Source organism: Mytilus edulis, chromosome 8 (genome assembly GCF_963676685.1).
Source record: "Mytilus edulis chromosome 8, xbMytEdul2.2, whole genome shotgun sequence".
In the NCBI taxonomy this organism is placed as follows: Eukaryota; Metazoa; Mollusca; class Bivalvia; order Mytilida; family Mytilidae; genus Mytilus; species Mytilus edulis.
Window position 1 is genome coordinate 32,407,672 of NC_092351.1, and position 144,179 is coordinate 32,551,850.

A 144,179-nucleotide genomic window follows, 5' to 3' on the forward strand; every position below is an offset into this window, starting at 1 on the left:
AATAAATCATCTTTCTTAGACTACAGATATTAATCATTTCATCCAACTGATTGAGTGCCAGGAGAACGTTAACAATCTGAGCAAAGCACGACCTTCTAAAATTCTTCAATATAAAAACATACTATCGACAGGATGTAGTACCATGTGTTGTCATAAATGCAAGCAAAAAGTAAAATCACAAAAACACTGAACTCAGAGGAAAATCAAATCGGAAAGTCCATTATCACATGGCAAAATCAAATGACAAAACACATAAAAAACGAAGGGACAAGAACTGTCATATTTCTGACTTGGTACAGGCATTTTCAAATATAGAAAATGGTGGATTAAAACTGCTTTTATAGCGCTAAACTTCTTACTTTGTTGACCGTCTCATCAAGTTGTGTTATATTTACAATGATGCGTGAACTAAACAAACATAAGAAATGAAATAGTCAAAATATGGGTACATCAGTCATCATTGTGTAACAATTTTAAAAGGAGAAATTTAACAGAACACAAAAACATCTATCTACAAACTCATTTATTGATTCGCGTGACTGACGTCAGAAAATGTGATACGTCATATAATTTTGTTGTTCAATGCTTATACAATTTCACATATGGGATATACAATTTCACATGGGCAATGTTAGAAAACAGGGTTAAAAAATCAAAAAGTATGTAAGAATTAATGTCAGAAATAGACCGATATTTTAAATAGTCCAAAAGTTGTATAGAATTTATAAGAATCCACAAATAGTTCATTCCACTACGCGATTGAATAGTTTTGACGTTTGTGGTTCAACTTATTTTCTTATTCATAATAGAAATATATCATAATGACATATTATAGAACACTAACATACTACTGACGGGATCTTTTAAAGTGCAGAGTCACGTTATAAGAACCAATGAAACACAAAAAGTAAAACTACCAATACATTTGAAGTTATTGTTTAAGGTTTATTTGTATCTAGATGAAATTTAAAATAATGGCTACCTAAAAATATCCTCATTTCTAAATTTGTTTTCATTAATTGTGAAATAATAATAAAAAGTCCTTGCTTAATACCCCAGTCCCACTAGGCCACGATCGCACTACGATCTGTGAAAAAAATGTAAATTTAAATGATCGTAGTACGATCGTGTAGATCGAAGTAAGGTCGTATCACGGTCGTGGTGAGGTCTTCAGGATTGTGAAGAGCGTGGCCAACTTTGAACATGTTCAAAACAATCGTGGTGCGGTCGTGGCGAAATCAGGTCGTAGCAGAAGCGTAGTGAGAGCGCACTAAGATCATAGCAAGATCGCAAAGGTCGCTGTACCATCGTATTGAGAGCGTAGCGAAAGCGTGATTCTGTTCGGAGAAACTGCGCGACGATCTCATTGCGACGTTATTACGACCTCACTACGACCATCACGTTCTCACCGCGACCAAACTACGCTTCCACTACGACTATACCACGCTGATCACGACCATATACGATTATAGCACGCCCTTGCCGTCCTCATCACGCTCTTCTTACGACCTGACTACGTTCATACTACGACCATTATTCTCATTGTCATTTTCCCATAAAATATATTAATTCTCTCCAGGTTTTGTTTGTCTGTATGTAATTGGGACTTCTTGTCCATTTTCTCTAACGGCTCAACCATGCTTCTTGTTTTCATATAGATTAGACCGTTGGTTTTCAGTTGAATGTTTTTACACTAGTAATGTTTGGGGCCTTTTATATCTTGCTGTTCGGTGTAAGCCAAGGCTCTATGTTGAAGGCCGTATCTTGGCCTATAATTGTTACTTGGATTGAGAGTTGTCTCATTGGCACTCATACCACATCTTTCTATATCTATTGACACATCTGTTTCATATCTGCTATCGTTCACTAAAATATCGCCATTGCAGCTTTATGGACCAGCAATAGGTTGTAATTAAGGTCGGATTGGTCAGTCCGACATCTCTAATTGATCAAAATTCGTTACTATCAGATCTCCATTTGCCTCTAAATCAACCCTAACACCACGCCCACGTGTTCTAGTAGATTTTGGTGGCATGACTGTATTTTTTTTCGAGAAATCTACGTATTAATCAGAAATAGATCTGAAGGAATGATACTGTATTGATATGGAACACGATGTTGACGTTATTCCTGAGAGCGTAGTAAGATCGCGGTTTGAACGTAGTGTTATCGTGGTAATAACGTGCTATAATCGCAGTAGAAGCGTAGTAAGGTCGTGTTGCAATCGGATAACTCGTAGTATGGTCGTACTGAGAACGTGATGAGCGTAGAAAGATCTTGATAAGCATAGTAAGGTCGCAGAATAAGCGCTGTGAGAACGTGTTATAATCGTAGCGGGATCGTTGTAGAGGCGTAATAAGGACGTATTAGCATCGTGAGAGCAACGACAATTTACATTTTCATGCCGCTCATACCGCGACCTCACCACGATTTGAATTTAATTTAGATCGCGGTGAGCGTGGTGCGATCGTGGTTTAGTGGGACTGGGGCTTAATACCCCAGTCCCACTAAGCCACGATCGCACTACGATCTGTGAAAATAATGCAAATTTGATGATCGTAGTGCGATCGTGTAGATCGCAGTAAGTCCGTGTCACGGTCGTGGTGAGGTCTTCACGATCGTGAAGAGCGTGGCCAACTTTGAACATGTTCAAAACAATCGTGGTGCGGTCGTGGCGAAATCAGTCGTAGTAGAAGCGTAGTGAGAGCGCACTAAGATCGTAGTTAGATCGCAAAGGTCGTTGTACAATCGTAGCGAGAGCGTAGCGAAAGCGTGATTCTATTCGGAGAAACTGCGCTACGATCGCACAGCGACGTTATCACGACCTCACTACGACCATCACGTTCTTACTGCGACCCAACTACGCATCCACTACGACTATTCCACGCTGTTCACGACCGTACTTACGACTCTAGCACGTCCTTGCCGTCCTCATCACGCTCTTCTTACGACCTGACTACGTTCATACTACGACCATTATTCTCATTGTCATTTTCCCATAAAATATATTAATTCTCTCCAGGTTTTGTTTGTCTGTATGTAATTGGGACTTCTTGTCCATTTTCTCTAACGGCTCAACCATGCTTCTTGTTTTCATATAGATTAGACCGTTGGTTTTTCAGTTTGAATGTTTTTACACTAGTTATTTTTGGGGCCTTTTATATCTTGCTGTTCGGTGTAAGCCAAGGCTCTATGTTGAAGGCCGTATCTTGGCCTATAATTGTTACTTGGATTGAGAGTGGTCTCATTGGCACTCATACCACATCTTCCTATATCTATTGACACATCTGTTTCATATCTGCTATCGTTCACTAAAATATCGCCATTGCAGCTTTATGGACCAGCAATAGGTTGTAATTAAGGTCGGATTGGTCGGTCCGACATCTCTACTTGATCAAAATTCGTTACTATCAGAGCTCCATTTGCCTCTACATCAACCCTAACACCACGCCGTTGTACAATTGTAGCGAGAGCGTAGCGAAAGCGTGATTCTATTCGGAGAGACTGCGCTACGATCGCACAGCGACGTTATCACGACCTCACTACGACCATCACGTTCTTACTGCGACCCAACTACGCATCCACTACGACTATACCATACTGTTCACGACCATACTTACGACTCTAGCACGTCCTTGCCGTCCTCATCACGCTCTTCTTACGACCTGACTACGTTCACACTACGACCATCATTCTCATTGTCATTTTCACATAAAATATATAAAAAAGCTCCCTAATTTTTGTTTGTATGAATGTAATTATCCATTTGCAAAGGCTTCGTGTTGAAGGCCGTACCTTGGCCTATAATGGTTTACTTTTATAAATTGTTACTTGGAAGGAGAGTTGTCTCATTGGCACTCATACAACATCTTCCTATATTTATTGATACATCTATGTCATCTCTGCTACCGTTCACCTAAATATCGTCACTGAGCTTTATGGACCAGCAATAGTTGTAATTTAGGTTGGATTGGTCGGTCCGACATCTCTGCTTGATCAGGATTCGTTACTTTGCTCCCTCTGCCTCTAAATAAACTCCTACCACCGGCATGCCCACGTGTTCTGGTAGATTTTTGACTGTATTGTTTCCGAAAAATCTACGATTTAATCAGAAATAGAAGGAATTGAACTGTATTGATATGGAACACGATGTTAACGTTATTGCTGAGAACGTAGTAAGATCGCGCTATGAACGTAGTATAATCGTGGTAAGAACGTGTTATAATCGCAGTAAGATCGTGTTGCAATCGGATAACTCGTGGTATGGTCGTAGTGAGAACGTGAAGAGCGTAGAAAAATCTTGATAAGCGTATTGAGGTCGCAGAATAAGCGCGGTGAGAACGTGGTATAATCGTCGCGGGATCTTTGTAGAAGCGTAGAGAGGACGTAGTAGCATCGTGAAAGCAACGAAAATTTACATTTTCATGCCGCTCATACCGCGACCTCACCACGATCTAAATTTATTTTAGATCGCGGTGAGCGTGGTGCGATCGTGGTCTAGTGGGACTGGGGCTTTACATATACCTTTCCAGAGAAACGGTTATTTCCAGAACTTCAAAGCATTATATGTATATTGTTTCGGAAGCCTTTTGCAAATTCTCATCTTCTTGTAAAAGATTTTGCAACGAAATGTATAAAAGGTACCATATTGGATTATTGGATTATTGAATTATTCAAGCGTGCATCCTGTAAAACACATAGGCGTCTTATATTTATCATGGGTAAACTACCAATGATATTTTTACAGTACTAAATTTTCATATATATCAAAGTGTAGACGAATGTACATACTGCAAACAATTTATAAGAATATAACGATCATTTTGCATCTTTGGTGGAAAATCGATTAATAATAATCGATGGATCATTTCAGACATTTCAATCACATATAAACAGTCTGCATGCAGCTGACAGTGAATCAGTACGTCTGATCGTACTTCTGATGTATGGAATCGTATCTGTGTCCAGTAAAACATGTGTTTATAACATGAACTCGCTGTATACCATTTGCAAAATTAAGAAGAAGTAGAAAGCATGTATTTACTAAAATCTATTTTTTTTTAAAGGCATCACAAACTTCATGTTAGTCCTTAGCTAGAATAATGTACAAAGGTTTGTTCAAGTCTGCCTAAGTATAAAAAGATCTGTTTATTTTATGTTCATATTTAGCCTGATGTTTTGTAGATTGTTATCGTATTGATCAAAAATGTAAATCTTGTAGAAATGATTACAATAAAGACTGAAAATTATTTTGTTATCTCAATATTATCAGTTACGCTAGATTCTTTATATGATTACTTTCCCTGTGAAACCCATGTAGGACCTCTGTTTATTCGTAGATGATCTAAAACGATTCTAATGATATACTGCAATTCATCGACAGATTCCAATAACAAATCCAGGATCCGACCTCGCCGTCATAATTCACTATAATGGAGTAATATGAAAAATTAAGACTATGATTGAAAACCAAGCCTTACAACCTACTGTCTCCATCAACGGATAACGTTATTTTCCGACGTTATCAGAAAAAGAAAACTCATTACATTTTGTGGCTTAAGCACGTAGGCTTAACATCTTAGAAGAAGCTATCGATTTTCTAATTTGCTTCCCCTCCGTTTCTGCCGTTTAAATCTTTTGTGATGGTTTAATGATAGCTCTTGTAGTAGTAGGGATGAGTGAGGGTAATAGAGTTAGCCAGTGGCAATATCTGTCATGTTGTTTGGTTAATAACCAGGTGTTTATACTCTAATAACCAGGCACTAAATTGATTTACTGGTGAATTATTGTATTGTAGAATTAAGGCGACAGAATTGTTAAGTAAATTCCTGATAATAACTCGATGAAATTAGTTTAACTTTTAACTTCAATACCCAATCTAAAACTTGGAATAAAACAGTCATTTCTAGTAAAAAGCTGTAGACACGCAATCTAACAGACAGTTAAAACAGAGATAAGAGGAATATGGACTGATATCTAATATTGATAATTTAATATCATACTGGTCAGTGAAAATTCCTGCAGCACCAATCGCCATGATGAGTATTTAATTTTATTTAATACGATCTTACCGCAGCGAAGCGAGCTTTAGTGTTACCCTTGTCCTTCTGTACGTTCGTCCGTCTGTGCGTATGTCCCGAAATGGGTTTTCGTTTTCTTATTTAAGTTTGTCTCCACAAAACTCAGATTAAGTTCGAATTTGGGTGGAATCTTTTGTAATGTTCTTAAGTTATCTACCTTTATATATGCAAGTTTGGGTATCATCTGTGTCCCATAGACATGTTCTCCATTTATTTCGTACTACTGCAGACTGTTCACTAACAAACCAAATCATGGAAATTTAATTCGAAAGAACTTAATGGAACTCAGTCTCCTGAAAACCTAAAATATTATATTTGCTACACTTTAGAACATCCCAGGCAAAGATTACCTAAGCCATATTTGGCACAACTTTTTGGAATTTCGGATCCTCGGCGGTCTTCAACTTTGTACTTATTTGGCTTTATAAATATTTTGATATGAGCGTCACTGATGAGTCCTGTGTAGATGAGACGCGCGTCTGGCGTACTAAATTATAGTCCTGGTACTTTTGATAACTCTTTACGGTTTTATCAAGATATATTGATATATTTGCACGTTCTGAAAAAAGTAAAATTACAAAAATACTGAACTCCGAGAACAATTCAAAACGGAAAATCCATAATTAAATGGAAAATCAAAAGTTCAAACACATTCATATTCCTGACTTGGTACAGGCATTTTCAAAGTTGAAAATGGGTAATTAAACCTAGTTTTATAGCTAGCTTTTCATCTGACTTGTTTAACAGTCGCATTAAATTCTATTATATTGACAACGATGTGTGAACAAAACAAAACCCCAATAGGTAAAAATGTCAAGAGTAGGGATACAGCAGGCAAATTTTTTTGTGTTATTATCTTAATCACTATAATACAAAGAAATATGTAAACATACATAGGGGGAGGGTTGAGATCTCATTAACATGTTTAACCCCGCGCGCCTGTCCCAAGTCAGGAACCTCTGGCCTTTGTTAGTCTTGTATTTTTTTAATTTTAGTTTCTTGTGTACAATTCGGAAATTAGTATGGCGTTCATTATCACTGAACTAGTATATATTTGTTTAGGGGCCAGCTGAAGGACGCCTCCGGGTGCGGGAATGTCTCGCTACATTGAAGACCTGTTAGTGACCTTCTGCTGTTGTTTTTTCTACGTTCGGGTTGTTGTCTCTTTGACACATTCCCCATTTCCATTCTCAATTTTATTTGCACAATAACACAGCACGTCTGACTGTTTTCTTTTTTTTTTGTATTCCAACCGATGCTTATATGAAAATAAAACTTGATGACCTAAGATACCATAAAATTATAGAAAACGTTACATTGTAGGTATCGCATAAATCTGTCAAGTTTATGGAAAAAAATCAGTTGATTTGGAATACCTCAAGCATTAAATCATATACTGATGTCCTACGGTTTTCGCTGTAGCAAACATTAAAATTAAAAATAAAACATGACATATGGGATGAATTTAGTTACGATGTAGGACCATTGTAAAAGACTCTTACATAATAATTTGAATAAAAGTCACATTTGAAACTGTTTCTTAGTCTATCTTTTTTATATTGAAATAAAAGACCTTTAAGTCGTGGTGGGTTGATCCCACGTGCTCCGGAAGGGAAAGCAGATCCTATTCAGCATGTGGCAGCTGTAGTAGCTGACACATAATGAGCAGGATCTGCTTACCCTTCCGGAGCACGTGGGATCAACCCACGTGTTAAGAGGATTTTGTGTTTCTTATTCTTTATTTTCTATGTTTTGATCTGAGTACTTGTATTTGTCTGTTTGTCTTTTTCTATTTTTAGCCATGGCGTTGACAATATGTTTTTTACTTTGAATGTCCTTCTGGTATCCTCAACGCCTCTCTTTTGTACCACGTTAATTTTACAATTAGACATTCGTTACCACTTTATGAATCTGATCGGCATGTTCAGATATTGAACGATGACATTTAACAATTTTAAAATGAGTTTTAGTTTACCAAATTAATTTGCAGATTTTAGTCTTGAAATTCTAAAATTACGTACATTATTTTATTTTTTATAAACTGAAACTCAGAATTGATGTCGTTCTTTCGTAATCAAAACTTATTGATTTTACTGCGTTCGTAAAGTTCGTTTAATACTATTATTTTCTAACAGTAAAATGCTTTAATCTAGAATTGACGAAACATTTCTAAATATTAAAACAGTCTCAACTTGTCAAAATGCTACTATATAAAAAATTCTTTATAAAATGTTGATGATTACTTTGAATCAGCACAAATTTAATAACAATAGTAATAATAGAAATGCTGATTTTTGTCAAAATTTTTTTTATACTAGTATTTTTATTCAAGCACGAATATTTTTTTGATGCCCTTTTTAACATTAGATATTGATCACCTCACTACAAGAAAAACAAATGAAATTTACATAAAGAAAATATGGGACAGTCATGTGAAAACGTAGCTGTTCGAAAGGTTCGTCATAAGGAATTGACAAATGTGGTGGTTTTTACGACATGTATTTACTCTCAGTATAACCACAATCGTAACCCTCGAGCTTTTAGAAACACTGCTCCGACCTAAAATAATTCATCTTTAATTATAATAATAAGAAATACCAAATCGTATACATACGTAATTGTATTGATGGAAACGAACATAAGAAAGATAAAAGACTTCTACACTACAAAATGGTATTCCCCAGTACACAGTATGTACATGTAATTTAGAAGAACGTGTAAAATGAAATTTGGGTGTCATTTTTGCTGTCTCCTGATTTTATAAAGAGGTGATCAAAATGGAAGAGGCAAAATATCTCTTTTCGGTAGCTGTAATTTAAATATTCCTAAGAATAGCAGACAGTGTTTCTGTGATGATTTATGTTTTTTTATTGCCATTTTTTGTATGCTTCCATCTAATGAAATACAAAGTATTTTCGAAAAGTTGTGAGTAAAACTTAGTATACATTTCTAGCAATAAAGTAACAACATTAGTACGTTTTATTACATTTGATATATTGTAATGTAGAAGAATCGAGATTTACTGTTTGATAGTGAAAACTAAATTTAACATCGTTGTCAATATAATGTAATTTGATGCGACTGTCATACAAGTGAGAGGTTTTGCTAGCTATAACACCAGGTTCAATCCTCCATTCTACGGAAGAAAATGCCTGTAAAAAGTCAGGAAAACCACGGTTGTTATCCATTCGTTTGAAGTGTTTGAGCTTTTGATTTTGCCATTTGATTAGGGGCTTTCCGTTTTGAATTTTTCTCGGAGGTCAGTATTTTTGTGATTTTACTTTCAATGCGTCCGAATCACTTTTCAGATTTATCTTCACCAGAATCTCTGAAACATCAACATTTGAAAGCCATTGATTTAAATACTTGTAAAAAGTGTGGGCCATATAAACAAAAGGAACAAATAGAGAAAAGGCAAATAACAAAAATGTCGATCTCCGAAACAAATGCATCCAGTTATGGTGAACTTTTCCAATGGAGTCTTGACCTATGTTTTTTAAAATTATTGTTTCTTTTCAACGGAGAATTACTTGAATAGTTATGTGGAGCCCTATAAAAGTGTCCAAAAAGCCAGTACAAAAATAAACAAATCCGACAAATGGGTTTTCATAACTATTTGATTAATTATAATCTAATAATAAAGGTACTTTAAAGCACTGACTACAGAGATCATGAAAATGATATCCTCGAGGACTGGCCGTCTACCAGCAGAGGTTTCAAAGAAGGCATTCCTCGATATGTTTTCTTCTATTGTATTTTTACATGAAACTTTATTAATAATTCAATTAACATTTAAAAAATCACTTAATATTTTATTAAAACTTGTTGTGCACATGTTGTTTTGCCGTTCTTAGCAGGTCAATACAGACACGAAGGAAATAAAGTACGAACAAGGTACTTTTTAAACTCCGTCATGTTTCAATATCCCATTCTCATCAAGTCATACAATAATATAAATTGTATTTGGCCTGTATGGGACATAATGTGCTTCAACATATGCCTATGAACAAAGTTATCAAAGGTACCAGGATTATAATTTAGTACGCATGTTAGTAACATGTTTGAATAAGAAATATGGTATACATAACAAAAAGTCATCATTTAAGTAAAAGCAAAGCAGTAAAGCTATACAATTCTCGACGCTTTGTCTTCACCAAGTAAACATGTGCTTATTCTATTTATTGATTTTTACTCGTTATTTCCCAAGTATAGTCAGGATGTGAATACCATCAACAGATTTGCAATTAATATCACACAAATTAATAAATAACATAACGCGTCTGGCGTACTAAATTATAATCCTGGTACCTTTGATAACTATTTACACCACTGGGTCGATGCCACTGCTGGTCCCCAAGGGTATCACCAGCCCAATAGTCAGCACTTCGGTGTTGACATGAATATCAATAATGTGGTCATTTTTATAAATTTCCTGTTTACAAAACTCTGAATTTTTCGAAAAACTAAGGATTTTCTTATCCCAGGCAAAGATTATCGTAGCCGAATTTAGGAATTTTGGATCCTCAATGCTCTTCAACTTTGTACTTGTTTGGCTTTTTAAATATTTTGATATGAGCGTCACTGATGAGTCTTGTGTAGACGAAAGGCACGTCTGGTGTACTAAATATAACCCTGATACCTTTGATAATTATACAGATATAACTAAAGACAATCGCTGAAGAACTCGGTCCTTGGATTGACGTCAACATCTACATATGGCGAATTGAAGGCAACACTTTTTTCTTTTAAAGACTGTTAAACTTTTTTCTTAATTTGATGGGTGGAAAAATATAAGGTACACACACTTTAAAATCTATACAAAACACTTATTAATGATACAATTTGAATAAAAGACAACAACAATTTATTAGATATTACAGATGACTTTTTCGTACTTTAAAAAAAATCTCAAGAATTCAGATATAATTACACTATTAGTAGTGTTATCACTATTTCCAGTTCAGAATAGACGACGTAAATTATGATGCATTGGTTTCTTACGCTTATTTGGCAGTAGATAAATTGCCCACAGTTATTTCATATAATATACTTTACAATATTTGAAAACACAGCTTCCCTCCGAGAAACTCTGGTTCTTAAATCATTAATTAGCGTCGTAAATAATTTGACAAAACGGATGTCATCGGCAGAAATTTACAATAATTACATATAATTGATTCAATTTCTTAGAAAATTCTCACCTCGCAACAACGCTTTCTTTTTCTAATTTGATTTGTAAACTTAAAAAATCTTTTTTCTCTCTACTTGATACCAGTATGTTTGCTCAAATTAATCAGGGATCGGCATTTCCACAGACAATTTTCTATGATTTATGAGATGATCTTCATCGGTGTCTTACAAGACCGTTTTTGATTTAATAAGCAAAGGGATAGAACTTTGGAATCCATCATTTTCCCCTGCTAACAACATCCGTGTAATTATTTTTCTTTAGAGCCGGTGACAGCTTGTTGACAATAGTAATGTCTTAAGACAGTGCCATGTCAATAGAAAAATCTACAATAAAGAGGAAATGTCAGCAATGTTTTCTAAAGAAAATGGAATTGCGTAATGGATAAAAGACATATAAAAAACTAAAATAATTGCTTTTTTAAAACGTTTTGTACTATAATTGACTATCGCGTATGACACAGAAGTCATTTCTATAGATGTAAAAATGACAGATTTGTGATGAATGATGAAAAGTTAAATCTTTTAACTTGATGTTTTTGAAGCAGAAAAAAAAGAAAGATTCTATATTTGTGGACTCTGGACAATACTATGAGGAACAATCAGGAGTGATTGATCAGAATCAATAAACAAGAACATTAGAGAAACTGACTACAATAGATTTGAATAAAAGACAGATAACGATTTATGAACAGAAGAAAATTTCAATAGAGTGATTTTATCTTCATGCATCAAAAAGGCATTATTTTGAAAATATGATGTTGTTTTAATTCAGTGCAGAGATTTGATCGGATTGAAAATAAATCCCGTTTGTCTGTATTAATGATCTCTGTTTCGTATGCTGACAATAAATAAGGCATAAGAGATAATTTACATGCTTTTTGTGGAGCAAATTAATTTTAATGACACTAGGGATTGCCCCACAATTGCTGATCAGGTGCAGATGACATCGAGTGCAATAATGAAGATAGTACTGTTAATGGTGATTGTCTAACAGTACGCGGAAATAAACGGACATTGATGATGGATGGCCAAAGTATGGTGACAAGGATCGCACTTGTCCTTTTATTCCTAAATTTCATCATAGCCGAACTTCGTGATAGAAATATCCAATGGCAGATACCTATAGGTAAGTAATAAGCTTTTTTTATTCTCACAAAATGTATTAAGTTTTTATTATATTTTATATATCTTATTGTGAGCATGTCTTTGTTTATAACTTACAATAACTTAGTATATAAAAATACTATCGCATGATCGTATGTGCAACCGATGCAGTGGTTACACGAACTATCTGTACTTCACTAAATAATTCACCATTACCTTTTTTTTCATCTCAGAATCTGTGTCCATAACTTGTGATTAAAAAAAATAATGCGGCTACAAGCAATATCAATATATTACCTTAAAATATGCGTTCACTATATATATTTTAGAATTATACTTAACAAAAACTTGAAGTCACAATAGAATAATTATACTTAATCAAAAATTGCAGTCAAAATAGAAGAACTAAATTGCAATCGCAATAGAAAATGTTTACCTAAATATTGTCAGCTAATCTGTCTTATTTCGGTTTGTTTATGGTCTCAAAAGCTTATTATTTTTTCAAATGTGCTGGTCTCGATAGTACATTATGCACAGGTGCTCCAAAATCTTAATTAATAACGTTACAGTATATGCACCTTTCCAATGACAACACTGGTATTCCGTTTAAGGAGCAAATATTGTTACTGGATAAGACTGCCCGAGCCCTAGTATATGATTGGATTTTATCAGAAACACTTAAACTGCCAATTTAAATATAAATCATAGTTACATTTGTCATATAGAATGCCTTCTTTTCCAGGTATAATCCAGGACAGACGAGACGAAGTGACGTTTACAGGGTTTTACTACAGTGTACAAATATTAAAACAAATTGAAACACAGACATTCGAGCTACATACTCCTGTTGAATATGTCGACAAGTCGGACAGTTATAAACTGGCTCAAGCAAGTAAGATTCTTATTCATTTTTTATCCTACTATCAGAAATGTCTGTCGTCTTTAACTTCCTAGCTAAAGTGAAAGGATCTTTCTATCGTACATTTGTATCTGTACTTTGTAGGTGTGTGTGCAATTCTGTCTGCCCATAAAACTGCCTTACATGTTTGTTTTGTGGACCATTTGTTATTGTTTTCTGCTTGTCTTTGTGTGCACGGCCTAAAGGACCTGATAGTTGTTGGTTGGTGTGATTGGTTGTAATTTCAATGGTTAATAACAAACTTTTCTTAATTTGCCTATTTATAAATTTGGAATTATAAAGAAACTATAGTTTAAACTCCCTCAGACAAAGGTGACCATAGCACGATTTGGCTATTATTTCTTACTCATTTTTTTTTATTATATAGCTGTTCAACTGTTTCGGTTTTATATATACGTACTTGACATTCAAAAACTCTGCTTTGATAGTTGCTGGTGAAAAGTAAAATAACAAAAGTACTGAACCCCGACGAAAATTCAAAACAGAAAGTCCCTAAGTGTTGCTGGTGAAAGTAACTCAAAAAAGCGCTTCGTTTTCATTGTTAACAATATATTTTGTAGTTTCTAGTTACTTATCCCGTTTATATAATTATTATGAAATGCACTAAGGCAACCTAAGGTCAAGGAACAGTAAATGGGCTATGTTTCAGATTTTGATATAATTTTGCATATAACCTTTGCTGGTTAAAATATTACTGAAAAATCGAAAAAAATAATGTATTTATCTCTTTTATTGTCTGAAGTAGTACTGAACGAATTATTTAAAAAAAAAAAGAGGTGAATATTTATATAGAAAGCACATACAATAAGCGAAAAACGTTCTTACAATTTGCCTAAAACTATAAAATCTCAAATGTCTACTCTATAGATGCCTCTTAAGAAAAAGTATATGTTGTTAGTATATGAATTTCTGTTTTAGTGTTTATTATGCGAAAGGAATCAAGTGCTCGTTTGATTCAGAAATTTAACCGTACTTTTGTGGATCACTTCCAAAAAGTTCTTGCTGAACTAAACAAAATACTGAAAGCAATTTAATGTTTCTGATACTTACACTGACCTAACTTGTAGTGTCTGATATTAATTATATAAAAAAAGACTTACAACTAAATAAAAGCAATACATGTAAAAACGCTTTAAGATTATATAAACAAACAACTTGACTTTAAAATACCGATAGAGTAGAGTGTGCATCCAACATTTTGTTCTTGCCTTCAGATATAAAATGCATTACCAATTCAGCTGTGATAACTCAAAACAAAGAAATAAAACGACATTTTAAATCTCTTCAAAAATTAATCGAATACGTTTTGTTCTTCGCGCATATAATAGAAAAATCATTTAAGTGAATTATCGCATAGAGCATCGAGAATTGAAATGATATTAATTGTACTATTGTAATCTCCAAAGGTTTCAAAACGTGCGATTAAACAAATTACAATCCTCTCGCTGCACTATTTTTCAATTAACAGTTTTTGCTTTATAAACGACTTGTCAGTGAATAACGGATTAGCTAAAAAAAACGTTCTTTTACGTTTTCGGTTATTACGACACCAGCCATGTTGTTGGCTTACATTCAGTGATAATCGGTCCGTCTCTGTGTTCTGTGTAATTGTGTCCGTCTGATATTAGGAGACCACATAACGAATTCGTTCGATAAAATTTAGTAATAGTTCTTGTGTTTTGGGTTATTCTGTTTTAAGATTGAAAGGTCACAGCCTCATTCGTTTAACAAAAAAACAATGGCAATCGTTCAGTTGTTACGTTTCTGTGTTAATCTGACCGTCAGTATAGAATTACTTTTATATTCACCCTTAATTCAATATAAATACTATCCCGGAGAGAATGAAGAAGACGATAGCGACACTAGGTCATCGTATGGCCTCCAACAATTAGCAAAACCAGTATCAAGTTATAAAGGGTTCCTAAATATCAAATGATAAACAATTCAAACGCGAAAACAAACTGCCTGATTTGTTCCAAAAAATAAACCTTTACGAAAATTAAATATGGTGTAAAGCAACAAACGGCAACCAATGAAAGACAAAATCATGTCTTGGGACAGGCACATACAAAATTTGTGTTGATAGGAGCCCAACCGTCCTCATAACCTGGAATAGTAATGTACAAATGTAACAACACAACATAAGAACAAACTTATATAGTTAATAAGTGCTTTACTCATCAGAGAAATACAAAGCTACAAAACAACCAGTTAAAGTTTTCATTGAAAAAAAATCATATGGATTGTTAATATATTATTTTTACATGCATTCGATACGATACTAATAAAAAGAGGAACATTTTTGGTTGACATTCTTCAGAGAGTAAATTAGTTTAATACATTCAAAATCCAAATTAAAATAATTCCGTGTTGAATATCCAATTAATATTTGGCAATTAACATTACGGAAAGATATTTTAGCTCAATATTGCGGAAGAAGCAACTTAAAAAAAGTTTCAGTTTTCATTAAATTTAAGAATTTTGTTTCCATAATTAGGTAAAACTAGACATAAACTAGAAGGAAACCCAAATGTCATTTGTTATTAGTTGTTGCACTTGACATGTAACAATTTAACATTGTTAGTGTAATCGGAAGTAAAACATAGGAACAAGGATATCTCATCACAATACATCCATAATGAATAATCATTGTGTTAACATACAACAACTATTGCATTATCTTCAGATATTATGCAACAACGAAGATTTTTTAGGCTTCGTATTACTATCGGTTTTATATACTTACCATCAAAAGAAACGCAAAATTTCAATACAATGGTAAGACTATTTGAACCATTACAATTATACAACATGGACGGGCACAGATTGATTGTCCCTCTGGTATATTTCGCCCCTCCTTTCTTATTGTTCCAAACTGGAAAAAAATGCTAATCAATTTTCAATTTCAAAGTTGGCTGGAAAATTCACTTTATACCAAAACATTTATAGCTAATTTTCAATTTGATTTTTAAACCAAAATTGAATTTTGCCTGAATTGACATTTTGATTGCAAAGAATTGGTAAAAGATTACTTTTATAATGAATTTTAAGCGAACATGCTACTGCTTTAATGAGAAAAAAAATAGATCGATTACAAGAATGAGATGATTAAGTTACACATTCAAAATAAATATCATATTATCTAGCATGAAAAATAACGATGACATAATAATTTAATTCCGATTATAAGCAAACCTATATGACAAAATCTAAAATTACAATTTTCAGAAAGATGCAGCTAAATGTATTTGATAGCTGCTTCCGTTCTACGTGTCAAACTAAAACTGAAAACAATCCTACGTCAATGTTTCTTTCCTTACTTGTTGCTTTATAGACGCATGAGTAGAGCTGATTAATTATATTGAAAGGGGATTTCAAAGCTTGCAGCATTGTTGGTCATCAGAAAAAATCATCTCTTGAAGTAACATTTTGACAATAGAGATTCGTTGTAGTTTATTTGATCAGGGGTTGTTAAAATGGATAATAGGCGCCATTTGTACGCATAGATGTGATAAGTTGTGTTTCTAGTCGTGAGTTAATTTGACAGTCCCAAAGGCAATACAATGTCATTCTATTAAGTCTAAAATGAATAAAACATGAGTTCTAGACATTAAAGGAGCAAATTAAGCCCCGGCTTATATCATACGGTTATTAAAGAACATTTTCCTGCGATTAGGTTCCTAATGATGCTCGTTTATCATGATAAGTCGTTATTAGACAAGTGGCTGTACTGTTATTGACCAAAAAATCCTTCCGGACTAAGTGTGTATAGATTTTAAATCTAATATTGCTTTTCTTTTTGTGTGGCTTATAAATCATTATCAACTATTATAGTTATCTCACGTATGTCCATGTTCAGTACAGATTTTTATAAATGAAGAATCTTTGTCGACTCGAAGATCAATGGTATCAGTGTCCAGAACCCAATGATTATATATATATACGGTCTCGGTGGACTCATGATGGTCTCGTGATAGCATGCGCGGTTCTATTTCAGAAAGTCGTGAGTTCGATTTCCGGTCAGATCAAATCAAACCTTTATAAAATTGATAATTGCTGCTTTTCCGCCAAGCACATAGCAATAAGGAGTCAGAACAAATACGGGTTGACTCGGAGTCAGACTAATGTGTCCTTGTAGTAAAAAAATAAAATTAACGGTACCAATTTTCTTGCACCAGATGCGCATTTCGACAATACATGTCTCTTCAGTGATGCTCGTGGCCAAAATATTTGAAATCCAAAGCTTATATAAAAGATGAAGAGCTATAATCCAAAAGGTCCAAAAAGTATAGCCAAATCCGTGAAAATAGGCTGGTATATCGCCCTTTGGACTGTTGCATTGTGCATTTCATGTAGCGTGACGGTAATGTACAAAGCATGGTTCGTAGTTATATCGCGTTATTGGTTTTGCTCATTGTTGAAGGCCGTTCGATAACCTATAAAATTATGTTCACTTCTACGTTATGTTGGTCTCTGGTTTGAGATTTGCCTCATTGGCAAATATACCAAATCTTCGTATCTCTATTTAGAAACAGCCCTTTGTAATGCATTACAGACTTAATCAACCTGTTCCTGTGAGGTTTTGTGTAATTATTAGCGATGCTATTTCAGTCGACAAGAAAGTAACTTCTGGCAGCACCATAATTGACGACATGTTTTAATGAGATCATTATGATCGTATGTTAACTACCATGAACATGATAAAGGAAAGAAGAAAAAAACGTAATGTTGACATCTGATATACTTTAAACATTTTGGAATCGATGATGAAGGCACAAACAGGAAAAAGTGTCAAGAATATTGTCATTTTATTTGATATTTTTTTCATGCAATGATTGGTATCAAGAACATTTACAAATTCCTTTTTTTCTCCAGAATAACTGTCTATAGTTATAAAATCACTGTCTTCTAAAACTATTAGTAAATGAAATTATGAATTAATATGCTGCACTCTTTTCTTTTCTCTTATTTTGTTTTTTATGCATTTTACCATTTTACTACGGTTACCGAGTTATCACCAACAAGGCGTGATTTTGTAATACATCGCGACGCTACACTTATTGAATAGTAACATAAACAGATTGTTTCCAATGAAACACTATAAACTTGTTTTTATTTATGATTTCTAGAACTCAGATAAACATGATACGGATTTTACATCATAGATTACATTTTGATATATACATAACATTTTCGTTTTCTTTGAAATTACTAGGTAATCTATTTTTGATTAAAAAAATGCTACTTTATATTGTCACAAAGTTTAACTTCAATCAAATCTTGTATTCCCAAGCAAGCTTTTGCTGACGTAGCACAATTCTATAAATATTTTGAAATACAGTTTAATGTCGACAGCAAAAATAGCAGTCATAAAATCTGAGATTAGTTGTCAGTAGCACTTATTAAATAAGAGCTTAATAATTTAATGAACTTTATATTTACAAGCGTATCTTTACAATAACGGATGGATTGTTTATCATTTAAAAAATAGTCTTATATGTCAAATCTATTTCTTCGAATTAACAGTTTTATACCATACCATATAAATTGACATTCCTATCGTGCTATTCAAATTATGCAACATTGGAGTGAAACCGAAATTGGTATTCCATGTATTATTATTGACGATATAAATAAATTTGTTCCGGTTGCTTATTTGGAATTCTCGCTTTTCGTATTCAGTTATAAGTCCATAGAGCCGATTGTATTAATATACAAGATATTCGTATGTTAGTACACTGAAATACGTATCTAGTAGAATTATCATTATATTTCGTTTAAAAGTAGCTTATCAATAGCTTATTGTGACCACAAAAGAATCAAACGAACAGCGCTTTTCTGCCACGATATATTTTTCCATTAGAAAGCTACACAGTAGACTAACTACGGTTCCATTTAATGACTTTAATCCCAGTGAGTTCAGTAAAAAAAAAAGATTGTGATACGATTTAAGACATGTTAGAAAAAAGAATTACGTTACTTAATAGGTTATGTGAGCAACATATAAAATACTAGGTTTAATAATCAAAGGTTTTCGAAACTTGCGCTAGCATATATTTTTCTTAATCGTTTGAAGGACAAAGCTTGACAATATCTATGATACCAAACTTCTTCTATGTTTGCTTCGCTAAAAGGCAAGGAATTGAAACGTCAAAATAATGTAAAATCATAGAGTATGATTACCAGCAAATTGCTACATACTATATAAAGTTACTTAATGTACAATAACGTTAATGTGATTTTGTACTTAACTATTTCACAATTTGTATATCGTTTCATTTATAAAAGTAATTCAGCTTTCCAAGTTATTTCTGAACTTCATACTTCTGAACTTCATACTTCTGAACTTCATACATGAACATTTATCTGAATATCTTTATTTCAGTATGCACATCGATGTCGAATGGTGTGTTTGCGTTATTTGGTACGAAATCTTACCGTTCGCAAGATATCCTGACGTCATACTCTGACAAATTCCATATGCCATATATTACAATCAGCTCTATTTTGGAAAGCACGCAAGGGAAGTATGAAGTCCACATGAAGCCACCATTAACACGTATCTTGAGAGACTTGATCTTTGCCAAAAAGTGGAAGAACATTTTCTATGTTTATGATTCCGATGCAGGTAAGCATACTAGTTTTGTTAGTATTGATATTGTATTAAATAAACATTTGTAAACATATACAAAGTTTACTTGGCGCATTTAAAGTATTATTGTATGCTCTATTTGGGAGTATTTGGAAGTTAAAATCGGAAAAAACCAGTTCGACCGTCCTTCAAGACGTTCGGTTCTGAAATTACGTGCCATCGTTGTTGTTGTTGTTGTTGTTGTTCTGTATCTTTCCTCCACTGTCTGGAGAACTGAGGAGTTGAGTATGGAAATAATTTCCGTCATTGAAAGTCTGCCTGGCAAAATTTAATTGTATTTCGTATCAGATACGATAAATATTTTTTTATACACTGAAACACTGTGTGATACACATTCCCTTGACGCTATCAGCAATTTAACAACAGATTTTTATTTTTTTTACACGTCAAGAGCTTTTCCTTCCAATTCAACATTAAAAGGGTGCGGGGATTACTTCAGTTTTCGGTTAAAATGGGTACCGAAGTGCAGTTGGAATGTATTATTAATGCATAAAATGTTTACCTCACTCGTAAATGAGAGGGGGTCTGAGCACGGAAACACCATAATGCAGGTGCGGATCTATGATTTAATGTTAGTGGAAGGGTGTGCAAAAATATTGTTCTGCGGAGCGGAGCATGTTGCGAAATATATTTTGGGTAAAGGATTAGCAAATTAGCAAAAACAAATTACGTGTCGTCATCATTTCCGCTTTGTCTGTAAGTATTATGGTCTGCATAGCAAAAAGTATACCGTACACCATTTGCGAGTATGGTCTCGAGGAAACGATGATAGTTCGTCGGAAGGGGACGATAAATGGCTGACCCGTGTTAAGAGGGAGCCATATCTCTTGCACGTTAAAGACACCCTTGTAGATTTCGAAAAAGAGCAGGCTAATGCCGCTACAAGGCAGCACTCGCACCCGCAAAGTGGAAAGGGATTAATATAAGTTGCAAAACTTGTTTCCCAATCCACTATAAATAAATCTGTTTAAACTAAGTATACCGTAAAGGATAGTGGATTACTTCGGGTTTCAGTTAAAAATGGGTAAAAAAGGAAGTGAAGCTGGAATATGACTCCAATTCATATATTAATGCATACATTTTTAATACAACTCATATATGGGGGTTGTTCTGAGCACGAAAACACCTGAAATCAGATGCGGATTGATCTTACACTGAAACACTTTGGGATATACATTCCATTGACGCTCTCAGCTATTTAACAACAGAATTTTAAAAGGTCGAGAGATCTTCCTTCCGGGGAACCGCAACGAGAATACATGAAAAGGGTGAGGGATAAATTTGGTTTTCGGTTAAAAATGGGTACAGAAGTTCGGCTTGAAAGTAACACCCGCCCCCACACCACCCCAATTCTTATTAATGCATAACATTTTCAGCCCACTCATGTAAAGGGGTGGTTCTGAACACAGAAACACTTGAAATCAGGTGCGGATCCAGAATTTGAGGGGGGTGCAAAAAATTCGTTCCACCGAGTGGAGCGTGGTGCGAAATCCTTTTGGGTAAAAATGCCTTCCACCTAAACTATATAACTTCAAATTATGAACCAAAATATATTTCGCAAGTATTTTTTAGTAAAGCATTATTCTTGTCAAGTGAATAATCGACTCCATGGCAATAAATCACGCTTACTTCTGATACGGATGAGGAAACATAATCACAGGTAACACCATATCATCCTTCAATGGAATGGCTTTCTACTTGATGACATTGTGTGATATGAAAAACACAATGAGTTTAAAAGCAATCGTGTAAATTACAGGAAGTTTTATATCTTTACCTCTGTTTCATAATTGACTTGGCATGTAAAAGTTTGTAATGTTTTAGTTTTGAGTGTGTTGTACCACGTTATTTGTTGGTTTCATCGTAATTTCATGCTCTAGTCCTATTTCTTGTGCAATTTAAGGTTAAAATTCTCATCCACATAATTCACGTTTTATTGGTGTATGAATAGACTACCGTTAACAGACATTCATGATTGGGGATCCTTTACCAACTATATAGAAAAATATAGATACCTAAATAAGATTTTATAAGATTTTTTAATTGGATCTAAAACTTGTATGGGAATGATTCATTATTGCGGTACTTATACTATTGCAAGTAGGGAATATTAATGAAATATGATGCTTACGTCTTCTCTCGAACGATTATTTCTTTAAACTTGTTTCCTGAAGTATCCATCTAAAAATTGGCTTCTCCATGTTTTACAGATCTAATTAAAAAACAGATTCGGCCAGACTGTCGAATTAACGAACTTTAACACACCCTCAAAAAACATAAATCTTTATTCTAGCTTTGTTGTTCAAGAATCAATAAAAAATGAAAATATCATGTTTTCGGGTTGAATGAGTTTACTCTATAGAGTAAACATACCACATTGCGTTTTTTTCAGATTATATTTTATTTTTGACGCTTCTCCATAACGTGATGTGGCTTTTTCTCATACATGTACAGCACTATTTTTTTTTAAATACTGACGGAGTCATTAAAATTTGCAGCTGTCTGTGACCTATTTTTAATGGACGATTAACTGTGGTAATGGCATGCATGATGCCAGTGCGAGCTACATGCATACATCTAATAGACATTGTGTCCTTGCATGCAACTGCAGTCTAAAACATTAAAGGCGTAGTTATAATCTCAAAGAAAGAGTGACCCCTCTCCCACCCCAATTCATATTATTGCATAACATTCTCAGCCCACTCGTGTAAAGAGGTGGTTCTGAGCACAGAAACACTTGAAATCAGGTGCGGATCCAGAATTTGAGAGGGGGTGCAAAAAATTTGTTCCACCGAGAAAAGCGTGGTGCGAAATTCTATTGGGTAAAAACGCCTTACACCTAAACTATTATATCTTCATATTATGAACCAAAATATATTTCGCAAGTATTTTTAGTAAAGTATTATTCTTGTCAAGTGAATAATCGACCCCATGGCAATAAATCACACCTTCTTCTGATACGGATGAGAAAACATAATTACAGAAAACACCATATCATCCTTCAATGGAATGGCTTTCTACTTGATGACATAGTGTGATATAAAAAAATACAACGAGTTTTAAAGCAATCGTGTAAATTACAGGACGTATTATTTATTTATCTTTATTTATAATTGACTAGGCATGTAGACGTTTGTTCTGTTTTAGTTTTTAGTGTGTTATACCACGTTATTTGTTGGATTCATCGTAATTTCATGCTCTAGTCTTATTGTTTATGTAATTTAAGGTTAAAATTCTCATCCACATAATTCACGTTTTATTGGTGTATGAATAGACTACCGTTAGCAGACATTCATGATTGGGGATGCTTTACCAACTATATAGAAAAATATAAATACATAAATAAGATTTTATAAGATTTTTTAATTGGATCTACAACTTGTATGGGAATGATTCATTATTGCGGTACTTATACTATTGCAAGTAGGGAATATTAATGAAATATGATGCTTACGTCTTCTCTCGAACGATTATTTCTTTAAAGTTATTTCCTGAAGTATCCATCTAAAAATTGGCTTCTCCATGTTTTACAGATCTAATTAAAAAACAGATTCGACAAGACTGTCGAATTAATGAACTTTAACACACCCTCAAAAAGCATAAATCTTTATTCTAGCTTTGTTGTTCAAGAATCAATAAAAAATGAAAATATCATGTTTTCGGGTTGAATGAATTTACTCTTTAGAGTAAACATACCACATTGCGTTTTTTCAGATTATATTTTATTTTTGACGCTTCTCCAAAACGTGATGTGGCTTTTTCTCATACATGTACAGCACTATTTTTTTTTAAATACTGACGGAGTCATTAAAATTTGCAGCTGTCTGTGACCTATTTTTAATGGACGATTAACTGTGGTAATGGCATGCATGATGCCAGTGCGAGCTACATGCATACATCTAATAGACATTGTGTCCTTGCATGCAACTGCAGTCTAAAACATTAAAGGCGTAGTTATAATCTCAAAGAAAGAGTGATCCCTCTCCCACCCCAATTCATATTAATGCATAACATTCTCAGCCCACTCGTGTAAAGAGGTGGTTCTGAGCACAGAAACACTTGAAATCAGGTGCGGATCCAGAATTTGAGAGGGGGTGCAAAAAATTTGTTCCACCGAGAAAAGCGTGGTGCGAAATTCTATTGGGTAAAATCGCCTTACACCTAAACTATATATCTTCATATTATGAACCAAAATATATTTCGCAAGTATTTTTAGTAAAGTATTATTCTTGTCAAGTAAATAATCGACCCCATGGCAATAAATCACACCTTCTTCTGATACGGATGAGAAACCATAATTACAGAAAACACCATATCATCCTTCAATGGAATGGCTTTCTACTTGATGACATAGTGTGATATAAAAAAATACAACGAGTTTTAAAGCAATCGTGTAAATTACAGGACGTATTATTTATTTATCTTTATTTATAATTGACTAGGCATGTAGACGTTTGTTCTGTTTTAGTTTTTAGTGTGTTGTACCACGTTATTTGTTGGATTCATCGTAATTTCATGCTCTAGTCTTATTGTTTATGTAATTTAAGGTTAAAATTCCCATCCACATAATTCACGTTTTATTGGTGTAGGAATAGACTGCCGTTAACAGACATTCATGATTGAGGATGCTTTACCAACTATATAGAAAAATATAAATACATGAATAAGATTTTATAAGATTTTTTAATTGGATCTACAACTTCATGTATGGGAATGATTCATTATTGCGGTACTTATACTATTGCAAGTAGGGAATATTAATGAAATATGATGCTTACGTCTGCTCTCGAACGATTATTTCTTTAAAGTTGTTTCCTGAAGTATCCATCTTAATATTGGCTTCTCCATGTTTTACAGATCTAATTAAAAAACAGATTCGACAAGACTGTCGAATTAACGAACTTTAACACACCCTCAAAAAACATAAATCTTTATTCTAGCTTTGTTGTTCATGAATCAATAAAAAATGAAAATATCATGTTTTCGGGTTGAATTACATGTACATTGTAGTTTACTCTTAGAGTAAACATACCACGTTGTGTTTATTCAGATTATATTTTATTTCTGACGCTTCTCCATAATGTAATGTATAAAATTGAGAATAGAAATTGGGGAATTTTAATGAAATATGATGCTTACGTCTGCTCTCGAACGATTATTTCTTTAAAGTTGTTTCCTGAAGTATCCATCTAAAAATTGGCGTGGCTTTTTCTCATACAGCACTATTTTTTTAAATACTGACGGAGTCATTAAAAAGGAGTAGGTTCAGTAAGACCCCTTTTTGGCCCCAAAATATAGCAGTTTTACAAAATTGTTAAAATGTAAACCTTTAGTTATTTTTTGGACAGTAGAATGCTTCTGCTACATAAATATGGGCTGTTTTTGACAATACAATGCACATATATAGGGTACTAGCACCATTAAGTCATGCTAAATTACTGAAATCCTCATAATTCTAGCATTTTAGTTAAATTTTAGACGGTTTTCGTGTAAAACGAAAGTGGCAGCATTCGTGTTCATTCTTAATATTGAAATGTAAGTTGGACTTTATGATAATACATATTATATATAAAGGTTGAGGATGAACACGGATGCGGCCACTTTCATTTTTACCAAAAACCACCTGAAAAGTGACATTTTTCGGCATATTAGGTAGATTTTTCATATTTGAGCTTGAATCGGATCGTTTTTAATGACCAAATCTGTTAAAATCTTTCACATAAACTACTTAATTCAAATAAAATAGACACTTAAGTGTTTAAAAAGTGGTCAAAATCTTTCGTCAGATGAACCTGAAATTTGAGGCCAAAATCGGTCCTTACCGCACCTACTAGCAGCTGTCCGTAACATATTTTTAATGGACGATAAACTATGGCAATGGCATGCATGATACTAGTGCGTGCTACATGCATACATCTTATAGACATTGTATCCTTGCATGCAACTGCAGTCTAAAACATTAAAGGCGTAGTTATAATCTCAAAGAGTACAACATATATACTTGAAAAATTGAAATGACTGCAAAAATGAGAATAAAAAGTTGTATTATATGATAAATCATCACCGTTTGGTGTCCATCCATCGATGGTATACAACCCAAAAGGGTTGTTATTCATAAAAGATAAATTATGTGTATGTCTATTTCACAGCTATATTTTTTACATATATATGTACCTCTTTTCTCCGAAAAATGCCTTAAAGGGGCACTAGCTACGATATATATAAAGAAATAAAGTATGATTTTTTTTAGATCAAATTGAATCATTAATCAAATTGGAATAATGAAATAATAATTTGCTTTTAGCAATCAATTTCCTTTAATTTTGTTGAAATAAGCGATTAAACATAATTTTTGACTGATTCACTTGCAAGTGAAAACGTCATCATCATTCTAACCGGTATTCATGTGAACTTCAAGTTAACCCCTAGCTAGAGATTGACAACGCATGCATTGTACGTGTACAGGTTATTTAAAGAAAAAGAATGTCAACAATGAAAGTGAAACTACGGTAAACCATTTGATTACTAATTCGATGCACATAAAATCATTCTTATATGGTTAAAAAGAATGAGAAACATCTATTTTTAATCTATAAAATAAAATCAAACAGACCTATAAAAATACAATTGCACGTGTTGGTTTAATCTATTCGTATCTTTTTTTTTTGTTTACATCGCTTATATGGTCATCTGAGGTCAAATCGATAGTTAATTAGATGGCGTCTGGACTAAAATACACACGAAACGAACCTATATATAATCTACCCCATGCTCTGTAAACTGTTTATTTTAGACTTTTGATAGTTTGGATAAATGTTTTACATTGTTATAAACCAAATATGAGAATTTGAGTCAAATCGGTTACAATGAATTTGATAGCTAGTGCCCCTTTAACATATGTAAATATATTTCAATTCTTTCGAGGAACGCACATTATATTCAACTTTCAGAATCGTCGGCCTTTTGCCATCAAATTGTGTCACGCGGCATTTTCTTTAACTACATGAATATAATTTTAAATAAGAACTATCTTTTAAAAAAGATATCCGACGTATTTAAATTTGAGTATATGTTTAAAACTATCATTTCGATAACCTTCAGAAGCACAAAGATACCATTTAAATAACAGTAAACGTTTTCTCTGTTTGTGTTCAGTATTCTCGGTCCTCGTATCTTTCTGTTTACATTCACCAAAACCCCGCGGAAATCTCACATGCGTAGGTGCGTTTTAACAGTCATGTAAGTTTACATTAAAAATTATATAATTGTCCCGAATAAACAGCTGTCACGGATGCAAAGAGCTATTAGAGAAACAATTATTTTAATAAAAATATAAATCTGTGTAAGATCTAGTTCAAATATTTATAGCTTTTCACTTGCTTTCCATTACGATATAATTAACGAGACGGTTTTTTTCAAACACAACCAAATCACCCACCATGACAGCATTTTGTCCAATCACAGAAAGGATCTTCGAGCATGCGTATTCTGTTGCCATAGTGAAGCGTTCTTAAGTTCAAAGGGCACAAACCGAAACTAATACCGACTACGTCGGAAAAACTGCCACAGATTCATGGTTTCTTTTAAAATCTATAATGCTAAAATCTGAATGCGATAAACATCTTTTTTTATTTTAATTTTATATAGTTTACAGAGCTGGTCTAAAAATCCCCTCATCGTATGTATTTGATCAGCAAGGCAATTGTTTTAATTTTTGGAATCCTTGCTTTTTCAAAGCAAGAACATTCCATACCAAACTAATTTTTTTAATTTCTCTCCCGCTTTTGGGTTTTTATAATTTTTAGTTGTATTGAGATCAGACTTGACATCCTTGTTTTCATTATTCCTGAATTCTTCCAGGTCGCTACGTAGTTGACATTTTTAACAAACTTGGTAGTTCTTATGGACAATAATTATTTCAGTACAGTCCTTGCTCTTAAACAATCTTTTATCTTTGTAATTATGCACTTCCCTCTTTTATCCTCCATTTCTGATCTCTTAATAATGCAATTAAGCAACTTGTCGTTGCGAAGAGATTGTGTAGAAACAAAATACTTTTCCAGTGTCGTTCCTCGACATTTCTAAGACTATTAAGTTTCTTTAATAATCCGTGGGATCATTCTGACAAAACGTCAGACTTTTCCTAATAAAACCTAATACATCTTCTATAAACCTGATGTTGTCTTTAATTAAGGTGTCCCTTTCTTAAAAGATATCATGCTGAAACCCTATTATTTCAGACCAAATCGATATGTCACTTAAATGTTTAGGTAAATACAATAATATGAAGCAGAACTAAAGCTTTCTAAAAACCATTCTATTGTGAAGTCTTCCATTTACTGTAATTTGAACGAGATTAATTCGTCCGGGAAAATGTCACAATATATTGGTTCTGTAATGACTTCCACATAAGACGATTAAACAAAATAAATGTGTAAAGAGGAGAACAAACATTCTAAAGATTTAGTTTTATTTCAGTATAATAAAAAGAAAATTTGCTGCGGAAATTGTGATAATCATTCTCGAAGAGATCATGCGGTGTGAAACCATTCTCAATGCTAAGTTAACTTCAGATAAGTGAGATAACGACTGCTAACAAATTGAAAATTAACGACTTCAAACTTGTCATTTGTTTCCTCCATGTTAAAGTTTTACGGTTTAATTGTATAGTTGTTGTATAGCAAACCATAAAATTTCTTGTATTTCCTTTTCTGGTTAAAAGCAGGAAATTCCAAATTCATTGAAGCTGTACATGATTCTATTCCCAAAGGACAAGATTAAAATAGATATTAAACATCCTACAGAGATTAAAATGAAACACATTTGAAAAGTACGAATTGTAATAGGTTATCGAGCATTTAGTGTTTTATTTGCTTTCAATGTTTGAGCAAAGCTATCTTGGCTTTTATAACCTCTAATCAAAATTATTTCCTATTATAAACTTTAAGCCCTTCAACTAAATCAATGTAATAGTAATCAATTGAAGCGTTGCTTAAATTGCACGTATAATAACTTCGACTCAATCAGAGTAATTGCCCAAAACGAACAATGTAACATTAAGTTGACTAATATAGTGCAGCGCTATTTTTTTTGGCAAGTACAGATACACATTGTGATTGCCTTTTCGTTGCTTAAGGAAATCAGTATGCAACTATCAAAATGACAAAATTCATTATTAAATACTACAATTATAAACTAGGAAATTACTCCCTTTAAGTCTGTCAATCGATCAAAATGTATAAAAAGTCATATGATCTTAATTCAAAACCCATAAAAAAAAATATTGGCATTTATTTAGTATTTCAAAATAGCTATATATATATATAGACACCTAATTTATTAGAAAATATATATACCGATAGTTATTAGATTTTCAATCACGATTTATTCTTTTGTTGAATTCAATACCATCTTTCTCAGTGCAGTATATTCGTTTGTTTAAAAAAAAACAATCAACGAGTTCAATACGTCGAAACCCTTTCTTTAATTCGTCTTTCAAATCATTATTATAATCATGAAAAAGTATCAAGGGAATATAAATGTTTTATAAAACTCTCTGGTTTAGATAAATCTGTTTGTTCGGTTTTATTTGTCTAGGTATACTAGTATTAAAGTTATAAAATAGCATATTATAGTAATTCACGTCATCTGTACTATTTATGTCTGACTTATATACATGTACAACATTAACGTACGTGCTAAGCTATTTCGATACCATTTTTGTGGCATTTAGTTATAAAAAATGCTCATTTGTCTACTGACTTCCACAATAGGAACCAGACCTGGCCTATTTAAATATAAAATAAGAAATCCCGGAATAATTACCCGAAGAGACACCTACATGTATCCAGCTGCTGAGACTATAGGACATGGATATAGGCAACACATTTACTACACTAAATGCACATGTTTCAATCTCAGTTCACGTTTCTGATTACACCTACTTTTAACTAATACAGTTATAGTATTCTCATTTGGAAAAGGTCATTATCAAAAGTCAAATCTCGCGGAATTGTATTAGGACATAAAGACTTATTTCATTGCTTATGAGATACATGACTTTTTTATATGTTGTTATTGGCTTTGAACTAACTGTCATTACATGTATATGCTAGTAATCTCAGATCTATACTAAGTGTCTTCGTTTTGTTGGGATGATGTATAAATAACTTGTCACGTCTAATCTGTGTTTTGGTAACTTGTCTGTCTGCTTTGTATCGACCTGATGATTTAAGTCCTCTTTTATTGTTTGTTTGTTCACTTTCCCTGGTATTGAGAGCGTTGGGCGTTCACAAACATGTCTACTCCCGACAAATTATGTATGTGCCTGTCCCAAGTCGGGGGCCTCTTATTCAATGGTTGTCGTATGTTCATGTCTCATTTCTTTCTTTCGTAAATTGGTGTGGCATATATTAGGTCGTTAGTTTTATCAATCGAATTAATTGAGTCATGTTTTTTTTTTATGTCGGTGCCTTTTATAGCCAATTGTACTCTATGTTTTCTTTTAATTGTTGAAGATCGCAAGGTTATCTATAATTTCATCTATAAACATCCTTTGAACTCTGATGAATAGTTGTCTCATTAGTAATCATTAAACATTTTTTTCTTCTTTGTGTATCCTGAAAAGTTTAGGGATAAAGAAAAGTATTAATATGTGGAATTCTACCATGGCTAGCTTTAGTCTATCTATTGCCTCAGAGTTGGCGTCAGTTTGACTGTGTGTGGTGTATAAATATGTAGATGTGTCCGGTCAGATGGGTAGTTAAATTCTATTCTCATGCAGCATATGATCAGCGGTCTCGACAATTAAAAACTCTCAAGACTTGTAACAATGATGGGTTTCTATGTGATTTGTGGCAAGGCAAACGTTTTGCCTTATTGAATATACATTTATTTTACAATGCCATTCTGAATGTCCACCCTTTACAACTATATAGAACTAACCTGTTAGATAGAGTGTTAAGTGTTTCTTGGCCGAAAAGTATACGTAAAATTGTTGCCATGCACTTGATGCTTAGCAAATATTAATGGAATCACAAAAGTTATGCAGCCGATACAGGATTCCGGAATAACAGAACGGCATGTTATTTGGTATAAAAGTATAACACAGTGGGGACAGTCGTGTCTCCAAAATAATCATCATCATCAGGTAAACATAAAACTATATCTGGAGAATGTCGAATGCATTAACAGGTATTCGGCCCATAATTAGCCAATATACAACAAGCAAAATAATTTACATTTTTATCAAGGATTGTAAGCGAAAGGGGGGTGGGGGGGGGGGTCTAAAAGTTCTTACTATGAAAATAAAACATTGCAATAGCTTTTGATAATAGATTACCTTAATAAGATGTCGTCTAAACTTTTCGGACTTTAAGTTCTTCAAGGCTCTTCAACTTCGAACTTTATTTGATCTTTTAACTTTTTATTCGAGCGTCACTGATGAGTCTTATAAAGACGAAGACCGCATATGATGTACACAATTGTAATCCTAGTACATTGTATTTATGATATTATGCGTTTATTTCATAATATCATAACATTTTTTATATTTTAAAATAATGATTAAATGATTTACATTTATCACTTCAGAAGCTGAAGTTTAATAAATAAATGGCCTACTAAAAACATATTTTTCCTCATCCTCTGTTCATGAAACACACCAAGATCGTAATACAACACTGACATACAAAAATTACAAACAGCGGTACAAGTTGTAGGTAAAATCATAACAATATCATATACTGGTCTTCATGTCAAAAGCAAGACTTAGTACTTAAGACTAAATCAAACCACAACTGCTATAGACAAATCCTATTTCCATTTTATTTGCTAGAAACGCATTTCAAATATTTTAATTATAAACTATTATTATGCTGTTATATGTTTAAAGGATTAATGCGTTATCAGGAATTAAGAGAACTGCTCTTACAGAACAATACTGATCAACCGGTCCACATAAAAATACGACGAATACAGAACATAAAACAAGCACATGACGACCTCAAATCTCTAGATTCACAAGAATTACGGTCTACGACCAAACAGATTTTAATTGATCTGGAGTCTGAGGAATCATATGCTGTAATTCTGCAGCAGGTATGTAGCTATAAATAAAGTGTGTGACCAAAATTTCTTCTTTTTTTTCTTTCTGAACAATAGCTGATTTATTTTAGAGATTTAAGATTGTTATTGTGTCTTGCATTCAACCTTTGATTGAACGAGCTTCGAGTATTTTATCTGATCATCATAAGTCAAAAACATCCATTAATGAACAATATCTGTAATGATAACAGTGTGCTCTAATACTCTGGTTTTTTTTTGTGTGTATTGATTAATATGGGCATACATTCTTTTGGGTCTTGAGTTGAAATGAATACTTCATTAAGACATCGTCGTTGCATCAAAGGGGATAAATCACTAAATTTAATGTACATTTGACAGCACCATTATCAAAAAAAGAAGCAAAATAATGCATTTTCTTGAACATATCTTGACGTTAAATAATTCACGTGTGTAAGGTGGAAGAAACTTTCAAATAAAAAAAGAGAAGTCATGAATACATATAACAAGATGCGATATAAGGTCAATGAGACAACTGCCAACCCAAGTCAGAATTTGTAAAAAGTAAACCATTTTAGTGTAATTAAACTTGGTGTCCACTTTGTCTTATGCTTGATGACACGATACAAGAAGATTTGTTAATTATTAGACGTTAAGGAAATGGCTAAATGGACAGCAAATATTAGTATTTGGGGAACATAATTATATAGCAGCCAAGAGAACACGAGATGCGATGCATGGGTTTATGTGTGGAATAAATACCTTATAACTGTACATGGTAAATACATTTAAATACAACCAAAGAATGACCTTAACTAGATATAAGAAGATGTGGTATGAATGACAATGAGACAACTCTCCATACAAGTCACAATTTGTAAAAGCAAACCATTATTATATTTCTTAAGTTGATATGTAAAAATGATAATTTGAATATGTTTACTTCTCTTTATATCACTGTTGTTGTTTCTTGTAGATACGAGAAGTTGGAATGAATAAACAAAATTATTCATACATTTTAGCAACGCAGGTAAGAGGCAGTAAAAACACCAGTCATAGAACTACGTTTAATAAACATGTGATAAACAAACACTATATTGTATTATAATACATGCATGTTGGAAATACATTATTTCTCAAAGAAATTGATACACTGATGCACGATGAACGTTTTGACAAATAAAAATCAGGACTTGTAACATAAACGCTCATAATACATTTTATGACACTTTTGATCTATAAAGAACATGATTTAATGCAATGCTTACAATGCCAAGCGGCACACTCATTTCATTATCATAATACATCCAATAAAAACACATTACAATTACCTAAAAATATTATAAGGATTGCTTGTTGTTTGGTTGCCTTACGTTCAGTTGCAAATATTTCATGTATGAAGCTTAGGGTAGGTACTGTATTAGTTGTCTACAAAAATGAACAGCATGATATTTCGAATGTCGCTGAAAAATGGGGTATACTATATAGGGACAGAAATTTGGCCTTGCAATGGACTCCTCAAAATGATTGTTGCAAGAGTTCTTGCCGTACGAAATGCGTGGTACACTCTCTACAAGACAGGGTTTTACGTCCTCAGTCTGACTGGACGTGGTTATGTATTTATACATACCGCACACAAAAACACATAGTTTTACATGTGGATGACATAAACCAACCAATATAGAAAAATTTAAATCGTAATTTAAAATTGGTACCGTTAATTTTATTACTACCACGGGGTCGATGCCTCTGCTGGTGGACTATTAGTCCCCGAGGATATCACCAGCCCAGTAGCCAGTACTTCGGTACTGGCATGAAAATACGGATTTTATGTGTTATTAAAATTTGCTGTTACAAAATGATAGAAATTATTATAAATTAAGGAATGTATCTCCCTCATGCAAAGCTCTGATTCCTTTCACGGATTTGGCTATACTTTTTGGACCTTTTTGATTATAGCTCTTCATCTTTTATATAAGCTTTGGATTTCAATTTTTTTGGCCACGAGCATCACTGAAGAGACATGTATTGTCGAAATGCGCATCTGGTGCAAGAAAATTGGTACCGTTAATTTTATTAAAGAGAAGAAAACAATTGCTTAATTCTACAAAATTGCCTTAATTTTTAAACAATCTTTTGTTTGTTCAGTCTTGTTTTAGACAAGAAAAGAAAAAGAAAAACACGATAAGCATCACAAGCGTTTTTGTTTGTTCAGGTTGTCAAACACTCTTTAGAGTAATTATACATTCTTTTTCTTTAAACCTGAATATCTTATTTGTAATAGAAAGTGAAGCAAGATTTTATAAAAAAAAAACGAATTACTTTAAACCGTGCGTGTGGCAATCATTTGATAATGTTAATTTGTATTTAAACCATTGTGGTGACGTCAGCCTATTCATTTACCGTGGATTCTTTTTCTAGAATCAACGCTTTCTAAATCAGTCGCTGAAATTGACTTACCAGATTATATTCTATTGTTTCCTTTGTGTGCCTAATATCATTAAGTTTGAATTGAGTAATTTCCTGATTTCTGTTTACTAATGGAATTATTTTTAAAAACTTACCTTTAATTTTTGTAATTTCTATATGCCTTCACTGGGATTCGAACCCGGCCATAAATTTTGTAACTTGTTACTGACATTAACATATCGACGAAACCTCTGGGCTACCAATAGGTTACGATTTTAAAGTCTATTTCATATATATAAATGAATATATGATACACATCGGTAAAACGGACACACATGGCTTCTACCTTTATATATACATAATAGGTAATCGTATAGTTTGAGTTGGTACTCACGAGGTTTCGTAGATAAATGAGTTAAAGCTAAGGACTTGTCTGTTTAGGTTCGAATCCCTGAATTCTCTGTGTTGTTCCAATAGTCTAGATTTCCAGTTTTTGTTCTTGTTTTGAATGTTATTGTGGATATTTGTGTAAAAAAAAGCGATTATGGTCGTTTATTATCGGATAATGGTTGGCTATTCCATATGTTTCGAACAAAACAAAAATGGATTGCATAATATTGGTCCATTTTTGTTTTAAAAATTAATATTATATGATTTCATCTGTTTTACTACATAATTTTACAAATTTTAATTCGCAAATTCCTATGCTAGAAAATCGTGATATCTCTTGAATTAGGCTTATTGTAGAAATTTCGGAAACATACTTATTATATGCACTATATATAATGTTTTTGACGGGTTGTTGTCCCTTTGACACATTCTCCATTTCAATTAAGATCAATTCAAATAGAAATAAGTTCCAATATGTCTTATTTTGTAAAAACAGAAAACATTTGGGTGCCTGATGATATGAAGATGTTTAAGGGCAGACGTGTTGTGTTATAATATATTTGTATTCTTTTAACCATTTAATTGTGATATCTAATTTATTGTAATGGATCGTTTGGCACAATCTCATGGTTAATTAAACTCACTTACAATACCTTCTAATTAAGAATAGGCGTTAATTTTCAAAAGACATTATCACAATAGTTTAAGTGATAGATACAATGGATAAGCGTTGATTCATGAAAAACAAACAATTCGCCCTGCGGGCTCATGGTTTCTTTTTCAAGAATCAACGCTTATCCATGGTATCTATATCACTTACCAAACAATATGATATAATCAATTCCTTCATTTATCTTAACCATTAGGATAATTTAGGTCTTCAATTAAAATGTTGTTGGTAATCTAAAAATGATTATTTTACACAAAGTCGTTTGAATTAAAAATCCTTTATTGACGAATAATTAAATTCTGCAATATTTACATGTATAATGAGTCGGTCGCGTATATTAGATTAAATGTTTTGCTAAATATTGGTCCCGTCTTAGGCCAAATAAAATAGAATTTGTGGTTCAAGTTACATAAAATAAAGTTAAGGTATGAAGGTAGTTTTTTATATGTTTTTTTTTACATTGAGTCTATGAGAGCTACGTTCTGACTTCAGCAGTGCTGAATTAAACATGACAAACAACTGTTAAGGGTAGGCTCAATATTATTGAGACTAATTAAAAAATAGGGCAGATAGGGTAACTGGAACCACACTGTCATGTATTTTTATTTGGTCTTATACAAATGAAATTGTAAGTTTCCCCATCCCTTGTCCTTGGATACGTATGGATAGTTGTCCCACATCAATCCTTACCACATTCCCCGTTATTATTAATAATATGACCAAAATTTAAAGGAGATGGGAGGGGGAGAAGTAAACGTCAAGACGACAGCAACCAATCGACAAAGGTAACCATGCAATATCTTAAGATCATCAAACAATCTGCAACAATGGAGACAGCTGCTTGTGAAATATATTTAGATCTAAAGCGTCGGATCTTATATCAGTTGTGAATAAATTAAAAGAAAAAAATATCTGACATTAAAACCATAATGGTTTTCTAATGAAAAAAAAACATTTTATAAATTTCGTGCATCCGAAACGCTTTGCTGAATTGCACATGAAATATATCATCTGTGATATTTATTAGGACATTTTGAGTCTTCCTGTAGAAAAGTTTCGCCATGGTGGTGTAAAGATCACAGGATTTCAGCTGGTAGATTATTCGACATACAAAGTACACCGGTTTATAGGGCAATGGAAAACACTATCAACATCTTTGTGGCCCGGAGCAGGGGGCAACAGAATAAGTGTAAGTAACATTGATAAAAATTCTCTGAGACTGTAGTGGAGATACAAAAAGAGGGGCGAAAGATACCAGAGGGACAGTCACACTCATATATCGAAAATAAACTGACAACGACATGGCAAAAAAGAAAAAAGAAAAACAGACAAATAATTGTACACAAGAAACAACATAGAAAACTAAATACAGAGCAACACGAAACAAAAACTAGGGGTGATCTCAGGTGTTCTGGAAAGGTAAGCAGATTTCTCTCCACATGTGGCACCTGTCGTGTTGCTCATGTTATTACAAAGCCGGTAAATAGTCTTATTCGGTAGGTCACATTCATGAAAAGATATTGGTTTTATACTAAACAAATAATTCCGAACGATCACATCAAATATTCCCCTAAACCAATTCATAAAAATTAAATACGCGTTCGAAGGAGATAAGATAGAACATATTAATTGAAGAGGTCGTCTAGAATAATTATCGACTCCTAGGAGTCGATATTAAGAATTGAACGATGGACAGTTAGTGCGTGAATTTTTCTTGCTACCTGATTGGAAGATTTTACGAGACGTGAATAATCAAAGTTTATTGATTGGTTAGGACAATCCAAACCTAGTAAATGTCCTTCAATCCCGTAGAATATCGGATTTGTCCTCTCTATTTTAGCAATTAGATTTTGCCTGGTCATTAATCATGCATATTTATGATATTGATACACAGGTAACTTTTATTTATAAATAGTCGAATCTTCTGGAGTTATACTACTTCATAACGTGTGACCTCACGTGTGTGGTCAAATTTGTTGATTGATGCACGTGGCTATTCTAGTAAAGCAATTAATCTACAAAGCGAGAGCACTTTCCATTTTCATCAGCTAAGAGTCGACTAGCCCTTTTTGAAAGGCTAATGCTTGTTTTATATGTTGAAGTCGAAAGCAGCATTACAAACAATAAACTGATTTGCTGTTGGACACACACATAAACATGTACTGCTAAAGTTAAAAAAAAACACGTTAATTCCGACCTATTTTTAAAACAAATGAAAACAGCAATATATTTACTTTGCCATTTATTCACATACATGTATATTTTTTTAATAATTTTTAACAAGGTTTATCATCTGACATCAACACTTAACTTTAGATAGTTTTACAAATACAATAGGTTGGTGCAGCTCTTTCTTTTGATGCAGCAACGATACTACAGGACACGATTAAAGGAATGCTTGAAAGTGACCCTAATGTATTTAAAACCACATTTAGACGTGCTGACATTTACAACTTTAATACGACCAAAGGAATTCCTTGTTCCGGTGGTAGGCCTTGGATGCATGGCCAAGAAATAATGAGAAGGATGAAATCGGTACGTTCAGTGCATGAATAACTTTTTTTTTTTTAAATTAACCCATACATTTCATTGCTGTTTTATGTTTTATAGGAGATTTGAAATTACATGTAGCTTTGTTTAAAAAAAAATTAACATGAAAATGAAATGAAAATGAAATGAAAAAAAAATACGCAACACGTTTCGTCATAAACTTAAATATTATGTAATAATTACATGATTGATATACCAACAAACCAGTGATATATATGGCCTGAAAATTTCAATAAAATATCTATTATTTAGTAGTTACACTTGTTCAAACATTGGTATAGCTTATTGCAATTGCCAAGTTACATTTTTTAACTTTGGGGATTATCCTTAGGATTATCTTTACCTGGGTAAGGCATTGAAATAAGTATTGCTTCCCTCATTCAAAATAGAATCGACCAGTTGCAGAAAAGTTGGCTACATCTAATATGTTGATATGTAATATTGATTTCTATTTTAGATGGACTTTGATGGTTTAACAGGAAGGGTAACTTTTGACGAAAATGGTATGCGCAGACATTTTAATTTGGAAGTTTATCAAGTGTCCCTTGATTTTGGGCCTACAAAGGTACTGATTTCTTCCTCTATGCAATATTTACTTTTTTATTCATTTAATACTCTCCGTTATGAATTTTGATACGCTAAGATCGATATCCTGTACTGGAAACTGAAATCCACAAGTTTTAATTGCAATTTACCGAGTAAATCTATTGCAAATTAGCGGACCAAATTACAGCTGACACAGACTTCATGGCACACACTGCTTTGGTATGATAAATACAAGACCATCAGCTATGTACTAAATAATCTATAATCAATTGGTACGCATCAAATAAGTCCATAGGGACCTAGATGTACTTTATATTTTACTAGAATAAAGATATTTCTGTTCATGTAGTATAGTTATGTTATGTAATACATAGATCTATAATTTAGCTTCAACTGATTTTAAAACGACAATTTTCCATTAATATTGTTATTATTTTTTGGGTTATTAGAATGACAATAAAAATTTAAACCTTTTCACATTAAGTTAACTTAATCTAGACAAATAACGCAAGATTAGAAAAAAAAATAAGTTTCCCTTCCGACATGTGCTTACATCTTCGAACCAGAGGTTGCACTATTAGATAATTGATTGAATTTTTTCTAAATTATATTCAGAAAATTATACATGATATACTATTCTGAGCTTTTTTAATTATCTAAATAAGTATTTGTTTTCCTCCAACTATGTATACAGACCAATTTCTTTCAGATAGGTGATTGGCATTCTGTCAATGGTTTCACTTGGAAAGGACAAGAGGAGAAGTATGAAGAAAAGATCGACAATATTGACAGAGATATCAAAATTGTGATAAGTGTGCTGGTTTGTACTAACACGTCTATATTCAAAAATTAGCATCTGCCTATATAAATACACACTTAGGAAATACACAATTGGCATTATTTAAGAACGATTTAATAAAGAGATGATCAATTTTCAAATGTAAGGATGTCTGCAACAAAGCAAACGTCAAAACGAAAAGAAGAATATAATTCAACTAAGTAATGATAACGACGACACATTGTGATTGTATCTGAGGTACAATTACAAAAAAAAATACCATTACAAATATGCTACAAATTTTCATGCACATGTATATCGTCTTTAGTGCTTCTGTCGAAATGGTTAACAAATATTTTGCTCTTCTGTTTTGTCGATTTTGTTAAGATCACGAATAAATGACCACCGCGATTAAGTTAGCACGGTTAAAATAACAGTTTACCATAAACATGTATATGATGAGTGCGTTTCTTTTTGAAGGAAAAACCGTTCTTTATGCTTAAATCAGAACCACAGAAAAATGGATCAGCATGGACAGGAAACGATCGATATGAAGGTACATGTATATTGCCAAATGGTCGTTTCAGAGTCTAAAGGACTCTGGGTAATTCATTGTTCGTACCCCAAAATGAAAATAACGTCACGACATTGGTTGAATTTTCATTGTTTTGGAAGTTTTCATCCAATCACGACGTTTTGGTGTACACTTTTGAAAATATTACCAAGAATTCATTAGATTCTGAAACATTTAATTTTGTTACCGTGTATTTCTTGTAAGCCGACATTGTTTGTGAATAAATATTTGTTTGTGCACTGAGTCTAATTTGTATTACATGGTTGACGTATTGAGGGAGCTACCATTTGATTTATATGGGGGGGGGGGGGCTAGGATGAAATTTGATAAAAATAGGCAGGACAGGAGTTTTGAGTAAAAAAAAAGGCAGGATGAGCAACTTGGTAAAAAAAAGGCAGGATGACAATTTGTGTAAAAAAAGTCAGGATAACTAGTAAAAAAAAGGCAGGACCGAATAGAGTAAAAAATAAAAAGGCAGGACAGAGATTACAACTAAAAAAAAAAGCAGGACAAAATTTTTCATCCTAGCCCCCCATAAAAATTAAATGGTAGCTCCCTTAAAACAAAATAGGTTTTTCAAATATTTATTAACCAACTACATGTAAGTGCATTATTGCCAAAAATGACTGTTTTTTTTTAAATTTCATATTTTCTCTAATGGCCCTGTTTTTCTGTAATGGCCCTGTTTTTTCTGTAATGGCCCTGTTTTTCTGTAATGACCCTGTTTTTTCTGTAATGGCCCTGTTTTTCTGTTATGGCCCTGTATTAATGCCCAGTTTGTCTGTATTAAGCCCTGTTAGGGTTTTTAATAAAGTTAATAAAACTAAGTTGTAAAGAGTATAATACCTTTTTGTATTTTATTTAATTTAGTAACCAGCAACAAACATTAAAGAACCATATAAAGGGATCACTGTTCATCCTGTTTTTTAACACATATCTCTTTCAACTTAATATCTTGGATATTTGGTATATTTAAAGCTTTATAATGGTGAAGATTATTTGTTCAAACTAAACTGTCATTAAAAGAGTAAGACAGAACATCAAGTTAGCAGCAACACATACATTTTTGTTCAGTTGGTTAATAAATGTATTAAGAAATGGGTGTTTTTATAATGGCCCTGTTATATGTCCTCGGTCATTAATAATGGCCTCGGATGTCTGTAATAGCCCTCGGCGTTGCCTCGGGCCATTACAGACTTCCTCAACCATTGTTACAGACCTTGGACATATAACAGGGCCATTATAAAAACACCCATTCATTAATACTATAATAATGTATAAAAGACCATCTTAATAACCTCTGTTTGATTGTATATGTCATGTTCTTTGAATGGAACTCACTGACAAGGTACCACATATATGACTTATGCATAAATTGTACACCATGGAATACGGGGTAGTCTCTATAGCCGGATTAAATAAAATTGGGAAAGGAAATGGGGAATGTGTCAAAGCGACAACAACTCGACCATAGAGCAGACAACAGCTGAAGGCCACCAATGGGTCTTCAATGAGGGGGGCAAGGGGTTTAACTGTTATGCTGTTATGGGGCAATTTAATTCTTTGTTATCTGTTATTTTGAAAATATATTTACTGTTAGCTGTTATTGTCTTATTCTTTGTTAGCTGTTATTGGGCTTTTATTATTTTTGTTATCTGTTATTTAGATAATGTATTTGCTGTTAACTGTTATTGAAAATTGGAATGTTAGCATTTTTTTTGACAGTCAATATTCGATATAAATTGAAGATCATTGGCCATTGGGGTCTACCACTACTAATATGTTTGTCCCGTATTCAGAGAAGGATTCCATTAACATATACCCATCACAGAAGTGAGGTCCAGGACAATTCAAGTATATCTTATGATTATCCTTTGAAATAAATTCCTTTTTTTTTATGAATGTGTATTTAGAATTATCTTAGTTTTTTGTATGAGAATAATGTTCCTTGTTTTCCCTACGAACATATTAAATTAAATCAATTCTTAATATGACAAAAAGGAAAACATATGGCCAGGAATATCTGACAAGGATCTCAATTAAGGACTAGGCCCTAACAACCACTTAACCTTTTATATAATATGATACATAGACTCAGCTCTGTGATTCTTTTCAAAGCAGAACCAAATGCATTGTACAATGAAAGTTCCAACCATGTACTTGGGTCCGAAGCTGCACATAACTCATTACAAACCAAGATTTTTTCGTTTCAAGCCATTGTTTCCCTACTAAACTATGTATTCTACTTACTAGTACACTTGGTACAATCAAAAACCTCAGCTGATAAACATTTTTTCAAATAAGGCCTTTGAAACTAGTGGAATAAATTGCTTTTAGAGTGTCAAAATTCGTTCGAAGTACTTGATAAATTGCATGCTTATAATTGGTGCTTTTGATTTTTTTACCCTATATACCCCTTTGCCTCATAGTTTTTTTAAGAAAAATTCACACACCTTATTAAATGGTCATTTAGAAAAAGTCAGAATATTCAAACTCTTTTAGGTCACTTTTTTGATTAGCAACAAAGGGAGCTTCAGTCAATATATATAAACAATACACCAACGTTTCATGAGAACTGCTGTCTGCTGAAAACATTTTTGTGTTAATGTCTGAAAACTGGAAAATCACCCCTTTTTAATTAATAAAACCCGTTAACTCGGAAACGTAAAATCGAAAATTTATAAAAATTGAAAATTACCTCATGTAAATAGAAATAAACAATTCACCAAAATTCCTTGCTTTGTGAAAGCATTTTAGAGATATTATCAGAAAACTGAAAGAAAAAAAAACAACCAATTTTATTGAATAAAAACCCATTTCCCAGAAACAAAATCTAAAATCTAAAATTTATGAAAAAAAAAAAAAAAAAAAAAAGGGAGCTCACGTCAATACATATAAACAATTTCCCAAAGTTTATTGCAAATGGTTAAAGAGTTTTTGAGTTAATGTCCGACATGTTGACAACAGACGGACAACAGTATACCATAATACGTTCCGTAAACGAGCGTATAAAAAATATTATAATATATTGAGATATATTGAGTAGTAATTTAAACACATTCTAGATACATAAATTAATACTAAAAACATAGTCATAGAAAATGGAATGCATTACAAAGGATTATATCCGTTATAAGAAATACTGATTTGTCAAAGACCGAATTATTTTAGTATTTCATTTACTGTTATCTGTTTTTGTCCATTTTAATTCCTTGTTATCTGTTATGAGCCAAATCAATTTGCTGTTTTGCTGTTATTGGAACCCCCCTTGCCCCCCCTCTTCAATGTAGCGAGAAACTCTCGCACCCGGAGGCGTCCTTAAGCTGGCCCCTTAAAAATATGTATACTAGTTCAGTGATACTTTACGTCATACTAAACTCCGAATTATACACAAGAAACTAAAATAAAAAATCATACAAGTCTAACAAATGCCAGGTGCTTCTGACTTGGGACAGGCGCAAAATTGCGACGGGGTTAAACATGTTTATGAGATCTCAACCCTCCCCCTATACCTCTAGCCAATGTAGAAAAGTAAACACATAACAATACGCACATTCAGTTGAAGAGAAGTCCGAGTCTGATGTCAGAAGATGTAACAAAAGAAAATAAACAAAATGACAATAATACATAAATAACAACAGACTACTAGCAGTTAACTGACATGCCAGCTCCAGAACTCAATTCAACTGATTGAAAGATTATGTCTTCATCATATGAATATTAGGCACAATCCCTCCCGTTAGGGTTAAAGACTTTCTAAATGAAAGAACACAGTAGGTCGTCCTCGAAAATGGAAGATCCAACACTGCACCTGTCTAATCAGAAGTTCCCCAGCGCAGCGTCTTTTATAAATAAACGACCTTCAAGAGTGCACAGTCAACACATCATCATTTAGAAAATTTGCCGGTGACTACGTCTTGTACAGGAAAATAAAAACACAGCACAGACGCAGCACTTCTACAAAGATCTGGAGACCCTACGAACATGGGAGAATGATTGGCTCATGGAATTCCATCCCAACAAATGTCAGGTCATTCACATTAACAACAAGAGAAAACATATAAGACAGCCATTTAACATCCATGGCCACGTCTTACAGAAAGTCGAACCCACAAAATATCTGGGATCCAACACTCACCACAAACTGAACTGGACTACTCGTATAGATCAAGTAGTAAGGAAAGCAAAAAACAATAGGGCTTTTCTACAGAAAAGATATATTATATACCAATGTCAACGCAATACCAATGAAGTCTGTTACAAGACCCTTGTGAGACCACGCATCGAGTATACACTCATCATTTGGGATCAACACACTGCAAACAACCCTCGTAACCTGGAAATGGTACAAATCGAACAACCAGTGTAACAAACCTATTAAACCAACTGCAATGACCAACTAATGTAAACACCAAAGTGGAAACAATTATTAGATGAACAATGTGTATAATTTTTTTTTATGAGTCCCAAATATAATAGTAACTATTGATATGCATTATTGGGTACATGGCATATATTTGTTGTCAATCGGTAATTGGTTAATACATTTGTAGTTCTATATAACAAACTGCTGTGCAATGTTTTACGTTTGAATAATTTGAAAAACTATTCTTCCGATTTACTGAAATAGCTGAATTTTCAATAAAAAGTCCTAAAATTATATAATTGAAACCAAATACGACAAATATTTGAGATAAACATAGGCTAGAGGAATAGGGTGAGGGTTGAAACCTCACAAAATAATTTTTGCGCCTGTCCCAAGTCAGGAACCCCAGTCTTTGTTGTGTTTAAAAAAAAATATTTATATGTTTCGTAGTTGTAGTGTTGGGTCTATTTGACTGAACTAGTAACATTATTGTGTAGGGGCCAGATGAAGCCCGCCTTTGGTTGCAATACTACAATTAACCAGAGTACAATTTCTAGCTTTGAAGACCTATTGGTGACCTTGGGCTATTTTCTGCTCAAAAGTCGGTTTGTTTTCTCTTTGACACATTCCTTGTTTCCATTTCCATTTTCAATCTTAATCTAATGATCAAATGTTCCTGATCAAATGCACAAACCTTTTTTCTGTAAAGTCAGTTCAAATTGCAGGAATTACTCGAGAAAAATGTTTCTACACTTCTTTTCCTTATACTATCCTCCTCTCAAAGGTGTAATGTAAACCTTGATACAGTTATGTCAGTGTACATGACATTGTAAAAATAAATTGCATTAAAATTATCATGATGAAAAATAAAAAAATTGTGAATATTGTAATTCTAAGTTATTCTTACTAGTAGTATATATTTTTACCTTATAGTGTTATGTTTTATTCACAGGTTTTTCCGTAGAGTTGATACGTGAAGTTGCAAGCATTGCAGATTTTAAATACAAGTTAAAGCATAGTACTACTGGAGTTTACGGAACATATTTAAACGAAAACCAATCATGGAATGGATTAATTGGTCGTATCATAAGGAAGGTAATGAGTCCTACTAATGACGTTTCATTCGATATTATAATTATACCATCTTGAAATTATAACTTAACAAAAAAATGATTCCGATTGCTTGCCTTATAATGTGGCTATATATGGTTCTATTGGCTAACATGAGATATATTAAGTAAGAAGCCTATCTAATCAGTTAATTGTTTGCGCAGAATATTTGTCAAATTGAACTAATGAGTCTTATAAAGTTTAATGTTTTACACATTGTGACTTGGGTGAAGAGTTGGCACTCATACCACATCTTATTTATAATTATTGCATAAACGATAATATCTCGTGTTTGTAAATTTTGTCTTGTTCATTTTCACAACTATCTAGTATGCACATAAATTCGTATCAATAAAACATAAACCAAATAGAAAAGGAACGTAGGGAACAACCGCTGTATCGAAGGATAGTAGACATACACAATTTAAAATGATAGTAGACGTAAAAGTCAATTACCCTAATATGATTGCATCATCCTTTTATCAGTCTTTTACTGGCTCGTGACTTTCTATCATATATATTGTTCCATTAAAAGCGCAGTATTGTACTTCATATTAAAATATCTGTTTGTGACAATATATAGCAGTAGTAGAACCTCCGTTATATACATAAATCACAAGTACAAATGTACTACCGGTATATAGAATCGCAAGATATATTTTGTTGAAATTACAAAAAGACATGAAACACCATGTGTTATAAAACGTTCATTCGGTGCATTCAATATTTGGACAATCAATCATGCTCATTATTCTTATTATTCTTATCAATTTTATTATAACTATTATGCCTCATTTATGGGCATTATGTTTTCTGGTCTGTGCGTCCGTCCGTCCGTACGTCCGTGCGGCTTACCCGCTTCAGATTAAAGTTTTTGGTCGAGGTATTTTTTGATGAAGTTAAAGTCCAATCAACTTGAAACTTAGTTTATAAATTTTGAAATTATGAAGAAACTAAGGTTTCAACTCCCTCAGGCAAAGTTGACTTTAGATGAATTTGGCTATATATTTTAAATTAGGTATTTTTATTGTCATATATAGCTCTTCAACGGGTTCGGTACTTATACATCTTCGGATTTCAAATGTTTGGCATTGAGCGTTCCTGATAAAGGTGAATCCAGAAAAGCGCTTCGAATGCATGCAATTATTAAACGTGTTGTTTTCAATTTTATGGTACACATGTTCCCTATAATATGAATTTTCTAATTTTAATGTCAAAATAGAGATTTTCCCCCATTTTCATGGTCCACTGAACATAGAAAATGATAACGGATGGGGCATCCGTGTACTGGGGACACTTTCTTGTTTTTATTATTATTACTATTATTAATTTTATTATAACTATTTTTATTATTATTATTTATTATTTTTATTATGTTGCAGGAAGTTGATATATCAATCGCTCCTTTGACGATTACACGACATAGAGAAGAGTATGTAGACTTTTCAGAACCATTTATGAATACTGGTATCAGCATTATGATAAAGAAACCAGATATTCAGAAACCCGGCGTATTTGCGTTTATGCAACCTTTCTCTATATTTTTGTGGTTATGTATCGTTATATCATACTTTGTCGTCAGTGTTGGAATATTTCTAGTTGGAAGATTTAGTCCATCTGAATGGGAATGGTCAAAACCTTTTAAACTCGGAAATAATAAATTTAATTTAGCGAGTTCGTTTTGGTTTACCATGGGATCTATGATGTTGCAGGGATCAGACACTTGTCCAAGGTAGGTGAATATGTATCTGGGATGTAGAAATAGTTATAAAAAAAACGAAGCTAAAGATCTTGGCTTGATTGTTTAACGTGCAGTGGCAAATATTCCATGCATGTTCCGTGCGTGAGCAAATAAAAAAAAAACAATAGGAAGGTCCTGAAATAAAGGCCGTCCAGAATAAAGGTAGGGAAATTTAGACTGCCACTTGGAAAATGAGGGTAAATTTGATAGGGACGGATATTCTGCCTTGTAATAGGCTACCTACATGTATGGACCACTCAAGAGGTTTACAAGGGTTCTTAACGTTCAGAAAGCGCGGTATTCTTTCTTAACGGGGCATCGGATTTAACGATGAAGATACCAGACAGAATCAAAATGCACAAGAAAAAACGACAACACCATTGCTCATCAAAAAACTAAAAACTGAGCAACAACAACGATCATTGTGTCAAACCAACCTTACATATCTACAACTCCATTCTTAGTTAATTATGTTTGTGCGTTTTCATATGTAAGGTCGGTAATTTTTTCCGGGCACTCTGGCTTTGCTCCACCAATAATAACCGACTTTACGATATAGTCAAAGTGACGCCAATCAATCAATTAATCATACAATCTACACGTTTGACCTCTGACTGTTGATAAAAGTATTCTCAAAAACATGACAGGTTAAAAAGTATTATTTGAAGGGGGTTAAAATAACAAATGCAGCAAAACATTTGAAATTTTTCACACCTTGAGATAATCCATTATAGGAAAAAAGCCGAATTCATGGCCTGCCATCTCATCTATATAAGTGAGCATGTAAATAAGGCCTAGAAATCACTGCATATTAATGAGATTATAAAATGTGCCTTATATGTAAATAAATGTTTTTCTACTCATTTTAAGATCTAATGCTGGGAGAATAGTTGGTGGAGCTTGGTGGTTTGTTGTGCTGATTACAATTTCATCTTATACAGCAAATCTAGCGGCATTTCTGACCATAGAAAAGCTACTTACCCCTATCGAAGGCGTCGACGATTTGGCAAAGCAAACAGAAATCGCATATGGAACACTGGCATCAGGATCAACACAGGATTTTTTCCGTGTCAGTTGGTATTTCATTTAAAATTGTTTGTCTTTTTTATTACCATTATTTATTGTTCTGCAATCAATTAAACTGACAAAGAAAGTGTTAACCTAGTTAACAGCTATTAATAAATACATGCATACATGTCCGTTCTCTGCCTCCTTTAAGGTCCGGTTTGATATTTTTTTTCCATGCAAACATATATTCTTTAATAGCAGGTTGGTCTATACAATTTTGCTTTTTACATTCTCATCAAGGGTTAAATTATAAAGACAAATGACGAATACGGGAATGTAACTCTGCTGAAACTTATTGCACATTGTAAATGCACATAACTCAAGACATGTCTCTCTCAGAAAAAAAAAATCAATAGCAAAATTTTGCTCACTTTGACTGCATTCTTATTTTATGCGTATGCAGGTTATATATTAAATGTATATTAAGAGATTTTCCTACTTTGCTGAGAAGATGAGCGACATATTCAGACATATAATATAAATACGGTATATATGGGGTCAGTAAATTCAATGAGAGCGAACGAAGCTCGAATCCCCATCCGGAATTTACTGACCCCATATATACCGTATTAGGTCACTAGCACACTATGTAACGAATTTATCTTACCGACTATCTTTAGTGTGAAATTTAGACTAGTTACTTATCAAAATGAGCAAGCCAGTCTTCAATACTATCAGCATTAAGAAACTACTTCCATTTATCCTACAAAAACAGATGCAAACAATAACAACTTGTTAGGTTTAAATGTGTTTTATGAATTCATTTACATTTTAATCATCAATTTTTTCGTCTGTTAAAACCTCTAAGAATTTTCTCAGTACCGTTTTGTTTTTATAAAGGGACGCAACACTACTACTAACCGTATATACAAGTACGTAACATCATTTTAATTTAATATTTTATTATAGAATTCCGAGGTGCCTGTATACCAAGCGATGTGGAATTACATGACTTCTGCCCAGCCAACGGGATTTGTTGATTCATCGAAAGAAGGGGTAGAACGTGTTCGTAATATGAAAGGAAAATATGCTTTCCTAATGGAATCCGTTTATAATGAATATTTCAATCATCAAGAACCATGCGATACCATGCAAGTTGGACCTAATCTTAATTCAAAAGGTTATGGCATCGCCACGTGGAAACGCTCTGGGTTAAGGTAATCATAATGTTCCCTCTTTTAAATAGTTCAGGATTTGAAAAGAATTGCTGACAGTAACACTAAAAACATTTCTACTGAAAAATAAAGGTTTGACCCTTAAAATCATATTAAATCGATTTTCTTGTGATTATGATTATAAAGAAAATATTGGATACTTGCACAAGAACTTATTATGTATAATAATTAAGTATCATGTGTAGGTTTTTTTTTATGCTGTCAATTATCTCTGGCTGCTTAATACCTGTTGGGATTTTTTTGTCGATGTTTACTCCTCCTGACATTGATAAAACAGTATGTGAGATGATAGAGCGATGTTTTTTTATATAATTATTTTCAATGCATTTCCATTTCCTATGTACGCTTTGTCATAACAGTTGTTAAATGATTTGTTGTATTAAATAATATCTGTGAGAATAGGTCAGCACTAAATCTTCTTTCCACGGTTGTGTTTTGTCTTTTAACGTGGGTTTTCTCTTCGCACATCAGCTGTGCGATTGCCGAATTTTAAATGATATTGTCATGGAAAGTTTAATGCATACGGAAAAGCTATCGGCGTTTAAGTGAGATATAGGTAGAAATATTTCAATACCATTTGCATTTCTGACTGCCTAAGAGGGGTCCCGCTCCAGTCATGCATCATTGGTTTCCTACCCTTACCGAAAAAAACACCTGCGGCAAACAGTTTGCAGCAAACTTGCCGCAACCATTTTAACATGAAAATGAAGTTTGCGGCTAGCTTGCTGCAAACATAATTATGCAAATTATATTTGCCGCAAGCTTTCGCTTGTTTGCTGCAAGCTTGCGGCAATTGTTTGTTGCAAAATTTGCGGCAAACTTGCAGGAACTACACATATACTTATGTCATGTGTGAAGACAGTCACATCCAATTTATTTATTTAAAAAAAAACAAGGTAAAATCTCAAATGTGTATTGAGACTATAAAGCTAGGTAATAATTGCATTACAGAATCTCACTTAATCTTAATAAACATGATCATGATGGTGCAGTGCATCAGTTACAAATTCAAACTTATAATGGCTTAAGTTTTTCAATAACACATACATGTATATATAGTTGCTTACTTAATTATGTATGATGATAACATTAATTATTTCATTAAAACATGAAGTTCTATGAATCATTTGTACTTACAAAATTACATACTGATTATCCCATATTATTGAACCAAAATGCCTCCTTGATCTCCTATATGTAAAATGCATTTCCAAACACAACCAACATGACCTAGCCACAATTTCAAATTGTTAGCATCCAGGAAGGGCCAACTAGGCATGCCCAGTCAATATTGTGTAATTCCTGCAATGATCTGGCAAACATATAGAATGGTCAAAGTTTTCTGCAATCTTGCGGCAAACGTTCTTTATTATTTTAAACTTTCTGGCAATCTTACGGCAAAAATTGATGTTTCTGCAAACTTGCCGCAAGCTTGCAGCAATGTTTGCCGGAAGTTTGCAGCTACCGGCAAACATCTACAAACACTGTTTTCTGTGTTCCTGCAAACTTTTTGTTTGCCGCAAGCTTGCAGCAAATCTGCTGCAAGTTTGCGGCAAATAATTAAGTTTCATAGGGGTATATAATCAACAAATTGTTCCCACAAAGGGCAGAGGGGTGGGTCCGAGCCCCTGAAAAACCCTCTTAATTCGCCTCGGCATGTAATCTTTTACAAAAAATTCATCCTACAGCAGTTTACATACCAAGCTCTCAATGCCCGCGATTTCGCGGGTGTGTTCTAGTTGGTATTTAAGTTTAGAAGCTCCTGGACTATGTGTTCATTATTTAAACCTCACCACATGTTTAATATTGTGTTGTAAATCATTTTACGTCGTAACGAAAATATTTTACAGGGATCAGATATCAATAGCTGTCCTTAAACTTAAAGAGAATGGGATGTTGATTAAATTGAAAAACCAATGGTGGATTGAAAAGGGTGGATGTGGAGTCCAGGAAACACATTCGGTAACGTAATAAATTGATACTGTGGATTCATTTATTTTCTTGAATACCTATTTTCGTGGTTTGGGAAGAACTTGCATTTTCGTGGATATTTGATTTCGTGGTTTTGTCAAGGTCTGCATACATTCTATTAGAAAATTTGTAATTTGTTGTACATTGGAATTCGTGTTTTCTGGGTAACCACGAAATACACGAAAATTGGTATCCAACGAATAATAACAAATCCACAGTAATACAAAAGAATTTAAATCAAACAGTGAATGCTACACACAATTGCTATTCTAAACTATACATGTTTCTAAGATTCTTTTAATCGTCTGTGTTGTGTGATATTTTAGTTTTATTGTTCCTCAACTTTAACTTTATCTAATTAAAGAGCAGATGAGAAATTTCTTTTCAAAAAGCCAATTTATTTCCCTCAAATTATCTTTGGTATTTGTAATTGTATGTTATATGATACTTCTTCAGCAATGCTGCAAACACGAGGAAATACAAACTAAAAAAAAAAGGAGTTTTGTATATTTCCATTTTTCCATATCAGTCTATACTATTAAACGAGAAGACCTCATTTTTGGTGTCGCTTCTCTTCTTTCCACAATAAATTAATCAACACGACTCTGTGTCCTATATATACAGTGCATAGTCGCATTTGTCATCCATTCGTATGTTTATTCAGATTGAGTTATTTTGAGAGAAAAACGAGAAAAAAGGCATCCGGATATTGTCCCGTCACTGGACGAAATTTTAAGTCAGATTATACTTCCGGTTTGCGTTTTTCTGTATACTTTGAACAAACAAATAGTACAAATAAAGTGTATTTTAATTCTGTTCAGAGTTTATTAAATGGAGAGGGTCTGTATACTATGTCAATTGACCACCATGGATCGATTACTAAACTAAGAATTGAAAGTAAATACACTTTATTTATATAGTAATATACAGATAAGCGCTAAAATTATTCATGTGAACTTTTGATACCTTTTCTGAAATCTCCATTCATTAAATATTTTACAAAATTCATTGATTACAAAAAAAAGATGTGGTATGATTACCATATTGAGACAACTCTCCACAAGAGACCAAAATGACACAGAAATTTACGACTATAGGTCACCGTACGGCCTTCAACAACGAGCAAAGCCCATACCGCATACTCACCTTTAAAAAGCCCCGAAATGACGATGTAAAAATATTCAAACGAGAAAACTAACGGCCTTATTTATGTACAAAAAAGGAACGAAAAACAAATATGTAACACACAAACAAACGACAACCACTGAACTACAGGCTTCTTACTTAAATGTTCATAACATACTAAATGTATGTTCATATTGAAATTGATAGAAAACCAAAAATTGGGAATTTTGGAAATGAAGGAGGAGGTATAAAACTTCTAACAACACTTTACATACTTTTAACTCCGCTCTGAATGCCCGCGATTTCGCGGGTGTGTTCTAGTATTATATTAACTCTTTATATAGAATTTTGATTTGTACATATATATGTCCATTTAATATATAAATAAAACCGTGACCTGATTGTAATACATGTAATTCTTTGATTTTTATACTATTTTCCTTTTTTCTAGAAGTCTAAGAAACGATCATTATCGTTAAATAAAGTCGCAGGAGTTTTCTTCATTCTCATTGGTGGACTTGTATTTGCAATTGTTGTTGGTGTCATTCATTTCCATAAAACAAAGACCAAAGTTCAAAAGTTAGGCGTAAGTTTAACATATTTGTATAACTTTTGTACATCGTTTTTGTCCCCAAGTAACGCGTCTGTGTGTACGTAACATGTAAAATATCCTTGTTAGCGCTACAAAAAAGTGTATCATTTAGTTATTTACCTTGTACCTTGGATAGATAAAATATGTGCAACGTGGGGGACATTGAAACTCTTTGGCCAGAATGACACGTACACACTTTCACTTCAATGCACACAATATCGCACATGTTTCACTATTTTTTGGGGATTTAGTTTTACCTACCGGGTATCAAATATTACCGTATATCGTCATACAATCTGTCTTGTTTTCATCTGTTCTGACATCTTTACCACTGCACGGACATACATTATTCAACTTTTAATATTTCAAACCAAATTATATCTTTTAAACAATTTCCTGTCTATAGAGTTATGATATCGTTGATATGACCAATGATAATCTGTTTATCGCTATTTAACCTATGACGACGTTGTTAATTTCATTGACAACGGGTACGTGCGCCCTTAATTTCTAGCAATACCCTTTCATACCACTCTACTGTGCCGAGAAAGGAAATTATCATTATACAATATACTGCAATTATTTTATATTTGCAGGGTTTATATTTTTTCGGAAATGACATGAAATGTACAGCTAACATTGAGTATACACGATGTCCAACTGAGAGCACGAATGGGCGTGTCGTAACAAACGGTCGTTCAAATGGAGAAAAACCTCAGGTATATATATATATATATATATATATATATATATATATATATATATATATATATATATATATATATATATATATATATGAATCATATCACTATCTCATTAATGGTATTGGTCCGAGACCACAATTATATCGTAGTGCATTTCTTTTAGAACATAAATGAAAATTAAAAAAAATCCCACCTGCGTTTTCTCAATGACATTTTTACAGTGTGTTGTACTACTTTTGGGACAAATTATATCAAAATTATAGATAACTTCATCGGCTCTAACTCAAAATATGGACAATTTTATGTTTAGGGCGTCTTGAAATCTTTTGACAGCTTCCGAATTGCTAATGTTTAAGCTTATTCAGCTGGACCAAACTACTTTCCTCAAAAATAAGGAACCCAAATTTTGGAATAGTCTAATTCAGATTCACTTGTAAAGACCATAAGGTTAATATTGAATTATCTTATTTGTATCTATAGCTTATAAGTTTATTTCCCGTTTGAATAGTTTTACACTACTGTATAGTAATTTTTGGGGGCCCTTTATAGCTTTCTGTTCGATGTGAGCCGAGGCTCCGCGTTGAAGACCGTATTTTGACCGATAAAGGTTTTTCTTTTACAAATTGTGACTTGGATAGAGAGTTGTCTCATCGGCATCTTCTTATATCTATTAAGTATTCGCTGAAAAGTTGTATTCATTTTGGATGATTTTGTGTAATTCGCTTTTACAGACGAAACACTCGTGTTGTCCCAGGTGCTTTAAACATTGGATAGTGTATGAATTATAAGCCTAGTATCTACGATAATTTTTTTATTATTACTTAGGCAGGTTGGCATGAAAATGACGAACTTGGAGTACCTAACCTGGATCATCACGTGTGTCAATCAATAGATAATTCTGTGCACAGAAACAGACACGAGCCTGTACAACGATTATCTGCCAAGAAAAAGTCATGAAGCAAGAGGTCACGTGATAGTATGTGAGTGAATACATACACACTTTAAACACACAGTCTGATATGGTTTGAGGATTATGGTAGTCTGGTGGTGCTAAAGCATATGAGTTGTGTTCATTGTATACAAATGTATGACATTTCCCATTTAACAAGATGTTGAATTTTTTAGATGATACGAACATATACAATAAATTTCTTTGTTATGCTGCATGTATATATCTATGAAGCTGCAGTAAAAAAATATTTTTGAAGTACTGCAGCTGATGTCTTCGTGTAAAAATTAAGAACAAAGATAATTGTTGTCTCGACTAGCTTTTAGAAGATTTTTCATAATACACTCTTATATTTATATTGATTTTTTTTTAAAGGTGCTGTTTTTGTAGCGATTTTGATAGATTAATTAGGAGATAACTATGGTGTATTTTAAGCTTGTCCTTCGTAAAACGTAGATTTTACTGTCGTTAATTGAGTTTAGCCTGCGATGCGTTGCGGAGCTAGGTAAACGGATATTTGCGACGAAGGCCAAGCTTAAAATACAATACAATACAGTTATCTCCATTATAATGCAGAATATTAAAATAAATACCATTTAACAACTATTTTGGCGTAAAATGACATAAATGAAAAAGTCCGCGAAAGTGCATTATCTTAAGCAACTAAACAATTTGACGTTATATTTATACTCACCATGTAAAACATACATTCTAGACGTGTGTATACCTTTCTTACGCTTCAGAATGACAAAAAGAACATTTTGGGGTTCAACATGTGACTTTCATGTTTATTTTGTGAGAATTTACATTTGAAATCAAAATGGTAGCTTTCTTAGCTACGGGCTGGTAGAACGTGGAATTCACACCTTTAAAATATTTGTCAATCGTTACGTCTAATGAAAATTATCGTTACAAACGAATTGCTTTAAAATTTATATTTTACTTGTACTAAACATTTTTTCAAGGTATAAACACGTCTTTGTAAAATATTTATGTATCATTTGGTTTATTAAGTATTAATTCGTTATAAGTTTTGGAATCTCAGCATATATTTTGGTCTCCAGCATTACTGAAAATACAGGATTGTATTGTCGAAATGCGCATCTGGCGCAACCAACATTGTTACAGTAAATGTTATTATGAACACAAGTGCTAGTTATGATATAAGGCAGTGTCTAGTTTATTTGCTTGCACTAAGTGTAAATTAATGTTTATAAACTATAATTTTGCAATAATTTTGATTTTATTAAATTCTATATACAGTACATTTTTGAACTCGTTATTCTGACTCAGAATATCGAAAAAAAAGATATACATGTATGTAGCATTTATACTTCCAGCAAAACATAAACTCTTAATTAAAAATTTGTCTAATCAAATACACTAAATAACACCATTGATATACATTTTATATTTCAGAAATCATTTAATCTCAATATGCACATTGAGAAAAAACAAATGTTATTAATAGGATTAAAAAATAAAAGAAGACGTTGTGATAAATGTTAATGAGACAACAAGCCAACGAGAAGTGCTGTAAAATTGTGAACGAAAATCAGCAAACGGCTGAATTGAGTGACAAGAAAATGAAAAAGAACTACCTACTTCAGTCATTTTATATTACAATGTAGATACCTAACATTACAATTCGAACAACTATACTAGTTTAAGAGCGGTACAGAAAATTAAAATGGATTTATACATGTAACGTTAGCACAAGCGCCTCACACTCAAAGCGCTAGCAGAACCAAAGCGTGTACAACCCTATATATACATAAAGAAGCATTCGAGATGTGGTATGAATGCCAATAAGACAACTCTCTATCCAAGCTACTGGTATCATAGATTTCTTTTTTTAAATAAATTATTGGAAATTAGGAAAATGATTGACTGGGTTTACCTCCTGTAAATATAGCATACTTGCTACCATTTTTCTGTGTTTAGTAATACACTGTAGTGTTGTATTCATGGGTCCTAATGGTTACACTTAAGTATAATTTGATTGTAGCAAAACGTGTTTTACGCTGTAGAAAATGTTGAGTAGATAAAGACCTTTGGTTAGAAAGTCAGAGGCCGGATCGAAGGTCATAGAAGTGTTTGTGAGATATTCTCGTGTTCATTAAGGGGAACCTTTAGGGAATACCCATATACAGGACATATTGTATTCGCCCAGGAGTATAGAAAAAAGTAAAATCACAAAAATACTGAACTTCGAAATTCAAAACGGAGAGTCCCTTATCAAATGGCAAAATCCAACACATCAAACGAATGAACAACAACTGTCATATTCCTGACTTGGTACAGGCATTTTCTTATGTAGAAAAATGATGGATTGACCCTGGTTTTATAGCTAGCTAAACCTCTCACTTGTATCACAGTGGCATCAAATTCCATTATATTGACAACGATTCGTTAACAAAACAAACAGACATAATAGGTAGAAGTGACAAATGATAACCATTTGGGTTCGGTAAATGTTCTTATGTAAAAGACCAGTTTATAAACATGCTAATGATATTTTAATACGGAGTGGCTATTCATCAGGCAAGATTTTTTATATGCGCCTCGACAAAATATCGGGGGTCATATTAATTTACACCTGTCCGTCAGTTCTTTTGTCCAGAGTAAGATACATTCTCACTCCTTCTACAGTTTTGGAGGTACAACTTTAATATTTTACTCATATTCATAATGAAGGTGTACATGGCCACAGGATTTAAATATTTTTCAAATATTCTGACAATTGAATGTAGTTGGACTTAGTCATTGTTTTGGTACAAGCTGCATAAAGATATTATGGTTTGTCTAGCTATCTTCTCCTACAGTTTTAGAGATACTGCTTTAATACTTGTATTATGTAAGATGTTCAAACAAATAATAGAGGTGTGGATTTTGATATCTTTTAACTATTCTGAAAATTACAGATAGTTGTATTAAGTCATTTTGTTGGTACTAGCTGCATACAGACATCATGGTTTGGTCGGCTAAAGTCCCTACAGATTTAGAGGTACAGCTTTAATATCTAATAGGATGTTTATACACCTAATGAAGGTGTGCATGGCCACAGGATTTTTTTTTCCTTCTCAAATGATAGAAAGTTTGACTTAGTAATTGTCCTTGGTATAAGCTGCCTAAATATACCAACGATTGTCCGGCTGTCTCCTCCTTCAGCGTTTAATACAAGGTACAGCTTTAATATTTCGTCAGTGAGGCCAATTTCTATTATATTCACAATTGTCTATGAAGTCAATTTTTATTATATTCAGAATTGTCACTAGGACAAATTTACATTATACTATCAGAATTGTCACTGAGGCCAATTTTCTATTATATTCAAAATTGACAGTAGGCCAATTTTCATTATCTGGGGCAAATTTCTAGTGTTCTAGCTATTATAGCTTGCATGTATCAATTATACATCTTGTCACCATTTGGGTATTTTTGTATTTTGTAAATAAGGTTAATTGTGTGTTTCTTGAACAAGAATTTTATAGTGTGTTTCAATGCTTTTTTATAACAAAATTCATACTGTAGATTATTGTATAAGTTATAGATTTATTGTAGTCCAATTTTGAACAAATTGTAATTTATAAAAGCACTCTTTGTTCAAATTACAACTTGTACGACTTTTTTTGTACAAAATGATGACTTGTTCACAACATAAACATATAATGAAGGTGGGCATGGTCACAGAATTTGGATTTCTTTGAATTATCCTGAAAATGACAGAAAGTTGGATTTAGTCATTTTGTTGGTACTAGCTGCATAAAGACATCGTGGTTTCTTCAGCTGTCTTCTACAGATTTAGAGGTAGAGCTTAAATGTTTAATATGATATTAATACGCACAAGGAAGGTGTGCATGGCCACAGGAATTTGATTTCTTTTAAATATTCTGAAAATGACAGTTAGTTGGACATAGTCATTGCTTTTTTGGTACTAGCAGCATAAAGATATCATGATATATCCGTCTATATCCTCTTACAGTTGTGGATACACAGCTTTAATATTTTGTAGGAAGTCATAGACACAATAAAAATGTCAATGGGCACTTTATTTTGTTTGTTCTTAAATATTCTGAAAATAACGAGTTCATCCCTTTTTAAATTCAAACTGACCATTTTTCGTGCTTTCATCGTGTATCATGAGTGCTGTGTGCGTGTATCGTGCGTGTACCAATCGTGCGCTCATCAATCACATTTCGTGAGTTGTTCGTTCAACGTGCGTTCATTCATCGCTCATTCATTCTTAACCGTGTAACGTGCGCCCATCCATCATTCATTCTCAACCGTGTATCGTGGGTTCATCAATCAGTCAGGCTTATAACCGTGTTACGTGCATTTGTCAATCGTTCATCCTTAATCGTGTAACGTTCGTTCATTGTAGTTTTTATATTGATAGTTGGTTGTAGAGCTCATCCAAACTCATATTTAATCTGTAAATGTGTATATATATTCCGCATTTAGATAAAATTGAAAATCTTATTTACTTTCTTGTGTACTCTTAGTTAACTTCATCGTACATAACGTTGTTTTTTTTTTACTTTCTTGACTTTTGATGTTAAATTTATTTATCGTCTGTAAATTTTTCGTGTTTATTCAGTGATTCTTAGCTGAGACTGGCATATTTTAATATGACTATACATATTCTACGTTTTTAAAGCTGCATAAAGAGATTATGGTTTGTCCGGCTATCTTATCCTACAGTTAAATCATCATATACAGTGTTTAATTTATAACTTCAGATGGTCAGGCGGGGGCATTATTCATCTCTTACAGAAAACGTAACAATTTTAAGTGGCATGCCAACATCACTGTTTGTCATTAAATTAACAATTATACATTAATTCAAAAGTGTATTTGCTGCATATCAATCGATGTTGATATTCGACAACATGTTTACTGTTTCAGGGAATCGGTGTGTTCCATAGAACAGTCATTACAAAAATTAATCAAAGCTGGTACATGATGGGTTTATTCCCATAATGATACTGTTTTGTTTTGTTTTCATTATTACTATTTTCCAGAACATTTTATCTCGAGTTTATAATCAGTGACGTCCGCTTGGAGAACGTGCATTACATGAATAGTTCCAATTTTCAGTGTTTACCTGCCATTGATTTTAATATACCAATTTCAATTACTTCAGCTTATCTGCATTCAGTATTAATGTTGCTGATACACCGGTACTCGTTTCTATGTTTCTCATACCCTCTTCCTCAACATATGGCGTTTTCATTTCAAGAAAGGAAGCAAATATCATCGTATATTTAGAATCCATTTTTGACGACTTAAACCATCTTCTTAATGCTGATTCGATGAATAGAATTTTGTTCCCGTGAATGACGTCTTTGCATTATTTAACTCAGCACAATTAGGTATAGATGAAATCCATAGTGCTCTCTGACTTTCACCCATACTCCCTCCTCTGGTTAGCCTGTAGTCTTAATGCTTCGCATTAAAGCTGGCTCAATAACCAAAATTCCTGCTCAATATTGATCTGTTCGTCTGATCACATGGTAAACTACTTCAAATAGAGCTGCTACTTCTACATTGTTCCTTGAGACATTCCATTTGGTTAATTTTTTTTGTCTACGTGCAATGCTGTCGAAGCATTGGGAATAACATAGGTCATGTAACCCAATAAGTGGAAATTTATGTTAATATTTAAAACAAGAAAAAACGATTATGAAGAGTTTACATTGTTAGTATTGCAATAGTAATAAAAACATGGTCACTGCATAGCGAAGTGTATATAATTATATACATTTGGCTCCTTAAATACAAAGAACGTTTAATGATTTGAATACTATTGAAAAGTTAAATGTCTTAAATCAAATATGTTAGTTAAACAAATGTGTCCTATTTAAATAGATGATACTACTAAAAGTTAAAGACGATCACTTCATGTGGTGAGTTCTTATATATTACATTTCTGCTTTACCTCTTTTGCACGTATTTTAATCACTGAATTTTCTTGGTTTTTATCAATTTTGCAAAAACCTATAATAGATAAAATATAAATAAATAATAAAGATTCTTGGATTAACGTGATTAACTTGAACGTCTCATGAGTGCAACTGAGAAACCGAGTTTTTTTTAAGGATACAATCATCAAATTTGGCAGTTGGGGTCATAGAGCACATTCTTAAACCAGATGGGTAAAACAATACAAAAATAAATTTGGTTTAGCTCACCTTGTTCGGCAATATGAGTGAAACAGTGACAAAATCCTGGAGGATATTATTTTCTTACTTGGATTATCCCGTAGAATGTGTGATTTATAATTCCTTGGGAGAATCACAATATCATACATGATGTATTTTTTGGACTAAAGAAAAATCCATCAGTAGTAATAAATCATTTCTTAATCCTTTATCCAATAGGATATTTGTATAATAAAATAATCCTGTGGAATAAATAATATTAGACAAAATTAATAAAAATTCAAATGGATGGCATTACGAAAAAAGATATCCTAAGGATTTAAAGAAATTCTTAGGGAGAATCAAATTACTTATGGGAGGTTTACGAAAATCATAAGGAGAAAAAGATCATATTAAAAGAAAAAAATCTTCATTTGAAAATGAGTTACATTCCTATTATCTTAAATGAAAATGTCAAACACTTCCACGGTGAAAATGACATAATGTATCAATAATGGGCAGTAAAATGAGTTGCAAAACGAAATCTAAATGAAATTTAAATCGACAAACTGAATGCCAAAATTTGATTGAAAGTTGTACAACATTAATGATTATGTTAAAAGTTATATTTTTCTGTAAGCTTTGTTTAATATAAAAAATTCGAAATATTGAACTAGATGTGTATCGATTTTACACACAAATGGCAGTATACGCAATTAATACCCGTCGCCATGCCTTAAAAATGTTCCTGAATCGTGGCTAAAAAAAAACCAATTCATTTGATATGGCAACATTGTTATTATCAAATTCAAAAATGTTTGGCCGTTGTCAAGCGTAGTGCAAATACCTAATATGCTCCTTGAATAAAAAGAACGTTAAATGACCTGAATACATTGAAAAGTTAAAGGTCTTAAATCTGTTAGTTAAATACATGTGTCCTAATAGACCTTTTCAACATCTCTCGACACCGACTAATGACACCTACAGTTTACAGGTAAAATGGATGGGTCGTCTCAAAGACAAGAACCATCATCATTACCAATACGTAACATATTGGATTGGCGGTTATATACTGTCTTTAATTGACTATATAGCTTCAGAATATATATCAACCAAATAAATAAATAAATATTTGTCTCTGTGATATAATATTTTAATTTTGTATGTATATTTACACGACATTTCATGTTGAATTGATTAAAACAAATACAGCAACCATTCTGCATCCTGATCCGCATTCTCTTCAATTTTATGATTATGTGAGTCCTTTACCAAATATTTGCCGCATGTAAATAACGATTAATTTGTTGGTGTAAAAGCTTTTATGAAATTTTCCAAAATTTATGAAAAATAATTACTTGACTGTCCGTACGTCCGTATCACACTTGTGAACACGACCAAATTGGTATTTTTCAACCGATCTTCACCTTAGTTGCTGTACATATTCAATTTCTGGAGGGATAATCACGTATTGATTTTGAAGGTCTACGGAACTTGAAAATATATATCACATCTATTTTTTTTTATCAACGGCAGACTTCTCCGCTACAAGATATTTTGTTAGAGTTGATGTTTTTCATGATAAATTTAAAATAAAATATAATTGACTTCTCGTTTTAATGTTACAACATCTTAAGCAGTGAATTTTTTTACATACCTGTGTATGGAATTTATGTTTCAAATTGTTAGTTAATACTTAGAGCTTGTTTATATTGCAAAAATCAATATGGACAGTGCTAAGCAGGGGTTTAGAGATCGGCGGTTGATGTCCCGAGAACAACGTACCTTGTCCCTTCGTCACAGTGTCCTTCCCCCGTTCCTGAAAATGACCTTTGGGTTTCTTACAAGAAGTTGATCAAATTTCGTTGATTTTATCTATACACTGTCAATGCTATATTTTGTTTTGTTTTCATCGGGTCAGAATTTATTTCTCTATATCCAATTTCCGGAAAAAGTTTTGTACCTTTTTCAAGTTTTTTCGTACTGAAGATTTTTTTTTGTATCTCATCTATGACCATACATAAGGGAGGTTTTGAATCAAAACAGGGAGAATCAATCCGCTGCATTTCCCGGGGGACTGTGTTCTCCTTAGAGACAAAGTTTATTCAAATCGTCATCCTTTAGTTACACCATTTACAACACCTCAAATTAATCGTAAGCCATAACATTTGAGAGAAAAAGCAGAAAATTTAATCGCGTGATTGGTGAATACAGAATTCAAGTGGAACACCAAATTGGTGAATTGAAAATATACAAAGTATTCAGTACATTATGGAGGCACGCAAGGCCAAAACTAACAGACATTGTGGAAACATTTGCAGTCCTTGTCAACAGACATAAAACATTGTTTAATTAAATATCAACTACAATTAAACATTGTTTAATTAAATATCAACTACAATTAAACATGCTTTGTTCTTTTCATTTTCCAAATTCCACAGCTAGAAGCTCAACGTCTAAAAAAATGAAATGTGACTTAAAGTCCATCATTTTCTTTATAATAAATTTTAAAAAAAATCAATTGTCAATGAAAGCAATAAAATCAATAATGATTTATTTATTTTTTATTTTTGAGACGACCCCTCATATTTTACCTGTCGTAGTCGTTCTCAACTGTAGGTGTCGATAGATGTTGAAAAGGTCTATTTAAATAGATAATTCTTCTAAAAGTAGAAGCCGATCACTTCATGTGGTGAGTTTTTATATATTACATTTCTGCCTTACCTCTTTTGCACGTAATTTGTTCACTGAATTTTCTTTGTTTTAACATCTTTAATGACTTTTATATTCTTAATGTAATATTAAATCAAGTGTTGTTACATAGCTGTTCATTTTCTTTCACGATTCAACATATGGAGAGACTTTAAGTCGACGTATTTTTTAACCTCCTCTTGAAACTACTGGGCCAAAGTTCACTAAACTTCACCACAAGCATCATTTGTGATATGTTGTTTATGTTTGTGTTCGATGACCCCAACTGTTAAAAAAATTACTAGAGATATAACGGGGAAAAAGGCACGTTTTAAAACCGCTATTAAATGAGATAATTTAATATAGACAGAAATCATTTATGTTAAGAATGATGAGGTCTGATTATTGCCCTTGACATCAAAACTGTCAGATTAATTTGTATGTTGGTCATTTCCAAAAATGTCGAATTTTGAAATTGAAAAATTTATTAAAAGTTACTCATTCAAACAACCCGCCAAATAAACAAATCAAAACAAACAGTACTTTAAGAACATCATATTAAAAGATGCAATCTTAAAGATGTCATACAAGAATATCTTGAAACATTTTTTGATCGGTGGTAGTATATTTTGTCTATCCTGTTACCATTTTCAAAAGAAATTTTGGGTTATTAAGAAAAGGTTTAGATAAAATGTTAAGCTTGTTTTACGTAGCCAAATAGATGGTTTTCAAGACAATAAACTTGAGTCTTTTGTAGACGAAACGCGCGTCTGGCGTATATACTAAATTTAGTCCTGGTATCTATGATGAGTTTATTTCTATATATATTTATTCTGTAAAATAACAGTTTATTTGCCAATTTTCCAGGTTGTACTGAAAAATCCCCCTTAAAATTATTTTTCAAAGGTTGTAAAAATTACCACCAGTAATGCAAGTCTAAGATAGCAATTTATATTGTTCGGCATTTTTTCGCCTTTTCAAACAAACCCAACATCAAGTAAATCCCTCATAAGTTAGTTACTTTTCTCTTTATTTCATTGGTAACAGAAACGTACGTTTCTGATATATCACTATATAAAAGTCTATCCTGTTACCGATATCAGTATTGCACCTGCAAATGCTTAATTGGGAAGCTTAAGACGTTATAACCTCAAGATGAGTTCAAACAACGAAATATTTCATTCGTTTTGCACCTATGTGTTAAGATAAAAAAAATAACGAGGTTTTTGGTTACAATTGTCTATCCTGTTACTGTAACCATATCAACAATTGTAACAGGATAGACATAACAGGATAGACAAATGTCTTCGTTCTTGATTGATGTTGTGAAATAACTACTCCCTTTGGTGAAGTGATTATGGTTTTCTATTGTGAATTTGGTTTCCAACATGTTATATGTTATTTTGACAAGCATACTGTTGGTGTAATTAATCAAAATTGTTGGTAACAGCATAAACATGAAAAAAGTACACTCTATTTTTTTCACTAAATGTCTTGAAATTTCTTTTCTCTACACTGCCGTTAAAGAAACGAGGCGTTTTATATGTAGATTACTTTATACTTTTAAAATCAACTAGAACACACCCGCGAAATCGCGGGCATTCAGAGCGTAGTTTATAGTATGTAAAGTGTTGTTGGAAGAATTAGGTAAAATATTGAATGACTGGAGAATTTCAGCAAAAGTATCATAAGTCAAAGGTTATTGGGGACAGGAAAATGTGGGTTTTTTTTAATCCCTCCTCCTTTATTTCCAAAATTCCCAATTTTGGTTTTCTATCAATTTCAATATGAACATAATACATTTAGTGGGGAATTTCAGCAAAAGTATCATAAGTCATAGGTTATTGGGGACAGGAAAATGTTTTTTATATCCCTCCTCCTTTATTTCCAAAATTCCCAATTTTTGGTTTTATATCAATTTCAATATGAACATAATACATTGAGTATGTTATGAACATTTAAGTAAGGAGCCTGTAATTCAGTGGTTGTCGTTTGTTTATGTGTTACATATTTGTATTTCGTTCATTTTTTGTACATCAATAAGGCCGCTAGTTTTCTGGTTTGGATTATGTTACCTTGTCAGTTCAGGGCCTTTAAAAGCTGATTATGCGGTATGGGCTTTGCTCATTGTTGAAGGTCGTACGGTGAACTATAGCTGTTAATTTCTGTATCATTTTGATCTCTTGTGGAGAGTTGTCTCAACATGGCTATCATACCACATCTTTTTTTGTAATCAATGAATTTTGTAAAAGATTTAATAACTGGAAAATTTCAGAAAAGGTATCAAAAGTTCACATGAATAATTTTAGCGCTTATATAAATCTGTATATTATGAACATTCATTACTATATAAATATAGTGTATTTACTTTCAACTTTAAGTTTACTAATCGATCCATGGTGGTCATTGATATAGTATACAGACCCTCTCTATTTAATAAACTATGTGACCGCCGTGGATAGTAAACTTGTAAATGATAGCAGATAGAATTCTTAAAATACAGTATACAGAAAAACGAAAACCGGAAGTCTAATCAGACTTAAAATTTCGTCCAATGACGGGACAATATCCGGATGTCTTTTTTCTCGTTTTTCTCCCAAAATAACTCAATCTGAATAATCATATGAATGGATGACAAATGCGACTATGTACTGTACCTATAGGACACAGAGGCGTGTTGATAAATTTATTGTGGAAAGAAGAGAAGCGACACCAAACATGAGGTCTTCTCGTTTAATAGTATAGATACTGACTGATTCAATATTCATAGGGAGAATAATTTAACGGCTGATTTAAGTAGCGGTAACAGGATAGACACAAACCTCACGTACATGTTGTACGCTGATTGAATTTAGTTTGTAGATAATGTTAAATACAATGATAAAGAAGCTACAATTTTTCGTTAGAGTAATAATTAACGTTCTTAAAAAGTCCCTTTTGCAGATATCAAAGCGACCAGAAAATCGGAAAAAAATCATTTGAAATGTGTTTTTCTGACACTGTACGCACACAAATACCCTCAAAATCGGCCTTAAATGCAGCTTAATCTTATCAAAATAGATGTAAGTTGTGTTTACTATTAATGTTCTGAATCACAAATCAGACAAGCGTTCATTTACAGGATTTAAATCATTACAACTGAAATTTTCATTAGAAATAAAAAAAAAAATATATAGCATGGGTGTACTGAAAATTCGACATTTTTTTTAAATGACCCATATATTGTAGAAGCTGTTGCCCTCATATGACAAAGTTGACCAGTTGATTTCAGTTTTACATAATATATCTTAAACTGTAAACAGTCAAATCACAAAAATACTGAACTTTGAGGAAAATTAAAAACGGAAAGTCCGTAATCAAATGGCAAAATCAAATGACAAAACACATCAGATGAATGGACAACAATTGTAATGTTCCTAATAGAAAGTGTTAATATGGGAGAAATTGTACTTATTAGAGTTATTACAATTTAATGACCATTTTTTATCAATTTTGCAAAAACCTATGATAGATAGATAGAGAGATACAAAATTTAAATAAATAATAAAGATTCTTCGATTAACGAACACGATTAACTTGAACGTCTCATGAGTGCAAATGAGAACCCGAGTTTTTTTAAGGATAGAATCATCAAATTTTGCAGTTGGAGTTATCAAGCACATTTTTAAACCAGACGGGTAAAACAATACAAAAAAAAATTTGGTTTAGCTCACCTTGTTCGGCAATATAAAAAAAAAAATACCAGCTTCAAACCATCCCTATCAATTCATCCAAGATTTAATGGAGATCTAAAAGTGGGTTTAGGAAGGTGTGATGATATCCATATGCTTGTCTGCAATGATGCTGGGGAAACATTATACGAGACATACTCACTATCCTGAATTCGCTCAATTTCATGGTTGGCAACACTTATTAGATAGCGTCCCACTTTACTTTAAGAAGCACAAAATCCATTGGCATTCAATTTTTCAATAAGGTATTTTGAACCAAACTCATGGTACATTTGTAAAGCCAATCCTAAATGAAAAGGAGTAAAAATAAACTAGGCCATATAACTGATTGACTCAACAATTCCCAAGTATTTACTCAATTGGATTTCTCTGGTGCCATTTCATGAGAATAGACTTGGCTGTCTGCAGTATCATCGAGTAACTAAAAAATAAATTGCAATAAATACGAAGGCATTGACTGAATTGAAGAAGGAAGAGACAATTCATCCGAAGTTGGGTATTCTTCTGTGGAAATTTGTAGAGTTTCAAAGTCTTTTCTAAGTATACTTGCAGCGGAATGAAATGTCTGTCCGTGACTTGTGTTAAATACAGTTGACATTGAGATTTTGAGGTCAGTTTTCAATTGACAAGCACTTGATATGGCATCTCAAATAGTGATGCTGCTACTAAATATTATGTTAGATTTGCCTTGAACTTGTTGAAGTTGTTTGACAACTGAGTTTCTATAGAAATCAATTAGTTTAGACTGCATTTTACAAATATGATATTTTAAATTAGAATCAATAGGAAGAAAAGATCTATAACGGTATCATGAGGAATGTTTTTTTTTTTTATCATTGAATCGTAAGTTAGTAAAAGCAGTATCGTGATCTGAGATTTCTGTTTCCACGGGTTTGGAGTTGTTTTGTTTGTTTTTTTTTTTTTTTTTTTTCTTTTTTAGCAAATATTTTGTAATGCAACCAGAATGACAGAGTGCTTAAAGTTTAAAAGATGGACGAGAAACTATTTCAACATTTACTTTATCTGACACGGATAAAACTTCCTAATACGCTCATCTGATTCAAACTTGCGTAGTTTTTGATACTTCTAAAATATTTTGTTACAATATGGGGGAAATAGATAAAAAGATGATAACGTTAAAAAATATATAGATCAGCAAAACATGATCTGCAAATAAGTCTTATGGTGGACAACATCAGTCGAGTCCCTATTGAAGTTATTGCTCTATAATATGATTTTTTACCAATTTTAGTGGTTATGCCTTTTAGGACAAAAACAAATATATGTGTTTGTTATTACATCATTTTTTTATAATATGGTAGGTAGGTAGGTAGGTGGGATTTTTTTTATCGGAGAAGAAAGTGGTTAGTTAAAAAAAAATTGACTGTGATTTATAGGGTTTGGTATGTCAATTTGACATACAAGTGTAGTTTGTGTTGTGGTCTGATCGCAACATGTACCCTCCGGAATTGTTATGGAAATATAATAATATTATTCAACGGGAACTACCAACAAAGTAGCATTATTGAATTTTAAAAAAATAATATAAGAAGGAAAATTTCCATTTATCAATCAAATTTCAAACTTTAATTCTGTTAATGAAGTTCATTGTTTACTTCATCTGACACGTAATATTGTACCTTTTCAACACTTCGTATATGTGACGTCATGGTTATGACTTTTTTGCGTTCAGGCCTGGTTTGTCACTGAGTCGGGTGTGTCTATTGTCTGTGTTGGTCTTCAATGCATTATGTATTATGGTTTTTTTTTTCTGTAATTAGTTAACGTCAGTTTGATCATGTAAATCTTTTATATTCATTTGATAAAATTTACTGTTTGCAATAGCATAAATTGTTCTACTAGTATATAATAAGAATGTTCTTATCACAAGCAAAAAACCCTAGCCGTATTTGGCACAACCTTTTTCAACTTTTGATCCTCAGAGCTGTACAACTTTGTCCCCCTTTTTTTGACTTTCGAACTTTTATATCTGGGCGTCACTGGTAAGTCTTGTTTGGACGAGGCGCGTCTTTGACGTAATGAATTTTAAATCTGATGCCTTTTGTTATCTATTATTCATGTGTTTCTTTGCCTAATACGTTCTGCTATTTATTTGTATTGTAGTCCTGTATTATTATGTTGTCATTTTAATGTTATATTTAACAATGCCATCAAAGTGCGAGGTTTGGCATGCCACAAAACCAGGTTCAACCCACCATTTTTTTCTTTAAAAATGTCCTGTACCAAGTCAGGAAAATGGCCATTGTTATATCATAGTTCGTTTCTGTGTGTGTAACATTTTTACGTTGTGTTTCTGTTGTGTCGTTTGGTTTCTCCTATTTTTGAGTGTGAATTCACATTATTATAAGACGTGTCACGGTACTTTTCTATCCCAAATTCATGTATTTGGTTTTGATGTTATATTGGTTATTCTCATCGGATGTTGTCTAATGATTAGTCCGTTGCTGTGTGTGTTACATTTTAATGTTGTGTCGTTGTTCTCCTCTAATATTTAATGCGTTACCCTCAGTTTTAGTTTGTTACCCCGATTTTGTTTTTTGTCCATAGATTTATGAGTTTTGAACAGCGGTATACTACTGTTGCCTTTATTTACTATATCAAAAATGTATAACATTTTTTTTCAAAAGACAAGGTTCAATAAGGGGCAACTTATATCAAAAACTCAATTAACACTTCATTTGCATTAAAATATATACTTGTAACAACCAATTGTCTATGAATGTGTGCTGAATGAGTATTTTTCACTTTTGCAATGATTATTTTTCTGTCATATGTGTCATTCGTCTGAAGTTATAATCATAAGAACGGATTTCCATTGCCCCGCCTCTTATAAATTGTCTATGAAATGAAAAACTTTAAAGAATCTATACTATTAAACGAGAAGACCTCATTTTGTGTGTCGCTTCTCTTCCGTCCACAATAAATCAATCATCATGCCTCTGTGTCCTATAAGTAACATGCATAGTCGCATTTGTCATCCATTCTTATGATTATTCAGATTGAGTTATTTTGGGAGAAAAACGACAAAAAAAGGAGTCCGGATATGATTCCGTCATCAGACTGACTTTTAGTATAGATAAGACTTCCGGTTTGAAACATTCACAAACACAACCAATCGTATGATAGATAACAAAAAATGAAAAATAAATAAGCCAATCAAATCGTTCTCCATATCATGGTGTTTAAATCAACCACAACTATTATACCCCCTTATAGAGGACAATTATTTTTCGCGTTTATGTACATGTAAACTACGATTATACTACTTTAATATATAGAGACTCTCTGTATTCTGTCTACTGTTTTCTTTCAATTGTTTACTATTTAAGGGGTCATAAAAGTTGCATGTATATTAAAATAAGTAAAACAGTCAAAAAAAAACAATCGTAACTATGATAGATAACAAAAATGAAAAATAAATAAGCCATTCAGAGCGTTCTCCATATCATGGTGTTTAGATAGCAAAAATAACAACTATTATACCTCCTTAGAGAGGACAACTATTGTTCACGTTTATCTACATGTAAACTACGATTATACTACTTTAATATATAGAGACTCTCTGTATTCTGTCAGGGACTTTCTATGTTACTATAGAAAGTCCCTGATTCTGTCTACTGTTTTCTTTAAAAATGTTTACTATTTAGGTGGTCATACCACTTGCATATATTATATATCAATATACTAAATAAATAAATGATTGGGAATACGTTAAAGTAATAAAAAGTCAAGAGAATTTCAGAACGCAATTTGGTTCCGAACAATATCTATCACGCTTTGTGCATGCAGACTCCACGCGGCCTTCACGTGATTTTACTATTTTTAGAATAATTGCATAGTAACCAAATGCACTAGATTCAACCTTTACTAATTATGCAACATTTTCGAATAATTCTCTAGAAAATATTTCAATAGGTTCTAAAATTTATATTGTAAATATACACACTGCAGTTATTAATAGATAAATAAAAAAATAACTTGTACCCTTTAATACATCCAATCACAGCGTTCTTAAGTTGGCTTCCTACGCCCTGTCTTGGGTACACAAAAGGCCAACCTAATGCTGGGAAAATGTAATACTACCGTTTTCCCTATACATCAAACATCATGAAATTGAATATTTTGTCCAGAACTATACGAATGAAAATTATAATAGATCCAAATTTTATTCAGATTGTACTATAAAGAAACCAAAGTTTTTTTTCCGATTTATTTACATAAACTTATTAAATCAGCTGCAGCATTACTATTATATGTAGACCTTCATTACATAAAACAATGGAAATAACATTGTATATTGATATAAACGATAAAACTTGTATTAAAATAAGTAAAACATGCTCAACTTTATCTAAAACTACCTCGACTTAAAACTTTAACCTGAAGCGGGACAGACGGGCGACCGAACGAACGCACGGATGCACAGACTAGATGGGGCATAACAATTTATTGTTGAAAGTGAAAATAGTGATTTGGCAAAAATGAAATTAAGGTAGAGATTAGAGGGAGGCAGTCCCTTTTTTCGGGGCGTCGGAATCGGGTGTTTTGAAGCTCGGGATTTGGGGATTGATCCTTACGGGATCTGGGAATATATTTTTCGATTTCGGGATTTCGGGATATGAATTTCTTTAAATTCTGCATCTCGGGATTTCGGGATCATGACCCCTCCGACCACCCCTCAAATAAGCCTTATTCGGTCTTAGTCATTTATACAAGATTCATATCCTACCATTGGCATGTTAGTAAGGCTCTCAAAAGAAAAAAGCAGATGGATTGACCTTGAAGCATATTTTATTAGACTTATAATGGTTATATATAAGCAGTTACATTTATTTGATGTTTGAAACGGTGCAAATTTTTAATTTGATTTGACTTTTACCAAAAGAAGCATTGTAGCAAAAGAGAAGAATAATTGTGGTCTGAGGCCAGAAACACGAAAATAATTGAATTTAACAGAAAGGAAACAAATATCGGACTTTGTAAAAAGGGAGAGGGCTTTTGATACCTTTTATGAAATTCTCCATACATAATATCTTTTACAAAAAAATCATCCTACAACAGCTCACAAGCTGTATGTGCCCGTGATTTCGCGGGTGTGTTCTAGTTATTTATTATAGTACAATCTGAATATACAAATAAGTACATGTTTAAAAATACAAAAGAATCGGCCAGCCAAATAAACTTATGGTGCACTTTCTGATAATAAAAGGTCTATTCTAAATCATGAAACATATTTATGAAATCAAAATTTAAGTTTGTTACTTACATGAAAGAAAAATTGAACGCATTTAACATATGTTATAAGATATGACAATTGTTTGGTAGTTTATTTACACACTACATTTATGTTGATTGATTTTGCAACTGTTTTACTCTTCTTACTATTTAGGAGTTCTTTTAACTTATCCATTGATGAAAGGTCCGGGAATTCTTAGTCATGAAGCTCGAAGGAGCTTTTTACGAATATTGTTATGAAAATTTTTTCATGAAGTGGAGCTAATCTTCTACTTCGTCATTGTTACACATATTACATAGTCTTTGTTCAACAAGAATATTTCTGATACGCCTGTCACATCTGACTAGACACACTATATCTATGTGTATTGATATGAAAACTATGTCTACTTCACTACTTGAGGGACTTTTGGAAAGATCTAAGCCGATTTTTTAAAAGATAGATGGCTTAGAGTTCATAAGCTCTGTACCGATGATATTTATCATTTAATAGTGATTTTACTTGTTTAATTAAGTTTTTCAAAATTAATATTCCTTTATTTTGTATGTACTTTTATTTCTAGCAGTTATCATGTCTACCATTCAATGGTATTTATTGGTGATTTTGCATAGTGTGTATTTGCAACGTGCCACTGCAACAGTCTTTGTAAATGAATCTACGCATATTGAATTAAGAAAACTTTGCATTACACTTGCTTTACCTGCTAAAGCATCAGGTCCTGATTTCGAAATGTTTGAAAACCTATATAATGATCAATTATTTAAAGCAGGGAATAATATATTTGATAACATAAATGATAACAAAGCTCGCATTAACACTACAGAAGCAGAATGCAGTATTTTAGATACTTCAACTGTTGGTTGTGTGTACTTACGTTTGTATAAAATAGGACAATATACGAAATCCGATTTACAGAGACTCGGTAGTGTTTTGGACACTGAACATGACAACATTTCATATATGTATTCAGTTCTGCTTCTGGCCTGGTACCTTGATCCAGTTTTATTAAAGTTAAATTGTGGCCCTGTTGATTTGATTTCAAAAATACCAATAGCTCAGTGGAAATATGCTGCCGAATTTGAAACGCATCTGTTAACACGATCTAATGTATGTTCATGGACTAAACCGTTCCGAAAGACTGTTTCTGAACATCTAATTTCTGAAGTTTCAGAGTGGTGCTTAATCAACCGTGACGACCCATATTGTCAACTGATTCCCTTTTTTGAACTGGTAGATTCTATATATAATCTTTGTGGTTTGGTGACAGAGGCAGATTGGAATGAATCTTCATTGGAAATTAAAGCTGCAAAGTTTTCAATTTTTACCTTATTCCAAAGAGCACCTAAAGATATGCATCAAAATTCTAAGATAGAGAAAAGTGAAATAACAAAAATAACAACAGAAATTCTAACTACCTTTTATGATGAGTTCAGATCCAAACAATTGATCAAGACAAACAACCTTCTAAAAATACTTCCTAAAAGTTCTGCTATTAAATGCAACTTTATGGCCGAATATCCATCATTTGATTGGCTTCTGTGTGCATTCGCTAAAACATTAGACCAATTAAGGTCATTTGTTCTTACGTATGGAATAGGTGTCTCTGGATATAGTTCAAAAAGAAAGGTCTTGGTAACGTCAATTGATTATAAAGAATACATAAAGAACGTGCGAATCTCACAAATAAAAGAGCTGAGTCAAGAAATATCACTTGATCTGCAGGTTGCTGCTGTTCAAATAAAAAACGAAATTCAAGATCGCTTCCAACAACTAGGAACTTATTTCAAAAGCCTAGCTGAGTTTGAAAGTAAAAAATTAACAGCAGATATAGATAGTATACAATCTGATATTGATTCATACACAATTGTTCACGAAAAAGCAAAAACAAAACTAAAGTCGTCACTTGGGGCTCTTCTGCTGCTTTTTACTTCAGCAGCAACAGGTGATTTAGTTGAAGCAGGCGTAAAATTAGCAGCACGTGCTGCAGAAGCATCAAATCCTCTTAAATGGATCTTTAATAGTGGCAATACAGTTGATGTTTTGGAGGCTACCAATGAAGTAGCACAAGCTACTGCAATCCTTGCTAAAGCTCTTTCTAAAACAGGCTATTTGATAAAGCTACAAAAACTATCGGCCGAAATCAGCAAAAAAATAAATAAAAACGCACCCTTACTTCAAACAATCAAGAATATCCTAGACAGAGTTACACCAGAATCAATATCCGACGAAAAGTTTACCAGCCTGCAATCTGATTTTTTTAAACATTACGAAAATTACTCTGGAAAGCTTCAAAAGTACGAGTTGACTGTTCTTGGTAGCTATTGGGAAGGTTTCATCGATGACCTTTGTTCATCAATTGAAGAAACAAGTGGCCTGGCGTCAGCGGCGTTCAAAACAACATTATGGGCTACAAACGCTTGTCCAGATGCAAAGGCAAATGCTATAAAGCTTGTGGTGTCATTAGAAGAAATCTTTGATTTTCAAGAAAATCTACTGGAGAAGATGTCTTCGTTGATGAGATCACTGACACAAATACAAAGCTCTTCAATACTTGGTTCAGGAACACGAGCAAGGTTTCCTAGTAATTTAACTATTTTCGAAATAAAATCATTTGCAGCTGCATCTTATATATCAACGAGCATTGTACAATTTACTAACGTGTATATGCTTTGTGACATCCTAGAATACAAGATGGGAAGAAGGCCAAATGACTGTCAAGGTTTTTCTACAAATGTTGATAGGTTACTGTCTTTGCCAGACGTAAGGTGCAATCCAATTTTAAAATACGTAGATTTACCCACTCAATCAGACTCATTTAATGAAACAAATCGAAACTGGATAGATTTATCAAAATTATACAAAGGTGAAACTGTTCAATTTCAAATTCCGAACTCAAACTGGCTTATTGACAGAGGGTGGATTCCGGAGGCCCATAAGAACTTTGCGATTTATGTTGACGGGTTTGAAATGTACTTGCCAGTGCAAAGCAGTTCCTCAAATCAGGTAACCAAAAATATGTATTGTGAAAATTTTCATTTGATACTATTATTTTTTATTTCTTCAAATGATCAATACATAATAAGAATATTTTTGTAAAAAAAAACAGGAGTATATATACTAGTAAAAAAAGAAACGTTACAGAAGTTTTTATTAGTTTTTGGAAAGTTCGTGCATAATTAAATTATGTGGTATCTGAACATTTAAAAGTTAATAGAATGTTTGTATCTGTATCGATTTTGAACGTTTGAATACGTTTTAAAATGTTGTAATGTCGTTTTCAGATCAGAAATTGACGTTTTTATTTATTACTTTCTAAATTAAACTTTACGGAAGCGTATTAGGGATATAGAAAAAATAAAATTAGCAGTGAACTTTTTTTGTGAAGGTCGAAATTTTGACATTTCAAATTTTAAAATTTCGACTTTATCTCGAAATTTTAACTTTTCTTATCTTGAAATTTTGACTTTCTAAAATCTTGAAATTTCGACTTTTCAAAAAGTCGAAATTTTGACTTTTTTAGAATTCGAAATTTTGCCTTTATAAAATGCCGAAATTTCGACTTTAAACTCAAAATTTCCACTTTTTTAAAACTCGAAATTTCGGCTTTTTCTAAACTCGAAATTTCGACTTCTTTTAAACACAAAATTTCGACTTTTTTTAAACTCAAAATTTCGACTTGTTTTAAACTCAAAATTTCGACTTTTCCTAAGTATTTATACGTTTGCGATTACCACATTCACAGTCATTTATACATGTATCAGCAAGCGGAGAACCATATACATCATAAACTTAATAAGCATATTTAAATAAACTAAACCATGATTTTAAAGAGGTTATTTTAGATAGAAAATCTTGTTTTGCCGAAGAATAGATAAAATGTGTTTCACGTTCAAATACATATTTCAAGTCTGGACTTCAGATATGTGTACCAAGACGACCCGTTATTCCGACACACCTATATTACGACATACTTTTATTCAACAGACTAAGATATAAAGACAAGGGTGAATAGTTGTGTCATAAGAATGTCAACTTGTAGAGTTTAATCAATGTTCCAGAAAAAAGAACCATTATTTCAAAATTCCAAAACTAGAAACCCGAGCAGCTCATTTGTCATCCCGAATATGCATGGCATTTTTGGCTACTTGATTTACCATTGTTTAAACAAGGCAAAGTCAGTGACTTGCTATTGGGAAACCAAACAGGCCTTTGAAACTGCGATGCTAAATGTTCTCAGATCTGACAATTCTATGACAGTGTCGTGGGAACTAAAACATGGAATATGGGAAAACATTTTTTTTTCTGTCAACACGCATGTCCTTTCCGAATTCAATATTAAATGCTAACCCATATCTTAATTTAAGAACAAAACCAATTTCAAAATATAAATTGTCAAAATGTGTGGATGACTCTTTAATAATTTGCGTCAGTGTCTACTCCTGCTAAAATTGTAATAAATGTGTTTGAATACTAACATCAAAGTTTTAAAAGTACTTAGAAAAAGTAAAAATTTCGAGATTTCAACAGCCGAAATTTTGCGATCAAAGTCGAAATTTTGAGTTTACAAAAAGTCGAAATTTTGAGTTTAAATTATTAATTTGAAATTTCGATTTTAAAATAAGTCGAAATTTCGAGTTTTAAAAATGTCGAAATTTTGAGTTTAAAAATAAGTTGAAATTTCGAGTTTAGAATAAGTCGATATTTCGAGTTTTAAAAAAGTCGAAATTTTGAGTTACAAATAAGTTGAAATTTCGAGTTTTAAATAAGTCGAAATTTCGAGTTTTAAAAAAGTGGAAATTTCGACTTTTTGTAAGTCGAAATTTTTGAGTTTCAAAAAAGTCAGAATTTTGACTTTTCAATAAGTCGAAATTTTAAGATTTTAGAAAGTCAAAATTTCAAGTTTAAGTCAAAATTTCGAAATTTGAAAAGTCAAAATTTCGACTTTGAAAAAAAAGTTCACTGCAAATTTTATTTTTTTCTATGTCCCTAATACGCTTCCGTAAAACTTTATCCCGGTGTGTTAGAATTGCTATAATGGTCACACATTGTGTCGATTAAATCAGTTAACCCTATACGTAAGTCAACACCCAACTCCGTTTACGTCAAAATGAGAGGGAAAGAAGCATTGGGATGTTGCAAGCAGGAATGTCAAAAAAAATCATTTGAAAAGCAAGTTAACTTATATATATGTTAGGTTCGTCTTGGGGGGAAAAGGCACACCACAGGTCGCCCTCGATTCGGAAGAGAAGACCTCGAGCAACGACGTTACATCAGGACAGGCAAATTGGTAGAACGCAAATGCAAAAAGAAAAATAACGGCTAGTCGTGAAACCGGAAAAGCTAACAACAGATTTTTAGACAGAACTATCCGAAATTGCCTGTGTCAGTTGTTGACTTCGGACACGACGTCCGTTGAATGGAGCCAGCTTCATTTATGTCTTTATTTACATTGATATAAAGATGTATAATTCATGGTTATAATTGTTATTTTATACGTTATATGACATGAAATTGGTGTAATGTTTCTTTTTTACTAGTATATCTGTATCGATGTTCTATGCATAATATTGAGACGAATTTTATGATTTAAGGAATGACTGTAATATTTATTCTGTGACCTATGAAGAAATAGCATCAAAAATGTGGTGCACACTGAATAACCCGCGTAGCTGGTTATTTTAAAGTGTGCACCACATTTGTATGTTATTTTGAATAGACAGAAACTATATTTCAGTCATTTCTTATAATTTGTTTCTAAATTCCATTTTAACCGGAGTAAACTATGAAAAACGTTGATGACGTCACGATCACATGACACAATGATTTCTTTGAGCTGATAAACAAAACAACGTTAGCCAATCAGAAGACGCGTAACATCCAAAATTAAATTACAATTATAATAACAGTTTAATTTTAATTGTTTTCATCTTCAAACAAATTTTAATACTAGAATAAGTACATGTAATGTGTGATGTCTTCTTTTTTTTATCATAAAAATGATGTCATTCTTTTTCATTTTTTATCTACTTTTTTATTGAAATATTTTGCTTTTCAAATTTTTATAAAAACTTTTTTCTTGCAAACTTGGAATAATGAAATTATTTCATCTGATTATTTGATATTTTTACAAACGAGTGTTAAATAATTATAATCATCATCATTTCAATCTGTGCATAGGTAGAAGTGATTGTTACTCCAAGCAATACCGGAAACAGATTGTATGATTACAAAGACGGAACTGACTATATAATAACACCCTCTGTTCCTATGCGGATGTCATACTCTCTAGGCAAAGACCTTACCTGCCGTCAAGAACGTATCGAAAATCCATACCGTGTTTGCGATACTGATGGAGGGAATTTGATGCCACAGATATGCATTCACACACTAGGTAATAATGTAAAAAAAACAACTATGATAAAGTATACAAGATCAGACTAACAGCCAGCTTTTGTAAAATAAATATTCAGAATCCATTTGGAATCGAAATACTAGTATACCGCGGGGTAACTGTTGGTTTACCGATGTTCAAAAAACGAAAATCGTTTTGAATATACAAACCAAGAAAACGTTTCCTTTGAACCGTATCAATTTCATCCGTACAGTATGTGACAGTACAATAAAGCAGTGTCGGATGTGTCGACAGTACAATAAAGCAGTGTCGGATGTGTCGACAGTACAATAAAGCAGTGTCGGATGTGTCGACAGTACAATAAAGCAGTGTCGGGTGTGTCAACAGGTTCAATTTTCCCTACAATGCATACATTTCTAAGAATTAAGATCCAATTGGGATCAAGCAGAACATATAGAAAATCTCAGTAATATTGACAAATTCTATTAAGACTAGATATAATATTTTTTTATTTTATTTAGGTACCGATAGTGTGATCGATCCTGATAAAATCAAGCCATCAATATACGGTCAACTAGATATTACAGTTTCCGGATTAGAAAGGTCCCATCTTTCAACACCTTCGACTAAAGTCCCAATCAAAGTTGGACTTAAATATTGCTTTATTGACCCATATGAACGGAGAAAAAAGAGAAACACGTAAGGCATTAACTAATTACAATTCTCATTATTCATCAATTACGTACTTCCAAAAATATTTATTCATTGTATCGGTAACTACTCGTGCATCTATGTAATTTTCATACACACATAAACATGTGCCACATATCAGATTGGTGACAATCAAATACACTAATTTAAATGTGTCACGTGTCATATGAGTGACAAAAGTGACTTTTGGATTAATTTCATTCATTTTTTTCGTAAATACTAGTATTGAGCGCCATCAATTCTACAATACATTCATTGAAAAATCTGTATGTGCTTCTCCCAAGTCTCGAGCCTGTAATTCAGTGATTGTCGTTTGTTGCCGTAAAACGTGTTTTTCGTTCATTATTTTGTACATTGATTAGGTCGTTAGTTTTCTCGTATGAATTGTTTAAAATTTGTCATTTCGGGGTCCTTTATATCTGAAAATGTGGTATAGGCTTTGCTCATTGTTGGAGGCCGTACGGTGACATATATTTGTAAATTTCTGAGTCATTTGGTCTCTTGTGGAGAGTTTTCTCATTCGCAATCATACCACATCTTCTTTTTATAATTGGTAAGATGATAGAAAACAAGAAAATTTTGCTTGAAAAAAACATTTGTACAAATCAGCTCAGGGTAGAAATGCAAAATCTAGACGAACGCGCGCGCTTCATGACTTCAGTGAAAATAATTTATACAGTTGAAATGCCAAATATATAACGAAGTAGATAAGAAAACCTGATTATTTTGAATGATTGCATAATTAAACAGTGATATCTCAAAAAAAGGACCGTATTAACCACAATCATCGATCTAATGTACATTGTCAATCTCCTTTAATGACAGGCTTGTCGTCCATTTTTCCTCAATCAGATTGAGGAGGAAAGGACGACACGTCTGTCTATATTATGAGATTGCATGGTTTTGTGGTTGTAAGCATTCATCAAAGGTACCAAATGTACCAGTTTTGGTAATATTATATTCATATTTTCGTATCATAGCGTTGAAATGTTTATATTCAAGCAATGAAACTAAACGAAAATAATATGAAAAGGTTGCCTCCTGTAAAAAGTACATTATGTGTATGTGATGGAGTTTGGAGGGGGAAAATATGTTCCATTTTCAATTTATTCTTAATACTTGTGTAGAAAATTGCTATGCTACGAAAATTATTGATGGATTCAAGCTGCAAGTGAAGAACTGAAAAACTTGCTTTAAACATGATTTTCTTTTTGTAACTCTAAACTCTAAAACTAAATGATTTGGAAGCTTAAAATGTCCCTTATTGCTGTCGAACTTTTGATATTTAAATTTTGTTAAGGCCTCATTTACAAGAGCCAGATCAAGAACGACCATTATGACAATTTTCAAAATTACAGATCTCATGAAATAAAATTCACAAGTCAGCTTTTTCATTATAATTTATGAGAAATTTATCTTGTCCTTTGTAGGAGACGGACGGTAGGTGACATATGTTGTAGCGGTAATAGTTTTTACAAGGATGGCCATTGTCAGGATTGCCCTCCAGGTACCATTTCAAAGTTTAATGGATTGTTCTGTGGTGAGTTTGAAAATAAAATTGGTTTTACATAGTTGGAAGCATTTTAATCCTTGCTACATTCTAGTCCATTTTTTACGAAAGACGCTTACCTTGAGTTTTGAGTTTTGAGTCTTGAGAACTAAGTATGTATCTTGGTGATAGGAATTATAGCATTTGTGGAAAGTTTTACCCAAGTGTTTATTTTATGTTGAGACATGGCACCGCCTGTTCAATCTAATGGAAAAATACAGGAGAGAAAAAATTGTATCAATGCAGTTAGTACGTCTTGTTTGATCGTAACTTAATGTTAGCAAGGACACTTTTTTTTACAGCGATGACCGTGAGGTCATTCCGGTGTATTGCTATTGCCTAGATTTCCATAATGTAATATTCGTTTTGGTTTTTTAACCGACCTATAAACATTATGAATACGCAGACATCATCAAGTGCAAACTAACATTTCTTATCGCTTGTTATAAATTCATTTCTACAATGAATACTCATCAAATTCTGTTTAAAGAATATAAATTGATAATATTAAAATGTTTTGTTATATGTATATACATGCAAGTGAAAAATCATTAATATCTATGAACACGTATGCGAAAGAATATCTCAAGAGCGTTTGCAATCTTAAGGAACGATAACTCTCCATGGATGATTAAACATTTTTTTGCGGGAAAATACGAATAAAATTGAGAATGGAAATGGGGAATGTGCCAAAGAGACAACAACCCGACCATAGTGCAGACAACAGCAGAAGGTCACCAACAGGCCTTCAATGCAACGAGAAATTCTCGCACCCGGAGGCGTCCTTCAGCTGGCCCCTGAATGCCTACTCAAATCCATTCTATTAGAAAAATCGTATTATTACAGAAGAGTGACGTGTCATCCCTGCACTTGCACTGCACTTTTATTAATATAGTAGAATTGAATGGTATACAATAAACTAGAGTATACTGATTTGTCTCACTACAATATAATTACGAAAAGGATGAATTCCCTGTCATTTATTTTTCATCTACGCACGAACTTGTCCCCCAAAAAACATATCTGTACATTAACCTTACTTTCAGGTATAGAGATGTGATTTTTATGCCCCACCTACGATAGTAGAGCGGCATTATGTTTTCTGGTCTGTGCGTCCGTTCGTCCGTCTGTCTGTCTGTTCGTCCGTCTGTCCCGCTTCAGGTTAAAGTTTTTGGTCAAGGTAGTTTTTGATGAAGTTGAAGTCCAATCAACTTGAAACTTAGTACACATGTTCCTTATGATATGATCTTTCTAATTTTAAAGCCAAATTAAACTTTTGGCCCCAATTTCATGGTCCACTGAACATAGAAAATGACAGTGCATGTTTCAGGTTAAAGTTTTTGGTCAAGGTAGTTTTTGATGAAGTTGAAGTCCAATCAACTTGAAACTTAGTACAAATGTTCTCTATGATATTATCTTTCTAATTTTAATGCTATATATATTTTTTATCCAATTTCATGGTCCATTGAACATGGAAAATAATAGTGCGAGTGGGGCATCCGTGTACTTTGGACACATTCTTGTTTTTTTCTGAGATAAGTGCTTGTTGGACCATCCACAAGAACTTGCGGTCATCCGATGTTTAGTACTTTAGTACTTTGTTTTACCTTATCTAACCTAGAAATGCTCTTCAGTTAGGTTGGTTACACTCAATCATATCAAATTACGTGGTTCATCTGCCTGTTGTAAAGGTTTTGCTTAACATATTAACACTATGAACATTAAAAAATCAAATGAAGTTTGACTAAAGAACAGTTTTATACGGAAGTCCATAGGAGACCTTAACAACATTATATCATATCGTTATTCAAATATAGATATCGTTATTTCGATATGATTAAATCGTTATCTCGATACATTTATATCGTTATATCAATATTTTTATTTGGTTATCTCGATCAAATTAAATCGTTAACTCGATATATTTTTATAGTGTGTCCAAATATGTTTATCCTTATACTGATATATTTATTTCGTTATCTCGATATAATTATATTTTTTTAAAGTAAAAAGAACCATTACGCCCCTCTCAATCCGCAACTGAATGCGCCTTACAGACAATTTGCAACAGGCGAGACATATCTCTTTGAACACTGTCATAACTATGGTCATATTGGTTACACCTAGGCCCAACACCTATATATATAGTTCAATTGTAATCAAAAGGGGTTTGATAGGTTTAGAGCCAAACTATTCGATCTAAATGTATGTCCGTTTCGTTCCCCTATTATTGTATGTCCCTTTTAAAGCAAAAGAAATGCCGGGAAGACTGTAAGTTGTTACAAAAAATGTCCAACAGCCCAAAAACTATCATAATATTACGTTGGGCAACTGAGTATGAAGTAATCTATTCCATGAGATAGTGATTAAATTATATCGATACAACGATATAATTTTATCGAGATACCGAAATAATTATACCGGGACAAAACGGTATAAAATATATCGAGATACAGATTTAATTATATCGAGATAAAGATATAAAAATATCGATATAACTATATCGATGTAACGATATAAATATCGATACACGTATGTGAATATCGAGATGACGATATAAATATATCGATATAACGATTTAATTATATCGATATAACGATTTAATTATATCGATATAACGATTTAATTATATCGAAATAACGATATATATATTGAGATAACAATAAGATATAATATTTTTAGGTCGCCTATTGGCTCCGTAGTTTTATCCACAACCTTTGATATATGTTCATTTTAATATGTATGTATAAAGTTTGGTTTAGAGGTTAAGATTGACAATGTTGTTTCACAGATAGTGTTTTTTGTAAATCGGTTCTACGTATATCTGAGAGCATTGCAAAGAAAAGTTAAAGAAAGAGTTGATAAAAGCCGATAAAGCTAGAGTAAAGAAAGTGACTTCGTATTATCCATGTTTATTTCTGTATTACATGTACATTACTATGTCGTATGATCATCTGAAAGGTCTCTTTTATTACTTTTTATAGGTAACGTTATTGACGTCATATATGCTGAACAAATTTTGCAAGATTTTACATATGCTGATGCAGTGACCGGATGTAGAAACAGTGGAAAGAAACTAGCCAGCAAAGATAGTCTCCTTCTGGCAAGAGATTTGGGGAGTCAGAGCTGTCTTTGTGGATGGATAGAAGGCGGTATTGTCGATTCGGCAAGATCAAGAGCTGATTGTGACGTACAAACACAATGTCAATTTGATGAATATATGAAGTATGCATACTGTGATTCAACATACGAACTTGTCACACTACCGTTAATCAACAATAAAGAGCAGACGACAAGTGGATTATCCATTGGAGCCATTTTAGGGATTATTGTTACTATTATTGTCATATGTGCTCTGATTGCTTTTGTTCTATACAAACGAAACAACTTGTGCAATGTGTAAGTATAAGTCATGAAAATCCTTTATAATACATTTACACAGTTTGTTTGATATGATAACATTGTTTGAAGAATATAGTTGTTCAAACTAACAAATGTTTCATCAAATTTTCATGACAAAATGGGGAAAGCTGATTTTTCTTGCAGTATCAATATAGCTACATCACACAATCTTTTGTCTCTTAGCAAAAATTGCCATTTCAAGCGATCTCGACTGGTAAACTACATTTACAATTGATGTACTTAGTTATAATATGAGGATAAACCTTAAACACATTTTATAAAACAAATACATGTATTAGTTTTGAACTTCGTTAAGCACAATGCTTTAAACATGTTGTAGGAGACTTGCACGTTTCGGAATGCCAAAACTGTATAAATTTATTTATTTAGAGTCTGCTCAATAGATTATTTAATCTATATTGGGTTCTGCCTAATATTTGACATACCACAATCATCTAAAATGTTCTTTATAAATTTTGACCACTTGAATACGTACATAACCGTAATCTGTGTAGTAAACATGTAGCAATACAAAAATGAGGATGGATAATTTCGTAACATACCCTTTAACCACTACACCAAATAGTTGTCATACTTATCTTTATTGATAGTGTTGTAGTAAAATAGGAAAATATCCTCACTCGCCATAAATGAAGAAAAAGAAAGACGATTTCGGTATTCATTTTGAAATATTCCTTCTATTTCAGAATCAAAAGAAGAAACATCCCAACTGAAGAGTCTGGTATGAATAGCAATAGCGCTTATCAAGACTTTGATATGATTAACGTGAACAAAAAGCAAGCGAAATTTTAAAACAGGAAATTACAATGACATGTTATAACATTGTTACTCCACTTTGAATTGACAGTTTATTTTGTTAGTGTGTATGTTTTTCACTATGGTCTTCGTTCCACACTTGATAAAACCAGATGTCTGCTTTGTATTCTACAGATTGAGAAATAACTTACTAGGACCTAATATTATTCAAGGACTTTGTTACATCCGATTTCATTGAGTGTGTAGACAAAGGTAATATCTTTGGTTAGCTTGCTTGTTAGCTGAACCGTTAAGTCATTATTAAGTCAAGTATAATACCCTCCTTTCGTAGTAGCCTAGTCCAACAGACAGATAGATAAGTTATCTGTCGGACTAGTCTACTCTCAAAGTAGGATAGTTTACCTAACCTAACAATGACTTCACGGCTCAACTAACTAGCAAGCTTACCAAAGATATTACCTACGCCTACACACTCAATAAAATCGGCACGATAAGCAGCATATTTTAACTCTATATTATGATTTGCTGAAACAATTGCCATTGCTTCGTGAACATATTTAATAGACTAGATAATTCTTCATGTCAAAATACTGACGCACTGTTTGTTTGGGTATTCATTGACAATAAACTTAATATGGCGAGTATTGGAATGCAGTGTACAAAGCAGATATCTTTGCACAATGTATGCAGCGTATTAAAATGCAGTGCCTCAAGTAGATTTTCGGCTCCTCATATTTGCAGAATTGTTTAGTTAAACTTGGTGCAAGTAACTTTGAAAGTTCTTAGCTATGTAATATATTTAAAAGGTATTTTATTTTATATGTAGTTTGTTTTATGAACCACTGAACTTTTATTATTGAGAATCACAGTAGCAACAAATAATAAAATTTATGAACTTCCATTATGATTTTATATTTCAGTTTAACGTTTTAGTCATAGATCTTACGTTCCTTTATATTTATAAATCGCTTTTTTTCAATGTTTTTCTTTTAAAGGTTCTGATGAAGATATTTTGAAAGCTTCGGCGGTACTTAATCCATACAGTCTTGTTCCATGGTATTATTAAGGCTTTTAAAAAAATGACGTGTCACCGTTTCAATAACAGTTTGGCGTCCATTGCGCCACAAATGTGGGAACATTACATTGTGGTCAACTGCACCTTTCAAGTGAATATTTTCTAAAAAGCTTGTAATAGGATAAGGCCTCTTTGAAAAGATGTGTATGTGAAAATATGAAACATTTGTAGTATTTTGGCATTTAAGTTTTATCAAAACATGATAGTTACTGTTAAATATATATATAGTAGTTGTAACAAACCCTGGACAAGAAAACTGGCCAAGTTTTAAATTTTAGGGGGTGATGTATAATTATTCAACCGAGTTTTTACACTTTTCTTAATTTGGTTTAATTTTGGTATCAATACTTAGGTTTAATGTCCAAAGTTTAACTGTTTTGATCTGCTTACTTACTGTTTATTGATGTTTATAAGAAAAGTTTTGTACCTGTTTGTGAATTCTGCATTAATAGTCAGTATTGGAATTTTGGTACACATTGAAATAGATTGATTTAGAATGCATTAAAACCTTTGAAACAGGTTATATTTTATAATAATAAATTGATTTAAAGAAAACACAAAAAAAAAACAATATTTATCTTCTTTCCAGGTAAATCAATCATGCAAAAATAGGATTTGTTTATTTTCAACTTATCTAAACTTTTCCTTGCCATTTTTTGAACAGGAGCTAGCTAAAAAGAAATGAATTGCAAATAGGATCAGTATGGCGTGATGTATCCACCCTGACAATTGCAGAAAAATCAGACTACTGGATTTGAGTAATTGCCCCTCAAATATCTATTTTTCCCAAATGTTTAGCAGTTGTTGGCGTTACATTGAAAATCATCGGAACATTTTTAAACCATTTAACTTTTGTACTGGGTTTACGTAGTTGAATCTAATCCTTCTGACTAATGTTCCATGCTAATTGTAGTATGCCTTTTCTTCGTTTTTGTTTGGCTGTAGTGTTGTCTTTTAAGCAAAACCATGGCTCACATGTGGCGCTTATCATAGACCATTTACAGATTAACATGAATCATTTACAGATTAACATAAATCAGGTCGATTATTGTATCTACTGAAAACAATAACCAAAAATGAAGTAAGGTATGGTCGACTGCGGTGAGAGTATGTGTATATCACTGAAAACAACAGTGTGTTTGGTAGAGCAGAAATGTTTCAAATGCTAGAGAACGCATAAATATCCCTTGTAGATCTATTGCAAAGTGTCGATTTCTTGCAGATTAAATGGTAATAATTTATCCTTACATGGTCATCCTATTAGCGTTCAAAATTCAAATGAAGGTTGCAAAATGCCACACAACAAAACAAACGACAATTCATTACAGATCGGTTCAAAATCATTTGGTCGAACTTGGGGAGGGGTTGTCTGGCTATCTTATGGGATTCGGTTTTTATGTATTTGTTTGCAAAACAAATTATAATAGAATAACTTATTAAAATGTGAATTTCTCATTTTGTTTTAACCTATAGAAAATAGTGACCGCAACGGTAAAAATATTTTATTTCACATCGCTCGGTTATTTGACTGGAATAAAACACAATTCTAGTTCCTATGTTGTTGTTTTTTACATGGACTGAATTACAACTCGTTTAATGAAGAGCCTTTTAAAAATTTTTGAAAACTGAGTCACTCATACAGAGGTCGTTCAATATTACTGAAAACAAATAAACCCCCGAACAGGTCTTCTAAGTATATGAAAATAAGAGTAATATAAAACGTTAATGTACATTTAAAACTAGGGAATACTTGAACACATAGTTAAAATAAACACGTTATATTGGTAGTTTAATTTAACAAATACTTTTTGATCAATATTTAGCTACACAAAATATATACACTGATTCAATGCGACATTTAAGTACGTCAATATTTTGAGATTTAAATATTCGAATGTATATGGGTAAGGATTAAAACAAAATGGATTTACTTTTATAGCTTCACATTGAAAAGAATCATGAAGGTGGCTTTAGCTTTTGCATTGTTATCATTTGCCTATGCAACTCCTGAACAATCCGTTCTAGAATACTTCCCAGTATTCAATGCTGCAAAAGCTGACATTGATGAACTGAAGCAGTTGATGACTGACTTAAAAGCAGAGGTTGCAGATTTGAGAGCTGAAAACCAACGATTTCGAGATGAACTAAACAGTAATTATACAGGTATTTATATGAATAAGAATAAGTATTTAATTATGATTCATGTATATGAAAATTTGTATGTTTTTTTCTGCATTGTTAAATGTTTTTCCACGTAGGCCCTCTGCAGTACATACACAATCCATGTTATACAGATAAGCGTTGATTGATTGTCCCTTTATGTAATAAACAGGAGTATCGTCTGGCGCTTATGATAAAGGGATCTGTTCAAAATAAGTCAAAATATCCTACAAAACACAGTACACTATTAGTGAGCTGCTGTAAACAGCTTTTTCAATATGATCCTTGCGTGACATGAATTGAAGGGACATTTGTCCTACCCATTTCCAAAGACATCTATGTCTCTGCCATTTCAAATTTCAAATTGATTCAAAATTTGCCTATGAATAATTATATTATCATGATGAATAAAAAATTTTATCATTAAGACAAATATTCATGTCTGCAACCCTAAACAACGCAATTTGTACACGTAGTCGTAAGGTAGTGCAGAAGAAATGTCGAAATCTCACTACAATTTAACATAATATATGTATGAAAGAGGTAAATAGAACAAGTTTTATTTTGTCTTTTGTAGCAACGCGAGTTGCATTCTATGCATATATGTCAGTTGACAGAGGAATAGATTGGTTTTCTCTAGATAAGAAAATTATTTACGACAAAGTCAATCTTAACATTGGCGATGGCTACGATGTTTTGACTGGTGTTTTCACTGCGCCATCTAGCGGAACGTATATTTTCAACACAGGTGAATCTTAATTATAAAATTTCATTAAAAAATAATTATACAAACGTACTTATTAAGAAAACCGATCATGGAGTTCTCTTGTTGTAAGTGCGTGTTATGTATTTCAAATAATGTATTTGCAAAGTTCAGCTTGTAATGTATACATGTCGAGAGACACAGAAAATTAAGGTTTCAGCGTTTAGTATATTGAATAATTCGGGGAAAGATCTAAACCTCATTCAACACAGAACTGTAAAACGTAATTAAACTTTTACAATCAGTTAAAATAAAAAGTAAAACCTGTATCTTTGTGAAAAGTAATAACATGATAGAAATTTGTCTTTTACAGTAAGTGTTGCATATAATAAGTCATACATGACCCTGTTATTGAAAATAAATGGTAATACAGCTGACATTGCATTCCCTGATGCTTTTGACCATGATGATAGGAGTACTGCAACTACTGTCACTATAGTGATGTTATTAAAGGGGGATCAAGTTTACGCCGTAAATGGAGACAAAAAGGGCGGGAGAATGATGGAAAGTGGTGATCATGACGCTAGGTGTAGTTTCTCCGGATACAGACTATATTAACGATGACCAACATTATCAGATTCATACAGCTTATTGTTATTTACTTATTAATAAGTGTATTTCTACTGTTGTACGTATGAATTCGAAGCTATTAATATTTTTTGTATTGATTGGTAAAATGGTATTCTGTTACATTTTAAAATGTAAACTAACAAATATACCGAACTCCGAGGAAAATTCAAAACGGAAAGTCCGTAATCACATGGCAAAATCAAAAGCTTATACACATTATACGAATGCATGGATTACAAATGTCATATTCTTGACTTGGTACAGGCATTTTCTTAAATATAGAAAGTGTTGGGTAAAACCTGGTTTTATAGCTAGCTATATATATAGTTAAACCTCTCACTTGTATGACAGTCGGATTTTAGTTTGTAGTCGGACTATGAAATGACAGGGACTTGGTGTATCACTAAATAGAGATTGGGTGTTTTTTTGTACTGTGTAACATATGAAGCTGTAAACTGTAGATATTTCACATTATTGTATTGGGAGCTAAAATCTAAAAAATGATTGAGTCATATTCTTGTTGTAATTTTCCCCCAATTTGGATTTGCATGTCGGGTACAACATGCGAGGATGAGACGTGATAACATGTCGGCTTCGTTTCGGTTGAATTTCAAGCGATTCCATCTTAATTTTTCTTTTAGTTTGTTTAGACGAATGTAATACCTCTAATTTGTATTTTTTAAACAAAAAATAAACTTTGGCCACTAGAAAGGCAGATTAAATCAATTATCATAACGTAGTTTTAATCTCATTAAAATAATATATTTTATTTGTCTTTAATTTGCAGGAGTGCTAATTCAAGCTATTAAATCATTCTTTTGAAAACATGAAAATTACTTCTAGAAACACAATGTAAAGTTGTTGCTATAATGTAATGATGATTAAAGCCGTCTGACAAAATCAGAGAGGCTAGAGCATGGTGAGAGTACTAAATTAACAACGATGAAAGTGTTTTCTGTGTGTGTTACATTTTAATGTCGTGTTTCTGTTGTGTCGTAGTTCTCCTCTTATATTTAATGTGTTTCCCTCAGTTTTAGTTTGTAACCCGGATTTGTTTTTTTTCTTAATCGATTGATGAATTTCGAACAGCGGTATAGTACCGTTGCCTTTACTTTTTTTTTTTATCTTATAATGGTTTTTTTTTTAGGAATGGCGTTGTCATTTTTTGTTCAACTTATACGTTGGTATCTTCTACATCTCTTATGGTCCTGACATTGGCTTATCTTTACCTCTCAAGATTTTTAATCAACCAGATATTACTTTAAAAAACTATCAGTTAAAATGACATGTGAAAATATAGTGCATTTCATATTTTCGTTAATATTGTAATTGCTCAGGCGTGTTTTTTTGTTGAGATGAAATTACTAAAAGCTACCAAATGTTAACAACCGTTATCAGGATAATTCATTCGGGTTAAATTTCGGGTTCGCTGCGGGGTATATTTGCTACACTGATTTTAAAATAAATCAGAGAATTCAATTGAAAGCTACGTCTACTCGTCCAGAATTTGAAAGAAGAAAATGTTGTGTCACGTAGTCGGGGTAGTGACTTCTGGGTATCGTACCAAAGTTTACCCCTGGATATTGGAAGCTGCACCGTTTCTTATATTTTTATCTTTAATTAATTTGTTAACTTTGGCCTCTGACACACAATAACAATTTGTGGGACGTGTTGCTGTCTTTGAACAGACCTTGTGTTAAGCAACAACCAGTGCTAACCTGTGCACTATTCCAAACCTTGCTTATTTCTACCTATGCGCTACTATCCTGTTCACCGCTATCCTGTGAACTATCTGGCTTATTCAGCCTGTGCACTGCCTAACCAGTGCACGTATTTCCGCACAGTCGCCTATGCACCTATTACCCGGTGCGTAAATACAACTTTAATACTCCTGCAACCTTATTCAGGTACGCAGATAGATTCTTATTCAGATTCTATTAATTCTTTTATAAAGTGTAAATAATTACCTTTTCCCTTCTTTAAGGCGTCTGGATTATCCATCAAGCGACCCTTGTTCTGACAGCACATCAGCTTATTTACTAAGGTTTTGGACCATACCATTTAATTTGGACGATACCATATGTCTTATTCATATGAGTGTTTATAATTACCTAACCCTTTATGCTAAAACGTTTGAATGACGGCCCTTATGTTTACGACTACCGATCGGAATATTTCCGGGTATGCTAACCACGACCGGTCCGTTACTGATTCTAAATATTATAAATATCCATAGCAATGTAAACAAAACAAAACCGAAAGTAGACAACTGTTCAACTTTCAAACATAACGAGTTCGTATAACAATGTTTCAGCTTGATAAAAGAAATAAGATGAACCCTAGTAAAATAAAACAGGTGATCCATGTTCATCACAGTTGTACATTTATTCATGTCTGCTGTCAATTTGAAAAAGAACGTTTAAGTTATCGCCCTTTTTATACTTTATCATTGGAGTTGTTATAATTATGTCACTACAAATCATCTCAATCAATGTTTAACATGAAAATTAAAATAAAATTTGATACATCTTTAGAATGATTCGACCATGGGGAAAAAGTAAAGATTCCGAGTTTTTGATTGTAACCGTTTAGTATAATCTCCATTTTGTACTGTCTTTCTGTAGACTGTACCCTTGTGAACTAGCACGTTAAAAAAAAACTCAGCCTTTATGCCTAGTACGTACACAGCAGGGTTCATATCATGTCTAGTTCTAAATATTTATACTTTTTTGCTGCTGGATGTTAAACAGTCATCATCATCATCATCATCATCCGTTTTGTCCGTGTTTTTGTTTTTTTTTTGTTTTTGTTTTTGTTTTTTTTATAATTTTAACACATTTGTATATTAATCTTGCAAGGGAAACACATTATATGGATTTGACAAAAAAAAATGTCTATGCATTAAACATATGTTTTACTGCACCGAATAGCGTTTCAAGATTTATATATAATAATACATGTATGTTACTCTTTTTCGAACATTATTTTTAACAAAGACAAGATAAATAATTTCAGGCTTTTTGAATTAGTTCTGAATGTGTATTAGGTGAATATAAATTTACATAACCATATATTAATGTTACTTTGAATTACAGTAATGAGGTATTTTACTATGTTCTCTTATTGCTATATTCTAAAATTTGTAAGTTGGCTTTCACTATTCTTTGTTGAATTTATACGTCTATATTTTGTTACAACATAAATGAGAAGATGTGGTAGACATGAGTGTCAATGAGACACTTCTCCATCCAAGTCACAATGTTCAAAAAGGTAACCAATTTACATGTATGTCAAAGTAATTCCGTCAGTATGAAATTGACTTACGCAGAATCGCAAGCTATAAAAGGCCCCAAAATGACTAGTATAAAACATTTCAACCAGGAAAACCAGGAAAACCAACGGTGTTAGAAGTTGTGATAAAATTGCCAATGACACAACTCTCCACCAGAGACCAAATAGCATATAGACGTTTGCTTGTTTGCTTATCGTCAAAGACCTGCGAAGTGGATAGGAAGATTACAAAGCTTAAAGAAAAAATGTAATATTAAAAGGAGTTTAGCATGACTTTGTAAAGTCATATATCATCAACAACAAAAACCCATGTACAATAAACACACTAATAGTATATAGTGATACTGTATCAAAGAAGATTCACACAGTTATATTAGTAGCAGCAAACTAAAAGAATATCAATTTCTGGTCTAACTGAGAATATCGTAGTCTCCTTCACTCCACTTTTAGAGATTTTCTGCAAAAAAATTCACATATCATTTCCAATGTCATGTACGGCGAACTACAATACAATATTGGATTTAGTGGGTTTGTTCTTAGACATTGTAAAAGTCATATTTCTAAGTGACATATCAGCTTCATGAACAGGATGTAGCTAGGATACAAGCCTGTGTATCTCTTTGTAAAAGCCATTGCTTTCAAGTTTAACTGCTTATACATGAGAGATGATTTACTTCCGAAAGAAGACAACTGACTTTACAAAAACATGTTAATTTATCTAAGACTGAAATTTAATAATTTTTCCAGAATTCAATTTTGTTATTGTATTAAACGTGGATTTCTAAGCTGTGCAGTTCCATAGTATTCTATACGAAAATGTGATAAGAAGTAAATGACTAACATTTTTTGATTAATGAAGGCACGTCGTGATTTCGTACTGTCTGCATGATACATAATTACAGGTGTAACAGTTGATACATTTCTTTTGGAGTCCTGCTATGGACGAAATTGTAAAATACCTGTACAAGGTCTTATTCGAAATTATAAAAAACACAATGGCATACATTTTCAGTCCTAAGTTCGTTATGTCCTGCAGTTAAAAAACCAACAACAAAAACGTTGGTCTTTAAAAAACCCAAAACAAACATTTTATAATAACCGAATCCTTTGCATGCGCGATATTAGTTTGTAAGTAAAGTACAAGTCATTGACAGTAACTTGTATTACTTAGTGACATGTAAATTGTTCAGGAAAACACAAATGATATTTTTATGTTATGTCTTAACATTTAACTAACAGTAAATGTCAAACGCTCTAACTTTACATTTATACAATTAATGTTAACCTTGAGATTTTTTTATATATGTATTAAAAATTGAAATTAGAATCGTCTATTCGACAATGACATGTTGTACTGAAAACATCAAATATGACTCAAAACAAAAATACTAAAATATGTAGAATGCAATTATTTATTTGAACATTGAATTAAAAACTCTATATTCTAGCATAGCATCTAACATATCTAGTGGGAATAAGGCATTTTTTTTGTTTCTTGACTTTTGTATTCTTTGGGTACAAAGTAAAACCTTCGTATATAAATTAACTCATCATAGATACCAGAATTAAACTTTGTATTTACGCCAGACGCGCGTTACGTCTACAAAGACTCATCAGTGACTCTCGAATCTCAAAAAGTTAAATAGGCAAAACAAAGTACGAAGTTGAAGAGCATTGAGGACCAAAATTCCTATAATTTGTTTGCCAAATATACAGCTGAGGTAGTCTATTACTGAGGTAAAAAAATGTCTTAGTATTTCAAACATTCAGATTTTTGTAAACAGTTAATTTATAATTATGACTATAATAATGATAGTTCATGTCAGCACAGTTCTAGTTTCTTGTTTACCTCGTACGCTTGGCTTGACGAAAAATCATGAAAAGGAAAGAGTTTAACAATATAAAATTCTATCAAAAGCTTTGAATTAGTTTTCAGACGTGAACGTCATAGTATGCAAAAAGTTAGCAGAATTGTAATGGATAAAGCAGAATCTCTAATTCTTAGCATATTTATTCTTTCCTCGGAACAGGTAAATGTTGATATTTTAAATTAATCCGCACATTGTAACAGATTCCTACGGATCGGGAAATGTCCAGAGAAGTCGGACATTCACCCCGAGAGTTTCAATGAAGGTTCGTCTCATAATAGTCGGGTGAACTCAGCCGATTGTTTCTAGTAGGAAATACAAACGTAACTATGTCGTGACAGATTCCAAAATAAAAGATCAAAATCGTAACAACGTTCTGTTAAAAAAGGACAAAAAAAAACAATGTTCTGTGTTTTTTGAGTGATGTCATGTGTAACGGACATGATCTGGAGAAATTTATCCTGCTGCTTGTTTGCTGATAGAGTCCAGATTGAAATTTAGAATGCATTTAGATCTTGACGTTACTGTTCCGGAACAATCCCGTTATTAATACGAAGTTCTGCAATAAAACTCATATCAGAGACTCAACAATTACTTGACTTACATCTAGAAACTGACAATGAGGGTCGGTTGAAAACAAACCTTTACGACAAAAGAGATGATTTCAGCTTTCCAATTGTGAACTTTCCATTTCTAAGTAGCAACATTCCAGCAGCACCTGCATACGGAGTATATATCTCCCAACTGATACGATATTCCCGTGCTTGCATTTCCTATCATGATTTTCTTGATAGAGGGTTGCTGCTCACAAGAAAGCTATCAAACCAAGAGTTCCAAATGGTGAAATTGAAATCATCCCTTCGTAAATTTTACGGACGACATCACGAGTTGGAATAACCGTTTCACAAATGATATCGGATATGTTCCTTACGTCGTAACTACAATCCCCTTCCCTTTCATGAATGTGACCAACCGAATTAGACTATTTACCGGATTTGTTATCACATAAGCAACACGACGGGTGCCGCATGTGGAGCAGGATCTGCTTACTCTTCCGGAGCACCTGAAATCACCCCTAGTTTTTTTGGTGGGGTTCGTGCTGTTTATTCTTTAGTTTTCTATGTTGTGTCGTGTGAGCTGTTGTTTGTATGTCTTTTTCATTTTTAGCCATGGCGTTGTCAGTTTGTTTTAGATTTATGAGTTTGACTGTCCTTTTGGTATCGTTCGTCCCTCTTTTACAGAACACGATACAACTAGGTCTAGACAAAGCCATTTTCAATGCGGTACAATAGACTACATCCTAGGATTGCGTTCCGACAGTACCTGATTTTCCCAAATGTTGAAGCATTTTTCTAATAGATATTTTCTGTCAGTGTCGGTTCACTGTCGGAACTCTGTCGGGTCGCATTTGGCAGAGTCAGGATGCTGTCGGGACATATTCCCGTCTTTTTTTATCATGCAAAAGATACAAATCGGATTAGAACCGAATTGAGAACGGGATAATCGGGACAAATTCGGAATGGAAACGGTGGAATATACGCGGTCTGAAAAATATCTGATTGTTGTCGTGATTAAAGATATTTTTTTTCAAATTTTGATTAAGCCGCGGTCAATCATTCACGATTTTTACTGCCGTTCTTAACAGGACCATTCCCGATATAAAATGGTCAAAAGTCTGATAAAGATCCTGTGAATCGTGGATGAAAATTGTAACTTAAATTTAAATTTCTAAAAAAAATACTTTTATCCGCAAACAGCGCATAAAATGCCTGTTATTTGTTCGTAGTTAACAGATACATCGTAAAAACTAGTAATTATCTGTAAATAGATCGTTTCAGTGTGTCAAGGTTTATTTTTTCTTTAGTTTGTGTTCTCGTACAACGCACAAGTTTAATCTAACCCAATCAAACTGTTATTATACTAAACATTTATGTAAATTTGATGGTCTTATGTTATATATATACTTATTTCACCTGCACTTGATATAACACTTGTTAGAGTATATATTGAACATAAAACATTCTTATAGTTGTCATAAATGTTCTGATTGATGTAACCATCAAAACCTATTACCACAAAACTGAAATTTCCCCATTAATTTTGTCTGTTCTACCGGCGCAGGAAATGAAAAAGGATTTATTATAAATAATAACAACTTTACAGACTTATTTTGTCTTTTTCCTCAAGTGAAGGTAAGAATACATCATTTTTGTTATATTAACGTTGATTGAGATTCTTAACGATTGTAAAACACAATTACAATGAACGTATTTGTGTTTGTTAATCGCTTTGAGTCAAGTTTATTTCAATGAGACGTTGTAAAATCTATTATTTTATTCATCTTTCAATTTTTTCCAATGTTATACTTTCTTTTGCTATAATATTTAAATATTATCTACTTGAATAGTTATCAAAAGTACCAGGATTATAATTTATTACGCCAGACGCGCGTTTCATCTACATAACACTCATCAGTGACGCTCAAATCGAAATATTGGTAAAGCCAAACATGTACAAAGTTGAAGAGCATTGAGGATCCAATATTCCAAAAAGTTGTGCCAAATACGGCTAAGTTTATCTAAGCTTGAAATAAGAAATTCCTTAGTTTTTCGAAAAATTCAAAGTTTTGTAAACAGGAAATTTATAAAAATGACCACATTACTGATATTCATGTCAACACCGAATTGTTGACTACTGGGCTGGTGATACCCTCGGGGACGAAACGTCCACCAGCAGTGGCATCGACCCAGTGGTTTAAATAGTTATCAAAAGTACCAGGATTATAATTTAGTACGCCAGACGCGCGTTTCGTCTACATAAAAACTTTTTCATAACGAAGTTTTAGTCATTTTGAGTTCGAATTTTGTTTAAGTAAGTTGTGGGGGAGTTAAAAGTTTCTTCCAAATCTTAAGAAACTCTGTTTGGGTTTTTTTTCTTTCGTTCATATATTATATCTATCAAATATTTTTCCGTCCATTGCACATGTTGTACTTTATTTCTGATTTTAGAAAAGTATTTTTCGTCTTATCTTTAAAACAATTTTTAATCAATTTCTTATGCTGTAAAAATTTTAATTTCAGGTTTTTAAACAAAGAAAATGAAAAACACGATATGTTACACGTCTATGTTCATTTGTATGGTTTTGATTAACATCGCGTTCACAAAACGAATAACTTTACAAGGACTTAATAAACGATCAAGGACGAATCATGAAGTGCGAGACCTTTCAAATGCATCTGATGGGAAGGGTGTCATGGTAACGCCTGGAAAGCCTCTTACTATCAACTTTTGTCTAAGAGTGCAGTCAAAGGTGCATTTAAACAATCTAAGATTTTCTAATTTTAACACCAGTGCTTTATTCAGAGTTTCATTAGATCATGGTAAATGGATGGGAACATATTTTGCACCTCCAGGTGATAGTTATAATAAATTCATAAACACGGGTCTGTTTCCAAAACAGCATGAATTTGAATCCGGATGGCATGTTTTGAAAATCAACGTGAGTGAAACATCCTCTCCTATAGCTCTTGATCAAATAGAATTTGATGTTTTTGACAATTACATAACAGAAAACATTTTAAACTGTGAAACCATATGTATACCGGATGGTAACTTTCCTGTAAAAAACTTACAATTAACAGCACGAGCAACCATGGGGACTATTTTACAACGCTCAGAACCAACTAAATGCGCAGAAGTTGATAACATAAATATTGCGCTATTTCATCCTTACATCAGCGAGTTTTCAATAACTGCATCCTTGCCTCAGTATCAATCATTCTCGAACAGAAAGGATGAAGACCTATCGAACTGTCCACATCTATCACACATTGTGTGGAAATTCAATCATTTTCGTCCACAGCCAGGTATGCAGGTATTACGGGACAAGGACTCTTCTCTACTTGTAACTAACGGAAACGGCCAAGAACGAAAAGGAAAACACATTGTTGTATTATTTTATCTAGAAGGACTAAGCAAAGGAAGTATCGATTCTAGAATTGGATCGCATTTATTTCTGCGTTTTAAATCGCTTAATTCACGTACATTAGTAAATTTGAAATACAGAGAGGCCAATGGTAGCATGACGGAATCAGTAGAAAAAGTTTATGACTCGTCTGCCTTAGAGCATATGTGGGAAATTCCAGATTTTACATGGAGGGAGCATGTCGAAAATTATCTCATTTTATCTGTAGAAAGTCAATCAAATGAAGACTTTGAAATAGATGAATTGCGCATGGAAAAAAGGCCCATGGTAGCGGACACTGTGGAAACCATTTACAGAAGTGATGATGTTATTATAGAAGCTGTATTTGTGGAATTCTGGTGGTTAGCTCCAGAAAGTATGACTGTAACATTAACAAATGGTAAAAAAACGAAAAATGTAGCATATATACGTTTTTATCGACCACTGCCTTGGAATGGTGGTTATGCACAAGTGTTTGTCTTATACCAAGATGGAAATATTCGTTTGCTACCAGTCGCACCCGAAGGCGTTGATTGGATACCGTTTGGAACATCTGTCATTGTTGGTCAACCCCGCACAGATTCAAATAGACCATATGTTAACATACAAGAGGTTGTCATTGATCCAGAACGTTGGCAAATGGGGCTTTTGTACAAAGACGGGTCTTCTTGTCGCATGAAAATTAATTGCACTTATTCAGAAACACAATTATTTGTAAACGATTTGTACTTTACAAAAGATGCTTTTACAAACCCTTTTCTGACAATACGATCCATGTTTGTATCTGAAGGCAACAATGATGTTGACAGCATTAAGATTGACAATAAACATTCAAGACATATAATGGACAATTTTGGTTCAATACAAGGGAGATCATTTTCGTTTTTTAGACGGTGTATATCTAAACATTTAACACTTAGTCCAGATATTCAAGTTGATATTGCAAGAACATCTTTTAGACCTACGTTTGTACCTCTTGCACATAGACATTTTGCTCGGCAAGTTCGTAGAATGATGGAAAGATCTCAGATAAAGAAGACGGAATCTGATTTTCAAACATGGTTGTAATTTAGTTAACATTAAGAAGAACAATGTTTTTGATGTACAAAAATGTATCAAATACTACAAACGAACATATTTTCACGATGCATTCATATTAAAAAAAAAGATTCAGACTTGATATTTTAAAAATGACGTATGTTTGTGTCAATCTCTACTTTTTCATAAATAAGTCGGTTACAAAAATAATTAGTTTATAAATGTATTTGTCCATTGGTCATATGTATTGACATTTGTTCGCACATACCCTCAGCGAATTATTTATTTGTACCGTGACGTGTACATTCAATAACATAATTTTATTCTTAGACAGTGTTATTGTAACAAAAAATACCTCATATTTAGTGGGGTTTCATGTTTTTTGGTGTTGTATTTGTTTGTTGTTGTATGTACTTTAAAGACGATATAGAAAATTGTTCTTGTTAGTTGGTGCATACCATGTATATATTCTTATACAGAGTTATTGGTTTTTATCTTGCAATAATGTCTCCTTTTGTTTTGTAAATAGAGAAAATCAAAACAGCTACCATCATCAGTTGAAAAAGTGTATATAGTATTGATCATGTTGATAATGTAAATATAAAGATGTAAGAATTTTTTATACAAAAAATATGATTTCCGAACATTTGATTCGTTTGTTTTGGGTTTTTTTTTTTGACGAAAAATTAAACAGCTAAATGTATCAATGATTTAATGTGGTGTATTTTCATATTTTTATTTCAATTGTTACTATTTTTAAGTAAACTTAATTTTATTTGACAATTATCGTAACCATATATCTCAATTAAGCATTTGTTTATACTTTGTTGAATCTATTATATCTAAGTAGAACGATAAGTTATTACAATTTGAATTGTATTGTATAACAGACTACAAAGGGGGAAGAGACATACACAATTCTATTTAAATTGTGCATGCTTTCTTTTTTTCTGTATTTCATAAGTCATTCATATTTGACTTTGACATCTGATTGATTTAGTGAACTAAATAATTACTAGATAGATTGATGGTGTGGTAAAGAATAATGGATATTTAATAAAACATTAAAAAAACATTCATTGTATGTAGATAAGTCATGTAATTTCGTTATCATTATTATATTCATTATAAATCATTTTTTTAATGCTAGTCATAGTTTTTATCCTGTCTATTTATAAGAAACATATCAATAGAGTATATCCTGTATTACGGTACCATTGAACCCTTGTTTCTTTCAGTATTTCTATATGTGTTCTCCTGTTAGTAGGCGAACTAAGGTCCGTTTATACTTTCGTTTCGTATTACCTGTTAATGTATAAGCTGTGTACATAGTTATGCTTATTTATTTATTATAATTAGTATGACAGTTATGCTTGTTGTCGTCTGAAAACTTTTTGCCGATGATTATTGTTGTAAATATTAATTACAAGCGAAGAATGATGTCTAGTTTCTGTACTTTCTACTATTTTTATTTCATAAAATGCAAAAGTTTCCAAATAAAAACATAAAAACCTGTTAAGTCTGTTCGATATTTATTAGCACTATTTTCAGGTTCGCCACATTTTGGTTTTTTGAGTCAAGTCATTTGATTTATAGATGGTTTTGGTTCATATTTGAACAACAACTTGACGTACTTATTATTGTACGACACCAATTTTGTTAAAATGGTCTAACAGATAGCATATCAACCGCCTATATCCAACACCTGGCAAACATAATAGACGAACATAAAAGAAAACGAACAACATATGATTTATGTTATAACAGATATATCCCTTTACCTTTAGACCAGAGTCGTTAAAGTGATTTATAAAATTTAAAATAAACATTTTGTTTATGGGCCAGATGAAGCCTGATTATGGGTGCAGTATTTTTCGCCGTGTTTTAGACCCGTTGGTGGCCTTCGGCTGCTTACGTCTCTTCGGTCGGGTTATTGTCTCCTTGACACATTTCCCATTTCTATTCTCAATTTTACATTCCTACTGCCCGTAGGATGACCACCAACATTAACAAGAAAATCAATGACAGCAATGATATAGTAAAAATATGCTCGCTATCACTAGAAGCTAGAAAATAAAGCAATAGCTGTTGCTTGCTTTCTGCTACCGAATATCTTGTCATTAGTTTTGGCACGTAAGCGTACATGTACCACCAACAGAAATTCATAAAAACTTCAGCCAGTTTTTGGATTAGCATGTGATTAATTTTGAGTATTATTAGCTAATACTGTTTTTTGGGGATCCCTTGTTTTTGTTAACCAGAAGACTACATGTGTACATAGATTCAAAATATGTTACTTGATATATAATTCAGAATTTGTTACATGATATATAATTCCAAACACAAGAAAGTTACAGAAAACTTATTTCGATGTTATCACAAGGTTGGTTAAAAGAAATATCAATTTTGGTTAGCTTGTTTTTACACAAAGATATGATTAAAAGTAACCAAAATCTTTGCATTACCAAAACGCGGCCCATATTTTAAGCTTGATTTGCAAAATTAGTATGTCTCACACTGCATTTCCGTAATATAGTTTTTAACAGAAATTTGTATACATGACTGTATTTGCTTGAAAATCTACACAGCAGCGCTCTTTTCATGCCTATATAATTGCCATAAAACATTTTCCACCAATTCCAATGACATGCAAATTGCAATAGGTTGTTTGGACCATAATATATATCGTATGTGTAGGTGTTTCGGATTTAGATTTATGAGTATTTGGATCATACACGCATGGTCATGACCATATGTATATACTTCTTTGTTCCGACCAACGCTAATGGCTGGACCATATGAGTATATACTCGTTTGGTTGTTAACATGCCGGATCGTATTTAGAAGATGTAGGTATTATTCGAATATTTTCAAATTTCCGTTACAGGAAAGAGTTAAATCACAAAAAAATACTGAAGTCCGAGGAAAATTCAAAAAGGAATGTCCCTTATCAAATGGCACAATCAAAAGTTAAAACACACCAATTGAGTGGATAACAGCTGTCATGTTCCTGACCTGGTACAGGCATTTTATTATGTAGAAAATGATGGATTATCCTGGTACAATGTATCTATGATGAGTTTATTTAAACCTTGTTTTTTAGATAGCTTAACCTCTAAATTGTATGACAGTCGCATAAAATTTCATTATATTGATTACGATGTGTGACCAAAACAAACAGACACAATTTTTATATAGATTAGACCGTTGGTTTTCCCATTTGAATGGTTTTCCACTAGTGATTTTTGGGGCCCTTGATAGCTTGCTGTTCGGTGTGAACCAAGACTCCGCGTTGAAGGCCGTACATTGACCTATAATGGTTTACCTTAATAAATGACAGGATTTATAAGTACAGAGCCACGCCATAAGTATCAAAGAAACACAAAAATGCATATAGACACACTGTTCGTTTATTCTTTAAACAGAAATTGACACAAGTTACTAACTAAAATCCGTTATCTCTCACATATACACATAGTATAAATATTGCTGTATCTTTTTTTTATCTTGATTTATTCCAGGGTCGATTTAAAGCTTTTCTTTGCTGTCGGCTTTTTTGTTAAGTTAGTAAACCAGACACATGCGTCTGTAAGGCATGGACCTTTTTCAGTTTTTTTCTAATTTGTACTTATTGTTACTTAATTGTTGTGTTCGGTTTTTTATTCAAACATACTTGCTAGTAATAATAGTAGTCTGTACGTGCTGTCATCCCTTTTCATACAACAAAACACTGACAACACGTTACAGTACTGTCATTGTAAAATCATATGAATAGGAGCATGCACAAATTGAATAAATAAAATAATTTGAAATAACATGTAAAAAACAAAAGTTATAAAAAAGAATAACAAAAACTGAGAAAAAATGGGTTCAAAGTCCCAATTGTCTCTGAGCAAAACAACTGATTCTTGTCGTTTGGTTCATTATAAATTTATTAATTTCGAAAGAAGAAATGGACAGATGTATCTTGTTACGTAGATGGAAAATTCAATTATGACAATGCAAAAACTGTTTTTACAATTTCATCACCAAATGATATAAAGAAGTCAAAATTTTATTTTTAGAAACTCTCAATTTCTTACACTTTGAAGGTTCATTCATATTATATTCAATTGATAGTAATAGTGAATTTCCAACGTTCATCATATTAAATACCCGGAACAAACGCGTATTGTTTAACCATTTGAGTATACTTAGTATACGCATATGGTCCAAATACTCATATGGTCCTGAACATAAACAAATGGTCCAAATACTCATATGGTCCTGAACATAAACAAAGACGATTAGATCATATTATGTTTTTTTTTTATTATAGTTAATGATTTATTTGACTTAAATACTGAGTTTTTCAACCTTTGTGCCGTATGTTTCTTCGGCCTATTTGTGACTGTCCAGACGATATTTTTGAACTTCACAATAATGTCTATTTTTCTTAACTGGCAATTTGAAACCTGTTTTTCAATTTCCCAAACATTTTTCTAATTGATATTGTATTTATAACCTGTTCAGTGGTTGTCGTTTGTTGATGTGGCACCTAAATGTTTCTCGTAGATCTATTTTTTATATAAATTAGACTCAGTCTGTTGGTTTTCCTGTTTGGATCGAGGTTTGAATTGTTTTACAATTGTCATTTCGGGGGAACGTTAAAGCTAGCTGTTCAGTGAACCAAGACTCTGTGCTGAATGTCGTACTTTGATGTATCATCTTTTACTTGTAACACATTGCGACTTGGGCGGAGAGATGTCTAATTAGCACTCTACATTTTCTTATTTTTATTGACGTGAAACACTTTCCATCTTTAAATAATGGTATATAGGGGCCAAATGACCCTTACACAACGACTCCTTTCTCATATCTAAACTATCAAAATACAACAGAGAGAATATGACAATGCGTAGTCGTTAGATCAGTTTATAAAAGACGTCAGGTGGATCTATCATAGTTGTGTCTCTTCTGCTTACAATTATGACAATCAAAGTAAAGTACGTCAGATAATACTCATCTGTTATACTAGTTACAGAATAGTGTAAAAGTGGAAGACATGTAGTATTTATCGACCATCCGATACACGTTTTACCACAGTGACGAGATTAACTGGATATCAGAACACATTCATCATGAAATAGTAGCATAACAAATCAAACAAAGGTACAAGTAACAAATCGTCGTTTAAAGTTCAACATACTAGTATTCAATTTCCCTTTTCTTTTGTAGTTTATAAATTAAAATTACATATAAATTGGTTGCTTAAAAAAATACTTTTCTGTGTATATCATCATCAACAACGCACTAGCCCACTTATGAAAGCCATGGATATATAAATACGTAGAAACGTTTTTATTTTAGCACACCAACCATACTCTTTTAAAAGTTTAATGAGTTTATCCTGTCTCATTGATACATATCTGAATCTTACTTTATTCATAGGAACATTGACAGACAATACAGTAATTATTGTTGAAACTTGTAAATCAAATAGTCGTGATAATTGGACTTAAATACATACTTGAGAGTCTAGTGATTTATAAATGAATTCTAATTGAATCAAATTAAGTTGTATCAAATATGTTAATGAATGTAACGCATATATCTTTTTCCCCCGCATTCAAGTGTACAATGTAACATATAGAACATGCTTTTCTGTCATTTATTTTAATGTTTTAATGATATTAATTTACATTGACTTGCAAAAATCAAATGCTTATAAAGTATTTATTAGAATTTGGATAAACACATTCTAAGTGTATATACATACACTTTCTCGTGACCAGCTAATTTATTTTTTACATAAACAATATGTCGGTCCGTTTCTTCTCATTTCTTTATTGGTCAAATTTACATGATTATATCTGAATTTGTTATTGTGACGTCACAAAAATAGGCCACCATTCCAGATGACGGTACATGAAAAGAACTCATCTGTATAGCTAAATACAGAACATAAAACTTAAAATGCAATGGATAGATGAAACAGAAATAGAGATAAAGTACATAGATAATGATACATGTACTGTATATCTTCAATATATGTTATTACACTAGTTGACTTTCTGGTGATATTTTGCCTTCAAATTAAAAGTGCATGTGTTATTTCACTCCTTCATTTATATGCATAATCAAATATAAGCAAAGCACATGTGGTTTATTAGTTTGATTTTGAATGTATTAGGAAGCTATGAAGATTGAAGGAACGAAAAACATCAGCATATTAAAAAAATACAAGAATTTTTACACATTTGAACTTAACACATAATTTTGTTTTGATTTTTATTATACATCCTCATATATAATATAATTTAATAAATGTCATTAAAGATCTAATAATATTCAGGAAATATCAGTAGTAAATCAATAGTACAAATTAAAGTAATTATCTGTCATAGTTCATAGTAATGATTTATGCTTTAGTCAGCAGTTATTAGTTGATGTACATGTAGTGGGATCTTGATGTAAGGAACGCATATAGGTGCATACTTATGTGTCATACATATCTGATTTTAAGTGAACATATCAAGATCTTGATGTTTGGAACACATATAGGTAATCAAATATATGTCATACATTCTTGTACATGTCTGGTAATATAGGTTAAGTTGGGGAAGTGATAACAAATTTAGTATAAGACTGATAGTACACGTAGATGACCACACATATATTTTTGGTAGGAACACACAGAGGCACACACAATACAAGACTGAATTACATGTAGATGTTGGTAACCACAGATACATATTGATGGTAGAAACTTATACAGGCATATGTCGTACAAGACCAAAAATACACGTAAGTGACCACATAGTTGTTAATGTCTGTGTCATTTTAGTCTCTTGTGGACAGTTGTCTTATTGGCAATCATACCACATCTTCTTTTAAAAACATATAGATCTTGATGGTAGGAAAACATAAATGCAATTGAAAATTTGAAGCATCATACAGTACTGGTAGTAGACGCGACAACATATGGAGCTTGAAAGTAGGAGACAACGAAACTTATGTAATACCAAATTGATATCACTGGGATGTGTTTTTTCGTTGATATTAGTCTGTGATGCATGATTTGTTTTTATTATCAATTGTTTTTGGCTTTAAACTAGCTTTTATTAACTGCGAGTACTCACAAATCTTTCTTTCGTGTTAATTTGACCTCCGGATAAAATTTGTAATGCACTTTTGATGATTATTGTTTTGTTTTTCAGTGTTATACTCGTCTCACTATTATCTGCTTTGATAGGTGTTTGATATGATTTTAAATTTCTGTTCTCTTACTATGAACAACAAAAATATTTATTCATATTTCCGTACTCAATGACTGTATACCTTACAACAAAATTATGTTTATTTACATGTGTACTTTATTTTGTTTGACGGTATTTTGTCTACGGTAATGGTTGTCTTTCTAATATTCTTAAACATCTCACCCCTTTTTGTTGAATTTGTATTTACATTGTGTCATAGATCAAGTGTCGTCGTACACATATAGCAATTTATACTCAGTAGTTATGTTTTGATTGTTGTAAAAACAATCAATGATAAAAAAAATTATCATTATGTAAGTATGAACTTTTGGGTATTTATTGTACATTGTAACCGTTAAATATAAGCCACGACCCACGATGATAATCTGACTGACGAGTAAGGGTAGTGAACGAGCTTAAATGATTCACCTTGTGTTGATATTTTATCATATCTATACGGTGCTATTTCTGTTCCATTTTACAACCCTTTAGACAGCATGGACAGATCGGATAGTCTCGCACACCTTGTGACGTTGCTCATGACTTCTCCTCAGAAACGATGACGTCGTTGACAAGTTCTGCTAATGACCACAGATACAATTTTATCGGAGAAGTATAGTCAGTGTTAATTTGATAGTGGGAACACTTGAAAAGAAAAATGTTATTCAAGTTCTGATAGTTCACAATAACAAGCGAAAGATGGGAGAAGCATTGTATTTAAAACAGCGGTAGCCAATTTTGCAAAGCATTAAACGATTACGATTGCAGATACTATGTATATTAGTTTAAATGTCTCTGCATGTTTGGTTTTATGTATCAATGCTAATGCCATCAGTTTCTTATCATTGAAGTATATAAGAGTGTAATATTGTTAAAACTAATTTTTTTTTGTTAATAACAAACACATCTGCATACATAATAAATAAAATCTAGACGCAGCTTAAAATATCTAAATACACTCAGGCAACACTTTTAATATAAATCATGAATTTTCGAAAAACAAAAAGAAGTACACTTGAACAATCATGATACATAAGTTAAGGTCACAAATAGTTCAGGTAAAGATCTGTTACTGATTTTAATATTCTTTCTATGTCTCCAATTCTCATTAGCTGTCATGTTTTTGTTTTGAATTTAGTTTTATCTGCTTTGATTCATAACGACATGACGGAAACAAGATTGAGAGGTGACAACACATATGCATGTGGTTTTGTTGTTTTATACTTTAGAAATAAAAATGAAATGACAAATGATGCACGTGATTGTTACCGTTTTTATAAATTACACTACATCAAATTCACATACAAAGAACGAAAATGAGTCCTTTCTGTATGAAAGAAACTAATGAACTTATGTGTATGTAATTTATACGTTTTGGAAATTTAGAACATCATAGCTCTGATTCCATGTCCGGGTTTAGCTATACTTCTGGCCCTTTGAGAACAAATGACATAATATATAAGAACCACAGTGACTGTAGTTCACCGTACGGCCTTCAACAGTGAGAAAACCTAATATCACAGAGAAAACTTTAAAAACCCTAGTATTGACAATGTAAAAGAATTCAAACGATAAATTATCAGCCAGATTTATGTACAAAACAAACAAAAATGATATAACGAATCAAACGAAAACCACCGAAGTAAAGTTTCCTGGCTCGGGGCAGGTACATACAGATTGTGACAAAATTAAAAAATGTTTGCTGGCTCTAAACCCTATTCATAACTTAGGACAATTATACAGTTTAGTGAAACAGTACATAATTAAAACTTGTAAAAGAGAGGCAAAAGAGCGACATTTAAAGTCATAAATCGGAAATAAAAAATAATAACGCCATGGCTAAAAAAGGAAAAGACAAACGAACAAAACAACAATTTACAGAACGCAACACATGAAATAAAGACGAACCCCACCATGTTGCTCATGTAAGTATAAACTCGGTTATAAGTCTGATTCGGTTGGTCACATTCGTTAAAAGGGAACTGGAACGATTGTAAGGATTAAACATATGATACAAAAACATAAATGATAAACTTTGTGAACATCAGGGGGTGTATATAGTTAAGACAAAATACATACATACACAATCCGTTGGCTCGTTGTATGCGACAATGATATCAAGAAATTTTCAGTGAACCAAGCAACAAGAAGTTATTGGTTTACCCAGAGACACTTAAGGTTTTGAACCCTTTTTTATTAGTTTTTGTGTTTCGTTAACAGGTTTTTCGCAATTCTGGATATTTGTAAGCAATTTAAAAAACTACTTGTATGTTTAAGTTAAAGAAAAAATTATGTTTAAAACCCCGTATAAAGTGCACTAATATTCAATATATATATGTAATTTATGAAAGCTGGTAAAAGTATTACAACTTCTATAAACATCAGGCATTTCGAGAAACGCGGTAATTAGTGTAGTATGAATTTAAATATAAAAAAGGCATATAAGATTTTTTTTTTAAATCTAACACTTTTCAAACACCTGCTACGGTTATTCAACCAACACCAAAGTGTAATTTTTGTAATATTCATTTTAAATAATTAAACCGTCATGTTGTCCTTTAAAAACATAGACAAAGAAATTAATGGATCACTTAAACGCATATAAAGATATAAACACACTGTACATGAAACTTGTACAAAATGTATCTATAAATCAGGTTCCAACTCCTTTAGACAAGATTGACCATAGATGCATCATCGGCCCAGTAGTCAGTACTTCTGTGCTGACATGAATTATCATTGATTAGGTCATATCTATAAATTAACTGTTAACAAAACGTTTGAAATTTTTGAAATACTAAGGTTTTTCTACCTCTGGAATAGATAACCTTAGCTGTATTTGGCATAACTTTTAGCAATTTTGATCCTCAATGCCCTTCAACTTCGTACTTATTTGGCCTTTTCCACCTTTTTTTATTCGAGCGTCACTGATGAGTCTTCTTTAGACGAACCGCGCGTCTTGTGTACATACAAAATTTAATCCTGGTATCTACATGTATGATGAGTTTATTTCTCACCTCTATAGGTCACGTTAGGCGTAAAGCTCGTCACATATTCATCAGGTAACTGATGATGGTAAATCCAGAAAAGCGTGTTGGACAATAATCTATGAATTTGTATTGTTGTTTTCAAGATAGTATGCAGCAAATACAAAGTGTCTCGAGCATCACTGAGGAGATATTAATTGTCTAAATGCTCATTCGGTGCAGTATAATTGGTACCGTTTATGTTATAAATTAAATCATTTAAATGACAGCATCTTGCCGCAACTTACAAGTCTTTCTTCACATATATTATAACAATAACCACAGAATATGTCAACCACAGATCACTTAACTGAAAGCTGAGGACACCGCGGTATTCACAGGTGATACGGTAATATGATAATTTTAAACCGATCTCAATGAGACACAAAAAATGATGATTCCGAAAAACGCCCAATATGATAGTTCAATATGTCTGCAAATAACAAGTAGCTTATGATGCAACGATATATGCCTTTTATTTTAAATTCGATAACAAACTGGAAACATGCTTTTTATTAATTAAAGTTCGAAATACAAATGTATATAATGAGATGGCAGTATCGTTAAACTAACACTGTAGGTACACATGCTGTGAATGTCAATCTACAATGGCGGTATATGTTATTCTCATAACTAAAGGACATACTACAATGTGTTACACAAATAATATATTACTGTGTGAATAAAAAAAAAGCCTTGACAAGAGAGGATACATTCTTTGTGAAACCCTATTTTAGTTCAAACATCATCTTCTATGTGAAAAGTATTGAGTGATGTACTCTCAAACAAACTTATTTTTGCTGTCGTTATACCCACCTTCATACAGGACAAACATTATATCTTGGCTTTTGAGTTCTCCAATGACCAATGCTGACAGTGTAAACAATTACATACAAATATGTAACAAAGAATCACAAAAAGGCATACTGACAAAGCACATTAGGTAAAAATTGAAGACCAGAATACATACTAACCATAACACAATGCCGACATGTATGAGTACAGAGCCATGTCATATCTAACAAAGAAACACAAAATTTTAAACTGATATATCATCTCTAATTGGGATATTTTTGAAATATATTAGTCTTGAAAGGGGATTTCTTTTCCCTTGGGACTAAGGAAATGTAACAATCTATGAACTGAAAAACATCCGTATTGAACATGATTGATCTGTTCAATAGTAAAAGAAAATTTTGATCTAAACAAAACAGATAAAGACTTTTGATTGATTATTTCATTTCAGGCAAACAATGAAAAACAGGTGATACCTATACAATGATATTAAAATAATATACATACAGGTGGTCTTGCCAATATAATAATCATATGGTGAACATCTTTATTCAAAACAAAAAACAAATTACAAAAGCTGCAAGTTTTATGTTTAAAGAATATAATACTATGATGACTGGTGTACCCTTATTTTTATTTTTTTAAACTTTGATGTGGTTTTTTTGTGTATTTGCTTTATTATTTGCAGCTATTCTAATATAAAAAAAAAAAGATGTGGTATGATTGCCAATGCGACAACTCTCCACAAGAGACAAAAACAAAACAGAAATTACAAACTATATGTCACTGTACGGCATTCAACAATGAGCAAAGCCCATACCGCATAGAAAGCTATAAAAGGTCCCGAAATGACAATGTAAAACAATTCAAACGAGAAAACTAACGGCTTAGTTTATGTGAACGCGAACAAAAAAAATATGCTAAGTCAGAATGTTAAATGGATATCGTTTGTTGATCTGGTTCCAAAGTATTTCTCGTTTCTCGTTTTTATTTATAGATAAGACCATTTGTTTCAATGTTTGAATTGTATAGTCATTTTTGGGATCCTTTATATCTGGCTGTTATGTGTGTAAACTCTAATAGTTTACTTTATACACATTGTGATTGTTGTTTCAGTGGTACTTATATCACATCTTCTTATCTCTATAATAAGTCGAAAATAAAATTGACAACACCATGGCTTAAATTGAAAAAAGACAACAAACAATAGTACACAAAACTCAACATAGAGAATTAAAGACTGGGCAACACTTATTCCAGATAAAAACTGGGGGTGATATCAGCTGATCCAAAAGAGTAAACAAATCCTGCTGAAGATGTGGTGCTCGTCGTGTTCCTCATGTTAGTAGAAACCCAATAATAAGTCTAATTCGGTATAACACATTCGGGAAAAGAGAACAAAATTGTAGTTACGTCATTATGAACATACCCTCAGCATCTGTGAAACAGATATTCAATAACGGTCAACCGACTCGTGTTTGCGTTCGTAAAGTTTATGTGGGTATGATATCAACTTCACCACTAAGTTATCTTGGTTTAATAAGTTCCTTATGAGCAGCAACCTTTTATCACGAAAATAATAACAGGAAATGCAAACCCTGGAGTAATGTATCAAATACGAGATATATACTCTGATTTGTTTTGATTTTTGTTATTTTGGATTTAAATCAACAATGATGTATTGGTTCTTTTTTGCAATAGTTTCATCAATATAATATATCTTTATTTCTTAAATGTTCATTTTTTATGATTGTTTCACTCATTTCTAAATGGAATTGAAAGTTTAAATAGACATTTATTGATTTATTGACGATAAGACATATTATAACGGCGGATATGAGAATGTTTCAAGATTTTTTGTTTTTTTTGTTATTGACATGTTGTTCAGAACTTCTATAGAATAATAGATACATACGTTAGCTGTTGTTATAAACATTACATAAATAAAAAGACCAAATTCATTGTTCAACCTCTGAAAAGAAAAAAGATAATACAATGCACAGGTCATGAACCTTTATACTGTATCAGCATAACTGTTGTACATATTTTTGAAAGTCATAACTCACATTTTTAATTAACAAAGATGAATTATATTTGTCTGCAATATACAGTATTTGTCACCTTGAAAAATGTGTTCTATACTTACTGAACGTTAAGTGGCGATAACTTTGATGTTATAATATGTAAAATGAAAATAACACTATATATTTGGTGTGTTCGAAGCGCTTTCCTGGATCAATCTCTAGTGGGAACACAAAACTGCATAATTTCTTCATACTTTATAATTTACTTCATAATCATCGAGTCTTTAGGTTTGAAGAAATTGTCATGACGGGTTCATGTACATGACAAAGAACCACATCCCGGGGGTTGCTTCCTATATTTTTAGTGGTATGAGTGTGCTGCAAAACAGGATCACTTTTTCATGCCCTACTGGTTAGAACAGGGTCACTTTTGTATGTCCTTCTGGTTAGAACAGGGTCGCTTTTTCATGCCCTGCTGGTGAGAACAGGGTCTTTTTTTTTTAAACAAAGATTTGTTTAAAACAGATCGCTTATTTAACGGTTTAAGATACAGTCTAGAACCCTAGAGATAGAGAGCTGTCCATACTTAAAGTTAGATTCTAATTTTAGAAAAAAATGTTAAAATTCAGAGAATTTTGCACACAACATATGATTTTCATATACTTAGGGTATTCCGTTGCGAAGCAGAGATACCCCAGAAAATTGTTATAGTTCACTAGCAGCAGTTTAACAATATCAGCAAAAAAAACGAAAGTTCAAGAATATATCAATCTATGTCTTTCTTTAATTGAATGCATCAACATTTAGATAAATAGTTATAGCCTTTAGCAATTATTCAATTTGCAAAAACAACAATAAATAAATTAAAGGACAATACTTTCAGTTTATTCAACCATAACAAGGTTTTACATATCTCAATTGATACGTTATTCTCGTGTTTGTTCACACTATACGGACTTCAGACATCAGACTTCAGAAAAAAACCCGACATAGCTAGATAATACAATTAATTATTTAATTACTACCACAATTTGATATTAATAAGTTTTGCAATTTTCATTGTTATAAATAAATGTTATATCAGTATTAAAAATCTATTCTGGAATCAATTCTAATTATATCTTATTTTTGGGAAATATTTTTAGATAATCAAATGCGACGTTTTTTTTAGAAATTCAAATGTGACGTCACTTTGTGTGTTTTTTAGAATTTTAAATTTGAAGTCACTTTTGTGTGTTGAGGATTTGGCTAACTCGGCTGTGTATTTTTATGTGCTGGATTAGGTTGTTTTATGTAATGTATCCGGTTTTTTTTCTGTAGTTGGTCATCCCTTCGGTTTTATCATGTATATCTATTATATAGTCATTTTATAACATTTACTGTTTGCAAACGTATGAACTATTTTAAATAATAAGGATATTCTTAATATCCCAGCCCGAAACCCTGGCCGTATTTGGCACAATTTTTTGGAACTTTTAGTCCTCAGTACTATTCAGCTTTGTACTTATTTTGGCTTTCGAACTTTTTCATCTGAGCGTCATAAAAGCGGGAGGTTTGGCATTCCACCAAACCAGGTTCAACCCACCTTTTTTTAAAATGTCCTGTACCTAGTGTTGTGTTTCTGTTGTGTCATTGTTCTCCTCTAATATTTGATGCGTTTCCCTCAGTTTTAGTTTGTAATCCGGATTTGTCTTTTTCTCAATCGATTTTTGAGTTTCGTACAGCGATATACTACTGTTGCCTTTATTTATGTGAATGGTTTATGATCTTGTTATCAATTCCTGCAGATCGACAGTAAAGGTTTAACCAATTGATGATATTAAAATCCCACAGGTAAAAGTAGGAATTTCAAAGTAAAGATGAAATAGAATTCATTGTCAAATGGAAGTTTTTAACGATATTGAATGGTTTTAAAGCCCTTGCACTTTCAGTCATTCATTGTCATCTGAGATGTCACGCGGTTGTCGAACAAACTAAGAAATCAACACACAATAAAAAGGAGCTACAGGAGCATGCTCTTTAATGGAAACTTTTACAGTGACATTACTTTGTACGAATATAGTATTCTGAAAAAACTGTTATTAGGTTTTGTAAGAGTTTTTTTTTTAATTAAATTGTATGATTTAAAAAATCTGGATTGTTGAGGGAGTATGTGTCATCTAAATACATGTTGAACACCATACTGTGTCCTATAATGATGGTTTACTTTTACAACTGTGACATGGATGGAGAGTTGTCTCATTGGCAAGTATACCAAATCTTCTTACATGTATATCTGTGATGAACAGGTCATATACTAAGAAACTTTTGTTTTTGAGGTATTCGAGAATTTTAAATTGTAAAATGTTTTACACATGTTTTTTTCATAGGATTATGGTTCCTATATTCTGTTCTTAAATGTCATCATCTAAAGATGAGCTATAAACTTGAGGTCTACATAAGACAATGCCTTACAAAGTTACGAATATGACAGTTGTTTTCAGTTCGTTTGATGTGTTTGGGCTTTGTCATTAAATTTGTTTAGGGACTTTCCGTTTTGAATTTTCCTCGAAGTTTGGTATTTTTTTATTTACTTTTTCCTTACCTCACAAGTATACTGAACATACACATCACTTATATCACTATATATTAATTCGGTCGATTAAATGATTGATGAATTGAAGCACATTGGTGGTTTCTGTTAGAAAGTATCAACTGACATACTTATATATGTGGTTTATGGGACAAAAAAGATCGACTAGTTTATTTCCTGATAAAAATTGTAAAAAAATTAACTTACAATGAATTTCTTTTTTGCTAGATAATAATGATTTATTTGTCTTTTTTATATGTCATCCTAATCGAATAATATTGACTTTTCGATTCAATAAAACGTTGACGTACATATGTAAATGTACAATAATGATACATTGTACAGGAAGATATACGAGCCTTTATCAGTGGTTAAGTGGATTTTTTTTATGTTTGACGTTAACGTTTTATGCATAAATATGTTTAAAAACGTCCTATTAAAAAGACTAATGAAATTATAGATACTTAAAAGTGACAATAATGATAATGTTAATAAAAGTAGTTAAAGAGGTAACATAATAATCATGATATATAAAATTGAAACCAAATACAAACGAAGTTGTCCTTACCCTCATTAAACCAAAATCTTCTTAAAAAAACGTGTCAGTCACGAACATTTCAGTATAACTAACAATCAAATTTTGTATTGTTAGATTCATTTCCTAAAAGAGTATTTAAATTCATGTATTGTCAGTATAGAAAATATTCTAACGAAATCGAAGAAAGTTTTTTTCTACAGTCATAAACAGTGTTTTCAGTTAAGTTATAATACCACGCAATGGTAGTGAAATTTAGCCGGAATGAGGAGGAACAGGAGTATCTTTTATTATTGCTTCTCTGAATTTAAGACGATATGTATCGTATCGTTTGTGGACCTGTATTTCTTCCTTATATATATATTTATGCAATGAGTAACAAATACTAGAATAAAGTTACAATGAAAAACAATTGGGCGATTCCTACAAACTATTACCAGAATATTGACAATGCTATACAAATTAACTATTTAAAACAAAAAACTTGATAGACTGCCAGAGATGTGTAAACGACTTGTTTATTCTGAAGTGGTAAATTATTTTCCACTGAATTTATGCAAACATGTAGATTCAGACTTATACAGTCTTTTAATTCTGCTGCTATATACAATACCACAACTTGATCGGTCAATCAACGTATTCACACTGACACTACAATTATTAAATGCCCTATTGAACGTATATGCCATTGTTTATTACACATAAGGTATTTCATACAATTCAATATACATTTATGTTCATGATTTTTATTGATTTTGTCTTAAGAAATATATATATAAATATGTTTGAAAATGTGTATTTAAAAAGACGTATGATATTTGATACCTTATATATACAAATTATATTTAGAAAACACGTAATAAAAATACGTGTTTATATTTTTAAAATTGTGAACTCCAAAATAAACACAGATATTTCTAAAGAATTCACAATACATTATACCAAAAAGGAATTGGATAGAGAGTCAGATGCCAATGCGCAGTGAAGATGGATGTAAGTAACAGCAAACTATATTCCATTGCGACATTTAACAATATTTTACCTTTTAGTTTCATCTTCCAAAAATGCACGTTGTTAAGAGTATAGTTCTTTTTGCGTTGTACTTATTACTTTTACGTTATTAAAAGTAGATAGCACAATAAATATTCTATTTGGGTTTTCCTATGCTTCTTTTTCCAGTCTTTAGTTTCCTATGTTATGTTAATATGCTGTATACAACTATGATGGGTCTTATGTAGACGAAACGCGAGTCTTCCGTACTAAATTATAATCCTGGAACCTTTGATAACCATTAACAAAATGAACTCCACACTTTACTCCGAAACTTACAAATGAACCAAAAATAAAAACAAAAAACACAAGACTAACAAAATTCTGAGGTAGTCGACAAAGGACACGCGCAAAAAAATCTGCAGGGTCAAACATGTTTTTCGAGATATCAATTGAAACCTCTCTATTTGCCTCTAGCCAGCGTATGATCAACAAACGCACAGCAAAACGCACAATAACACTCAGTTCAAAGAAACATGAGGCCGGTGTTAAAATAGGTACCAGAAGAAAAAATAATAAACATAAATTTACAAAAAGACTACCAGCCGTTATTCTGACTTATTAAACTGATTGAAAAATTGATATTTTCATGTGTCATTATATATATATATATATATATATGAAAATCAACAGTTATTTCTGCCTTTCATGAAATCATAAATTTTACAAAAATAACTTTTTCCGTATCATGCCATCATGAAATAAAGTTCCGTATCATACCGTCACATGTTTTATAAGCAGTATTACAAAGGGGAAAAGTCACATTCAGTTTATTTATCAAAAAGTCTGCTTTGGGTGTACAACCAAATCATGCAAATCAAAATACGTCACATCAGGATGAATACGAAAAAGGGTCGAAAAAATTATTCCCTTAAATTTGACAGTTGTAGGGAAAATAATCCTAAATTTCTTCATTTGAAACCAATGATAAGTTCTGCACTATTTTTTGAAAAGTGCAAATTTAACACAGACTTATATGGGAATTCAACGGTGGCATTATACAATAAAGCGAGAATGAATTCGTCTACAAAATAAGCATTCCCTACTATGCATGCCCAATCCTATGCCGAGACTATTCTGATTGTCTGGTAATGACTTTGTTGAGTTCTTGGCGTCAGCAAGTTCTGAAAAGGCCGTAAGAGTTATGAGCATTCTGTGAATTTTCTCACCCCTTATGATTCCTGACTCAGTCAAAATATGGAGATCAGAACATAATTAAAACATATATAGATTATATGCTGCCTGTTACCACTTATAAATTAATTAATACTACTATTAGAGTTTGCACAATTCATCAGCAATGTGTTGTTTGTTTTGCCACCTCGATTTCTTTTCAAAGTCTAGGTAAATCCGCATTTTTTTCAAATTTTTGAGATTTTTTTATTTTAGACAATGCATCTATTGGTTCTTAGTATGCTTATCCTTATTGGTATAGTTATACTAGGTGTAGTGTGTGTCCGTTTTTGGAAGATATGTAGATCCTGTTTTTACTCATTGAACGGTGCATACAGAAACACAGAAGACAGAGAAGTAAGACTAACTTATGTTGTAATCCCAATTCTGATATTAAACGTATAATAATTAATTTCGATTTTGAATTTGTTTTACTTGTATTGTATACTGTTTTCTAAGTATATAGGAGCTAAACACTAAATGAATTAAGAAGTATCAAAAATTAAATATAAAAAAGAAGATATGGTCTGTTTGCCAATGAGACAACTCTCCACATGAGACCAAATGACACAGAAATTAGCAACGATAGGTCACTGTACGGCCTTTAACAATTAGGCCAATACCACATAGTCAGCTATAAAAGGCCCCGAAATGACAAATGAAAAAACAATCCAAACGGAAAAACTAATGCTCTTTAAAACTAAAACATTTATGAAATGATATTTCCATTGTAGCCAATTCCTCAACCGGTCATCAACAGGCGACGACTTCGACATTATACAACTGAGACACAAACGGCAGTACCATTGTTATGTGTCCAATGTGTACCTATTACAATAAAACTGACTCGAACTGGTAAGTTTACTATGAAATTGTCTTGAAAATAGGTATTATTACAATTGCAAATCAGCACTCAGCTTATATATCATATAAGTTATGAAATACACCAGGCTTATTCATTTACTACTAGATATTCAATTCGTCTAGATAGTATGGCTTATCAATGACGTTCAAATGGGAAAAAGGCGAAAGGTCAAAATAATAACGGAATTTATAATAAATAAAGATGTCCACAAGCATTCATATCCTTCCTCATATTTATCATGTTTATATGTCCTAGTTCAGCTTATCCTGTCATCATAGTTAACAATGTAAGTTGGCTTAACTGTTAAAATCAAAATGGATACGTGTCTCTTCTTAAGTAACAACTGATATCGTCTTAATTCATAATTCAACACTATTTATGAACTGTGTAAAAAACAACTTTAAATTGTTATATGAATTAAAAATCAGAAGATGTAGTAATTTCAGAATAAATTTAACAGTTGTTATGAAAATTGAAAATTTAAGTATTTAAAAGACAATGTGTTTGTTGAATAGATTCTACTTGCGTTATATGCTTGGATTCTAAAGAAGAAGAGACAGACATTGTCGCACTTAGGTGTTCCCACAGTAAGTACAAAAGAATAGCACTATAAAAAAAAATACAGAGAAAATAACGTTTAGAATTTTGAAATATCAACTGTTTTTGTACGAGGCTAAGAATCAGGTGTAATGTCAGCTTTAGCGAGCTATAACTCCTGTTTCGAGCCGAGTTTTGAAATTTATTCTGTATATTGTTTGTGCTTTGAAAGACAGAAAAACTAACATTTTTGCCTTTATTTTCGATTTAAAATCCCTTGAGGCCCGCGTAGTAATATTCAAATCAAACATTCAGCTGAAAACGGTTTTGGGTTTTGCAAAAGCGAATCCTGAATGGTCAACTAAAATACATCGCATAACAACTAATTTCAAATGTGTCACTTGATTGGAATGCGACTGCAATACATTATGAGGGCACGCAGGTTCATACAACACTAGTCGACAGCAATACACAAACGTAGGCCGGCAGTTGGTGGAGCTTTAAAGCGATATCTGTATAGTATACAGATACAGCCTAACGATATCTGTTGGGCTGTATATGTATGATAAGACATATAATTCCAGGATAAATACAGATACGGGATATGCGACAACGATACCCACACAAGACACGATGATCTATCTGTATTCATTAATTACAATGAAATTCATCCGTTTGAATATTTCCTTTGGTATGAAAATTGTACTTTAATTCTGTATTCCTCCGGATAAATAACAGTAATTGTTCAGTATATTGTCGTCATCTTGAGCATTAAACATTCGTATACTTTTCAGTAATTTTATCGATCGATATAAAAAACGAAGATCTTAAACATAGCCCCAACAAAACAATGTTACATCTGTGCTAAAACAAAAAGGAAATATTGCAACATTTTGGGATCAGTTTTAACCTCTCGAAACATTTCTAGAGACCTGGACCATGTATCTGTCATATATGTGGAATGATAATTATTCTAGAACTGACAGATTGATCCCATTTGTATTTAATATATATATTAGTAAGTGTGTATTTCATTTTTAGCTTTCCATAGATCGTGCATCAACAAATCTTTCGACAACAAACAGGAGTGTCCATTGTGTAGGACACAGCTTTATTCTTCATGCATGGAATATAGTGTGTGAAATAATCGAGAGAGAAAAACTTTCAAAACTGCAGAATAAAAGTCGAAGGAAAATGTTGGTGTTATTGTTGACCACCAAATACGTTACCAACAACATTATCTTGAAAGATGGATTAACGATTTGAGAAAACGCCATCAAAAAGAAAAGAAGAAAGTACCTGATATGTAAAGATTTTTTACACGCATTCACGAGTAGCAAATCTTGATCATGCAAGTAAACACTCAGGATTGCTCAAACGAAACGTATAATAAACATACATAAATTTGACGATATTATAGATTCAACTTGCGTGAAAGGAAAGATAACTTCTTTGGTTAGTTTTCTATTATGTCAAATAAAACTAAAGTATATCTGCTCTTCAATTAATTACTTTTACTTATTCTTATAATATTTAAGGCTAGGCTTGCTTCATTAATACTTTTAATGCCTCTTCATTCAACCTGAAACAGATAAGAACATTACTGAAGAGACATTTATTGTCGATATGCGCATCTGGTGCAGATACATTGGTACCTGTTTTGTGATCACTTAGTTTGAAAGAGAAAACCATTTGCAAATCTTACATGTATAAACAAAAACCCTCAAATAATAAATAAATAATTTGTTCAACCGAGTTATCTATTTTCTGCAGGGCTGCCTGAGATCTCAGGTAATAATTTTGTGTCAAGAAAATAATGGTTGGAATACGATATTGCCCATAATATACTGTAACATGATGCCAAGAAAAGAAAAAAAAACACTATCTCGAAGGTGACGGGGACGGCGTTAGTTCAATTGATACTATATAGAACTAATAAAAAATAAACATGAAACTCTCAATTTAAATCAAACTGCAACCAAACAAACGTAGATAACCTAAGACGATATTCGGATACACTTACGTCAAAAGTGAAGGATGCTCTCAAAACAGCATGATAAGAATAAGATTTAGACGGCGATGCATTTAGACAAGCAAAAGTGATCAAAGTGCCACACACAGCTGTAGGATCATAAACATGTTTACAAACCTTAATTGATGAACATATTAGTACTCAACAATTTATTGAAAAATCGTTTTCGCTCTCTTTCACATCGTACGTTTATGTCGTATGGAAAGATTCTGAAAATATGAGTTAGCTTCAAAACTTATGAAAAAGCCCTGTTGTGAGATACCAAATTAAGGATAAATTAACTATGTGGAATCAGAATTGTTCTTACACTTTGTTGCTTACAAGATATCAGTCTAGAGAACGCCAATTTTTATCTTTTAACTTTTATTGTCAGATGTAGTCCTGTGTGCGGACATTCATTCAATCCTTATATTCTATGCAATTAGGATATATGGAAATGCAGTTACAATATAAGCAGTCTTGGTATTCTTAAAAGCTGAAATGTAGGAAATTGCTAATTATATACAAATCACACTTCTAAATGAATGATTGGTTGATTGACAAACATGTATAAGGTTTTTTAAAGCGGGTCCTTTCAGGAACTTCACTAGACTAAGTGTAAAAAGTTGTTTTGTGAACTTATGCATACATGTTCAATGAGGTATATAATGTATCATGTATAAAATTAAAGCGGTTAGTTCATTTATTGAGGGCAGTTTCGAATTTGTAACTGACCAGATGAGTTAAACGTACATACGTACATACCCTTTTTCAATACAAGATTAAATCTACTAGTTTATACAATTCAACGTACCTTATACTTATTCAACAAAATGCATTGACATTTAATAGTTTCTGTCTTACGGAATATATATTATTAGAACAGAAAGTTATATGATCTGATATATGTATGACGCGTGGATAATTAAACCTTATTCCTGGGATTTAAACTTAGTTAACACGAACAAAATTACTCTTTGATATTTTTAAAATTGAAAAGTCCTTAATAAACACAAAAAGTGTTGCTTAATTCCCAAAATAACCAGAAGAAGGAAATAAGCAAGGGTGTCAGGTGTGATTTCGTTATAATTTTAACAAAAAGCCATGGATGTAAGTAATAGAAAAAAAATCAATTATAGTTTCTTTTTTGATATATTCAACCATTTAAATATTTTTAATTTGTAGAGATTTAATGATAACATGATGTTAAAGAGTGAAGTTTGTACAGGTTGTACTTATTTATTTTTAATGCATAGGTTTGTTATCAATTTATCAATTGGATTTTTTTCATCGAAAAGGCAACTAAATTAGAATTAAAAAATGAATACAAAACTTTAAAAATAAAATATCACGAGTTAGAAGTGATCGGTTTACCTTCGCTATAAACGCTCGATGAAGAATATTTTGAAAACCAAAGATGAAGACCGAAACAATCAGAAATGTTCAATTAAAAATCATGATAAATTATGACTGAACCAAACTATATGAACATGGTGAATAGAGAATAGGAAATAATCCAAACAATTAAAGATTTACTTTTATAAATTGTTATTTGGATGGAGGGTTGTCTCATTGGCACTCATACCACATCTTCCTATATCTATTGTTCATCGCTGAATGCCTCATATCTCCGTTATAATTAACCAGTCATGCGCGATTACACAAGTAATTTGTTTTTTGTCATACTGCTTTGTTTAGTTTATTTAATTTTCAAGTATCTCATATCTTTTTTTTTATTGATTTAATGTTTCAGCCTGGACACATAATGATATGTATTGTGGTAATTGGAATCGGTATAGTATTATTCATCGCTGCATGTGTATGTTGTTTGAAGTTGTGTGACAGCTTATTTACTTGTTGCTCTTACTTGAACGGTAGAAGTAGATCTAAAAGATCTAAAAGAACGAACAACAGAAAAGTAAGCTTGCCTTTCCACTTATCATATATCAATCTAAACCTTTTTTAAAACCAAAGGAAGACGTTTAGAAAAAAAAACATATTTGTTTTCATGTTACCAATGGCATTTTAGGCAAAAAAAATTAAGATGAATTTGCATACAGTACATTTTATGAAAAACGTTACAGTTTATTAATTCACGCCTTTTATATTATAGTTAACTTCGTATATTACTGGGTTTTTTTAACTACAAAAAGTATGGATGATGTATTAGGAAAGCAGTTAAAAATAAGCATATTATCATTATGGTTGGAAATTTTAACATTAGAAAAATCCTCTTATTTATTTGTGCGTTTTCTTTTATTCTGTTAACGCATCAAACATTTTTTCTTTTATTTTGTTTCCTTCAGTATACAGGAGCTGAACACCAGATACGTACTTTTAAGTTTTTTGTAGCTATGAATTCGAAGTATCTAAACTATTTGTTCATTGAAAAACAGTAGTGGATGTACATGTAGTAATAAAAATACTTTCGTTTTAGCAAATTCGTTATTCGGGCTTCAACAGGCTATTGTTACAACATCATTCCACTGAGACGCAAAAGTTAGCCCCACTATATGCAAAGCCTACTACAATAAAACTGACTCGAACGGATACGAACAACGGAAAAGTAAGCTTGCCTTTCCACTTATCATACATCAATCTAAACCTTTTTAAAACCAAAGGAAGACGTTTAGAAAAAAAATACATATTTGTTTTCATGTTACCAATGGCATTTTAGGCCAAAAAAATTAAGATGAATTTGCATACAGTACATTTTATGAAAAACGTTACAGTTTATTAATTCACGCCTTTTATATTATAGTTAACTTCGTATATTACTGTTTTTTTCAACTACAAAAAGAATGGATGATGTATTAGGAAAGCAGTTAAAAATAAGCATATTATGGTTGGAAATTTTAACATTAGAAAAATCCTCTTATTTATTTGTGCGTTTTCTTTTATTCTGTTAACGCATCAAACATTTTTTCTTGTATTTTGTTTCCTTCAGTATACAGGAGCTGAACACCAGATACGTACTTTTAAGTTTTTTGTAGCTATGAATTCGAAGTATCTAAACTATTTGTTCATTGAAAAACAGTAGTGGATTTACATGTAATAATAAAAACTTTCGTTTTAGCAAATTCGTTATTCGGGCTTCAACAGGCTATTGTTACAACATCATTCGACTGAGACGCAAAAGTTAGCCCCAATATATGCAAAGCCTACTACAATAGAACTGACTCGAACGGGTACGTTTATAAATATAATGTCTCTGAAAATAAGGCAACTTTAATACTTTAAAATTTTATATATAAAAAATTATAAACGATACCATGCTTATACATTTAGTACATCAGAAGAGCGTTTGGTCATTGTTGAAGAAATGATTTGAAGGCCATGGTAAAAAAAGGTTTGAAAAACCATGAAACTAGAATATATGTCATTACTATAGGAAATCATGCTCAGCTCGAACATTTTAACATCAACGATCAGTAAAATCGGGGTCACATCGTGATATGTCAATACATTTAAAACGACTCACAATGAACATGTCTAATAAGCTTAGAGTTGAATATGGTCAACTTGTACAGTAGTTATCAATTTTACATGGACATGAGACGAACTGACGGACGCAAAGACGACTGGACAGACCAGAAAATATATTAAATAAAGTCTAAACAGTTATTTCGACTATGAAAAGTATAAGTATTTTAAATGTTTATGATTTTTTATGTTTATAGAATCTACTTGCGTTATCTGTTTGGAGCCTAAGGTAGAGGCAGACATTAGCGCACTAAGGTGTGCTCACAGTAAGTATTTCAAAATCGTTTTTGAATCATTTAACTGTGTGTACATTGTCAAATATTTTTGCTTTTTCTCTAAGGACACCTAATGCTTATTTGTTCAGACTACTATATCCGTCTTCTAAAGATCGAAATATAAATAATACAAAGATCTCAAACATTTGTATTAACCCAAACAACTTTATTAATGGAAGATTACTTAAAAGCCCATTTTAACATTGATGGTAAATATTTGTATTAGTAGGTATGTTTTTCTTTTTTTTTTTAGCTTTCCATGGACCGTGCATAAGGAAATCTTTAAAAAACAAACAAGAATGTCCGGTGTGTAGGACACCGCTTTATACATCATGCAAGGAAAATGTAGTATAGAACTACAGAATGAACACGAAACAGAGATACCACAATACCTTTCAAATTTGAAATATGAAGGGCGAAGACACAGCTGGACGAAAATGCTGAATACCACACAAACTTAGTCATCTAAATGTGGTCACATATTTGTCCATATGAAAATAAACGATGTTCAACCAAAAAAAACCAATAAAGGACACATGATACAAGTACAGCAAGAAGACATTAGAGAACATATTTTAAATATTACCGTAGACATATTTTATGTTATTAGCATATATTTCACCACGATTCAGCTGTGTGGACGAGATAACATAAGCAAAACAATCAAAGAAAACTTACTAATAAACTCATCATAGATACCAGGACTAAAAATAAATATACACTCAAATATGTTATGACTATATCTTATACATTTGAAGACATCAGATAAAAATAAACCTTCTCAGTGGGATTTCCAGTGACACTAGAACAATAGAAAAGTCACTCTTCTTATGAAAGAGATAGAAAAGGTCTAAAAACAGGAGAGACAATTTACGCATAAAACCCGATATGCATAGGGATGAATATCTCTTAAAACACAAAACCATTATATAACTTTTATACAACCACTATAAATAAAGTATATGTTAAAGCTAAATGTGTTAATATGTGATTTTTTAATTGCCAAACATGCTGTTAATTGAACAACCTATTGTTCAACATAGGGGTGTGTAAAAAACTGCCAGATTTGACTGCATATTTTTCTTTTTTTTTGAAAAAAATATATATCAAACCTTTATAATGTAGCTTTCTGGGTATCCAATTTTTAACGTGTTCCGAAATGTAGTTTCGTCACAAGAATTTTTCAAAGTTGTGTCATTTTGTCTATATGAATGTCGGTAAATTCGTATGATCGAGCACACCGACAAGTATATCGTTGGGACAACTCGATATAATGTAATCAATATACGTGAAAGATTACCTAATGTGAAGTTTATCAAAATCATCATAACATAATTGATCAACACATTATGTTTGAACAACATGAGTCCTAAAATATAAGATTTAAAGGTGCATATCATTTACATTCAACGTTTTTATTGGATTTTTTTTTACTTCGTTGTAACATCGAGGTTCAACGTTGATAGTAAAAAAAAATCCCAGAAATTTTTTGAATGATATTGTAAATGATATGAACCTTCGAATTCTTATAACATCGGAATAGAAAATATGTGATCCGAATTAACCATGCATGTCTGTTACAGAAGATTTTGAACTTTTATGATGTACAGGGGGTAAGGGTTTTTCTTAAACAATGTTATGATCCCAAATTTGATGAATTTTGTTGGCAATACTTTAATATACACACTACATATAGCAAAGTATATATTAAATCTCAATGTATTATTATTAGGAAAAATGTTGTTTGACTCGGTAAAAAAAAATCTTCCCCCTCCCCCCCCCCCCCCCCCCCTAATTGCATGTAATGGTTTAAACCTAAAGGATTCGCACTAACTGCCTAAAAGGGGTCCGCTCCAGTCTTGAATCAGTGATTTTGTTTATCATAAACAAAATATTGTCTCACACTGAAAGGGGCAGCCGGGCAACATGCACAGCCCGGATTGTCAAAACAACTAAGATTTACAAAAATGATTACAAACAAAAACCATCAGTTGGACAATCTTACTGGAATCTGATTATCTCTACTGATAAATAATGCAACACTAATGACACATTTAAGTTTTGGAATGATTTTATTCACAAAGAATGTTTCTCATTGGTATACATTCCTATGCTCTTGTCTTTTCAGAGTTTATATTGGAAATTAAAAATTGCTGCATGAAAGACACTAGCTCCACATTCCTATGCATATTATTTTATATGTACGAGAATCATTCCATAACATATCCGTTTGATATCCTTTCAATGCATGACACTGTCTAGTGGTTTTTCTGCCACAATTACAAGGAAAACCTGGCTAAACTTGTGCTAAATCAAACACTTGAATCTTACATCGCTATTGATGTTAAGCAATTATTTAAAGGGCCATCCGGAACTGTTGGGTTTTATGACAGTCTTCCTTCCATACACACCATCGCTGCAAAATAATTTGAACATTTAATTAGATGATTATAATTATTATATTATTTGGCAATCCAAAGAGAACTTGAAAACATCAGACCACAATAAACAGACCCCCAAAAAAGCCAATTTTACTTTACAATGAAATTGCAAAAGTAGTTAGTTACATGTCAAATCATCTTTTGGCTGTCGACAAAAAATAAATAAAATCTAAATTTCGTAGCATTTTACCCCCCCCCCCCTTTTTTTTTTAACTGAATTTGTTCAAGGTATGGTGGTTTTACCCCTTTTCAGATTTCAGTATGTCATGTTGTATATCTTTTATAAATTAGATGAATTTCTAGCAAGTTTCTACGATATTCTTTATCATTTGACAAAATACTATGCATCTGAATTAAATTGTTTACTATTTGTAAAAGCGCGCCTTTTTTTACTTAAATTTACTTTCCTTTATTTCACATAGCAACAAATATTAAAAACTGCCACATTTGACTGCATATCAATTTTTTTTCCCAAAAAAAAATATATGTCAAGCAGCATAATTAACTTTACAAATTGGGAGAAAATCAAGATGTTCCGACTATAGGTTAGTATTAAAAAAAAATAATGAAAGGTTGGCATGATTACAGGTTTGAACCCTGACGACACTTAAAATCGAAAATTCACTTATTTACCTATCATATGAAGATACGATGATTTGATAAACTTAACAATTAATAATTTACCTGGTGCATTATCATATTCACATTACGTTGACACGTCTCAGTTCGTCTGTGTTAGCTCATTTCAAGCTCGTAAACAATGTACACCATTTTCCGCTGTTCTTTACCGATTACCTCTAGTCAGAAGAGCCCACTGTTTACAGGGGAGATAATATTTTGTCACCGGTTCACGCACTGTTCTGTCATCAATGTAAAGTATAAATCGTCGAAGTTTTATGTTTTAAGTACTTATTTAAAAACCGGTAACATAAACAGTAAAATTAACCTTTTAAATTTTTGGACATATCTCAAAAGTAAGTAGACACACTGATATAAATTTCAAACGCGAAATGATCTAATAAAAGAAACACTATATTTTGTAATCGTCAAAAATTCCCCAGTTGTAAAAAACAGTGCAATAAATAGGGATTATACAATAACAATAATAAACGTTAAAGTCCACAATTCCTCTAAAGTCCACAACACCGCTAAAGTCCACAACAATTTTCCGCTAAAGTCCACAACGCCGTTAAAGTCCACAAAATTTCCGCTAAAGTCCACAAAATGACCTCCGCTAAAGTCCACAAGAAAACACCGTTAAAGTCCAGAAAAACAAGTTCCGCTAAAGTCCACAAAAAAGCACCGTTAAAGTCCAAACATTTTTTTTTATTATCAAAAGATCAATTTTCTGTTTACACCCGATATTATAGATCTAATTAAAAGCATGGACTTTTAAATTTGTTCTTAGAAAGTATATCTTGTCAGCAAAAATTATATTTTTGATGAATGAAAAGATTATATATATAGTATTTGTTTTATCACCAAAAATAATTTGGAGCCTATATTTGACATTTAAGTTTCCTTTGCAAATATCTATAAAACATAAGTAAGATTTCCATTCAGAGTCTGTTAGGCTCCACAGCAGCCAAAACGGTCCGTAAATCTCAAAAATAGACTTTGAACCATCATGTTCTTGTTTGAAATCAAAATAATGATAAAGAATACCACACATTCATGCATTTTGTGGTGCTCAGTAGATTTCCATCACTCATTGGTTTGCATGTTTGTTTTGTTTTCAAAAAGGAAAATGAATTTGTTTCAGAATGAAAGATGAATTAAATAAATTATACGCGAATGTGGTTCTGTATTGTGTATTATCCATGATGAGTACAAGTATAAAAAAAAATATTTGAACTATGCTACATGTATATATTTTCCAGACAATATGAGTATTTGAACCGTACGCATACGGTGTGGACCATATAAGTATACCTTCAAACGTATGCTCGTACTGTATGAGTATACTAGTACGGTTTAGTACGAGGTCGACCATACATGTGCATTTGTCAAATTTATCAAGAGTCAGAAAATGAAATAAAAACTTTAACCAAATAAAAAAGTGACGCTACATTTTTAAGTATGAAGTTGAGTTCAAATGCTCAAATTGAAATTGAATTTATGGAAGTACATACATTTATATTTTGGAAGATGCGTTTTTTAGAACATTTAGGAACGTTGTCCTTCAAAAACCGTCAAGCCAGTAAAGTATAATGCTCAAAAGTATTTGTTGAAAAAAAAAATAGTTAGTAAGTTATATCTCTAAGCATTTGAGGGAGTACTGTATATTGCATGGTTACATATTTGAAAATGTATTTTTAACCTTCCATGCAGATATCTGTGGAGGGAATGAAGTTCGCAAGTTTACATTCTATGATGAATTTGTACTTACAAATAATGTCTTTGAAAACTTATCTTGTAATTTTTCAAATTATTATGCCTCCCTGAACACTAATATATATCATGACACAAACATCACCAACATTTTCAAATTGCCAATCTTTCTTGCAGGAAATTACCAATAGACATGCTCAGTCGTTTTATTTAGTTTCTTGCAATGCTCTTGCAAACATATAAAATTGTCAAAGATTTCTGCAATCTAGCTTCGAACATCCCTTATATTCTAGTTTTTCCTGCAATCTTACTGCAAACATATTTGTTTCTGCAAACTTGCCGCAAGCTTGCAGCAAAAAGCCTCTGCAATCATTATTCAAAGGGTTCCTGCAAGCTTTTTGTTTGCAGCAGACTTGAATGAAGTTTGCAGCAGATCTGCTGCAAACATTTCAGTTCTGTAAGGGATATCAAAGAATGTTTCTGTTGTTTTCAATACAATTTTATTGGTAACTGTAGAACAGATTGAGCGTTTTGTGAGTTTATACATATTGTTCTTGTGGGTAATTTTACATGTGATTAAAACACTTTACCAAGATAAACAACTAGTGTATGTACATGTATATTTTTTTAATCCCCATTTATGGGCATTGGTTTTCCCGTTTGAATGGTTTTACACTTGTAAGAAGGGGGAGGGGGCACTAGGTGGTCTGTTAACATGTTAACAACACCTCGATTTTGGCAAAAATAGTTAACAAAATATGCAAAAGTGCTGATAATAGTTAGCTTAAATTGATCTCAGATAATAGTTAACAACACCTTAAAAAGGCCCATAACAAGTTAACACAAAAAGGTATCCCCCCCCTTCTTGTAATTTATGGGGATCTTTATAGCTTGCTGTTCGATGTGAGCCAAGGTTCCATGCTGAAGGCCGTACCTTGACCTATAATGGTTTACTTTTATAAATTTAAACTTGGATAGAGAGTTGTCTCATTGGCACTCATGCCACGTCTTCCTATATCGACCAAATGAGGTTTTATTGTGACATTTTGGTAGAAACCCATTCAACGCATCGATATCAGATATACTAATCGATAAAAATATAATTTAAAGCATATAATATTTTCTTTTTTATTTAGAATTTATCATACTGGCTTAATTTTTTCGTTCTGAAAATCATAACACATTATTTTTCGTTGTTTTCTATAACGAACACCGAAATTAATAACGTTAAACGTTGGTTGAAAGTTTTGCGACAGGAGACCTTTGGGAATTCATAAACTTAGTATTTTTTTGTTTAAAGATATAAATAAGATTGTTGCCTGAATGAATGCCGTTCAAATGATATAGATTGGAGGCACCTTTGCTTTGTACATATGTTTTGAAATTTCCAATTTGCAAAATAGGAAATATAACACATTAATTATGTCAAAAAAGTGATTATATGCAAAGAATAAGAGAAAAAAAAGTACTTGTAAAATGCAGTAATAATAACTAACGAATTTACAAACTTTTTAGAAATGATGTCCAAATTGGCCTTCATCATCATAATACAAAGATCAAAATTAATGGAACAAAATCATATACAGATACTGTACTTTTTTCATGTATCAAACTGATAAAAAAATACTACCGAGAAGAAAGGCCCATGCTTTGTATTGTACTAACGGGATAAAAATAACGAATACTATTTTTTCAACAATAAACAGAATGGTGTGAACTTTAACGGTGCTTTTTTGTGGACTTTAGCGGAACTTGCTTTTGTGGACTTTAACGGCGTTTTCTTTTGGACTTTAGCGGAGGTCATTTTGTGGACTTTCATATGATGAAATCATAATTTTTCAGTCAGTTTAATTGAAGTCTGGAGCTGGCATGTCAGTTAACTGCTAGTAGTCTGTTGTTATTTATGTATTATTGTCATTTTGTTTATTTTCTTTGGTTACATCTTCTGACATCAGACTCGGACTTCTCTTGAACTGAATTTTAATGTGCGTATTGTTATGCGTTTACTTTTCTACATTGGCTAGAGGTATAGGGGGAGGGTTGAGATCTCACAAACATGTTTAACCCCGCCGCATTTTTGCGCCTGTCCCAAGTCAGGAGCCTCTGGCCTTTGTTAGTCTTGTATTATTTTAATTTTAGTTTCTTGTGTACAATTTGGAAATTAGTATGGCGTTCATTATCACTGAACTAGTATATATTTGTTTAGGGGCCAGTTGAAGGACGCCTCCGGGTGCGGGAATTTCTCGCTACATTGAAGACCTGTTGGTGACCTTCTGCTGTTGTTTTTTTTTTTCTATGGTCGGGTTGTTGTCTCTTTGGCACATTCCCTATTTCCATTCTCAATTTTATTTAGCGGAAAGTTTGTGGACTTTAGCGGCGTTGTGGACTTTAGTGGAAATTTGTTGTGGACTTTAGCGGTGTTGTTGACTTTAGAGGAATTGTGGACTTTAACGGTGCCACAACGCGCAATTTGAGTGATATATTTCAGTCTCCTAACAAAGTCTGTCTCATTGATTAAAAATCGTTACGTTTAGTTCTTTATCAAAATAAGTGCATATATATACTTTATAGGATACAATACTATAGTACTTATATGCGTTACAATAATGGAAACAAACTCAAGTCAGTTGGAACAGTTAATTCTATTTTTTTTTTTAATTATATTTTTTTCGACAAAATCACCTTTCTTATATATAACAATTATTTGATAGGGTCGTTAACGGTCAATTTATATCATGTAAGTAGCTTTCATACCCTGCAAAGACGACTTATATACTGAAATCTGTTGCCATTTTCGCACGGAAATAATCTTTCAGTGTAAGGTATTTTACAAATTATATACGCATTATCTGCTCACATCTTTTTAACATTAAATCCGTTAAAAAATTAACTTGTAAAAGAGGGTCAAAATATATCAGAGGAACATTCAAACTCACAACTTACTGTCCATTCTCTACATGCCAATAGTCTATTTACTTTAAATATATTATGGTCTTTTGTTGCCTTCATATATGGCCTTTAGGAGACAAAAATACCATCTGACATAATTTCATTTCTATTAACAGTTCTATTTTCCTGTCTTGCCTAAAAGTCGACATAACTTGCAGAAAATATGTAATCGTCCCTTAAAAAAGACCCCGATAAGACAATGTAAAACAATTCAAACGAGAAAACTAACGGCCTTATTTATGTTAAAAAATGAACAAGAGTGCACACACTGAAATGTCTCGCCTTCTTTACTAATCATTGATATTATGTTGATAGTCCTATTAAATATAAAGCTTTATTACAACTGTCACATAAACGTTACATTAACCAAGATAACTAAACAAAGACTAATGAACCATGAAAATGAGGTCAAGGTCAGATGAACCATGCCAGGCTGACATGTACAGCTAACAATGCTTCCATAAAACAAATATAGTTGACCTAATACTTATAGTTTAAGAAAAATAGACCAAAACACAAAAACTTAACACTGAGCAATGAACCGTGAAAATGAGGTCAAGGTCAAATAAAACCTGCGCGACTAATATATAAATCATAAAATATTTCCATACACTAAATATAGTTGACCTATGGCGTATAGTATCAGATAAAAAGACCAAAACTGAAAAACTTAACTTTGACCACTGAACCATGAAAATGAGGTCAAGGTCAGATGACATCTGTCCGCTAGACATGTTCACCTTACAATCATTCCATACAACAAATATAGTAGACCTATTGCATAAAGTATGAGAAAAACAGACCAAAACACAAAAACTTAACTATAACCACTGAACCATGAAAATGAGGTCAAGGTCAGATGACACCTGCCAGTTGGACATGTACACCTTACAGTCCTTCCATACACCGAATATACTAGCCCTATTGCTTATAGTATCTGAGATATGGACTTGACCACCAAAACTTAACCTTGTTCACTGAGCCATGAAATGAGGTCGAGGTCAAGTGAAAACTGTCTGACGGGCATGAGGACCTTGCAAGGTACGCACATACCAAATATAGTTATCCTATTACTTATAATAAGAGAGAATTCAACATTACAAAAAATCTGAACTTTTTTTCAAGTGGTCACTGAACCATGAAAATGAGGTCAAGGACATTGGACATGTGACTGACGGAAACTTCGTAACATGAGGCATCTATATACAAAGTATGAAGCATCCAGGTCTTCCACCTTCTAAAATATAAAGCTTTTAAGAAGTGAGCTTACACCTCCGCCGCCGCCGCCGGATCACTATCCCTATGTCGAGCTTTCTGCAACAAAAGTTGCAGGCTCGACAAAAAATGAACGAAAAACAAATTTGTGCCCCAAACTTCTAAGAGTTTAAACTTACACTCAATTTCTTAACTATCCTCACCTCTGCTTTAGGGTAACCACATATTTCAATATAAACAATATACATACATTGTATGTATATTACTGGTAACATTCTCAAGTTATGTCTCTATGCGATGCAACATAGGGATCATAACTGGGAATCAGTATGTAAACAAAATTAATTATCTATGAATATTGTATATCTCCTCAATAGAGTCGTTGTTTGGGAAACAGCTGTATTTACAAAGTGCAAACCATGATTTATTGTACAAGTTATAAGTGAATATTCATCAAATATTGAACAATTATACTGACACTAGATCCAAGGCTTACACCTTACTCAAAAATGATACGATAACTACCAGAACTTGATTCTAAAGGTTAATTTTCCTCAGTACTATAGTGTCCAAACCGATCCACTTAATGTCTGAGGCAAAATAGTGGAATCTGGAGATTTTGGGTACCACATTAGAACAGCTGTATGAATCTTAACAGGATATTTATGTCGGAATGAAAATGTAACAATTCTGATCAAAAGTAAATACCAATACATAAAATGCAAAATAAGCCAACTAGCAACATTCAGTAACACTATCAGATCTGTGCATGCAGATATTATGTTATTAAACAATGTCTTTATAAGTGAACCAACCGTTTACTCAAATGAACACTGTACTTAAGTACTCTCTTTCTAATCAACATGCTGGCCATGATAATGTTAAATCTCGGTCTTATTCTGAAATTAGTTCTATCAAAACTTTTGATTTTTCAACCCTGTATACCACCATTCCCCATTTGAAATTGAAAAATCGCCTGAAAGAAATAATCCACTATGCCTTTCCACATAAAAATGGTAGCATACGCTATAAATTTATTACTTTGGAATATCATAAGACATATTTTGTTAATAATGAAAAACAAAAGGGTAAAACATGCTACACAGAAGAACAAGTGATCAGTATGCTGGAGTTTCTTATCGACAACATATTTGTTGAATTTGACGGTAGACTTTTTCAACAAATTGTCGGCATTCCTATGGGAACGAACTGTACGCCTCTCCTTGCCGACCTTTTCTTGTTTTCGTATGAATCGGAGTTCCTTCAGACACTTGTCAAAAACAAGAAGATCAAAGAAGCCAGACTATTTATTTTCACTTTCAGATATATTGATGATGTTCTTTCCATAAACAATCCGAACATTTCTGATTTGAGTCCATTAATATATCCCCCAGAACTAGAAACAACAGACACGGCTTCCTCTGTCTAATTTTTAGGTTACACGCCATTATTCCGACAGCCCATTAGTCCGACAGCCCATTGGTCCGACAACCCATTAGTCGGACAACCCAATAGTCCGATAACCCATTGCTCCGACAGCCCAATACTCCGACAACCCATAAGTCCGACACTTATCAAGCCAAGTATTAGGGTATCAGGGTAAAATAAAAATAAATATTTTAAGAAATAACTCCGTATATATAACATAAGGCTGAGATAGTTCCAATACTTTCTATACACTCAATTCGAAATCTGTATATAGAATAGAACAGAAAATATTATTTCACTTTCCAGATTAAAGGGTATATAAACAGCATATTAATCAAGAACAACCAGTGATGGTGCGTGCTACTGATGATGCTCCCGCACAAATACTTCGTTCTTGAGTTGTGAATCTTAAAAAGCCTCACACCGTATAGCTGACTTATATAAACCTTGAAAAATCATTGTATTGTAGTTCCTGCGAATATTGTGACGAAAATTTTCAATTTGGCTGTCATGTGAAAAGTGTTCGGTAAACAGTAATTTGTTGAGTAATGAATCTGAAAACGTATCACACGATATAGCCGACTTCAATAAACCTTTCAGAAATCCTTGTAATGTCGTTTATGAAAAAGATGCAACGAAAATATCCATGGGACGGACGGACGAACTGACGGACGGGCTGACTGACGAGTGGACGGTTGAATGGACGGACAGAAGAGGTAAAACAGTATATTCCCACTTTTGCGAAGCGACGGTATAATGATTGGGTCAACATTAAGACTTTACATTACTAATATCATAGTTATAATATGATATAATTATCTTTATAACACCGTAAGCCTCAGTCACAATCGGAGGCAAAACAAAATAGAAAAAAAAACAACTAGCACATTGATATCAAATAACAGTCAGTATCAAACCATGTACTACATAGTTCAAAAGAACTAACAATATAATCAGCATTTGTTTCCCCTATAATAGTAAAGTTTTCTTGTGTTTACATCGAAGATTTATCATATTTATCTAACTTTTCAAAGTTCTCACATGTGCTAGACTGAATATGTTGAAAGAGTTCCTCCCTCAAATTTTGATAATGTGAGCATTCGATTGAAAAATGACGCTCATCTTCAACTTTATCAGCTGTACAATACGATTTTTTGAATATCTTGCATTTTCAATTCTTAATGTAATGGGTGAGCACCGATTCTTAATTAACATTTGAACTTCCTTTCTTAAAATCAATGATATCTACATATTTTTCTCCTTGAAAACAATCTTTAAATGAAAAATAAGTGTCAAGTTTGCCACAAAACACATAATGTAGTAAGTTTTTACAATTAGACATTGTCTTAGATTTCTTATTAGTTGTAACTGGCTTTTATACTGCACTCGTTCTATTTGAACAGTCAAAATACGTTGACTGTATGTTTCTTTGTCATAAACAGTCACCGACCCGATATCACTTTTCCTCATGAATATTAAAAAAAAAAAGAAGTTGCCGAAATGTTCATGTTCGTCATATTTGTTTTTCGTTTTGTTGTAAATCATCAGTCCTGCACTTCCTTCAACCATTGTAAAAGAGGCATATTTTTCTAGATTTTGAATTAAGCTCGGGATATAAAATTGGTATCACTACAAATAAATTGAGTGTCATCTCTCAGACTATGTCTGATTGATCGGTATTGGAAGTGCTGTGTACTGTCTCCGTATTTCGTGGATTAACATTCCCGAACATGATACCGTATTCATAATTGGAATTGCCAATCTTTTCTGAGCACATAATTCGTCCTAGTTGTCATCTTATTTTTAAGGATCGGGGTATGTATTTGTCTCTTTGCTTTTCTCAATTTGACTGACGTTACACTAGTCCCTTATTTCTGCGACAAAATTAATTTAAATAAAACTCAGATGAGTGATACAAGGGGACCAAAGAGGGCGGGTAGTATTATCCAACTCCGATATATTTCTTTATATAGTTAATAGTGATGAAACCTCACTCCCCTTAAACGCGGAAGGTAGATCAAGACACACACAAAACACAGCGAACTAGAACAGCACAGACTGACAGTGGACACACAAACGATGAAATGTAAAGAAAAAGAAAATACCCAGACACGTAAAAAAAAGGGGAACAAGATTAAGGACTGAGCAGTTGCAATAAGCATGTGTATCAACTCCAATACACTGAGACTTATATCTTGCACGGAAATAATAATTGGGATCAAAACGGACAACCACAAATATTACAGAGAACGGAGTTGGTCTTTTTTAGAGAAAATTTACCCATACACATAAGAAAAATGCATTGTCGGAGTAATGAGTTGTCGGAATAGTGGGCTGTCGGAGTAATGGGCTGTCGGAAAAGTGGGATGTCGGAGTAATTGGCTGTCGCAATAATGGTTGTCGGACTAATGGGATGTCACCAATTTTTAACCTTATATCTCGAATTTGACATTCACAGTCATTTCAGTACCAGAATCTATGACAAACGAGACGATTTTAATTTTGAAATTATAAATTTCCTCACCTTAGTAGCAATTTACCAACTTAACCTCCACATGGGATATACATTTCCCAACTTATTCGATATTCAAGAGCTTGCAGCTCTTACTCAGACTTTGTAAAACGTCACCAGTGTCTGAGCAGAAAGTTGATGAACCAGGGGTATGTCAAAGAACGTTTCCTCCTTTTCCTTAAAAAAAGTTCGTCGGAAGGTACCAAGACCTTGTTGATAAATATTCCGTATCAACTTCACAAATAATACATGATGGTCTTGATGTATAGATTCTGCGTACTGACGTTGTTATCATCTTAACAACGTGTTATATTGTTCTTTCATTTATTATTGTTCTATTTTTAATATTACTTTTACTGCTGTGATATCCATTTGACGTGGCGTCAATGTGTTTATATTATCTTTCATTTTTGTTTGGTAGTTTTATATATGCGACTTTTTGTGTTTTTTTGGTTCTTATAACGCGACTCTGTACTTTAAAAGATCCCGTCATTATGTTATTTTTTTATAATATGTCATTATGTTATAGTTCTATTATAAATTAGGAAATACGTTGAACGACAAACGACAAAATTATTCTAATCGAGTAGTGGTACTGTATTAATCATTTGCTGATTCTAAGAAATTCTGAAGAACCTCTGGACTATTTTAAATCTCGGTCTTTTTCTGAAATTAATTCTAACATACTTTTGATTTTTTAACCCTGTATGCAAACATTCCCCATGTGAAATAATAAATTGTTTTGGGTAAACATTGAATGACAAAATGTCTTCCTAGTGACGTATACATTTTCTGACGGCAGACACGCGAAGCGAATGTGGTTTTAATTTGATAGATGCTTGTGTGCGTTTTTTGTAAAATTGTTTGTTTTAAGATTGTTACACAGTGATGACTGCTGTACCCATATTTTGACTATTTTATTTATTATGTCTGTTTTGTTCACACACCGTTGTAAATAGAACGGAATTTGATGAGAATGTCGTTAAAGTAAGAGGTTTGCTGCTATAAAACAGAAACAGGTACAATCCACCATTTTCTACAATTGAAAATGCCTGTACCAAGTCAGGAATATGACAGTTGTTGTCCAATCGTTTGATGTGTTTTGTCATTAGATTTTGCCATGCAATTAGCGACTTTCCGATTGAATTTTCCTCGAAGTTCAGTGTGTTTGTGATTTTCTTTCTACACTTCCCATTAGAATAGAACAAAGTGTATATTGTAAGCTTTTTAATTCTTCGAAAGAGGTCAATTTAAGTATTTGTGACCAATACAGATAAATCGACCAAAAAAACACAATAGACAACAAATTAAGCTGATTAAAATAAAACAAATTATCTGAAGATCAAACAGCACCTTTTCGCATTATCCACGAACTATTGCAAGAACTCAATGCCTCGTTTTTTTTCTGTTTTTGTCGATTTTTACCAAAGCCGTTTACAGCTTTGATAGAAAAGTGTCTGTTGATAACATATAAAAGAGGGACGAAAGATACCAAAGGGATAGTCAAACTCATAAATCTAAAACAAACTGACAACGCCATGGCTAAAAATGAAAAAGACAAACAGAAAAACAATAGTAAACATGACACAACATAGAAAACTAAAGAATAAACAACACGAACCCCACCAAAAACTAGGTGCTCCGGAAGGGTAAGCAGATCCTGCTCCACATGTGGCACCCGTCGTGTTGCTTATATGATTACAAATCCGGTAAATAGTCTAATTCGGTAGGTCACATTCATGAAAGGGAAGGGGATTGTAGTTACGACGTAAGGAACATATCCGATATCATTTGTGTAACGGTTATTCCATAACGGTCAACCAACTCGTGATGGCGTCCGTGAAATTTACGAAGGGATGATTTCAACTTCACAATTTGGAACTCTTGGTTTAATAGCTTCCTTGTGAGCAGCAACCCTCTATCAAGAAAATCATGATAGGAAATGCAAGCACGGGAATATCGTATCAATTGGGAGATAAATACCCCGTATGCAGGCGCTGCTGGAATGTTGCTACTTAGAAATGGAAAGTTCACAATTGGAAAGCTGAAATCATCTCTTTTGTCGTAAAGTTTGTTTTCAATATGATCGTATTCCTGAAAAATTGATAACTATTATCTTATACCTATACCAAACCTATTGCAACTAAAAATTTCAATTACAAACGCGTTTTGCAGAATCTCGATATTGACGACGTCAAGTCTAAACCTCCTGATTGCACTTGTGCTAGTTCCCAATTCATATATAATCCTGCTGGCCACGTTATTACCGGTGACCTTAACATTGTTAATAACACTTCTCTACGAAATGTGTTATCGAAAGGTCCGAAATATCGTGAGCCTAAATCCATCAATTGGAAATACAACTTTAAAATTTTGATGGACTCAGTCGAGGATTATGCCAGGCAATGGGCTAAACGTGAAAAGGAAGACGTAGACACTCTATCCGAATGGATTAAGGCAGTGAGGTCGTTAATACAAATCAGAATCAAGAAACTGAATGGGTCCATCAATGCCCATGCTACGTCAATCTTTAAAGACCCAAATGTTGCTAAACACTTATCCGACCTCCATGATAAATATGTTGTTGTCCCCGCAGACAAAGCCCCAAATAACATCGTTTTTGTCTGTAAAAGTCACTACATTAATTGCTTGATAAACGAATTAGGTATAGACAATTCACTTGGAAACTCAACATATACCCTCACGACACTTACCAAAGAGGAAATCCTGGATAATCATAGGTCTGTTCTTTGTTCCTTTGGTATTTCAACTTTTCTACTCTTTACACAAGTATTCGACATTCCAAACTAAAAGACAAATTGAAAGAGTTGGTATTACTTTGCTTCATAAAAAAGAATGGCCAACGTAGATACAAGTATCTTGTCTTAGGGAGGGATAAATCATACTTTGTAAAGAATCACTCTGATTCAAACAAAAAATTCTCTGAAACCGATATTATCAAGATGCTTGATTTCTTGATTGACAACATATTTGTAACGTTCGGAGGACGTGTTTTTCGACAGACTGTCGGCATCCCAATGGGAACAAACTGTGCCCCTCTACTTGCCGACTTGTTTCTTTATTATTATGAGGCTGACTTCATGCAGGAACTTCTTAGGAAGAAAGATAAGAAGTTATCAATATCCTTTAACTCTACTTTCCGCTATATAGATGACGTTCTTTCACTAAACAATTCAAAATTTGGTGACTATGTGGAACGTATCTATCCCATCGAATTGGAGATAAAGGATACTACAGATACAGTTAAGTCGGCTTCATATCTTGACTTACATCTAGAAATTGACAATGAGGGTCGGTTGAAAACAAAACTTTACGACAAAAGAGATGATTTCAGCTTTCCAATTGTGAACTTTCCATTTCTAAGTAGCAACATTCCAGCAGCACCTGCATACGGGGTATATATCTCCCAATTGATACGATATTCCCGTGCTTGCATTTCCTATCATGATTTTCTTGATAGAGGGTTACTGCTCACAAGGAAGCTATTAAACCAAGAGTTCCAAATGGTGAAGTTGAAATCATCCCTTCGTAAATTTTACGGACGCCATCACGAGTTGGTTGACCGTTATGGAATAACCGTTACACAAATGATATCGGATATGTTCCTTACGTCGTAACTACAATCCCCTTCCCTTTCATGAATGTGACCTACCGAATTAGACTATTTACCGGATTTGTAATCACATAAGCAACACGACGGGTGCCACATGTGGAGCAGGATCTGCTTACCCTTCCGGAGCACCTGAGATCACCCCTAGTTTTTGGTGGGGTTCGTGTTGTTTATTCTTTAGTTTTCTATGTTGTGTCATGTGTACTATTGTTTTTCTGTTTGTCTTTTTCATTTTTAGCCATGGCGTTGTCAGTTTGTTTTAGATTTATGAGTTTGACTGTCCCTTTGGTATCTTTCGTCCCTCTTTTATCAAAAACACCTACACAGGAATACAGAGCAAGATCTTCCACGAAGTTAACTAAAGGGATCTTTTATATAACACTTTTGTAAGACAAGGTTGGTGGCTCAGAGACAGATTTATAAACAAAGCTACAACTGTATGTAATGTGTGGTGTACAATTTGGAAAGCAATGACCAAAGTATGCCTTTTCAAAAACAATGTAAAAACTAGACTCTAGTGAGGAGTTGAAACTTGGAAAACATCAAAAACAAACCTGCTTCAAAAACTTCAAGTCTTCATCAACATCCCCAATATAAGATGGCCTGCCAATATACCAACCAATCCCCAGTTGAGAGAAAGTATAGATGGATAGGCCACACACTGTTGAAGCCACATTACATCATTACAAAGCAAGTCCTACAGTAGAACCTAGAAGGATAGCGTAAAAAGTACGTTACAAGATACACCTACAAAAAACTTTGCAGCCGTGATGGAGAAAGTGGGTACACGTGGATGATCTTGACATGTGGATTATTCTCTACCAAGGAGCAACATAATTAGGTAGTAAGTCCTTAAGAAGTGCTAGTCCCGAAAAAAAAATATTTTCTAACAAACAGGTTTAGAAACATTTTGTTAAGTCCAAAATAAAGGCAACAGTAGTATACCGCCATTTAAAAGTCATATATCGATAGAGAGAAAAGATACTGTTTAAAGAAAAATTTTGTACAATCTTTAAGATACTTTCATGTTATATGACTAAATGAAAACCTTTCTTTCTAAAGGTTTGTCCAAAGTGCACCTATGGATTTTTAATCGCCAGGAACGGTGAATCCCGCAATTTGATCATGACAGCAGCTGCATTAGGCACATGAAAACCCATGTCAAATGAATTTCAGTCTGTGTACCTCAGGATTGCTGAGATATCAAATTCTGACGATCATCGAGGTTTTCAAACTAAAACATTTTGTGACAAAAAACATCTTTCTAAATGGTTAAAAAAAAGTCAAACCCGCATGATTATTTTACCAATTTTAAAATTCAACCTAAACTTACTTTTTTGTAGACAAAGTGAATTTTAAAACAAATATTTATCAGCGGACTTTATATTTGTAATTTTAAAAAATAAGGTTCATACGATTTGTTATGCCCCAATTATGGGCATTATGTTTTCTGGTCTGTGCGTCCGTTCGTTCGTCCGTGCGTCCGTTCGTTTGTCCGTCCTGATTCAGGTTAAAGTTTTTGGTCGAGGTAGTTTATGATGAAGTTGAAGTCCAATCAACTTGAAACTTTATACACGTGTTCCCAATGATACGATCGTTCTTATTTTAATGCCATATTCGATTTTTACCCCATTTTCACAGTCCATTGACATAGAAAATTATAGTGCGAATGGGGCATCCATGTTCTAGGGACACATTCTTGTTTTTAAAATAAATTAAGCCCTTTCAGAGCTCCAAAAGCTACTTGTTTAATTGCATGCCAGAAAAATCAACTAATTCTACGTATTGGGAGCCTTTAAATCCACACTAATGCTAATTCTACATTTGTTTAGCTACCAAGTTAGGTCGAACTGAACTTTTTATTTGATATGCATAAAATAATCTTAGTTAGTAGTATTTATAAGATATCGCCTACGCAGTATCTATTCAAAAATCCATGACGATTAGCAATAAACATTTTTTTTAACTTATGATTGTAACTGGTTATACGAGGATCTTTCAATTTATGATCCTCATATTG

General features: G+C 32.6%; 6 protein-coding genes across 7 annotated transcripts; all 6 read left to right on the forward strand.

Moving 5' to 3' along the window:
• Window positions 1–12,218: 12,218 nt before the first annotated feature.
• LOC139485386 (glutamate receptor 2-like) lies at window positions 12,219–55,084 on the forward strand. The gene is made up of 18 exons (XM_071269834.1): window positions 12,219–12,396; window positions 13,117–13,266; window positions 19,679–19,921; window positions 31,839–32,044; window positions 32,985–33,038; window positions 36,505–36,666; window positions 37,815–38,012; window positions 38,485–38,592; window positions 39,283–39,393; window positions 39,832–39,907; window positions 45,244–45,386; window positions 46,784–47,133; window positions 48,013–48,211; window positions 49,120–49,367; window positions 51,236–51,347; window positions 52,933–53,067; window positions 53,670–53,792; window positions 54,603–55,084. The coding sequence occupies exons 1-18, from the start codon at window positions 12,288–12,290 to the stop codon at window positions 54,732–54,734; spliced, it is 2,859 nt and encodes a 952-aa protein (XP_071125935.1). The 5' UTR covers window positions 12,219–12,287; the 3' UTR covers window positions 54,735–55,084.
• Window positions 55,085–63,517: 8,433 nt separating this feature from the next.
• On the forward strand, window positions 63,518–85,612 carry LOC139485387 (uncharacterized). The gene is made up of 7 exons (XM_071269836.1): window positions 63,518–63,561; window positions 73,111–75,551; window positions 78,726–78,939; window positions 79,422–79,599; window positions 81,042–81,151; window positions 84,145–84,559; window positions 85,270–85,612. Exons 2-7 carry the CDS (start codon window positions 73,119–73,121, stop codon window positions 85,373–85,375), a joined length of 3,456 nt encoding a protein of 1,151 aa, XP_071125937.1. The 5' UTR covers window positions 63,518–63,561; window positions 73,111–73,118; the 3' UTR covers window positions 85,376–85,612.
• A 2,648-nt stretch (window positions 85,613–88,260) lies between these two features.
• LOC139485388 (heavy metal-binding protein HIP-like) lies at window positions 88,261–92,771 on the forward strand. Its single transcript, XM_071269837.1, has 3 exons — window positions 88,261–88,577; window positions 89,152–89,322; window positions 89,651–92,771. The coding sequence occupies exons 1-3, from the start codon at window positions 88,373–88,375 to the stop codon at window positions 89,893–89,895; spliced, it is 621 nt and encodes a 206-aa protein (XP_071125938.1). The 5' UTR covers window positions 88,261–88,372; the 3' UTR covers window positions 89,896–92,771.
• A 4,276-nt stretch (window positions 92,772–97,047) lies between these two features.
• LOC139485389 (uncharacterized) lies at window positions 97,048–101,587 on the forward strand. The gene is made up of 2 exons (XM_071269838.1): window positions 97,048–97,258; window positions 98,147–101,587. Exon 2 carries the CDS (start codon window positions 98,164–98,166, stop codon window positions 100,096–100,098), a length of 1,935 nt encoding a protein of 644 aa, XP_071125939.1. The 5' UTR covers window positions 97,048–97,258; window positions 98,147–98,163; the 3' UTR covers window positions 100,099–101,587.
• A 15,563-nt stretch (window positions 101,588–117,150) lies between these two features.
• On the forward strand, window positions 117,151–123,240 carry LOC139485391 (uncharacterized). Its single transcript, XM_071269842.1, has 5 exons — window positions 117,151–117,251; window positions 118,698–118,838; window positions 119,216–119,336; window positions 119,862–119,933; window positions 120,925–123,240. The coding sequence occupies exons 1-5, from the start codon at window positions 117,246–117,248 to the stop codon at window positions 121,023–121,025; spliced, it is 441 nt and encodes a 146-aa protein (XP_071125943.1). The 5' UTR covers window positions 117,151–117,245; the 3' UTR covers window positions 121,026–123,240.
• On the forward strand, window positions 122,937–126,628 carry LOC139485390 (E3 ubiquitin-protein ligase RNF4-like). Of its 2 annotated transcripts, XM_071269841.1 has the most exons (6): window positions 122,937–123,004; window positions 123,648–123,812; window positions 124,332–124,460; window positions 124,971–125,082; window positions 125,575–125,643; window positions 125,906–126,628. In XM_071269841.1, the coding sequence occupies exons 1-6, from the start codon at window positions 122,999–123,001 to the stop codon at window positions 126,004–126,006; spliced, it is 582 nt and encodes a 193-aa protein (XP_071125942.1). In that variant the 5' UTR covers window positions 122,937–122,998; the 3' UTR covers window positions 126,007–126,628. The 2 variants fall into 2 exon arrangements, with proteins under 2 accessions (XP_071125942.1, XP_071125941.1); XM_071269840.1 differs by lacking the exon at window positions 122,937–123,004 and having other exon boundaries at window positions 123,527–123,812.
• Window positions 126,629–144,179: the final 17,551 nt, after the last annotated feature.

Coding starts and splice junctions, on each gene's coding strand:
- LOC139485386 (XM_071269834.1), top strand. CDS start 12,288: ATGATGGATGGCCAAAGTATGGTGACAAGGATCGCACTTGTCCTTTTA. Junction 38,593..39,282: donor TTGATTTTGGGCCTACAAAG/GTACTGATTTCT, acceptor AATTTCTTTCAG/ATAGGTGATTGGCATTCTGT. Junction 53,068..53,669: donor CCAAAGTTCAAAAGTTAGGC/GTAAGTTTAACA, acceptor TTATATTTGCAG/GGTTTATATTTTTTCGGAAA.
- LOC139485387 (XM_071269836.1), top strand. CDS start 73,119: ATGTCTACCATTCAATGGTATTTATTGGTGATTTTGCATAGTGTGTAT. Junction 75,552..78,725: donor AAAGCAGTTCCTCAAATCAG/GTAACCAAAAAT, acceptor ATCTGTGCATAG/GTAGAAGTGATTGTTACTCC. Junction 84,560..85,269: donor CGAAACAACTTGTGCAATGT/GTAAGTATAAGT, acceptor CTTCTATTTCAG/AATCAAAAGAAGAAACATCC.
- LOC139485388 (XM_071269837.1), top strand. CDS start 88,373: ATGAAGGTGGCTTTAGCTTTTGCATTGTTATCATTTGCCTATGCAACT. Junction 88,578..89,151: donor ACTAAACAGTAATTATACAG/GTATTTATATGA, acceptor TGTCTTTTGTAG/CAACGCGAGTTGCATTCTAT. Junction 89,323..89,650: donor AACGTATATTTTCAACACAG/GTGAATCTTAAT, acceptor TGTCTTTTACAG/TAAGTGTTGCATATAATAAG.
- LOC139485389 (XM_071269838.1), top strand. CDS start 98,164: ATGAAAAACACGATATGTTACACGTCTATGTTCATTTGTATGGTTTTG.
- LOC139485391 (XM_071269842.1), top strand. Junction 118,839..119,215: donor GAAACACAGAAGACAGAGAA/GTAAGACTAACT, acceptor TTTCCATTGTAG/CCAATTCCTCAACCGGTCAT. Junction 119,337..119,861: donor AATAAAACTGACTCGAACTG/GTAAGTTTACTA, acceptor TTTGTTGAATAG/ATTCTACTTGCGTTATATGC.
- LOC139485390 (XM_071269840.1), top strand. CDS start 123,639: ATGTTTCAGCCTGGACACATAATGATATGTATTGTGGTAATTGGAATC. Junction 124,461..124,970: donor CGGATACGAACAACGGAAAA/GTAAGCTTGCCT, acceptor CTTTCGTTTTAG/CAAATTCGTTATTCGGGCTT. Junction 125,083..125,574: donor AATAGAACTGACTCGAACGG/GTACGTTTATAA, acceptor TTATGTTTATAG/AATCTACTTGCGTTATCTGT.